Source organism: Oryctolagus cuniculus, chromosome 13 (genome assembly GCF_964237555.1).
Source record: "Oryctolagus cuniculus chromosome 13, mOryCun1.1, whole genome shotgun sequence".
Taxonomy (NCBI): Eukaryota; Metazoa; Chordata; class Mammalia; order Lagomorpha; family Leporidae; genus Oryctolagus; species Oryctolagus cuniculus.
The window spans coordinates 1,391,396-1,513,291 of record NC_091444.1 but is presented as its reverse complement, the minus strand read 5'-3'; the positions used below and the strand labels follow the sequence as shown (position 1 = coordinate 1,513,291).

The 121,896-nt window shown below is 56.0% G+C and overlaps 2 protein-coding genes and 1 long non-coding RNA gene across 8 annotated transcripts; 2 read left to right on the top strand and 1 right to left on the bottom strand.

Moving 5' to 3' along the window:
* The first annotated feature begins 5,227 nt into the window (after positions 1-5,227).
* On the top strand, positions 5,228-6,805 carry LOC127489688 (uncharacterized). Its single transcript, XR_007917611.2, has 2 exons — positions 5,228-6,323; positions 6,429-6,805. It is a non-coding gene; the product is annotated as an uncharacterized lncRNA (long non-coding RNA).
* A 4,107-nt stretch (positions 6,806-10,912) lies between these two features.
* Positions 10,913-27,452, top strand: NCF2 (neutrophil cytosolic factor 2). 2 transcript variants are annotated; one of them, XM_070054884.1, is made up of 16 exons: positions 10,913-11,218; positions 12,295-12,377; positions 14,279-14,362; positions 15,474-15,582; positions 16,577-16,711; positions 18,033-18,140; positions 18,987-19,046; positions 19,696-19,739; positions 20,461-20,602; positions 20,705-20,773; positions 21,285-21,360; positions 22,988-23,013; positions 23,187-23,338; positions 23,472-23,583; positions 24,429-24,606; positions 26,065-27,452. In XM_070054884.1, exons 1-16 carry the CDS (start codon positions 11,045-11,047, stop codon positions 26,226-26,228), a joined length of 1,716 nt encoding a protein of 571 aa, XP_069910985.1. In that variant the 5' UTR covers positions 10,913-11,044; the 3' UTR covers positions 26,229-27,452. The 2 variants fall into 2 exon arrangements, with proteins under 2 accessions (XP_069910985.1, NP_001075570.1); NM_001082101.1 differs by lacking the exon at positions 14,279-14,362 and having other exon boundaries at positions 11,021-11,218; positions 26,065-26,329.
* On the bottom strand, positions 26,803-103,889 carry SMG7 (SMG7 nonsense mediated mRNA decay factor). 5 transcript variants are annotated; one of them, XM_051841429.2, is made up of 24 exons: positions 103,371-103,889; positions 73,757-73,895; positions 61,920-61,951; positions 60,359-60,476; positions 58,549-58,681; positions 50,918-51,089; positions 49,712-49,783; positions 48,264-48,414; positions 47,933-48,068; positions 44,053-44,215; positions 43,588-43,744; positions 41,928-41,998; positions 40,630-40,690; positions 38,827-38,946; positions 36,356-36,629; positions 34,381-34,525; positions 33,650-34,032; positions 32,848-33,219; positions 32,117-32,266; positions 30,657-30,737; positions 30,142-30,301; positions 29,441-29,611; positions 29,200-29,345; positions 26,803-28,579 (listed from the first exon to the last, which is right to left on the bottom strand). In XM_051841429.2, exons 2-24 carry the CDS (start codon positions 73,858-73,860, stop codon positions 28,469-28,471), a joined length of 3,483 nt encoding a protein of 1,160 aa, XP_051697389.1. In that variant the 5' UTR covers positions 73,861-73,895; positions 103,371-103,889; the 3' UTR covers positions 26,803-28,468. The 5 variants fall into 5 exon arrangements, with proteins under 5 accessions (XP_051697389.1, XP_051697390.1, XP_051697391.1 ...); XM_051841430.2 differs by lacking the exon at positions 73,757-73,895; XM_051841431.2 differs by lacking the exons at positions 61,920-61,951; positions 73,757-73,895.
* Positions 103,890-121,896: the final 18,007 nt, after the last annotated feature.

Genomic DNA, 121,896 nt, shown 5'->3' with positions numbered 1-121,896 from the left:
GACTCACGGTGCCGAGCCGCTGAAGTGAGAACAAGCGCAGGGCTGCGGGGCCGTGCGTGAGCTGGGCTCCACCTGCTGTGACGGGCAGGGCCGCTGGAAGCCGTGGGTCCCGGGGCAGGGTCCGCCCAGGCCCCTTTGGCCGACCTCCGGGGAGAGAGGGGACGGCAGTGAAAGGCGCGCCGTGGCGGAGCTGCTGCTGTGCCTCGCGGCCCCGTCTGAATCCAGGGGTTCGTCCTTCCCTGAAGAGGGAAACTGTGTGTGTTGAGTATCCCGCAGCTGCACTATCTGGAGCCTTCGCGAGGCGACTGCGGGTCCCCTCTGCGCTCGGGCCCTGGTGGCCTCACAGAGAGCTGGGGAGCGCCCCGGAGGACCCGCGAGATGCTTCGTCCTGCCGCAGGGCTGTGCCGGCGGGAAGGCCACCCTCAGCCTGGGACCAGAGCCTCGGGTGCGTGCGGTTGTGAAAAATGGACTCATTCCACGCTCAGATAACACCTGGTTCCTAACACACCTGCCCGTCCATTCTCCACGCTGAGATGTTTTTACTTCAAAAACTTGTAAATCACGATTATGTGTCTCTACCTCCTGGGGCCCTTAGAAGAAAACCCAAAGCCTTAGCACGGCGCCTCTCCCAGCCCCTGCGCACTCAGTCCCCGCGCCGTGGCGCCATGGCACCGTGGCTCCCTGGCTCCCTCCGTGTGCCCGTGGCCCCGGCCCTACACACGCTGTCTCCTCCCCTCCCATTCGTGGGTCTCCTCACTCCATTCACTCCACAGGGGCCCTGGCGTAAACCGGGTCCCTTCCACCCCACCCCACCCCCTCAGTGGCTGCGCCTTTTCCCCGCGAGGAGCCGGCTATCCGTGCCACGCCTACACGGGGACGCTGTGCAGTGAGTGGACGGGGCGGCCGCGTCCAGTCCCCAGCACGTGCCTGGAGAGAAAAACCCTCAGACGGAAGGGCCAGGCCTGTGCTCGTGCCCCGCAGCTCGGAGCGAGGCACTCCAGAACCGAGCACTTAACTCACGAGAATCGCCCCTCCCCCCGTGGCTGGGTTGGGGACGCCGTGGCAGCACGGCCAGCAGCTCAGAGCTCAGATGTCAGCAAGAGCCACTGCTGAGGGTGCAGACCCCCGCCCAGCCAGCAAGCAGCCCTGCCACGGGGCGGCACGTGTGGCCTCGACACGGTGGCCGACTTCCACCGGAGCAAGCCTGGACATTCCAGTGGGAGCTGACACAGGGCACCGGCACTGAGAGGCGCCACAGCGGGGTGCGGGTAGCGGGAGGCCTGCAGACCCCAAGCACCGCAGAGCGCCGTGCAGGCGGTCCACTGCCTCCTCCCTCAGCAGCAGCGACCACCCCGGGACTTCTGCCCCGTCCCAGAGGCCCTGAGGCCACCCCACTACCAGAAACGATCCCCCAAGGCGGGAGGCTGAGAGCTCACGGTGTGTGTGCTCACGGCGCTTTGCCAGGCGCCCCAGATCAAGGAGGGCCCCCGAGCAGGGTCAGGTGCACAGGGGCCGCGCCCGGCCACACCTTTGCCAGGGAGACAGCGCGGGTCTCGGGCGCCGCCCGTCTTGCAGCCCTCGGAAGCAGTACTGAGTCACGGGCTCCCACAGGGGCGTGGACACCCGGAGGTGGGGTCCACGGAGCCCAAAGCACCAGCCTTTCTGACCCCGGAGCTAACGCAAGCCCACTGTCAAACTACACCCTCAGAGATGGGGGGGCAGGCGCTGGAGCCCCAGGAACCCCACTTCACCTGCACATCCCGCCCCCCGGCCCGAGCGCCACCCTGCAGGACACGGAGCTTCTGGCCGCGGGGTGCAAGAGGTGGAGTGAGAGCCCACGGACGCTCCGCTCCCCGGGGACAGGTGTGGCGGGGGCTCCCCCGTCTCCTCTTGTGACTGAAGAAGCAGGAGGCTGGGCGGGTACTGGCACGGCGGTCAACGCGCAGACACCCACAGCCCACGTAGGAGCACGTGGTTATGTCCCGGGTCTGCTTCCCATGCAAGCTCCCGGCTGCTGCAACCCGGGGAGGCAGCAGATGACGGCTCGAGTGCCTGGGCCCCTGCCAACCACACAGGAGACCCAGATGGAGCTCCAGGCTCCTGCCTTGGCCTGGCCCAGCACCACCCGTTGCATGCATTTGGGGAGTGAATCAGCGATAGAAGATCACTCTCTCTCTCTCTTTGAAATAAGCACATTAAACACACACACACAGGCAGGAGACTGCGTCCGTCCCACAGCACAGTCACGGAGCCCCAGGACTGAGTCGGCAAACGATGGGCCCCTCAGCTGCAGTCCTCAGGCCCTGGACACAGCACTGGCCTCCTCCAGCCACGCCCCAGGGGACACAGAGGCAGAGACAACGGAGGCGCTCGGGAGCTGCACCCGGGAGGCCACCCTGTCCCCCACAGAGGCCTCCAGCGGGTTGACCTCATCTGTTGCAGGGTCCTGGCACTCGGTGTGGTTACGTCTTGTGCCCCCAGAAGAAGCGAGCTGTACACGGTGGGGGAAGGCAAAGGCCTCTCCCGCACCTGTGTCAGTGGGAGGTGCGCGTGGGCACAAATGCACCATTCTCTGCAATGCACCCTTTGGCTTCCAGCAGCGCCGTGCTTATCACAAAACCGCATTTTCCAAGTCGAGGAATCACCTGTGCGTCCTGAGCGGCACAGTTACAAAGATCAGCACAGGGCCGGCGCTGTGGCCCAGCGGTAAACCACCGCCCCCATGCAGTGCCGGCACCCCACATGGGCACAGGTTCAACCCCAGCTGCTCCACTTCCAATCCACTCCCTGCTAACGGCCTGGGGAAAGCAGCGGAAGATGGCCCAGGTGCTTGGGCCCCTGCACCCATGGGGGAGACATGGAGGAAGCTTCTGGCTTCAGCCTGGCCCAGACCTGGCCATGTGGCCATCCAGGGTGCGAACCAGTGGGTGGAAGACCTCTCTCTCTTTCTCTCTCTCACTCTCTCTCTCTGTAACTCTATCAAATAAGAAAATAAATCTTTTTTAAAAACTTTTAAAAACAATTTATTGGGCCGGCACCGTGGCTCAATAGGCTAATCCTCCACCTTGCAGCGCCGGCACACCGGGTTCTAGTCCCGGTCAGGGCGCCGGATTCTGTCCCGGTTGCCCCTCTTCCAGGCCAGCTCTCTGCTGTGGCCCAGGAGTACAGTGGAGGATGGCCCAAGTGCTTGGGCCCTGCATCCCATGGGAGACCAGGATAAGTTCCTGGCTCCTGGCTTCGGATCAGCGCGATGCGCCGGCCGCGGCGGCCATTGGAGGGTGAACCAACGGCAAAAGGAAGACCTTTCTCTCTGTCTCTCTCACTGTCCACTCTGCCTGTCAAGAAAAAAAAAAAAAAAACTATTTATTTATCTTATTTGAAAGGCAGAGAGAGGGAGAGGTCTTCCATCCGCTGGTTCACTCCCCAAATCGCTGCAATGTCCAGCGCTGGGCTGACCCGAAGCCGGGAGCCAGGAGCTTCTTCCAGGTCTCCCACGTGGGTGCAGCGGCCCAAACACCTGGGCCATCTCCCACTGCTTTTCCCAGGCCGTTAGCAGGGAGTGGATTGGAAGTGGAGCAGCCAGGACTCCAACTGGCGATCTTATGTGATGCCGGCACTGTAGGTGGCAGCTTTCCCTGCTACGCCATGGCACCAGCTCCATAAACAAATTTTTGAAAAACAGAAAGAAAAAAGAAAAGAGCAGGACAGTTAGGTCCAACCCCAGCCCTCTGCGGTTTTCATCGCGGGCGTCTCGTGGACACGGGGCTCCCGATTCTGCTCCCCCTCGGCCAGGGGGTTTGCTCCAGGGCCAAATGGGGAAGAGACCCACGCGACAGTGAGACGCGCTCACAGCCCTTTCACTTCCCCAGCCCTGAGTGTGACTCAGGGGACACCCAGGAGGACGGGGCGCGGGGCCGGGTGTCACACAGCACCCGTGATGCCTGCTGTGTGTCCCAAAAAGAGGAAGCATGAGCAAGTCTCCCGGGCCGGCCCCTCACCCACACTCCGGAACCGGGGACCCCAGCCCCCCGGCCCCTCACCCACACTCCGGAGCCGGGGACTCCCAGAAGGGGGATTGCCTTCTGCTCCAGGGTCTGGACCTGGCCTGGCCGAGGGCTGACTGGGGGATCCGTGGGCCCGAGGTAGCAGGTGTGTTCCCCAAGTTCATGGGCAGCAGATGAAGCTGATCAGCCTCTGCTTCCACCTCCCCGGCTGGGTGCTGGGCAGGCAGAGGCGTGGCGCAATCGGCTGAGGGGCAGAACCCCGCGGGGCGACAACCACGGGAGGTGACCGGGCGGGCAGGTGCTGCCGTGTCACTCACAGTGACAGCACAGAAAACCCTGCTGAGGCAGGGCCGAGGGGCAAAGCAGCCGCTTGGGACGCCACACCCCACACATGAGAGGCTGCGTTAGCTCTGCCGAATCTGTGCTCTCAACCCAACTTCCTGCGGATGCGCCTGGAAGGCAGGAGGCGGCAGTCCAGGTCGCCGAGTCGTGCCACCCACGTGGGAGCCCGGACGGAGCGCCTGGCTCCTGGCTTCCGATCAGCCCAGCTCAGCCACTGTGGCCGTCTGAGGAGTTAACCAGCAGGTGGAAGACCTCCCTCTCCCTCTCCCTCTCCCTCTCCCTCTCCCTCTCCCTCTCCCTCTCCCTCTCCCTCTCCCTCTCCCTCTCCCTCTCCCTCTCCCTCTCCCTCTCCCTCTCCCTCTCCCTCTCCCTCTCCCTCTCCCTCTCCCTCTCCCTCTCCCTCTCCCTCTCCCTCTCCCTCTCCCTCTCCCTCTCCCTCTCCCTCTCCCTCTCCCTCTCCCTCTCCCTCTCCCTCTCCCTCTCCCTCTCCCTCTCCCTCTCCCTCTCCCTCTCCCTCTCCCTCTCCCTCTCCCTCTCCCTCTCCCTCTCCCTCTCCCTCTCCCTCTCCCTCTCCCTCTCCCTCTCCCTCTCCCTCTCCCTCTCCCTCTCCCTCTCCCTCTCCCTCTCCCTCTCCCTCTCCCTCTCCCTCTCCCTCTCCCTCTCCCTCTCCCTCTCCCTCTCCCTCTCCCTCTCCCTCTCCCTCTCCCTCTCCCTCTCCCTCTCCCTCTCCCTCTCCCTCTCCCTCTCCCTCTCCCTCTCCCTCTCCCTCTCCCTCTCCCTCTCCCTGTAACTCTGCTCTCAAATAAATAAATGAATCTAAAAGAAGCAAGGGACCATTCTCTTTAATTAACCAAGAACCACTTTGTTAATCATCGCCTAGAACTGAGCAGAAAGCAGCTGATACTAAAAGCTAAGCACATGGGGCCGACGCTGTGGCGTAGCGGGTAAAGCTCCCGCCTACAGTGCCGGCATCCCATATGGATGCCGGTTCAAGTCCCAGCAGCTCCACTTCCGATCCAGCTCTCTGCTACAACCTGGGAAAGCAGTAGAAGATGGCCCAGGTCCTTGGGCCCCTGCACCAATGTGGGGAACCTGGAAGAAGCTCCAGGCTCCTGGCTTCGGATCGGCGCAGCTCCGGCCATTGCAGCCATCTACGGAGTGAACCAGCGGATGGAAGACCTCTCTCTCTCTCTCTCTCTCTCTGTAACTCTGCCTCTCAAATAAAAAATAAAAAGGAGGGCCCGGGCAGTGAATTCGGGTACAGGTGGCGGTGAGGACGCATACGAGGGAGCCCAAAGAGCTCACAGAAGTGCATGTTGCGTGCAAGTTGCACACGCGTTTTAAAACTGCTTCACCCCAAAATAAACTTCTGTCTTGACTCCAGTTTGCACGAACCTCCTGACACTCTTTGGGGTTCAGTTAGTGACCTGCTTGGGAGGCGGCCGCTTCGCTCTCCCCGCAGGCTTCTCAGGGCTGGGGTCAGTCGGGCCCGGGTTCAGTCCTGGGGGCCGGTGACTGAGCCCCTCGACCTGAGGCTGTGGGGCAGTCGGTCCCAGGGCTGCTGGCAGCTCGCCAGGTTTCCTCGCTGTAGGCATCCACCATTTGTAGCCACAGTCTCAGGGCTGTTGCGCCCGCTTAGGGTTCTCCCGGGATCCGTCTTTTAGAAACTTCCCCTCTTGATAAAAATAATTCCTCGTGACACTGGGGCTGGTGATCCAGCTGCAGGAGTGGGCTGCGAACCCTCTGGCCCAGCTGGTCCACGCCCACGCATTTGTCCTGCCGTGTGGAACCGTGGGTGCCTGGAAACACGCACTGCCGCGTTGCCATGACAACACACAACAGGAGGCAGCCCGGCTGCTCGCAGGGAAAACCGCCCCGCGCACGAGCGCTGCTGAGTGGGGACCCCGAGGGCGCGGAGCGGCTGTTGGGGGGCAGGGCCCGGCTGCCTCTGAAGCCCTCTGCTCCAGAAGACGCCCAGTGAGCGACTAGGGGTGGCTTCTAGGGGTGGGAGGGGTCGGGCTGACGGAGGAAAACTTCCCAGATTTACTAACTTGTGACCCGTGTGAACTATTGCTCGTTCAGCTGAACTACAATGCAGCAATCCGGGGCCAGCGCTGCGGCACTCGGGTAAGTCCAGTCTGCGACACCAGCATCCCAGCATCCCGTACGGCGCCGGCTCGGGTCCGGCTGCTCCACTTCTGCTCCAGCTGCCTGCTAACGCCTGGGAAAGCAGCGGGGGATGCCCGAGAGCTTGGGCCCCGCACCCGCGTGGGAGACCCGGATGGAGCTCCAGGCTCCTGGCTTCGCCGGCCCAGCCCCAGCTGGTGCAGCCACTAGGGGGTGAGCCAGTGGAGAAAGTGCTCGCTCGCTCGCTCTCTCTCGCTCTCTCTCTGTAACTCTGCCTTTTAAGGAAATACATACATGAATCTTTATAAAAATCCAATAATTGTGAAATGCAAGGCCTGCCTACTGCCTCACCCTCTCTTGGCCATCAGTGGAAACGCAGCTGGGGTGGGTTTGATGCTTCCGCCGAGTGCTCACAGAATGGGGTGCAGGTGGACCCCATCCTCGTGCAGACAGGGTCTAGTCCTGCCCCCTGCTGAGGACACAGCCACCCCACAGAGCAGGCCTGCGCTCCTCGGGGGCCAGGGTGTCCCGATGGCGCCCCCAGACCCGAGCCAGGGTTGAGGTGGGAGGCGGAACTGCTGCCTCGGACAGCAGGGGTCGTGGGCGGGCGTGGCGGAGGCCGTGGGTCTCGGGCGGGAGGCTGAGCCGGGAACCATGGGAGGAGAGCAGCTGTCCACAGAGCCGGATCACGTCAGCCCGTGGCGCCCACAAGACTCCGGCTCACGCCGCGCCTGTGGCCCCGGGACGCGGGCTGCGCCACGCTCTGCCGCCAAAAGCTGTCTTCCTCCGACATTTGAGCTTTCACACTGGGGAGCCAACCCTGACTCTGCTCCTGTCGCTCCTGGGAGCGGGGCAGGCGTGCTCGGATGCCGCCTGTGGGCGCTGCTGCTGTCTCGATCCCAGCGTCCGCTTACCTGCAAGTCAGATCCAGGGACTCCAGAGGGAGAAGCCCACATGCCGTGAGTGTGCCGGGAAGCCACCGGTGGCCAGCTCGCCTGCTGGGGCGGGAGACCCTGGAGCGCCCTGCCGGGTGTGCAGGGGGCTTTCTGTCCTCTCAGGACAGGACAAGGGGCGGCTTCGGCCTGCTGCGCTCTGGGCTACGTCGCAAAGGCCCCGGGCCAGCCTCCTTCTCTCCTGGGGTCAGCCCACACAGCGCTGCGTCATCTCCAGCACCCACAGCCCCGAGAAAGCCCTGCCCCAGCACTGCAGTCTGGGTGGCACCCAGCTACCCATGGGGCTGCAGGTCTGGCAGGGGTGGGGCAGACGCCGTGTGCTTGAAGGGGGCAGAGACGAAAGCCACCCTGGCCCCGAGCGTGGAGCGCTGGGACATCAAGCTAGGTCACGGATAGGACCGGAACGGCACTGCTGCGTGGCGCACGTTCTAAGAGCAGATGGTGCGACCAGGGACACCCGCGGTGGCACCTGTGCTCCGTGCTCCTGGAGCCCACATCCTGGGGGAGACAGGCGGAGGAGCACACGGAGGGGGAGGGGCAGACTTCCCTGGGAGCAGGGGCAGGGGCCACGACAGGGAGGTGAGGAGGTGGCCCTGTGAGCTCTGCCCCGTGGGGACCCTCAAGCGGAGCGACCCAGACCAGGTGGGGACACTGCAGAAGCCACTCCCGTCCCGAGGCAGCTGACATCAAGTTCACCAAAAGGGAGCGGGTCCAGGGTGGGCCTGGCCTAATCAGGTGAGTCCTGAGCCAAGGCCAAGGGTGAGGCCGCCAAGGTTCCACCTCCGCTCCAGCCGTGAGGAAGCAGAACCCTGGGCCCAGAGCCCCAAGGCCGAGAGCTCCGTCAGCCACACCACCGAGCCGGCAGGCAGATGCTTCCCAGGCGAGATTCCACAGGCGCCCAGCTCCCCCGGCGGGGCCCTGAGCAGGGACCCGGCTACGGCCTGCCGACACCCCACCCCCGGCGTGGGCAGCCAGGGTGCACTGCGGTGAGCTACTGTGGGCAGAGGCCTTTGTCTTTTTTTTTTTTTTTTTTTTTTTTTTTTTTTTTTTTTTTTTTGACAGGTAGAGTGGATAGTGAGAGAGAGAGACAGAGAGAAAGGTCTTCCTTTTGCCATTGGTTCACCCTCCAATGGCCGCCGTGGCCAGCGCGCTGCAGCCGGCATACCGCGCTGATCTGAAGGCAGGAGTCAGGTGCTTATCTTGGTCTCCCATGGGTTGCAGGGCCCAAGCACTTGGGCCATCCTCCACTGGACTCCCTGGCCACAGCAGAGAGCTGGCCTGGAAGGGGGGCGACCGGGACAGAATCTGGTGCCCCGACCGGGACTAGAACCCGGTGTGCCGGCGCTGCAAGGCGGAGGATTAGCCTAGTGAGCCGCGGCGCCGGCCACCTTTGTCTTTTAATCAAACTTATTTCTTGTTTCTTTTTTTTAAGATTTATTTATTTATTTGAAGGCAGAGTCACAGAGCAAGAGGAACAGGCAGAGAGAGAGAGAGAGAGAAAGGTCTTCCATGTGCAGGTTCATTCCCCAAATGGCCACAATGGCCGGGGCTGGGCCAGGCAGAAGCCAGGAGCCAGGAGTGTCTTCTGGGTCTCCCCCGGGGTGCAGGGGCTCAAGCCTGGGCCATCTTCTGCTGCCTTCCTAGGACGTGGCAGGGAGCTGGATCGCAAGTGGAGCAGCTGGGACCCAAACCATCGCCCATATGGGATCCCGGCCCTGCAGGTGGCGGCTTCACCCGCTGTGCCACGGCAGAGGCCTCTAATGAATCTCTCGCTGACACGAGTGAAGTGTGGAAGAGGCTTCCCCGGTCAGAAGAGAACTGCAGTTGCCACCTGCTGCCTGTGGTGTTCTGTATGCTCGTTAGCACTCGGGACAGCGTTAACCCCGGCCAGACACAGCTCAGCAGGCGCGTGGGAGCAGCAGCAGCAGCAGTGTTGTATCAGTCCCGTAGCCGCCCTGTGTCCTCAGAGCGCCCACTCGCACAGGGGAGACACATAAGGAAATACGCGCCTTGTTCTGGACAAAAGCCCACCTGGGCCTTGTGCCGGCATCGATAATAAAAGACCCCTTCCTGGCACAGGCCCTGGGGTCTCTGCCATTGCCACAGGAGACTCACACCGGGGTGGGTCAAGCGGGAGCCGGGAGGCGTGGGCAGAATGGGGCGGACCAGAGGGAGGAAGGGGGTCGTGCAGGGGCTGGAGAGCCTCCCCCAGGGGCACCAAGTAAAGACTCCATCGCCCAGCGCGGGGGCGCCGGGCAGACTGAGCCTCGCAGAGCACGGGGCTCACCCAGGGCACGGTGAGGTGCTGGCTCCAGGCAGGGCCCCCCGAGGGGGTGGGAGATGGGTAGGAGCAGCCCGGCAGGGCCAGGGGAGAGAGCCTGGCTGAGCGAGCCGGGCGGCGGCTGTGGCGTCCTCAGAACCACACGGAGGCCCTGAAGGGCCGGGATCGGGCGTGATGAGAACCTCACTGCTCGAGCCGTGAGGACCATGGACAAGGCGCCCACTGCGGGCAGGCAGGGCGGGGCTGGGCGGCCCAGGAGATGCAGTCAGGCGGGCAGCCTCGCTGACGGAGGGCGTGGAGGGGTGGGTGGACCGGGGCTGAGGGCCACGATGGACACACGAAGGCCCAGGAGACACGGTCAGGTGCAGAGGAGGCGGGGTCAGGGCCGAGGCCTGTGGGCAGCTGGACCCTGCAAGGTGTGCGGATGCTCACACGCATGTCCCCGGCCCTCCCTCACCCGCCGCCCGGCACGGCCTGCGGAGCGCACGCCCCGGTTTCTTAGGCTCTTGGGAGAATTGCAGTGTGAATGTGTGTGTTCCTTCCGGTAGGAAGCAGGGGCTGAGCCCTAACAGCGAGCAGGGGGGCTCTCTAGGTCACGCCGGCTGTCCCCAGGACCCCGCGGGGGGCTCTCTAGGTCACGCCGGCTGTCCCCAGGACCCCGCGGGGGGCTCTCTAGGTCACGCTGGCTGTCCCCAGGACCCCGTGGTCCCTCAGCAAGGCAAGGAGTCTCAGCCTCCGTGCAGCCCGCAGCCCGTCAGCTCACAAATGGGAGAAATTGCCGTTCGTGGCCGACCTGGATCCCACGCGGAGGCGCTTGTGGGCAGTCGCTCCCGCCCCGGACTTCCTGAGTGCTCATCCGAGTGACCTCGGGTGCAGATGGACCCCGGGAGATGTGTCTGTCGCTGGTGTGGCTCAAGATGAAACCAACAGGACACGGCCGTCGCAGGGTCAGGAGCAGGAGAGCCGGGGACCGGGAGAGGCCGGGAGGAGCCAGGCGCCCGCCCCGCAGCCTCCCAAGCCCAGGATGCAATGGAGCTGGGGAAGCCACCCCTGGCACGGCTGCCCTGGGCCCCACAGAGGCTGCAGCCAGAGGAGGAGGCGGAGACTCAGCGGAGCGTTTTGGGGAACTGACCCATGACAACGGCACCTGCTGTACTTCCCCTGCCCGCCCCCCGCCCGCCCCCGCCGCCCTCTCGTTCCTTCTCTCTCACAGTTGGCTGAAAGGTGGGGCCACTTCCGCTGCCTTTGCAACACCAGAGCCTTCTTAAGGGGAGCCGGGCCCGTCCTGCCCCCACCGCCCGTCCCTGGCCGCTCCCGACACCTGCTTGCACCTGACCATGTCCCTGGCGGAGGCCATCAGCCTCTGGAATGAGGGGGTGCTGGCGGCTGACCGGGAGGACTGGAGGGGGGCCCTGGCCGCCCTCTGCGCAGTCCAGGACCCGCACGCCCGGATCTGCTTCAACGTGGGCTGCGTGCACGCCATCCTGGGAGACCTGCCTGAGGCAGAGAAGGTGAGTGAGGGCTCTTCCCACCTCCTCAGTGTCCGCAGCCTCTGCCCTCGGGCTGGTGGCCACGGAACCCAAATCTCCAGGGAGCTTCCGCATTAGCCCAGAGCCCCCGCCCAGCTGGCCTGGGCAGGGCCTGCGCCACAGCTCCCAAAATTCCCCAGCTGCTCGGGAGGGGCGTGGGCAGCCCAGGCCGGGAGCCGTGACCAGGGCCAGGCTGTCCCTCTTCCCCCTCTTCTCAGCCGTGATGGCCCTGACCCACGGGGCACTGGTTCGCTCCGTCTCCGTCTCTGTCCCCGTCCCGGCCACGAGGTGCCCCCAGGGCAGCCCGGCCCTCTGGCTCACCAAGAGCTGGCTGCATCTCCAGTGCGCGCCTAGCTAACCGTGACTGACAGGGCGTCAGCCAAGGGCAGGGCTGGGGATGGGGTCTGAGCACCTTCTAAAGTACTTTTGCCTCTCGCGTACCCCAGTGGGGGCCAGTGGGGTCAGGGCCAGGGAGACGCCCCCGGGTCCGGCAGCAGGAGCGCTCCAGGCAAACGGCGGCGCCGCTCCTCCCTGCACCTTGGGTCTCCAAGGGCATAAACACCGCAGCGATTGCGTGAGACACGGAGCAGGAAGGCGCCGCCCCGTCTCGGAAGTCAGCTGTCACCTTTGCCTGCTGCTGCGGATCCTCGCAAGGCCCTGAGCGCAGCCAGGGCCACACCCACCGCAGGCAGAGCCGAGGGTCAGCGGGCAAGACCCCGGCGGAGGGCGCGGCCGGGGCAGGCCCTGGAGGGTGTGGGTGCCGGGCGTCCCCGCGCGTTCTGTGTCTGGATTGTTCCCTGCCTCGGCTGCCTAAGCCCCATGCTGCCAGCCTTCCGGGTAAATTCTTATTTATTACTTTAATTTTCATAATGAACCATTGTATCCTGATCCAGTGAACTTGAAAGGCAACACGCCCCTCATGCAGAGGAGAAAACTAGGGCTCAGCTAGAGAGTAGGGAACTTGCCCCATGCCACGCCACGAGGAAGTGACAGGCGCGCTGACCCGTGCCCTGCCCAACGCTGCCCGCGGCCTCCGACCTCCTCCACCCTCTCCGCAGGCCTTTACCAAGAGCATCAGCAAGGACAGGCACCTGGCCGTGGCCTACTTCCAGCGGGGGATGCTGCACCACCGCACGGAGAGGTGAGGGCCCCGGGCACTGGGAACTGTGCAACAGCTCAGCGCGGGAGGCAGCGGGAGGGCAGGCCTGAGCTGCGCCGGGGCACAAGGCAGCCGCCACTCGCAGTGGCCTGGCGGCCACAGGGACCTGACGGTCAGCCAGCACGGCACCCACCGTGCGCTGCGGGACGAGGCGTGCCGTGAAACCGCATCGGCCTGGCTTCATCCCTGGTTACGTCCGTCTGGTGAAGTAAAATCCAGCCGCAAACGAGAGAATAGAGCAACACATCAGGTAGATGTGCTGGACCGCGGCCGGCAGTGCTCACGACGCCCGCATCCGGGTTCAGTGCGCAGCTCAGCTCCGGCCTGCCTGCAAGCTGCGGGGCAGAAGTGGCGGCTCAAGGAACTGGCATCGCGTCCCTGCCATCCACATGGGCGCCCTGGGCTGGACTCCCAGCTCTGGCGTCAGCCCTGGCCCAGCCTAACCTGCAGGAAGTACCTTGGCAGATACGAGCTCTCTGTCACTCCGCCTCTCTGCCACACGAGTAAATGATTTTTTAAAAAATATTCTATGTATTTATTTGAAAGCCAGAAATACAGAGAGAGAGAGAGAGGAGAAAGAGAGAGAGAGTCTTCCATCTGCTGGTTCACTCCCCAAATGGCCGTGACAGCCAGGAGCCAGGAGCTTCCTCCAGGTCTCCCACGGGGGAACTTTGGCCATCTTCTGTTTTCCCAGGCCACAGCAGAGAGCTGGATCGGAAGTGGTGCAGCCGGGACTAGAACCGGCACCCATGTGGGAGGAAGGCACTGCAGGCGGCGGCTTTACCTGCTACACCGCAGCACCGGCCCCTACCTGCATTTTTGATGTGTTTACAGTGTTCACATGAAATAATTAGTAAAAAGCTGGCGCCGTGGCTCACTTGGCTAATCCTCTGCCTGCGGCGCCGGCACACCAGGTTCTAGTCCCGGTTGGGGCGCCGGATTCTGTCCCGGTGGCCCCTGTTCCAGTCCAGCTCTCTGCTGTGGCCAGGGAGTGCAGTGGAGGATGGCCCAAGTGCTTGGGCCCTGCACCCTATGGGAGACCAGGAGGAAACACCTGGCTCCTGGCTTCGGATCGGCGCAGCTTTAGCCGTAGCAGCCATTTAGGGAGCAGAACCAACGGAAGGAAGACCTTTCTCTCTGTCTCTCACTGTCTAACTCTGCCTGTCAAAAAAAGAAGAAGGAGGAGAAGGAGAAGAAAAGAAAGAAAGAAAGAAAGAAAGAAAGAAAGAAAGAAAGAAAGAAAGAAAGAAAGAAAGAAAGAAAGAAAGAAAGAAAGCAAGAAAGAAAGAAAGAAAGAAAGAGAGAGAGAAAGAAAAGAAAGAGATAATTAGTAAAAAGAGAAGCATTCACAGACTTAAAGTTAATCCCAACCTCATCAACAACCGGATGACGATATTCTAAGCCTTAATTGCTGATCTTTGGTGCGTGGCACACTGGCCTTGCAGGGCGGGTTCTTCCTCCAGTGTGCACGGGGGCAGTGGCCAGGAATTCGGCTCAGGCTGAGCTAGAACTTCCTGGCAGTGGCAACGGTGGGCGCCTCGTGTAGGCAGAGGCTGATGGACGGGGAGGCTGTGCAGATGCTCAGGGGTGCAGGTTGATGGACGGGGAGGCCCCGAGGACATCCAGGCGTGGGGCGGGCTGGCTCCTATCCTGGGCCGCCTTTGGTCAGCAGCAGGCCCCTACAGCCAGGCACTGGGCTGTTGCTAGGGGCAACCACAGGACGCTCAGAGGAGTCAGAGCTGAAGGAGAGGAGGGAGGGGAAGCGGGGGCGGAGACGCTGCGCCCGCGCAGTCGGGGTGGGCGCTGGGGTGGTGTCCGCTGCGGGTGTTGGACCTGCTGGGCTCACACCTGGTCTGTGCACCTGTCTGCTTCTCCCGCCCCAGAAGCTCCAGTGCAGTGAGAGGGAGGCCCGGCTCCCGTGCCCGGGATCCTCACCCTCCGGCCTGTGACCTGGACGCGGGAAGCAGGTGCAGGAGGAGGCGCAGGGGCAGCAGCGGGGTTTGCTTTGGGGGTGCGGTCTCCCCTGTCGGGGGGGCTTCAGCACTGCTCGCTTCCTCTGGGAATCTCTGCGGTCTCCCGGTATCTCCTGGTGAGGCTGCGCTGAACTCACGGTCAAGGGACCGCAGGTGCAGGTGGGGAGGGGCGTGCGCAGCCCGTGGCCACGTTGGATCAGCCCACCAGAGGTGCGGTGTGGGGTGCGGGGCTGTTGGCCGTCCCAACTCCTCTTTGGCAACTAGCAAAGTGCAGAGCCCCCGCGTGCTTGATCTGACCCCACGCAGCCCCTTGCAGGATCCCCGCCTGCCCAGGGGCCTGCCCCACCTGCCCCCACTTTGGGCACACCAGCTCCAGTGCGTTGGTCGCTGCTGGCCTGGGCCTGCGTCAGGTGGAGGCAGGTGGCACAGTGCCAGCCCCCAGCACAGGACCCAACCAGGAGAATCTTTGGAAAGACTCTTGCCTAAGGCGTGTGGGAGGAGGGGTGGGAGACCAAGAGCCGCAAACCAGGAGGCTGTGCCAGGCGAGCGAGGGGGCGAGGAGCCGGGAGCCCCTGAGGGGATGGGGCTGTCAGAGTCGGTGGAGAAGGAAATCCTGCAGGCGTGGGTGCCAGGTTGGTGGGAGGCAGAGCAGCAGGTTAGGGTTAGGGTCCAAGGCTTGCTCCGGGGGGTGGAGGGGAGCCCTGTGCCTCCTGACCCCTCCACACTGCCGTCTCCTCTCACCCCGCCCGCGTGTCCTGTGCTGTCTGCTCTCGCCCCGCCCCCGGGTCCTGTGCCTCGCCCACGTGCCCTGTGCTGTCTCCTCTCGCCCCGCCCACGTGTCCTGTGCCTCGCCCGCATGTCCTGTGCTGTCTGCTCTTGCCCCGCCCCCGGGTCCTGTACCCTGCCCGCATGTCCTGTGCCCCACCCGCGTGTCCTGTGCCCCACCCGCGTGTCCTGTGTCCCACCCACGTGTCCTGTGCCCCCTCCTCTCGCCCCGCCCCCGTGTCCTGTGCCCCGCCCCTGTGTCCTGTGTCCCGCCCACGTGTCCTGTGTTCCACCCGCGTGTCCTGTGCCTCCTCCTCTCGCCCCACCCACATGTCCTCAGATACGACTCTGCGATTAAGGACCTGAAGGAGGCCTTGACTCAGCTGCGGGGGAACCAGCTGATTGACTACAAGATCCTGGGCCTGCAGTTCAAGCTGTTTGCCTGCGAGGTAGGGGCTGGGCTTCAGGTCTGGGGAGCCCCTGGCTGCGGGGGTGTGCTCTGTGCCGGGCTACAGCCAACCCTCGGCCCCCGGAAGCCGTCCGCCCGTGTGCTGGGCTGTGGCAGCGTTGCCATGACCTCCGTTTTGTACGAGCATTCGGGTTAGCGAGCTGTCCGCTTGGCGTTGCACCGACAGACCCACAGCTGAGCCCCCACCCCCCGCAGACCCGGCCCAGTGACTGAGTCGCAGACCCCACTCAACGATGAACGGACTTCTGTTCCCAGAGGCGATAATTTGACAAAAGCCTGGCCCCTCCTGCTCAAATCACACATTAACGTAGATTCCCCAGGGGCCGGAGCTGTGGCACAGCAGGCTAAGCCACCCTGCAATGCCGGCATCCATGTGGACGCCGGTTCACGACCCGGCTGCTCCTCTTCTGATCCAGCCCCCTGCTAATGCACCTGGGAAAGCAGTGGAGGACGGCCAAGTGCTTGGCCCCTGCACGCACGTGGGGGACCTGGAAGAAGCTCCTGGCTCCTGGCTTCAGCCCAGCCCAGCCCCGGCCACTGCAGCCACCTGGGGGTGGACCAGCAGACGGAAGACTCCCTCTCTGTTCCTCCGCCTTTCAAATAAGTAAAAAATAAATCTTAGTATAACCAAAAGGCAGAGGTGGTGGCTGTGACCTGGCAGGCTCATGGCCTTTCTCCCCTGCCGCCCCCGGACGCCGACCAGCGGCGCCAAAGCTAAAAGCTCCGCCAACCTCTCAGAGGAGTCGCTGAACAGAGTCCCCTGGCTGGATTTTCTCAGCACAAGCCCGTGTTCCCAGGGCCACGCAGGGCTAACGATGGCGTCCACAGCTGCCTGAGCCCCTCCCTCCCTCCCTCTGCCTCCCTCCCTCCTTCTCTCTGCCTCCCTCCCTCCCTCTCTCCCTCTCACTCTCCCTCCCTCCCTCCCTCTCTCTCCCTCCCTTGCTCTCTCTCTCTCTCTCTCTCTCTCTCTCTAGGTGTTATATAACATCGCTTTGATGTACGCCAAGAAGAAGGAATGGAAAAAGGCGGAAGAGCAGCTGGCGCTGGCCCTGAGCATGAAGTCCGAGCCCCGCCACTCCAAAGTGGACAAGGCCATGGAGTGTGTCTGGGTGAGTCTGCCGGCGCAGGGGCGGGAGGCCTGAGACAGCAGACGCGGAGCTTCCGCGGTGGGCGTCTGGGCCGCAGTTTAGATGTGCCCGGGACCTGGCGTCCCATGTCGGGGCCTGGCTTCAGGTCCCAGCTCTGCTCCCAGGTCCGACATCCTGCTAACGTGCGTCCTGGGACGTCCCTGCAGGACCGAGTTCTGGGCGCCCGTCTTCACCTGGCCCAGCCTGGCTGCTGCTGGCTTTTGGGACATGCACCAGTGAGCGGGGCGGGGGCTCTTTCTAGCTCTGTCTCTGTCTGACCGTCTCTCTCACAAATAAAAACTACACCCCCACCACCCCCACCAAGAGGAAAACAAAGCGGTTGCTTTCCCTCCAGGAGTTGTGGGGGAGGGGGGGCTGCTCTCAGACAGCTGCATCCGGATCTTGACCCTGCGCCGAGGCTGAGGGCAGCGCGGGGACCCCGCGTCGCAGGGAGCAGCCCTCGGCTCTGGGAGGGCAGAGGCTGTGTCTGCAGCCTCTGGGCCTGGCACAGAGCCAGGAATAATCTTTGTAAAAGTGACTCGGGGCTGCAGGGGACACTGCCACCTGCAACGTTGGCATCCCGTATGGGCGCCAGTTTGAGTCCCAGCTATTCCATTTCCAAGCCTGTTCCCTGCCAATGGCCTGGGAAAGCAGTGGAAGATACGGCCCAAGTCCTTGGGCCCTGCACCCACGTGGGAGACCAGGAGAAGCTCCTGGCTCCTGGTTTTGGATCGGCCCAGCTTTGGCTGTCGCGGTCATTTGGGGAGTGAACCAGCAGATGGAAGACCTCTCTCTGTCTCTATCTGTGTCTCTCCCTCTCTCTATAAACTCTGCTTTCAAATGAATACAAGTCTTAAAAAATAAATGAAAAATGACTCGATCTGAGTCACCCAAGTGGGTGGCAGGGAGCCATTGCCAGTGCCTGGCGCGGTGTGCGTGAGCAGAGAGCAGGCGCCGGCGCCGGGAGCAGAGCCCAGGGGGATGCGGGTGGCCCAGCTGCGTCCTCACCCCTGTGCCGAGCCGGAAAGGAGGGGCCCCAAGTCATTCAGGCAAGGAGGACACAGCCACGGCCTGGCTTGGGCTCTGGGCCACCTTGGGGCATGCAGCCCCACACCAGAGACCCTCCCCAGACACCACAGCGTGGGCGAGGGGCAGCCCTCCGGGCAGAGCAGACGCTGGACCAGCGACACGGGCAGGCGAGGCCAGCACACCCTGCGTCACGAGCCCGGGGAGAGCCCTGGGTGGCCGTGTCGCGCCTTCCGCCTGTCTTCAGGTGGGGAACGCAGGGTGTTTCCCGTTACAGAAGCAGGAGCTGTATGAGCCCGTGGTGATCCCCGTGGGCAGGCTGTTCCGGCCGAATGAGCGGCAGGTGGCGCAGTTGGCCAAGAAGGACTACCTGGGCAAGGCGACGGTGAGGGGCTCCCTCCACTCCCTGTGGCTCTGGTGGGCGGGACTTGCGAGGAGGTGGCACAGCAGAGAGAGCAGGCAGGCACTTCTGGGTCCTTTCTCCTTCAACCACACCTGGGTGGAGCCACAGGGCTGCCCACAGACGCCGAGGCTGGGGCTGAGCCACAGAAAGCCAGTGGGGAGCACGCCTCCTGACTCAGTGCCCCCAAGCCCGAGAGCCTCGCCCCCTGCCCACTGCCCTGGGGCTGGCTCCTTCACACACTGGACTCCCCCAAGCCCAGCTCTGAGCCCTTCCGGCCGTCACGGGAGGTAGGTCGGCAGTCCCACTGCCCACAGTGCCCTGGCTCGGCCTGTCAGTGTGGGGCTGGGGCTGGCGCAGTAGCAGAGGTCGAGAGAGCCTGGGTCAGCAGGGACAGCCAGATGTCCAGGTGTGGGGACGGAGGGAGCCGGGGCAGCCAGGCCAGCAGGTGCACAGGTGAGCAGAGTGCGACCTCGCAGCAGTGGGATTCCACTTGGCCGTGGAGCGGGGCGCAGCCTGACCCCTGCACTAGGGCGACCCCAGCGAGCGACACCACAGGCCCGGTGTGGCTGGTGCGTGGGCGGGGACGTGGACACGAGGCCAAGCGGTGGCCGCCGGGGTCAGGGAGGTGGTGGAAAGTAGCAAGAGCAGCATGAACGGGCTAAACGCGGGATTGTTCCCTTCGAGACGGCGAGTGTGATGTTACATAGTCGTCCCTCGGTGAGACCTGGGTCGGCAGGGCGAGCAGGTGCCGCCTGCCCCGGCACGAGGAAGGAGGAGCGGCCGGCAGGAGACCACGCCGCGAGCCTCAGCTCGCTCCTCCTGTTTCAGGTCGTGGCGTCCGTGGTGGACCAAGACAGCTTCTCGGGGTTCGCTCCTCTGCAGCCTCAGGTGAGGCGGCCCCGCCTGCTGCGGGGTGGGGGTCTCCGTCAGCTGGGGGCCTGGCTGCATGGACTCTCAACCCGGGTGTGGCCCGGGGGGTCCGGTGGCTGCGTGCGCAGGCCCTGGGAACGCAGGCGGGCGGCAGAGTGGGCAGCGGGTCTGGCGGAGCTGCCTCAGGGCGCACGGGGCTGGAGCAGGCTGGGGCCAGGACATCCGGCGGCACCAGCAGGGACAGCGACGCTCCCCGCACAGCACCGACTGCCCGGGTGGGGCAGGACCAGGCAGGCGGGCCCAGGGTGGAGGGAGAGGCAGCCAGCGGAGCCCTGCGTCTCGCTGAGACCCCTCGGGCTCAGCCAGGACACGGGGTCCGTCCAGGCAGTGAGAATGGGGCCGCCTGCCCGGACAGCGCACCCACAGGGTTGGGTGGCAGCGGCCATTCCTGGGAAGAGTCGCAGCTGTGGGCCTGGGACGCCCGTGACCGAGTCCCCGGCACTCCTACTGCCGGCTGGCGAGGAGCCTCGCTGGTGCCTCTCCCAGCGCTCGATCGGGGTCCCCACCAGCCAGAGGTGACTTCCCTGAGTTCTGGTCCGGAAAAACCTCGAGTGACCACTAACGAAGGTCTCTTCTCTCCCCCGCCCTTCGCCGCTCAAACCAACAGGCAGCTGAGCCTCCGCCCAGACCCAAAACCCCGGAGATCTTCCAGTAAGTTCCACAGAGCCCACAGCAGCAGCGCCAGACTCCGGGCTGGACTGCTGCTGGCTGGGGGGGAAGGAGGCGCAGCTGGGGTCAGGCGGCGGTGGGGCTGCCCCGTGTGGCGGTGTCCCGGGGCCCCTCCCGAGCCGGGCCCGCGCCCCCTGTCCCGGGGGTGTTTGCCACTCCCCATGGGCCCAGGTTTGCAGAAGAGGAAACGCGAGAAAGGAAGTCGTTCTGTAAGGCAAGGAAGAATTCCCGCAAGTAACAGAGCAGGCCCTGCCCCTGGGGAGAACCTTTCGAAAGGGGAAAGTGACCAGGTGGCTACAGAGCGATGGCTGGGGGAGTCTGGGTCCCCAAAAGCCAGGCGGAGGGAGAGCAGCAGTGAGGCCAGGAACTGGTGGAGTGACACAGCCCAGAAGCCCCGGCCCCTGACGGCTGCGGCGGCTTGAGGAAGCAGCGAGGGGAGTGATGGGTGCACCTGGCCAGGCCGCCCGGCCCGAGTCGGCCCACCACCCCGGCCGCCCTCGCCAACCCACCCCATCCTGAGGGTCTGGCGAGTCCTCCCCCACCCCCAGCACCTGGCCCCGCTGTCACCTGCCTCCAGCCCGACCTGTGCCTCCTGGAGTCCCCCAGCCCAGCCGGGAAGGGGGGCGGCGAGGGCCTCCTCTGGTGCCCCTGCGCCCTTGGGTGGGCCGGGCAGGCAGCACCGGCTCAGGACCTCACCCCGCAGGGCGCTGGAAGGGGAGGCCCACCGTGTGCTGTTCGGCTTTGTGCCGGAGACGCCGGAGGAGCTCCAGGTCATGCCGGGAAACATCGTCTTTGTCTTGAAGAAGGGCAGCGACAACTGGGCCACGGTCATGTTCAACGGCCAGGTACGCGGGGCCGGGCAGCGCCCTGGGCTCGGTGCCTGCCAAGCGCCCGCCGCGCTCACACGCACCTCTGCCTGCCCCCCCCCCCCCGACGCCGCGCTGCAGAAGGGGCTCGTTCCCTGCAACTACCTCGAACCCGTGGAGCTGCGGATCCACCCTCAGCAGCAGCCCCAGGTACCGTGTGGGCCCGGCCCTCTGCGCCCTGCATGGGGCAGGTGGCGTCAGCGTCGCTGCGGGAAGACCCCGCAGGGCCACGCTCACGCTGGGTTGGCACCCTGGGGAGGAGGACAAAGCCCAGCTCTGTGGCTCCCCGGCTCAGGGCCAACGTGGGGGCCCAGTGTGTGAGAGTTCGGTCTCTCAGGTGTCCTGTCCTCCAGGGAGAACAGGGGACCTGGCGCTGTCTGCTTGGGGCCCTGAGTCCACGCGGGCCATGCCGGCCGCCCCCACCAGCCCCGAGGGCCCCGGCCTGGCTGAGCAGGCAGCAGCGCCCACGGGGAGGCCCTGGCCTGTGGAGACTCCTCTCTCAGACCCTCTGCACCAAGGCAGGGCGTCTCCACTGGACAGGCGGCCAGGCGGCCAGCCCTGCGCCTCCTCAGCCTGCTCCGACTGCCGCCGCCACCCGAGGGCCCCCTGCCCGAGCTTTGTGCCAGGGAAGGTTCTGACCCTGTCTTCCTGCCACCCCCAGGAGGACACCTCCCTGGAGCCCCGTGTCCCAGCGCCTCCCAGTGCCAGCGCCCCCAGGAGACCCCAGCCGTCAGCAGGTTAGTGTCCGAGCAACACCCCCAGCCTGGGTGCAGGCGTGCACTTGGTGCCACCCGGCATACTGCTTCCAGTCCCCAGCACGTCCTGGACACTTCTCCCCGCACGGCTCGCAGCTTGGAACCCCAGCTCCAACCACCCACCTGCCCAGGCAGGAAGCCCAGGCCCTGTGTCCGTGCTGCACCGCCTCCCCCACCCCCCCAACTGGGGCAGCGAGGCTCCCCTTAAGCAGCCCCAAACACCTCCCTCCTTGGGGCTGCGCCGAGCTAGGGCTCGGACCACCGCAGGAAGGAAGGGGCCTTGCCCCTCACGGTCTGGGGGCCCCAGGTGTCGCCCTGGCGCCCTTTAAGCCAGTCCTGGTAGATGCGCACGACCACATGACCGGCAGAGTCACTGGGGTACCACCACCCAGATGCCGGGAAGTGAGTTACCGACTCTACGGCTTCCCCACACCGCGCAGGCAGCACTCAGCGGTCTCCCGCGTAACCGCGACACGACCCTCTTACTCACGGGGCGTAGAGTGGCCGGGGTCTGCAAAAAGGCCCTGAAAATACGTGTTAGGGAAACTGTGCATGGATTCCCAATGTTTTTGCACCAAAATAGTATTTTTTTAAAAGATTTATTTATTTGAAAGGCAGAGTTGAGAGAGAGAGAGAGGTCTTCCATCCGCTGGTTCACTCCCCAGATGGCCGCAGCAGCCAGAGCTGGGCCAGGCCAAAGCCAGGAGCCAGGAGCTTCTTTTTGGTCTCCCACACAGGTGCAGGGGCCCAAGCACTTGGGCCATCTTCTGCTTTCCCAGGCCACAGCAGAGAGCTGGATGGGAAGTGGAGCAGCCAGGACTCGAACCAGTGCCCATATAGGATGCTGGCACTGCAGGCAGCCACTTTACCCGCTATGTTACAGCGCCGGCCCCCAAAATAGTCTTTTAATTACATTTTCCACAAACATTTTGAAGTGTATATCCCGTAGTCAACTTTCTCCGCTGCCGCCGACCAGCAATGGCCTTGAAAGCCTTGTTTCTAAGGTTCATTTATTTGAGAGTTCAAGCAACATAGGGGGACAGACGTAACTTCCATCCACTGATTCACTCTCCAGTGCCCTCAATGGCCAGGTCTGGGCCAAGCCAAAGCCAAGAGCTTGAACTCTATCCGGTCTCCCCCATGGGCGCAGGGCCCAAGGACTTGGGCACCCTCCACTGCCTTCCCAGGCCCCAGCAGAGAGCTGGCCTGGAAGAAGGGCAGCCGGGACTCGAGCTGGTGTTCACACGGGACGCTTCAGCTTAGCCCGCTTGGCGACGCCACTTGCCCTGGCCCTTGTATGTTACATGCATGTGAAACGAACGTATCAGGCACACACAGGAACAGGCGTGGGCGCACTGGTCCCGGCGTTGCTGCCGGGGGTCCCAGGCTGGCTCCCCCTGTGCCCTGCCGCCGTGAGGACAGCCGGGCCTCCGGTCATCGTCCCCAGGCCACCAGAGGCGGGGCCTGCACAGGACCCTGCCTTTCTCCAGGGGACCCCCAGAGGTCAAAGGGCAAGCTGCTCGGGGGGGGGGGGGCACCTGTGTGGGCTGGGGCCGGCCAAGGTGTTCATGCGCCCCTCTTGTTCTGTTTTCCCGCCTGTCCCATTCAGGTCAGAGACAAAAGGAAGAGCCCCAGGTAATGCGTCCAGGGTCCCAGGGTCAGAGGCCCGGGGGCAGGGGGCCAGGGGCAGGGGCCGGCCCTGCGCCGGGAAGCCACTTCCTCCCAGGCCTCCCCCCCCCGGAGCTGTGGTGGTCTGCAGTGTGGACATCCCTTCTAATGGATCAGGCGTCCTGCGCCCCTCCCCCCAGGAAGCCACGCGTGGCGTCCCCGTGCCCTACACGCTCAAGGTGCACTACAAGTTCACGGTGCTCCTGGACACTCAGCCCCAGCTCCCCTACAGCCAGCTCCGGGACGCCGTGGCCAGGAAACTGGAGCTGGCGCCGGAACACACGAAGCTGAGGTGCGGCTGGGGGGGGGGACACGGAGGCGGCGTGCAGACATGTGGGGGCGGCATGGGCGATGCAAGGGTGCTGGGGGCCTGGGGGACACGGGGCACAGGCTCCTCTCACCCGGGGCCCACTCTGTCCCCGCAGCTACCGGCCTCGGGCCGGCCCCGAGCTGGCGCCCCTGTCGGAGGCCAGCATGGCAGACGCCTGGAGCCACGTGGACGGCAGCTGCCTGACCCTGTGGTGTGAGAACTCAGTGGTGAGTGCCGTGTGGCCACCGCCTGTCACCCGCAGGCGCCCCACAGCCACCCTTCACTGGAAGCCTGCAGGGGCCGTCCCCGTGAGGGTGACCTCCGGGGGTGAGGCTGTGCTCGGTGCGCCCGTGTGCCCTCTCAGGGTCCCGGCGACGCCGTAGCTGGGTGCTGCCACCCAGACACACGGCAGAGGCCAAGCAGCTTGACCTTCTCCCAAGGTCACAGCGCTGGCAGCAGCCTGGCCCGGCCACGCCCACGGCCACAGCCACCCCAGGCCCTGCAGCCGCCCAGAGAACGGGAGTGAGGAGCGGGCGGGGTGGAAGGTCTCCCTAGAGGGAGCACTCGCCGCCACGCTGACACCGCCACAAGGGGGCGCCCTCAGAGGCCACGGGGTGGACGCCCTCTCCTTCCTGGTCCCTGCTCCCGCGATTGTGCAGGAAGCCTGGCACCCCAACACCCGACGAGTGCCAGAGGTGTTGGTACAGGAACAGAAGCCCCGCCTTCTCGCGGCCCTGGGGGGATGGTGTGGCGCCAGGCCGACCACGGACAGGGCCACCGTCATGGCGCCGCAAGTGTGCATTTCTAACGGGCGCTAGCGTGGTGCTGGGGAGAGGGTGTCGGGTTCAGTGCTCAGCAGCTTGGGGCTCTGTGGCTGACTCCGCCTGTTTGCTCGGGACCACAAGGCTTCCGTGGATTTCAAGGTGACCAGGCAGGTCCACGGCAGGCACTGGCCACGCCCGGGCTCCGCGAGCTCGCGTCCCAGGAGCTGCTGGGACATCCCGGCCCCGCCCTCCAGCGGTGCTCAGTGTTCACGGCCCAGCAAGGAGACCAGGTTCTGTGCTGACTTCAGGGTGACCAAGGCTTTCCAGAGGAGCCCGACGAGAGCGAGCTCTCCAAGGCTGACGACCGGACCACGGGGCCGAAGATCCGGGAAGGCAGCCACGTGGTGGCTCGCTTCCGTTACGAGGCCAGCCAGCCGGAGGACCTGGAGCTGCGGGAAGGGGACGTCGTCCTGGTGCTGTCAGAGGGTAAGCGGCGGGGCCGCGGCTGCCGGTTCCGCCCGCTCCCCAGCTCCTGGGTGGGCAGAGGGGGTCGCGGCCGCCGGTTCCGCCCGCTCCCCAGCTCCTGGGTGGGCAGAGGGGGTCGCGGCCGCCGGTTCCGCCCGCTCCCCAGCTCCTGGGTGGGCAGCAGAGCGCACTGGGCTCTCATTCCTAGCAGGCAGGGCCCCCCGCGGCCAGTTCTCGCACCGCACTGCACGCTCTGCTCAGCTGCGCCCCTTTCTGTCGGGAACCAGCACGGTAGAAACCCTGGGGGAGCCCCAACGCCAGGGCCTCTCCAGCCTTGGGAGCGTAAGCGCACAGCCCGCACCGCCCCCGGGGACCCTGCTGTCTGCGGTGCTGCTGACTGCTCTAACTCCCGGTGTCAGTCCTAGCCACCTCCACCTGGCTCACTTCCCGGCCAGGCTGAAACCAGGAGCCAGGAGCTTCACCCACCTGTCCCATCTTCTGGTGAGGCCAAGCAGCCAGGACGTGAGCTGCTCCGCCACGACACCGGCCCTGTGGTCTCTGCCTTGCACGGGGCTGCAGCACCGTGTGTTGGCAGTACAAAGTAGGGACACACTGTGATTATCAGATTGAGAAGTGAGCAGGTTGTGAACTTAACGGGGTGGAGAGTATGCAAGTGTGTGGCTCAGAACACAAGCCGCTGACAGAGGCGGTGCAGGTGCGGTGTGGTGTCTTCCCGCACGAGGGACAGGGAGACAGGGAGACGCGGGCTAAACTGCACGGAGCAGTGAGCCGTGCAGTGTGCGTGTAGGGACAGTGGGAACAGAAACGCTCCCCAGGGCATGGACGAGAGCCCCGAGCAGGCGCACCCCTGTGGAGCAGGTGGGGCTGTGGCTCAGCCCAGCCGCCATGCTGGACAGCCAGGGGATGGCTTCTCAGACTGTCAAGGGCACGTCAGTCGCCAGGCGTCGTCTTGAAATGGACTCGGGCTCGAACCTGCCTGAAACACGCCAGGTGCCAGGACAGAGGTTTCCAGGCCCTGGCCGCACAGCGAGCAGCAGACGGGGGCCGGCGACTGGTCAGCCAGGGACCCCGCCAGCAGCGGCCCTGAGGCGACATCCCTGCGCGCATGGTGTGGTGCTGGGTTCGGGGGCTGCCCCACCAAGTGGCTGCTGTGTCCTGGCAGCGTGGGACACCACCCGCACCCGTTACGGAGTCAGCGTGTGCGCGTCTTCCAGTGTGGTCTGCAGGGCACTGCAGTCATTTTTAGGAACAGTACCCGTGGCTCCAACTCGGCCTCCATGCCAGGCCCTGCTCTATCGGCCACGCCCCGCTCTGCTGGCAAAGCTGCCGAGAGTCTCAGGAAACCCTAGTCACTGCTCATCCCTCCCCTGGCTTCTCGGAACTCGCTCCCGGGCAGGGTCCCTGTCGCTTCCCGAGACCACAGGCTCCGGGTCACGGCGGCGCGCTCTCCCCTCACAGTGAACGAAGAATGGCTGGAAGGCGAGTGCAGGGGGCAGGCGGGCATCTTCCCCAGAGCCTTCGTGGAAGAACACGCACCCGCACAGCTGCAGGGCACGCCCAGCGCCGGCGCAGGCCAGGGAGCCCTGTCGGCCTCCGAGACACCGCCCTCCTCCCTGATGTGAGCACGTGCAGGGGCACGGGGAGGGCGGGGCCCCTGCGGGCACGGGCGGGCGCCAGGGTTCCCGTGAGCATCTGCTGAGCTGTAGGTGCACACACGGCGCTCCTCTCCGCACGTCCTAATCTCACAAAAGCCCCACAAACCACACAGCAGGAGCCCAGGCCCACGGGCTCGGCGTGCGCGCTCCTGCTGCGTGACTCTGCAGGCGCCCCCAGGCAGCCCGGCAGCCACACTCGCAGAGGCCGGCCGGGCGGGCTCCCGTGGGATGCACGCTGACGGGCGCCGTCTTGGGGAGGGGAGAGCTATTCCCCAGCCTCCCCTACACCGTCCCAGCACATGGGACAGCCGGGCTGAGTGGGCCCCACAGGCTAAGCGAGAGCCCCCCTGAGCCGCCTATCAGTGTGACGGCAACGGGCGACTCTCAGCGCCCCGGCCCTGGCCACTCTGCGTGGACGCCCGCCGGTGCGCCCCTGCGGCCGCCGGTCTGCGCCAGGGCTCCCTGCAGCGCCCTCAGGCCCTACCCTCGCGGCTCCCGCTCCCCGTCCTCGGGCCGGCAAACAAATGGCGTCACACAGGGCTGGCTGGAGAGAACAGGTTTAATTAAAGGCAAAGCTGATTCCAGCAGCTGCAGGTCTTGCACAGACAGACGAGAAAAAAAACCAACAAACCCAAAAACCCCCAAACCAACCAACCCCCCCACCCAGTTTCCCACACAAGCCGGCTTCCGAGGCCGACTGCTCCCCCCTCACTCCACAGCGAAGGCAAAGCCGTGCGCCCCGAGTTGGCACAGGGGGCCGGGGGGGGGAGCTCGGTGCCAGCTCCTGCACCAGCGTGCCGCAGCCACCTGCCACACAGCGCGTGCACGCCGGGCAGGGCCGGGCAGGAGGCTGGGAGAAGCACAAAGGGGCGCAGGGTGCCACTGGGTGGGGGCTTCACCCTTTCAGGCCTTGCCAAAAAAACAAAAACAAAACAAAACCCCAAACACCACGGCAAACGGAAGCAGTAATAGAAGCGTCCGGGACTCCAACCCCCTGAGAGACGAGCGTGCCCTCCCCCCGCACGGCCAGGGCCCCCAGCTGCGCCCTCGCACACGGGGCCCCGTCACCAGCACAGCAGTGGACATTTCCATCGTTTCCCTAATTCCCCTCGGACCCCTCAGGAAGGACGGGCGCCGCCTGCGCAAGCGCACTGGGTCCTCGCGCCTAATAAATAGCAAAGTCAAAGTCCATCTCCCGCTGTCCCCGTTCCGCTTGCTCTGCGCCGCCGGGCGCGTGTCCGTGCCGCCTCCGAGACCACGCTCAGGCGGGCGCCCTCGTCTTCGGCCGCCTCCGGGCCCCGCGCCGGAGCCCACGCTGCTGTCGCTCGGCCAGTCGTCGCGCACGTTGGGAACAGAGACAGTTAGTAGCACACAGCACAGGGCAGGGAGGGGCAACCGGGCAGTCGGGGCACAGAAATCATCCAACCAAACGACAGCCATGCTGAACGCCTCTCCCCGCCCGGAGCGGACTGGCGGCCTCCCGTGGGCCCGTATGCTGCCCGCCGTGGGTGCAGCCGGGAAGACGTCGGCTGCCAGTCCGGCCCAGCACCACCGCCCCTGCGCGTCCTCGCCGGGGTCACGCCCCCACGTTCTGCTGGGGCCCCGGGCCAGTGCAGGGCCGGCCGGGCCACCCGAGGCCTCGCGCTGTCCCTTGCGGACACTGCCACTGGCTGAAGAGGCCGGGCTCACCCTGTCGCCACCCGCCTCCCACAGGGCAGTGAGGGACGGGGCTCCTTGTCACCCGCTGACCCGCAGCACGTCAGTGTGGCGTCACTGCCGAGAGCAGCGACAGCAGCCAGGATGGCTGGGAGCGATGTCCACTACTCTGTCAGCAAAGCAACCGTGAGTGGACTCCCGCTTTATTCCCCAAGAGGAGAAAGCACTGAGAAGTTCCCGCGGCTTCTCCCATCTGCCCTTGCTTCTCAGCTTCCACTTCCCACGTGGCTGGGGACGTGCGTGACGGAGGTGAGCGGCGGTGCCATCCGAGACCGAGCGGGACCAACGGGGCCCCGGGGACGGAGAGTTCCCGGTGGGTTTTCTTTCCGTTGCACTGCGGACATTCCGTGCACACTCAGCGGGCTGGTGGGACACTTACACCCTCGACAGCAAGGAACGGCAGAGGGCTGCCACCGCCGGGCTGAGCGCCAGGCCTGCGAGCCCGGCAGGCCGGCTTCGCGGAGCCTCCATGCGCAGGCTGCGCTCGGGCCTCAGTGTGGAGGGTTCAGGGCGCCTCGGCCCCGCTGCTGCTGCTGCTGCTGCATCAAGAGCTGCTCCAGCGCGGACGGTCCAGGGCGCGTCATGGAGCTGGACCAGATGGACTGCAGACAGCCGGGCCGTCAGTGCTCGGGCCCCTGCTCCGCCCCGTCCCCCAAGCCGGCAGCGGCCAGCGCCTGCGGCGGGGAGGGCCTGGCCCCCTGCTCCGCCCCGTCCCCCCTAAGCCGTCAGCAGCCAGCGCCTGCGGCGGGGAGGGCCTGGCCCCCTGCTCCGCCCCGCCCCCCAAGCCGGCAGCGGCCAGCGCCTGCAGTGGGGAGGGCCTGGCCCCCTGCTCTGCCCCCCCCAAGCCGTCAGCGGCCAGCGCCTGCGGCGGGGAGGGCCTGGCCCCCTGCTCTGTCCCCGCCCCCCCCAAGCCGTCAGCGGCCAGCGCCTGCGGTGGGAGGGCCTGGCCCCCTGCTCTGTCCCCGTCCCCGCCCCCGCCCGGCTGCTGGAGCATGTCCCTGCGGCCCTCCCGGGAGTTACTCCAGAGGTGAGAGGCTGTGCCCCGCGGGACCTGCGCCTAGACCCAGCTCCACGTGGTGCCCAGCCACTGCCCTCACGTGGTTCTCACGGCAGCCACAACTTCCTGTCTTCCTAGCACGAACCCGAAAGCCTGGTGCTTGGTCCCACACGTGGGCTGTGCTGGCGCGTCCCGCGGGTCCCGCTCCGCAATCCGCTCACTCACCTTCAGGCTTTCCATGAGGACAGCAGAGGAGTCCTCCACGGAGGGGCCGTGGCCCGCCCAGGTGCTGGCGGGCGTGCCCGCCTGACGCCAGCTGCTCTCAGAGGATGGCGCTGCCGAGAGGTAATCGATGCCAAACCCACCCATGGCTGCCGGAGGAGAGGGAGGAGGAGTCAGCGAGGCGCTGCCATGGGGCGGGGCTGGGGCGCCAGCACCGTGCGCGACGGCGGCGTCTAGACCTCACCTGGCTTGTCCGTTTTCCACCGGTCTCCAGTCCTCCTGTCCCTGTTATCTGGAGTCCCAATGGGTCCAAAATTGGAGAAGGGGACGGAGTTATGGTTGTGTGTTGGAGGAGAGCTGGGCAGGCTGCTCGGGTTGGAGGAATGAGGAGACTGGCTGGCTGGTGTCGAGTGATCTAGTGAGTGACAGCAACACAGGGCACTGAACCAGCGAGGCTTCCCAGCACCCCGATCCCCCCACGCCTGACGAAGCCCTCCCGGCCAGAGCTCTGGAAGAATGACCAGCAGGGTCCCAGGAGGGACTCTTCCACATGCACCCTGGTCGTTCTGTACGTAATCCTTGCCTCAAAAAGCAACAGAGAACAGAGCACTCGTTACTCTGGCCTGTCGATAAGGACGCCATTAGTCTTCTCCGTCAGAAACAGCTTCCTAACCTTAAGAATCACTATTAAATCAGACTACTTCCACAACTGAGATTCAAACCCCCTTTAAAACGTACAACTTTCAGTGCAAGGAATGAACCCCCACGACCAAGGCCACCAGGGCACAGCCCCCCAGCCTGCGCCCTCCTCTCACCCGTGGCCGCCGGCCGGGCCCCTGTGCCAGGAGTCAGCTGGCCGCCTCCGCTCGCGACCACAGACTCCACCAAGTCCAGCGCTGACGCGCACAGGGAAGGCAGGCCCGTCCCTTACGGAGGACTGAGTACCTGAACTGGCAGGAAGTGGCGGAGACCACGGGGTCCCTTCGAACAGGGAGTACAGTGACGTTTCCTGGGGGGCCAGGGCGGGGCTCAGCTCTGCTTTGGAGCCAGCCGCCAGGTTCTTCCCGTACACCTCGCTGAACACACTGCTGCTCGGGTGCCTGTCCTGGAAGACAGAGTCTGGTCACACCACCCCGGAGACCCAGGCGACGAGCCCTCACGCCTGCCGCTCTGCCCGGCCAGACACACTTGCAACAGCTTTTCTTGTCTCTTCCACACTATCTCCCCTCTGCCTTTTCTCCATGTAATAACCACTCGGCTTAGAAAGCGCGAATCATTTATCTGCTGAACAACACAGCCCAAAGGATTTCGACATCAATGAGACGTCAGAGGGTTCAAACTCGAGTGTACCAGTCACTCGCCTGCTGCAGAGACAGACAGGACAAACTCAAACTCCTGGCAGACATCCAACACAGAAGAGAAGGCGGAGCCACACAGGTGCCGCCCAGCCCTTCACCCACCTGACTGAGGGAGAAGCCGGTGAGAGACAGGAAGGAGGACGAGTGCGACATGAGCTCCGACGGCTTCTCCAACAAGGATTTCTTCAGTCCGGAAAGAAAGGCATTGTCGTCAGGCCTTGCATTTGCTCAGTATCCCGAGTGACCACACACGGACAAGGTGACCGCCAGCACGCTCGGCCCTGCCAGAGCGTACGAGGCGAGGCTGAGCGGCGGACGCACACTGGCTAACGCCGCGACACCAGGCCAGTGCCGGCTGCCGGGAGGGTGGGGGGCGGCAGGGCCGGGCCCCGGGGAGCAGCACCCCGAGGGTTCGCTAGGCAGGAACCTCAGGAGCCCCTTGTCAGCAGCTGCACTGTAAACCATCTCTGACGAAGAGGCTGAACTGTTCGGCACTGCCCCCCCCCCCCCCGAAGTGCTTCAAACCCTCAAACTGGTGACCGAGCAAGCCTCCCAAATCCACGCCCGCTGGCTCTGTAGCCCGCTCCCCACGCACTGCTGGCTGCAGTCCATACTGAACAGCTGCTCCGCTCCAACTCCCATTTATTAGGGGAAAAAGCTGACGTCTATCATTCACTGCCACCGAGTGGCTGGCGCTTTCCAGCACCAGCTCCAGGAAGGGGACAGCGCCCCAGCCTGGCCAGCGGCAGGACTGCGCGCAGCTCTCAGGTCTTTCACGCTGCTACGGGGAGGGGCCTCCACCGCCGCTCATCTGGCAAACTCTCAGGAGCCCTCGAGTGCCAGGGCTGCCATCAAAGTGCAGTTTTTACTTCTCCTGACACTAAAATTAACATTTTAATCTTACAAGTGTTTTCTTGCCCCGTGTTTGTGGGAAAGAAACAGCAAAAACGTACAACGAAGAGGTCTCTGTTCACTCCGGGGCAGGGGCAGCACAGCACGTGCCCTCCTCCCTGCAGACCCGAGGGGCGTGTTCCGGCACCCTCCTCCGCTCCGGGAGTGCATTTCTGTCCCCCCCACCCCCCGCCCTCTTCTGCAGCTGCAGTGTTTACAAACACAAGGCATCTGTCTTCAGCTACTCTGCTATGAGCCCAACTCGGAATTCACATCAGGACTCCTCCGTTCAGCTCGCCTACTTAATGACGTCAGTCAAAGAATCTAGAACAAATTCCTTTTCATGTTTTGAAAACAACTGAGGAAAAAAAAACCCTCAGTGTCCCTAAGCAAGACAAAGCACATCTGAGAGGCTGGCCCAGGAGGCCCCGCGAGGCCGTCACTGCCAGCAGCTCCCCGGGCCCGCACACCCCCCGTGGGGGCTTCTGGGCCCCAGGGAGCCGAGCTGTGATGCTCTGACGGGGAACTACAGAGTCCGACACGGGCAGCCACCTCCTTCCCAGGAGTCACGCCTTCTACTGCATACCGGGGAATCACCTATCAACTGTGCTACACAACTCCAGAAAGCAGCGGGGGTTAGGGCAGGAAGCAGAATTAAGTCGAATACATACAAAGAGGCTCCGTCCGGGGAGAGAGGCGAGAGGCCCCAGAAGGGCTGGGCAAAGGTCGGGAGGGTTGGAAAAGATGAGCTCCTCCTCGTCCTCTAGGGCAGCCAGGCTCTGTAACAGGTCCGGGGGGAGCAGAGGGGAGCCCTTGGGGTCCTAGTGGCAGAGAGGACCACGTGAGACCGGGGGGCTGCAGGGGGCTGCAGGGGGCGGCACGACGAGGGAGGTGGACAAGGCAACCACGGGCAAGGGAGGGGAGTGAGCGACCGGCAGTCGGGTGCTACAAGAGGGCGGAGCTCCAGAATGCAGGTGCAGGCAAGACAACGAAGCAGCGAGACCCCGACAGGGCAGACCCCGAGACACAAGGGAGCTAAAGACAGAGAAACGGATCCGCTGCACAACTACCAGCAGACGCCCGGTTCCCGGGAATAAGAAGGGCGAGGAGAGGGAACTGCACTAAGACGCCGGCTTTGTTCCTTTCGGAAACCAACTAAATCCTCAGTGAACCGTTTTCAGACTTAGGTGAGTCAGCCCGACTCGGAGGAGCCGCGCACCCTCCAGGCTGGCGAGAGCTTTCTCCAGACTCCTCGCCAGCCCAGGCGAGCTCCCGGCAGCTGGAGGGGGCCTCCTGCACTGCTCAGGACGACCCTGCGCCCGAGCAGTCACGGATGGCCGATCTGTGTGACACTAGCGGACCCATCTTCAGGTGCCTGGGGAGGGACAGAAAGGACACACACCTCGAACGGCATCCTGGGCACGGGATCCTGCTCTGGACGGAAGACTCCGGGTGGCCGCTTGCCCCTGCGGTCCACGTTTGCTGGCTGTGGCATGACGGCGCGGCTGTCTGCCACGCTGTAGGCGGAGTCCCAGTAGAGCTCCGGGACTTTGACTTCTGAGGGGCTGTGGTTATATGGCTCCAGGGGGAAAGGCTTCATTTTTTTCTCGAGAGGCGGCTGCTGCATCACTGGAGGTTGCAATGACGGCTCAAAGAGCTTCACGGGGTCTTGGGTCTGAAGGTAGCAGGGCTGTTTCACGGGCAGGATTTTCCCTAAAGGGCCTTGCACCTGAGGGGGATTCCACAGCTGTTTGGAGGCATCTGCCTGTTGATACTGAAAAACAGAGACGGACGTAAGAAGGCATCATCACCTAGAACCAGCACACAGCAATCTCAGGATGAACCCAGGGTCTGACGCCAGGGCCACAGCTCGTCAGACGCTCCAGCCGCCTGGCTCTTCAGCACAGAGCCCAGGGCAGACACCACACTGCACTCCCTCTCGTGGTAACAGCTGCGTGTGAGACAGTCCCCCTCTGCTTCAAGTGCTGCGGGTGACAGCAACTGAAATCGGTGCCACATCCGTCTCGGCCCGTTTGCCTGCTGCGGTCATTCCCAGAATGCTGACCACCGGTGGCAAAGGCTGGCAGTGGGGGTCGAGCACACTGCCCACTGGTGAAAACAAGGGACCCTGCAATGTTCCCACAGGGTGCAGACCGCTCCTGGGTGCCCACGGTCACTGCTCGTCCAGGCAGGGCCCCACTCACCTGCTGGAATCCCGAGTGGGGAGGCGAGCTCTTCCCCAGGGCCGGCCCGGCCTTTGTGGGGGACTGCTGCGGCGGAGCTGGGGCTGGAACCTGCACCTGGCTTGTGGGCTGTGCTGCTGGCTGAGCTGGTAGAGACGCAAGGGGCTGCTGGCAAGGCGGCTGTGCCTGCTGAGGTCCCTGGCTCACTGGCCCTGGTCCCGAGGGCCGCTGCTGGCTGTAAGGAATGTGGGACTGTTTCCCAGCTTGCACCTGGCTTCCTGCTGGAGCGTGAGCTGCAGACTGCAGAAAGGTTCCTGGGACAGAAACACCAGCTGGGAAGGTGTAACCTGAGCCCACAGAGAATGCCACAGGAGGGGGGATAACGTATGTTGGGGGCGGGAACCCTTCAAAATAGAAGAACACGGCGTTAGTTCTAGAACAACACAAAAAGGCAACACACACACACACACAGTTATCCTGGGAAAGGGCAGGGCTTCTAACAGTTCTAAGGTAACAGATCGGCCACTCTGTCCCCCTCAGCGATCCCCTTCTATCTCCGGAAGCAGTCAGTGTGTTCTGAGTGTCCTGTCGGGTCCTGAGTGACAGCAACTCCCCACCTAACGAGCTAAGCACCGGGGGAGCCAGCCCCTCTCCTCTCTAATGTCCCGGCTGACTGATGGCACACATGGCGTGCACGTCGCGTGTGAAGGCAGAGCACTCCTGCACCGAGTCACCACAGAACACCTCTTTACCTGGCCGGCTGGGGAGGGGGGGGAAGGCTCCAGGGTGGTGAATGGGGATGAACTGGGAGGTGCTGGCTTGGCTCGGGGTCTGCGTGACAGGGGTCTTCCTGGCTTCAGACACGGGGGTCTTTCTCAGCTCTGTCTGGGATTTCGCCTGTGAGCAAGAGCAGCAAAGTCATCTATAAACGCCTGAGGCGAGAACATGTCACCAAGCACGTCTCTTCCCAAGAAAGCGCTCTAACACTTCACGATTCACAAAGCTCACAGTGGAGAAATTCAAATCTACCAGGTCAAAAACAGAAAAATTAAGGAAGATAAGGGTTTAGTTTAGTAACACAATTCTGTTTACACACGATGGCAAGAACACTAAGTGTGGCCAGGACCTCACAGCCCACTGTTTCACGACGGGACACCTGATGCCAGCAGGCCACAGACGGCCCGGGACAGCGCGCTTGCTGTTCAGAGGCCCAGGGCTCTGCACACTCTGAGTCACGAGCCAGCACACGCCAACTGAGCATGAGCAACGACGCGCAGCCTCGAGTGAGGAACTCGGCAGCCCGCTGACTTCCTCTGGGTGGCCCCCTGAACCCTGCTGCTGAGAACAGAGGCCAACTTCAGCAGGAAGCAGCAGGCCCCAGACCCCGCCACGGACCTGCCCGGTGCTGAAACAGCGAGGGCGCGGGCCGGGGACAGCCCACTGGAGAAGAGACTTCCTCAGGGTTCCTCCAACCACCTGCAGGCAGACGGAGTGGGAGGAGGGGCTGAGAAGCGGAGCTCATTCCCAGTCCGGACCGCAGTTAGAGAGCAAGCGACGGGCAGGCAACGCCGCCACCTTCATCCGTGTCCCGTGGCTTTCTAGCCGACTTCCTGTGCTCTTCCTTTCCCTACTGCCTCAGCCTCCTCTCAGTTTCCGCTATACTCTTCTCTCCCTACTGTTAACCTTAAAACTCCACTACTAGGGCCGGCGCTGCGGCACAGCACGTAAAGCTGCCACCTGCAGTGCTGACATCCCATGTGGGCACCAGCCCAAGTCCCAGCTGCTCCGCTTCCTTCCAGCTCTCTGCTACGACCTGGGAAAGCAGCAGAAGATGGCCCAAGCGCTTGCGCCCTTGTAGCTGTGTGGGAGACCCAGAAGAAGCTCCTGGCTTCAGATCGGCACAGCTCTGGCCGTTGCGGCCATCTGAGGCATGAACCAGAGGATGGAAGACTCTCTCTGACTCTCTGTGTCACTCTGCCTTTCAAATAAATTAATTAATTAAAAAGAAAAAACCTGAATTATTATTTTCTTCTCCTTAAAAAAAAAAAAAAAACCTGTTAGGGAAACGCAGTAAGGCGTTGTTTGTAAGCAGCCTTCACACACACATGTGCCAGCATGTGTTCACAACCACGTGGCCATCCGAGCATGGCGTCAACAGAGCCAGCATGAGCAAAGCTCCTGATCCCGCCAGGGTGAACTCACCTGTACCTCTTAGGAAAGTAACACGCAAGGTCACAGATGACTGGGCGTGTGCACCGCCTCCTAGTGGAGACCAGGCTGTGAGCCAGGATGACAGCACAGTGATAAACCGCCCTGGCTGGGGCAGGAACCGACGTCAGGACAAAGTGCTCGGCGGGGAGAACCCGCTTCAGCCTGATGCACTCTCGGTTCTGGATCTGTCAGTGACCCACATCTCCGCTGTACCACTGCTGACACCCAAGGAAGCACCCTCTGCAGGCGGTCAGCTCAGGCCACGCTGGCTGGACAGACCAACAGACGCGCCCTCAGGTGGAGACGGGCGGTCCTTCACTCCCGAGGCTGCAGGAGCAACAGGAAAGCCCCGCCTCGCCGGAGCCGTCCTCTACCTGCCTCACCGTCCAGCCGGGAGCTGCTGGGCCCCACTGCCCCCGTCGCCGCAGTGTCCCCAAGGGGCAGGGCTCGCTGCCCGCGGCCCTCCTCTGTGCCTTCACTCTCGGCTGCGGCTCCTCTGCTACGGCCCCTGCTCACCTCTTTGGGAGGGAAACTTCTGCCTGGGTCTCTGGTCACTTCTCGTGGCTTCGCGCTCTCTTTGAAGGTGACCGCTGGTTTCTCTCCCGCGTCACCACGGCCTGTAGACAGCATTGATTTCAGCCCTGGGCTCCCGTCGGCAGCCAACGCCTCTACCACGGACGTGTCTTGCACAATGAGGTTCTCTTTGGCTTCACTGGGATCCTCCAGTATTAACTCTGGGATTTCTGTGATAAACAACAATTTCCCTACCTCATTTTCACACTGAATCAGCCTAAAAAAGGAAAAACAAATCCATATATTAAGAATGTAATAAAAAACAGAAACAAAGAACTGTGTATGGAGCCCACAATCTGCTACAGTCCTAGCCCTGGAAACTATGGCGGCGCCACCGCCACCGCGCAGAGCGACTCCAGCAGCGTGAAGCAGTCCTGTGGAGCCCCGCGCATGCTCCCTGGCACTGATCCCCCGGCTGCTGCGTGCTCCCTGGCATGGCTCCCTTGATCAGACGTGTTTCCAGCACGGGCACCTCATCCAGGCCCTTGATGTGTCCTGGGAGCCACGTACCACACCTGTGTTCTAGGTGATGCGTCCACCCAAAGCCTGTGTGTTTACAGTGTAACGGGAACCTGCACACCAAATCCCACAGCGCCTGTCTGAGAGTCACAGAACTGGAAGCCTGGCAACGGCCACGTTCTGTCTACAACACCCTCTGCCACGTCGGTCACTGCCTGGTCTGTCCCGACAGAAACGGAGCCCACACCCTCACCTTCTTGGGAAGACCCCACGGCTGCAGTTACACTGCAGCCGGATCCACAGAGCTTGTTGTGGACTGGCCAGCACAAGGCTCTGCAACGCACGAGAAGTGCACACCCCAGGATCCGAGTGAACAGCGGGGCTCACGAATGGCCCAAGAGCAGCATGCAGAAGGGGCCCCGGCGAGGTGGGCCTGGAGGGAGGTCTGAGGCCTCTGGGGGCTGCCCTCAGGAGAGGCTTGGTTATTTAAGCCAAGTTCCAGCTGCGATTCTCTCTTCCTGCCTCCTGGCTCACCGTGGGACTGCTCCTGCACATCCACCTGGCCTTGGCCAGTCTCCATCAAACTACAGGGCCAGGTGATCCTGAGCTGTGAAGCTCCCAAAAGGAGCTCCTTCCCAAGAGGGAAAATGCCAAAGCAGGGAAAGCTGCCTCCTGCGAAGCCGCTCACAGAACCGGAGCAGCAGCCCCGGGGAACCGGGGAGACACGACAGCTCCTCTGTGACAGGCGGCTCAGCGGGGAGACTTCAGAGCAGAAGGTGCCTCAACAGCTCATGGAGAAACGGAATTTAAAAATTTAGACACTGAAAACGTCTAAAATCCATGCGCTGTTTTCTCATGACTGACATTTTCCATAAAATTTTCAAAGACCACTCGTATGCGTGGATTTCACAAACAATTTTTTGCACCAAAATAAGCTTACCTTTAAAAATCCGTTTTCTGGGGCCAGTGCTGTGGAGCAGCGGGTTAGGCCATGGCCTGCAGTGCCGGCATCCCGTTTGGGTGCCGGTTCAAGTCGCGGCAGCTCCGTTTCAGATCCAGCTCTCTGCTTCCGCCTGGCCTAGCCCCAGCTGCTGCGGCCATTTGGGGAATGAACCAGCGGATGCTTTCTGTCTGTCCTCTCTATAACTCTAACTTTCAAATAAGTAAATAAATCTTAAAAGTTTTTCTGAACTTTTTTTTTAAGTTTCATTTTATTTGGAAGGCAGAGAAAAAAAGAGACAGAGATTAGAGAGCAAGATCTCCCAACCACTGATTTACTCCCCGAATGCTTGCCAACAGGAAGGGCTAGGCCAGGCCAAAGCCAGGGGCCCGGACTCGATCGGGTCTTCTGTGCTGGTGGCAGGGACCCACGCATTTGAGTCACTTGCTACCTTGCAGGGTACATATTAGCAAGAAGCTAGAACTGAGAACACAGCTGAGAGCTGATCCCAAGCACTTTCTAAAGATTTATTTAGCCACAGTGACAGGAAGAGAGAAAGAGACAGAACCTCCATCCTTGGGTAACCCCTCAAACGACCTCAACAGCCAGGGCTGGGCCAAGCGGAAACCAAGAGCCTTGACTCCATGTGGATGGCAGGGGCCCAGGGGCCTGAGCTGTCATCCACTGCCCTCCCAGGCTCACTGGCAGGGAGCTGGATCAGCAGCAGTGCAGCTGGGACTCGAGCCAGCACTCTGACATGGCACACTTGCGGCTAAGTGCTGGCCCAGCCCACCATGCCACTGCTGAGCTCCGCCAGGCACTCTGGATGCGAGATGTGGCCCCAAGTGGCACCTTCACTGCTGTGCTAGGTGCCCACCCCTTCATACACTCAGGACCACCAGTCTGCCAGCATTCCGAATGAAGAGTTGACGGCCGACAGCACTTACACAGGGAGAGGGGTGTGTGTGAGCCACCAGGTGGCTGAAGCGCGCCAGACAGAAGCCCACGGACGCACCTGGGCTGATTGTCGGCAATCCACTTGCCTATGGAGATCAAGCGCTGCTGCCGTACCCGCTGCTGCTGCCCCTCTTTGTCTCCGGTGAGACCCTGGTGGCCTTTGGAGAAATCCAAGTTCCTGAAATCCCAATCAGAAAATTATTGTCCAGGCAATCCAAGGTTATACAATTAAACACAATGGCTTCGGGTATTGGCTACCTTGAAATAATTAATTTTATGCGTCTGACCCAAAAACTTCATGGAAAAACATGAACTGCAAAGTCCAGCTTCATTTTGGTAAAAAATTTTTATTTACAATACATGGAATGAGGAGTTCAAATAAGTCAAACTTTTACTAGGAGAGATTCTCCTACCATTCCAAGCAGTAAGTTTACTGTGCTTGCCTCCTAAGTAATGTGCATGAAACATGCACAGTAATACTAAGGGTCCTGGGGGCGGGGGGGGGGGGGGGGGGTCTAACAGTTATCAGTCCAGCCACTTTAAAGAGGCCCATTCCAGATCAGAAAAAAATGTATCAACTATAAAAACTCAATGTGAAGAAAGAATTTTTCAAATTTCTCCAAGTTAAATTAAAAAAATAAATAAATAAAGGTTTCAGAGTTGCCAGCCAGGCTGCTGCTCTCTGACGCCCGCCGAGCCCCAGCGGCAGCGGGAGCAAGGAACAAGGTCTTTACAGCACGGCACAAAGCAGGCTGCCAGCAGGTCCACACTGGGGAAGCAGCCAGGAAGCCACAGGAGGGTGTCCTCTGCTGGAGGGGTGAGGAAACCTCATCATTACAGGCCACTTTCTACTTACTGTCAAACAGCCACCCTCAATCTTCAGTTCTGTGTTTGTGCCTGGACCCTGCCACCCACACGGGAGACCCAGATGGAGTTCCAGGCTCCTGGCTTCAGCCTGGCTCAGTCCCGGTACACTGCAGTACACTGCAGTCAGCACCGTAGATGGGAGCTCGCTTGCTCTCTCTCACAGCCTTTCCAATAAGCAAGTCTTTAAAATGTGTATGTACTATAAATCAAGGAAGGTGTAGGGCTGGATTCCAGGGACAGAGAACTCTACAAAGGGAGGGCTGTCTACACTCCGGGTGGACAGCGCCAGAAGCCTGTGTACCTGGCAAGAGGTTACTTCGGAGAGGCATTTTGGACACAGAATCACACAGATTTGATGCAAAAGGCTAACAGAAGTAAGAGCTTTTCAGAATTCTAGCTAGGTCACTTAGGTGAATAATGCCAGAAGCACAAGTGAGAAGTGCACAAAGAATGTTTTTTGCTGAGCAAATAGAGTGCAGGTTCGGTCTGGCTGACCGTAAAGTTCCAAAGGCACAAGGGAGATCTGACGGTCTTGGTCCCAACTCTAAGATCAGTCAGACCTGAAAGTTGGGAACTTACTACCCCAAAGATGGAAGCGCCGGACAGCGAGTGGACCAACCCCAGTGGGAAGGAAGGGCAAGGAGAGATCCCTGGGGAGGAGCTGTACCGAGGGCACACGGGACAGGAGAGCGTGAGCAGGACAGCACGAGGCAGCATCACCCAGCTTGGGACAGGGCTTTGCGAAGAAAGGGCAGGAGGGGACCGAGGACACGGGACACCGACTGCCGACACGAGGAACATCAAGGGCGCCTTGGGCCTGGCTCAGCCTTGAGAGGTGTCCCAGGTGGCATCCAGTGAGACAACTACCACTGAGCAGAAGCAGTTTTCTTTTTCATTCCTTTTCTGTGTATTTTAAAAGCATTCAGCATTAAAATGGAAGGCAAGGCACACACAAATCCATCTGCTGTTATGCAAATGAGACACATACACTCACCTGAAAGAAGGTCTCAAGGCCAAAAATCCTTGAAGCTCAAACTCCTCTGGAAGTGGAGTAGCTAAACAGGGTGGAAGCAGAACTGTGAACACGTTCGGCAGAGCCCTTCTCACTCCACAGGAAACCCAAGGGCGCAGCACGCTCAGCCTAGCTTTCTCCGCTCTGCACAAGAACCCTAGTGCAGACAGCTCGCCTACCCAAACCTGGCAGGCTACCTGGGCGTCCCGGCACTCGCCCGCCTCCCAGCGCCAGGAAGCTGGGGACGATGCTTTTTAACCAGCAGTCTCACAAGCCCACAGCCGCAGACCCGGTGATCCAGCACCCACACCCTGGAGTGCTGTGGGATCCTCGAGCAAGGACGCCGCCAGCGCTCTGAGCAGGAAGCAGCTTTACTCCCGCCAGCACTGGCTCAGTGCACTCCGTCCCGAACACTGAGCCTGCACGAGGCCGGGCACCGGTTCCAATGGGGCCTTCTATGCTACCTGGCGGCTACAAGGGTCGCTCCGAGGTTGCATGTGCACAGGCAGTACTGATGACGTTAACTGGTCTCTCTCATAGATCTAGTCTGTCCCCCCATGTGAGTGAGACCACGCATCCACTGGCCGACTCTGAAGCCTGGTGCTGATCAGCAGCTGTGGGAACTGCCCCTGCGCCGCCACGGAGCCTGCAGGAAGTGCACGACGCTCAAGCTGCGAGTCCCACTGCGGCCACGGGAGCAGCGGGCTCCAAGGCCAGAACCAGGGAGCAGCCGCCGCGGCTTGTTAAGGGAGCGCTATGCACGATCAGGAAGCTTCTAAAGCAACGGAAGGTGGCAGGTCAGAATTCGGCACGTTCAGAGGATGGAGTGTATACAAGGCCAGTAAAAACCACGCTTTCAAATGCTGAATGAAAATCAAATGCTGACATCATGCTGAATCTACAAAAAGCAGATGCGAAGCCGTATGTGACACTAATCATCTCGTATGTGTCTGCAAGCAAAGAACATGTCTGAAGAAGATGCACAGCGAACAGCGCCATGGACCCTGCGTGCTCTCCATGTCATTCATATTCACTCCTTTTTTAAAAAAAAGTAGCAATGGAGGGGAAGGGAAGAAACTGGGAGGATTTTCAGGAATTGCACTCGCTAGATTCCTACTGCGATGTAGCCCAACAGAGGGAAGGCTGCCAAGAGAACACTGTCTCTAACCCACTGACCATATATAAAGTCACTCCTGACACGCCGCGTTTCAGGTCAAACACTGGGCTTGCATCCAGCACCAGGGACGGGGAGCAGTCAACAGCGGGGCGGCGGCCCTTACCATTAGTGCTGGAGAGGTCCTCCTCCTGGGGGTGGAAACTATTTAGAAGAGAAATCAGCCAGGGCCAAATGCTGCAAATGAAAGAAACACTTCAGACTCCATTTTTACATGAGAAACAAGAACACCAACAAGCCAAGAAATGATATCTAGAGGCCTCACCTTTACGCATTTCCACCACTTCCACATTTGAAAGGCTGTGTAATTCCCTAAAACCTATCTTCAGGGTGTCTAGATGAAGCAACACTTCAGAAAAGTCACAACTTTCCATGCCACTACTGCACATCACTTTCCAAACTTAACAAAAGGTGAAAATAATTTGTTAGTTCTAAGCACGGAAACTTCTGTTTACTGAGAAAGTGTCCATGATTTTACAGAGGTTCACACGCACGTGCACGCACACCCCCACTGTGGAACCTCCTGCCAGCCTCTAATGTGTGCCTGGGAAAGGTTACACCACTGTACAGCATCCTTTTCTCTCAGCTCTGCTCCTTTTCAAACTCCTGTCTGTGAACATTTACACTGAAACAGAACACACACGCTGCACTATCAGAACACACACGCTGGACTACCAGAACACACGCTGCACTATCAGAACACACACGCTGCACTATCAAATATACACGCTGGACTACCAGAACACGCTGACTACCAGAACACACACTCTGTACCATCAAATATACATGCTGCACTATCAGAACACACACACTGGACTATCAGAACACACACTCTGTACCATCAAATATACACGCTGGACTACCTGAACACACACGCTGGACTATCAGAACACACGCTGGACTATCAAATATACACACTGGACTACCAGAACACACACTCTGTACCATCAAATATACACACTGGACTATCAGAACACACACTCTGTACCATCAAATATACATGCTGGACTATCAGAACACACGCTGGACTATCAGAACACACGGTGGACTACCAGAACACACACGCTGGACTACCAGAACACACACGCTGTACTATCAGAACACACACTCTGTACCATCAAATATACACGCTGTACTACCAGAACACACATGCTGGACTACCTGAACACACGCTGGACTATCAGAACACACGCTGGACTACCAGAACACACACACTGGACTACCAGAACACACACTGGACTACCAGGTAAATGGAGAGCTTTCATGTGTCCCCATGAAGTCCATAGTTCTGAGAACTATCAGAATTACTTTGAGTACAGATTACAGAAAAGATGAGAGTCAGAACAACTTTCAATCTTCTACGCCTAAAATAAATGTAATTGAAACTGTCTGTCACTGAAAGGCAACATGCAACAGTTGATATATAGGAAATAATGGGAGAAATGAGACTTCCCTTCTACTCCTGGACACACACTGTGAGCACACTGTGCCGGATAAGACAGACATGATTCCACTGCACGTTCATCTTGAGTGTGAACGCTGCACCTGGAGACAGGAGCGAGCAGCAGGAGGCACCAGTCCTAAGACCCTGCCTCACTGAGAGTGGAGATGAACAGACGCACGGCACAGACGCTTCCTGCAGTCTGCAGGGAGCAGGCAGAAAGCAGTCTTCCACTGTTCCGTGCTGCTTTTGAAGACAGATTTCACGTGTCTGAGTACCGAACACGCAGCGCACACGAGCACCCAGGAGAGCGGGACACACTTACTACTGCCTCTCGTCCACCACCGCCTCCTGGAAGACACGGGGTCTGAGCCGCAGCCAGTCCATGGAGACCTTGACCGCAGGAAGCGGGAAGGCGCTGCTGGGCTCCTCCTGAGACTCAGCCTGGAGAGGACACTTGCACAGGACGCCGAGGAAAGACACTTCAAAGAAGAACGTCGGGAAAGCGTGTGAGACTGAACGTGTGCCAGCGTTGCGAGCCTCTGAGCACCCACCCATCCCAGTGTTTCCTGCTAAAACGGCACTTTCTGTTTCAGGCTAACGTGTTCTATGGTTGGGGAGGGGGTGTCAGCTGACAGAGGGCAGAACCTGGGGTTCGAGTGACCTGATTCACTAAACGCACAGGTCTACTTTATCTGTCACTGTGCTTTGCCACATTGACAAAAAAGCTCAATATTATGCTTTTTCAAAGATAGCAACCTTTGTCGAAGTTAAATGATTTAACACTCACTAAAGAGGGCCAGCAACTGAGTCCAACACAGCTGCTCGTCTGGGCTGTAGCTGTGCTGCTCTGTTTCGCTGCTGAAGTCACGGAGGTGGTGCAGCTGGAACAGGTTAATGACGGTGACGTGCACCAACTGCTGCGAGTTGAACGCCTTCTGGAACAGCAGCCTCTGTGAAAGGAAGCAGAACAGGAGCGTGTGGGGCCCAAGGACTGCGCCCACAGGTACACCTAGAACCCCCAGGAACAGCATTCCAGACGCGGCAACGGTTCCACTTGCAGCCTCAAGTTTAGGGTCAGATGCTCCCCAAGCTGACGACTCTGCCAGGAAGGGAGTCCACCTCCACCGCTGACCATTCCCAAACACCACAGAATTGTCAGAACTGTTTTTGTGATGAACTTTTATCCCCTAAAAAATTATTTTTTAATATGTCCTGAGAAAAAAAGTTTTGGGGCTCCAGCCGTAAGTTTATATGTCTTAATCCATTCTAACTGGTTTAGATCCACACATATTAAAATATTACACTGAGATCAATGCTTGGAAAATATGCATGTTAGTGAAAAATTTTCAAACAAAAGGGCTAAAAAATACCCTTTTGAACTCTTGCTACACAAAGCATAACTTGCAAGATTCATTATAAAATTTAGTCTTTCAAAGACTACTGACTTGTAAAGAAAGAGCACACACAGGCTAACTGCACTAGAGCCAACATCAGGGCACTTTCCAGGAGCTTCCAGAGTGATGCCCACGACGCCCTCCCACGATCCTCGCCAACTCTCCTCACGTAACGACTAGACACTCCGTGACCTGCTCACCCTGAGGCGCTGGGCTGATGGCCTCAACTTAATTCTACTCGGACACGTCCATCACTTCAGATTACTCTCAAGGACAGCGCAGCATAAACGCCAGTCCCGCCAGCCTGCCAGCTGCGAGCGTGTGCGCCCCGGCGGCCTCCACGCTCCCCGGGGTGAGTGCCAGCTCCTCACGCCCGTGTCAGTTACCAAGCACTTTCCTTTCTTTTCCTCAAACTTCCCCAAACCTTATTTCTTCTCCAGAATTCTCCCACAGCACTTCTCCTTTGACCTCTGCATCCAGCCTTCTAAATCAGCTGGTCACTCACACCTTTGACCTCTGCATCCAGCCTTCTAAATCAGCTGGCCACTCACACCTTTGACCTCTGCGTCCAGCCTTCTAAATCAGCTGGCCACTCACACCTTTGACCTCTGCGTCCAGCCTTCTAAATCAGCTGGCCACTCACACCTTTGACCTCTGCGTCCAGCCTTCTAAATCAGCTGGCCACTCACACCTTTGACCTCTGCATCCAGCCTTCTAAATCAGCTGGCCACTCACACCTTTGACCTCTGCATCCAGCCTTCTAAATCAGCTGGCCACTCACACCTTTGACCTCTGCATCCAGCCTTCTAAATCAGCTGGCCACTCACACCTTTGACCTCTGCATCCAGCCTTCTAAATCAGCTGGCCACTCACACCTTTGACCTCTGCATCCAGCCTTCTAAATCAGCTGGCCACTCACACCTTTGACCTCTGCATCCAACCTTCTAAATAAGCTGGTCACTCACATAAACTGAGAAGATGAATCTGCATTTTCAAGGGGAACCGTTCCCAGTGTCCGTGGTGCGGGAGCCCTGCGTCTGCTGGGAGAGGTGGTGTCCCGCAGAGCACCAGGCCTGAACTCCCAGAAGCACTCACACGTCCGCACCCAGCCAACAGATGACAGCGCACACTCAGGAAGGCACAGACGCTCCACCTCCGACAGCCCGGGAAGTACCTGGGACACAGCAGGGACTCGGTAAACCCACATCTGTGGGAATCCATGTAAAATTATTCAGTTGTGATTTCATGAAGTGCAGATGGCATCAGAGCAAGCAGGGGTTCCCCAGGGAATAAAACCAGGTGAGCCGTGACCTGTTCTTGCCAGCTGGCTGCTCAAGACTACACAGAACTGAAGCCCCGAGAAACAGCACCCACACGACAGAAAAGGCTGCTCCTCGCCAGTCCTACACCTCAGGCCTCAAGCTCAGCAGACCTCGGTCTGGCAAGTATTTCTGCTGCAGACGGACAGCTAAGACACATGGGTGTGGACCTGTGGGAGACATTATTATCTATCTACAGGTGTTGCAGAAATGCGAACGCTTCACTCCAATAATCTGTTCCTTGTGTTTTAATGCTGGGTGAAATTTCAAATAGATCTTCCTCCTACCAAGTTTAACTTCTGAGTGCTGGAACCATACTACAACATGTAACTCAGCAACTGCCCACCTACAGCCACCAAAAATGCTTCAGACGGAATCAAATGCAAAAGCCCAAGTTCCGGACGGCACTAATGTACCCGTGAAGCGCTCAGTTAGGAAATGCAGTTTTCCAAGACCCAGAGCCACAGCAAACCCCAGAGACCACCTGGCCCAGCGCCCTCAGTAGGACGATCTCTAAACCAAGACAGACAGCTACAAAGAGGAGAATCCACACTCTCCCTCTACAACCGCTCACAGATCTTGACTTCAGGAAACACAGAAATATTCTTCTTTCAAAACAATCCTTCACACGTCTCCATTATTACGAAACTAATTACAGCGGTTTGTAACTCCCAGTCTGACCAGGGAGGGCACTGCGACACTGGAGGTGGAGGCCCAGTGTGTGGCAGGGCAGTCAGGATCCGGGATCTGCCGAAGGTTGCTGGCTCTAACCTGGCCCAGCCCCAGCTGTGGCATCTGGGCAGTGAATAAGCAGATGGAGGCTCTCTTTCAAATGAATGAATAGAACTTTGAAAATAAAAGACAGAGGCTGGCACTGTGGTGCAGGTTAATCCTCTGCCTGTAGTGTCGCTGCTCCTCTTCCCATCCAGCTCTCTGCTGTGGCCTGGGAAAGCAGTGGAGGATGGCCCAAGTGCTTGGGCTCCTGCACCCGCGTGGGAGACCTGGAAGAAGCTCCTGGCTTTGGATCAGCCCAGTTCCAGCCGTTGCAGCCTTGTAGGGAGTGACCAGAGAATGGAAGACTTTTCTTTTTTGTCTCTCCCTCTCCCTCCTGTAACTCTACCTCTCAAATAAATAAACAGAATCTTTTTAAACAAACAAACAAACAGTGGAACTCTTCAAATGATGTATCATGGGCTAAGCTTTTTTAATTTCTAGTTACTATTTATGGGGTACCAGGTGATACTTTATTGGGCACAATGTAGTGTTTGAGAAGTGAAATACAGGCTTTTACAGGCTGCTAGGAGACACAGAAGAGAATCAGGTGGCTCTAAATTAGGTAACTTATTTTAAAATGAACTTTATAAAACCTTAAATTGTAAATACATAAGACAAATCCTATTACACTTTTTCTAGTACCACCTCTTGCACACAGAATCAACTAAACACTGACTATCTATACACACGGTGCCACACTGCCTGCATCCGTCTCACCCACCAAGCTCCACGTGTCTCGGAGTTGAGGACTCTCACAATGCTGACACAGAAACTGCCCGGCCCCCGCGTGTGGACACGCAGAAACAAACAAGAAACGCAGTGTTTCTGAGACTGTCTTGTTTCCTGTTGATCACAGTGCCTTAAACTGCAACTGATACACAGTCGAACCTATCTGCTGAATGAGCGGATACAAAGGTGGCAGGCACCCTGGACTCTCCCATCGTTTATGCACGACGCCACATCTAAGCTGCTCACTTCTTTCTGTATTAATGAAAGACCCCTTTTATACATACCTACAAAACCAGAACAAAGATCACTTATCTCCTCACACCAATCTGTGAAACACACTTAGTTTTTACCAGGAGTTAAGAAATGACATAAAAACTGGGAGCCAGGTTCCTCCAACTCTTACACGTTCTGATTTAGACAAGACAAAAATCCCCCACTTTCAGAATCTAACCTTAAACTGTTCTTCCAACTTCTCTCGAAGAGGGCCCAACTTTTCCAGGCTCTTACTCAGGTACACGTGCCCGTGGAACTTAATGAAGGCCTTGATGAAGTCAGAAACACCCCACTTGGTTTTCACCTCATCCCGGCTGAAATGGAAGGAAAACGTCCGTGAGTCGTGAGCAGCTGCACCGCGCTCTGAGCTCCTGACCCGAAGTGGGGAAGCGGGGGTGCTCCGCAGCCTGGGCTCCCCGCCCAGAGCAGGCCGGACACGGACCGTCGTGGCCGTGACGGCCTGTACGCCTCAGAGCGACAAAGCCCTCTGGGAAGGAAGTCAGCCCCACCTCTCCAGGGCTTTAGAAAGTGCTTTCTGCAGGTTCGTGGAGGCGGCTGGGAAGGGGAACTTCACAGCAATGCTTCTGCAGTAGTAGAAGATGGTGGTCAGGTGGTCTCCTTTGGAGGAAGCCAGGATGGCCAACTGGTTGTAGGGCTGACCTGCAGGACAGAGCCAAGATCCACAGTGACCCAGGCAGCACAAACTCCTGCTCTCAGAACAGAAACCGTCAGTCTTCAACCTCTACATTAAAAACGGAGCACGCTCTGCACCTGAGATCCATCTCAGGCTCACGCGAGTGGGCACTCCCGTGACAGGACACGTGAGATCCACCTCAGGCTCACGCGAGCGGACACTCCCGTGACAGGACACCTGAGATCCACCTCAGGCTCACGCGAGCGGGCACTCCCGTGACAGGACACCTGAGATCCATCTCAGGCTCACGCGAGCGGACACTCCCGTGACAGGACACCTGAGATCCACCTCAGGCTCACGCGAGCGGGCACTCCCGTGACAGGACACCTGAGATCCACCTCAGGCTCACGCGAGCGGGCACTCCCGTGACAGGACACCTGAGATCCACCTCAGGCTCACGCGAGCGGACACTCCCGTGACAGGACACCTGAGATCCATCTCAGGCTCACGCGAGCGGGCACTCCCGTGACAGGACACCTGAGATCCATCTCAGGCTCACGCGAGCGGGCACTCCCGTGACAGGACACGTGAGATCCATCTCAGGCTCACGCGAGCGGACACTCCCGTGACAGGACACCACCACCACCACAGAGGCTCCACCAGCCCGGGCTGCTTCTCAGAGCAGTTCAGAGCCCTGCTTCCTGCTCAGGCACCAACAGCAACGGTTCCGGGAGCTGGTCCCTGCCTCCCTCGGGGAGACCTGGATGAAGTCCCTGCTGTGCGTTTTGGCGCAGCCCCGAAAGAAATGAACAGGTTAGACACACAAAAATATTTTGGGCTTTGAGGAGCAAAATGTGTCTATTCCCAGCCACGGGACGCTGCCACGGTGTGAGCGGTGCCGTAGACAAGACCGCCAGCCCCGCATTAGACTGCACTCTCGAGGATTCCCATGTGGCTCAACAAGAATGTCTCACACTCCCGAGCGTCTGCTGCAACGGCTATTCTGGGGCCATCAAAAGGCAAAAGAACAGATCATTTTTCTAGGAGGAAACGGTAATAGTAAAGAGACAGCTATTCTATAAGCAATTATAAGGAAGCCAGAGTTGTAGAAACCACGTCAGATCACATCAATTATTTGGATTGCTTTACTGAAAATAAAATGCATGTTTGTGAAAGAAAAAAAATTCATTTCAGGCTATAAGATGCAGTCAAAAGGGAAAATACGACATTTGATCCAAAACTCAACATCCACTGCTTCTGCATTCGCTGCGTGACTGCACAGAACAAAGTGTCTCGTCAACTCCCGGGCTCAGGCCCACTCACCATTGGAGGGGACGAGCTGAGCTGCGTGTCGATAGTAGGATTCTGCCTGGCTGGTCTGGTTTCTGTATCGAGCTGAGAAGGAAAGAAAACTCAGCTTAAGAAACAAACAAAAAACCCACCAGTAACACATGTCCGAAACAGCTGTGGTTTTACATTCTGAAGATAATAAATTCAAGGTAAGGTCATGAGACAGAAAACACTTTAAAACAAAGTAACTATAGGATTATGTATGAAGTGTCCACCTGGCCTGCCCTAGCTGGGACAGTCAGCACGTAACCAACGGCAAAGCTTACCGAGCCCCCACTTTCAGGTCCTCCAGGGTCAGGCATCACCAGCGCTCACTATGGACTATGCTGGTGACCTGGAGCCGGCCCACAAGAAGGGGTGAGACTTATATGGCACTTAAAAACAAAACAAAACAAAAAAACACTATACAATATGATCTGAAAATTTACGTATTTCTTCAATATTTTATAAGGTGATTTTGAAAAAAGCCTTCTACTTACTCCAATCCAAGTATGTGTGTATAAATTTCCTTAAAACAGAAGCAACCTCAAGCCCTGCCACTGCCTCTCCCAGAACTCACTGCTTCCTTTGATGCGATCCCCACCCTCCCTGGAGGCACTCACTCATGACATCAGGAAACCTACAACCTTCAAACTCTAAAGCAGCAATGTTCTCTAATCCTTGTGATTTAAGGACAAGCAAAACATAATCCTATAGTTAATTTGTTTTACAACTTTTTTAGGTCACCTTGAAGGAATGACAAGAATAAATAAGTTATATAACATTCCCACATGAAATACATATAATGGAAATACAAATTTAGCTTTAAAAAGGAAGCAAAATTATAATGCAGCTTCTAGCACCCTGGCAGGAAAGAAGGCGAGCTGGCTTTAGGAGAAGTCATTCACAGCACAGCCCAGGAGTTCAGAAATACAGCACCTTTGCTTTCACTTTGCTGTTTATAATTTGTCTACATCTGCATAAAGTTTGAATAAAATTTAAATCTTAGTATGTTATTTCCTTCAAGATCCTCCGAGTCCCCAAACACTGAAAACTTGTAAGTTCCTAAAAATACAGCCTACACTTCAGATGCCAATTCCAAGCCTGTGTCTACGGCTGTACTAAAGGAGAAGGCTCTCTCTGTGACTGATGCGAGCACAAGGACACCTGTGTCGCCGTCCCTGCGCGCTGAAGGCTCACCAATGTCTCCAAGGTGGACGAGGCAGTGCTGGCAGATGTAGGAACAGGAACTGGACTGCGGCTTCACTATGGCGCTTGTATGTGTCTGTTTATTGCTGATAATTCCCAGTTGGGAAGACTTCACACGACACGGTAAATCTACATTGAACACTGTACACAGTTCTTGTAATAACTAAAAGAGAAACACAAGCAAGGTTCAGTGGTCGGTCAGAGTGCTGTAGCAGTAAAGCCAGCACACTGCAGGGTCACACACGGGGGACCTGCACAAGGACCACATGAGAACCACGTCAGCTTTCGGAGCACAACACCCGTGCCATGAGTCACGGATCATCCCCTTCGCATTCTCGCACATGCGTGCAAGCTAGGGTGTGCGCCCTGAAGGAACCGCAGGGTCTCGAAGGATATTCACGCAGACAGGGCTCCCAGGCACCGCCAGCAGCACAGCACAGAACCAGCTGCTTCTCTCAGAAGCACACACGAAACATCAGGGTGGGCGTTACACGGTCTGACGCAAATGCAAGCCCAGGTGTGTCAGATGTCAGGATTTTCTTAAGCCACTCCACGTCTCCGCACACACAACAGACACCACAGAAATTCTACCTCGCTCGCTCAACCTCACCCCTCTTCTCTATTCTCACAGGGGGAGGGGTGCTCATCGCCCTGGTCAGAGCGAAGCCCTCTGTATGGACATGGCTGCCATTCCATTCGTTTTTGTCCCAGGCTTGTCTCCCCTCCTGCTTCTATCCCATGGCCTAAACACAGCAAGAGTCTCCCAATGAAGCAAACAGGAACAAAACACAAGCCGGGCCCACAATCCCTCTCCAGCAACCTTCTACTGTCTCCCCTCTTCTCAACCACACTTTCCAAACTGCGTCCTCCACTGCTGCTCACTGCTCATTCATTGCCACCCAGGCCCCCTGCCACTGCCGCCCATCACAGCCTGCTCCCCGACCGCCAAACAGGGCCAGCAGCCTTCAGTCATCAGAACCGGATCCCTCTGCTTTCTGAGTCCCTGGTATCTCTCCAACTGCTCCTTCGCAGTCTCCTCCGTTCAAAGGCCTTTCTCCTCCCACCCTCTTTGCCAGCTCTTTAATTCTTGGCTCCCACATGGCTCCTGCACATTCTATTCTCACGGATACAAATCTTTACTTAGAAATATATCCATCCAAATATTTGGCTGCTGAATCAAATAGGGTAAGCAGTAGAAACACACTGATGAATAAGAAAACCTGCCCTCACAGCGTTCACAGCCAAATGAGGGAGTCAGGTACAACATGAGACCAGGGGAGAGGAGAGGGGGCAGGAAACCGAGTCAAGCAAAACACACAGCACAAGCCAACTGAATACCCTACATGTAGGTTAAGCCTCCTTCCCTAGATTATTTTTTTTAAGATTTATTTATTTATTTGAAAGTCAGAGTTACAAAGAGAGAGAGAGAGAGAGAAGGAGAGAGAGAGGGGTCTTCCATCGGCTGGTTCACTCTCCCAGATGGCTGCAACGGCCAGAGCTGTACCAATCTGAAGCCAGGAGCCAGGAGCTTCCTCCGGGTCTCCCACATGGGTGCAGGGGCCCAAGGACTTGGGCCATCCTCTACTGCTATCCCAGGCCACAGCAGAGAGCTGGATGGGAAATGGAGCATCTGGGACTTGAACTGGTGGCCATATGGGATGCCAGTGTTGCAGGCAGTGGCTTTATCCGCTACGCCACAGTGCCGGCCCTCCCTTGGTCATTTGATGTCACTTTATTTTTGTGATAAAACCAGCAGCAACACAGTATATGTAAGAATATGCACCACTTTTTCAGATGAGATTATGAAAGCAACAGAAGTTTTCAAGTGATCTAAGGTTCCAGATTAGAAATAGCTGAGCCTATCATTACTCTTTCTAAAAAGGCTCAGGGGTGGGGGCAGTGGGAGTGATCAAAAACAGGTAAATAGGTTGGCGCTCTGGTGCAGTGGGTTAAAGTCCTGGCCTGAAGTGTTGGCATCCCGTATAGGCGCCGATTCTAGTCCCGGCTGCTCCTCTTCCAATCCAGCTCTCTGCTGTGGCCTGGGAAAGCAGTAGAAGATGGCCCAAGTCCTTGGGAGACCCGGAGGAAGCTCCTGGTTCCTGGCTCCTGGCTTCGGATTGGTACAGCTCTGGCCACCGCAGCCATCTGGGGAGTGAGCCAGCGGATAGAAGACCTCTCTGTCTCTGCCTCTCTCTGTAACTCTTTCAAAATAAATACAATAAATCTTTAAAAACAAAACAGGTAACCAGAAAATGAAAAAACACAAGAGAAAAAAAAACAAGTTTAGTAGGTACCAAAAGACCAGAAAACAAACTTCTAAAGAATAAAGGAAGGATCACAAAAAGTAAACCAAACATGGTCGGAACACCGCGTAGAACGGCTGGGGATAACATCTCTGCCCGAGCCAGGAGTCCTCAGTGGGGACGACAGAGAGGGAAGGGCTGCTGGCTCCACACTCTGGGAAAGCGCCTGGCTGGTTCAGAGGAGTCGCAAGGCGCAAGCAGAGGAACCCGCATTTCAAAACATGAGTGTGTGCTTGGCAATTTCTCTGTGAAACTGCATCCTGTCTCCACACAGGCTGACCCCCAATGCTTGACGTGGCGGCAGCTTCCTAAGTCTGGATGGGTGACTCCATCACACACAAGTACTGACCACAAGGCATCCACAGGAGTCACTGAGCGAACAACACCTCCTGTTCGCCCCAAACTTCAATCACAGAACTGCAAACTGGCAAAGGAACCTACAAGCACGTGTCCACTCTGCTCTTCAGATGAGCAAGCCAAGGAGTCACCGAGAGTTGGCCCCATCCGTCAGCGGAACTTTATAGCATCATTCCACTTCTCTGAGCCATTCACTCTAGGCCAAGAAGCAGAGATATTCCTTTATCCTAATACAGCAACTGACGACAAAGCCTTCTTTCTGATTTCCAGTCTCAGAATAAGGACAACTATTCTGACCTCTGATGTGGACAAAAACCTACAGCACAGCATAATGGCACATCTTTAACCAGGGATTGGTTCTGCTTGAGACACCAAGCTTTAACCAGTTAATAAACTCATAGCCAGTCTCTTCTCAATTCACTCCAATTATACTTCTGCTGAAGACACCGAAAGTTGTAAGATGAGAACTAGCATTTACATAACATTGTGAGTGGAAAAAACACACACTGCCATTAGATAGTGACTTGCCATCAGTCCTACTAATGTTCCTGCCTCGTCTTGTGAGGCCCCTCTCCTGAGTGTTCTCCCTCCGCGACAGGGGCTCCCTTTCCGCTAAACCTGCTCCCATCTGCATCACCCCAGGTTATCACGGTCGTCATGAAATTCAGCCTGCCGCTGACCTTCCCAGCTTGCTTCTCCAATTAACCTATTTGCCATCTCGACTGAGACATCAGTCACTGCTCTAATCTAACAGGGACAAAGCTGCTGTCCTCCGGTGAGCCCCATCGGAGCACACGGTACAACTACTCAACCAGCTGCTCAGGCCAGTGACTTCTCGGTATCCTTTACTCTGACACCACAGATCCAATCCAGTCAAGTCTTAGTGGCTATGCTGCAGAGGTCTACCTATTTCTCTGCACTGGCACAGGAGCATCCTAATGGGCTTCCAGCTGTGACCCCAGTATCACGGTCCTCTTAACAAAAGCAAATCTGAACATGTTAGTCCCTTGCTTATTTTCCAACGGCACGCAACTACACTTAAAATCAAAACTCAAAATCTACATCTTGCGAACAGGCCATATAAAGATCTAGAATTGGTCTACTTCCTTAGGCTGGTGGTTAAATTTGCAGTGCATGTAACCAAGGAACTACTACCTGCTTCAAAGACCAATTATCAACATCATAACCTAAAACTGCAAGTGAAAAGCCCTGACGCTGGTGCCTAAACTAACACGGAATGTAAGCAAAACTTAACCACTGCCTGTGAAGTGCAAGCAGGGAAAATCAATGCAGGCTGCTTAAAAATTAATTTCAAAATTAAATTACCCACATTTCCCCTTTATAAAACCATTTTTGAGACATTTAATGTTTATATCTTCTAACAAAATGCTTTTACAAACATTATACCCCCTCAAAAAAAAAAAGATTCTTGCTTTACTTTCTTGAAGATTTCAGCTTACCAATGTCCAGTTAAATCCTTGAACACACGTCACCACATCATAAAGGTTAAAGGTCACGAATCACTTTCAAAGGGCCAGCACTGTGGTGCACAGGGTTAAGCCACCCACCAGCTGCGCTGCTGGAATCCCATGGGCGCCAGTATGAGACCCCGCCGCCCCACTTCTGATCCAGCTCTCTGCTGATGGGCCTGGGAAAGCAGCAGAGACGGCCCCGCCCCCCACTGGGACACCCAGATGGAGTTTCAGGCTCCTGGCTTCAGCAATTTGACGAGTGAACCAGTGGATGGAAGATCTCTGTCTCTCCCTTTCTTTATAACTCTTTCAAATAAATAAACAAAAATAAATCTTAAAAAAAAAAATTGCTTTCCAGGATGACAAGCTCATCTGGATAACAGCCACTCTAGAAATGCACTGCCAGTGGCTGCCTCCCGGCCTCCGGCGGCTGCACCACCTCCTTCCTGCTCCTCTGCCTCCCAAGCCATATTCCAGTTGTCTTCTGCTGCACGGGACGACGAGAGATTGGAGTCAGAAACAAGACAAGTTCTAAAACTAGACTCTGCTTCAGAAACTGCAAGCGCCCGAAACGTCCACAGAAGCTGTTTAAGTGCCTACGGAACTCTGGGAGAGCAGAACACGGCTCAAAGCCCAGCTGGGCAGACAGGGCCTTGGTTAACATCCCCCTGAGCTGAGACCGCGTCACTATGACTTTTTATTAACAACAAAACAATTTTCTCATCTTAAACAACCCTCAGGCCGGCACCGCGGCGCAGCGGGTGAGCAAGCATGGAGCCCACTTCCTGCTAACGTGCACTTTGGGAGGAAGCGAGGACGGCTCAAGTACTTGGGTTCCTGCCATCCACGCATGTGGAAAACCCAGACGGAGTTCTTAACGATGGACTTCAGCCTGGCCTATCGCCAGCCGTCGCTGTCATCTGGGGACTGAACTGGCAGCTCGGAGATGCTTCTTTCTGTCTCCATTGCTCTGCCTTTCAAGTAGATCAATTTGAGAAACATTTAACAAAATCTTGGGGCTGGCTCTGTGATGTAGCCGGTCAAGCTGCCGCCCGTGACAAACACATTCCATGTGGGTGCCAGTTCACGACTCAGCTGCTTAACATCCGACCAGCTCTCCACTAAAGGCCCAGCCCAAGCGTTTAGGGTCCTGCACCCACGTGGGAAGCCTGGATTGAGTTCCAGGCTCCTGGCATCCTCCTGGCCCAGCCCTGGACGTCACAGCCCTGAGGGACTGAACCAGCGGATGGAAGACCTCGGTCTCCCCTTCTCCCTCGGCAACTCTGACTCTCAAATAAATAATGAATCTTCTACAGAAAACTTTGTAAGCATTATTTATAATAGTTTCACATGTCCAAATTTATAGTCATGCTATAATTTACCTATTACCCTGTTACACGACACTGGTATTTTCAAATGTCAAATTTGAACTGATTATTCATTTGCTTCCTCAGGTGTGATTATTATTAAATATATCCGCTGACTATGGACAAAAGTAAAAAACTGCCAAGAAGGAAGCTAAACCTAATAACTTCTCTACTCCACAAAACACTAAACAAGTGAACAGAAGAAACTGGGGGGAAATGTTACAAATGATGATCCTTTGGGAAAACAACAAAATATATTAACACCATTTCAACTTTTACTAATCTAATGATTTCAATTTGAAGTGCTAGTCCTCAGGAAATAAGCCAATATTAGAGAAAACACTTTATGCTATGCATATATTTATTAAACTGTTTAAACAAAGAACTCATATTTATATAAACAGATACAAAACTAGATGTACAGTACTATCTTAATTATGTAAAAATATATAAACACTGGAGATATTAAAGTGGCAATTTATCTTGAATGGGGACATTCATGAAAAAATTTTGGGACACTGGATGCCTTTCAAATTTCTTAAAACATGCATTTTTTAAAAAATATTTATTTATTTATTTGAAAGCCAGAGTTACACAGAGAAGGAGAGGCAGAGAGAGAGAGGGAGGGAGGGAGGGAGGTCTTCTATCCACTGGTTCACTAATTGGCCACAACAGCCGGAGCTGTGCCGATCCGAAGCCAGGAGCCAGGAGCTTCTTCTGGGTCTCCCACGCAGGTTCAGGGGCCCAAGGACTTGGGCCATCTTCTACTGCTTTCCCAGGCCATAGCAAAGAGCTGGATTGGAAGTGGAGCGGCCAGGACTTGAACCGGCACCCATATGGGATGCCGACACTGCAGACGGCAGTTTTATCTGCTATGCCACAGTGCTGGCCCCAAGTGTTATTTTTAAGGTCAGAAATACAAAACAAAACGCCCACAGTATCTATAACGTATTCACTTTTCATTTACACTGGGTATCTCCTAAACGGTAAACCACCTGTCCTAACTGCCTCGCGCCCCCGCAGCTGGGCTGTGCGCTAGCACCATGAGCTCGACAGCCATTGTAAAACAGCAAGCGTGAACATGTGCACACCGGGCCTCCTCCAGAAGTACCAACTTACGCTGTAAAAACTGGCCTAAACTTGAAAATGTCCTGAGAATAGGAAATGTACTTGAGTTCTTTAGTGACGAACTGTGACAAATGTTCAATCCGAGTAAACATGAATAAATGATCCCCATTCGCTGACAGCGCTGATGTCATCCAGCCCTCGGGCCCTTTTCTTCTGCTTCAAAGGCATGGCAAGGGGCCGGCGCTGTGGCGCAGCAGGTGAAGCCGCCGCGGGCAGCGCCGGCAGCCACAGTGGTGCCAGTGAGTCAGTCCTGCTGCTCCACTTCCAGCCCAGCTCCCTGCTTACGCGCCTAGCAAGCTGCAGAAGACGACCCCGGCACTGCAGGGCCCCTGTACCACACGGAGACCGGGAAGGAGCCCCGGCTGCTGGCCTCAGTCTGGCCGGCCCTGGCTGTTGTGGCCATTTGGGGAGTGAACCAGAGGATGGATGGAAGACCCCTCTCTCTCTCTCTAACGTTGCCCTTCAGTGTTAACATAAATAAAATCTTGTTATTAAAAATGGGTGCGATGGGAGTCTTCTGAAAGATCCTGCTTACAGTGGAGAAAAGCCCACGATCAGAAGAAACAAGCCTGCTTCTCCCTTCACCTGGCCTGAGACGTTCTAGCCAGACGCGATAAGGAAAGTGAGGAAAAGCCACTCCGTTTCGCACAGGCTAGTAATGTTTCAAGATCTACATAAACTCCGTGGTGTAAATAACACCATTCTGAACATTCACGTGAGAGTTTCAATCCTGACTGCATCTCATCTTGCACAACACGGCTGCTCTCACCGTGACTAAACGCACACGTGAGCAAGCGCTCTGCCCCGGCCGCCAGCTCACTAACACTTTGTTCGTGTGCTACCTCTTCTGTATGCATACATTTATGCCAAAATATCAAACTTTTTAAGAGTGGGAACTCTTTTTTTAAACCACTGTGGTAAACAATTTAAGATGACCTGAGGAGTAGAGAGCTGACCACTAACAGGAGAAAATCAGTATGTAACGAAGAGCTCACCTGCGTGTAGAAGCCACTAGCTGCCTCTAGGAACAGGGAGAGGTTTGCCTGCACTTCACTCCGATTCGGGTTTGCTCGATTCTTTGCCTGGCCTTGCAGTGTTGTGATCTGATTCTTAAAGGCATGATTCCAGCTGAAAACAAAATGTAATTCTATTGGGTACAGCAGTGACTCACAGGGCAGACACTGGTCCCCCTGAGAACAAGAAAGAACTATTTGTTATAATTATGCCAAACTAGACAGTAAGCCTGTATTACAGTTATTAAATACCTTTATGCTCCCCTTTGAACACGACTAGACATGCAAGAGCATCTAACTGGCCTCAGTAAACACTTACCGAATGTTCAAACGGTCAGACTGTGCCTTCGGCTACTAATCTCTCAGAGCCACTAGAGCCTCACGGCCTGTTCAGGGACCCCACTACAGAACCACAACTAGAGTGGCAAGACCAAAGTGAAACAGCTGTCAGCCAATTTCCACACACTGTACCAAAACCAAGCGACTGCAGCCTGTCAGGTGACGTGTTACACAGATCTCCAGGCGTTCCGCCCCATGCCTCCTGAATAGCTCTCCTAACTTCTCTGAGGATTAACATTTTCTCTAGAGCCTGAAATAGAAGTCACATTTCAATTTTGGCTCTTTAAAATAAACAACACAAGGCGGATATATAGTATACCAAAATGCTATTATAACATTGCCTCCAACAATCAAGTGACAAAAAAATAATCACTTTCAATTCAATTATGGTGAAATAGGGTCTCTGACTTGAAAATCACAGGGAGAAAAATATCAACAGCAAACACACACGAGGAGTCCACATTCCACCTGCAGAGTACACTAGTCTGTCAGTAGCAACTTCTGAGACCTACAGCAGGGGTGGGGACCTTTCTTCTGCCGAGGGCCATTTTGATATTTAAGAAAACCATTCACAGCCATACACAATGACCAACGAAAAGTAAACTACTATGGATTTACTGAATTCTAGGCCTGCCTGTGGTTGCCTTGGCAGGGCGAGAGGCTCCCACCCCTGCTCCCGCGTGCTGGGTTTGTTAATCCCTCAGCACAGTCACTCTCTAGTGTTCCTGACGACAGCTCCCCCCTGACTCCAGTACCACAGGTGTGGACTGACTGGCTGTGGCCGGCCTCTATTACTAGACTGAAGTATCTAAGAAAGCTGTGCACGATGGGAGAAATCAACCCTCACCACCATTTAGGGTAATGGGCTTTATTAGGCAGAATGTTCTGAACTGACTTTAAACTTCCCATCAGGCAACCCAAGGGCCTACACAAAAGATCTTTATGTACTTTAGAATCTGGTTCTATGAATTTCACCCCTTACAAAAAGAACATGTGGAATAGCTTAAATACACAAAATATTTCTTTGGTTGTGTGGGGGGGGATACTAATTTGGTGAAAAAGAACTTTCTATACAAGGCAAATACATTTTTCTCCAGAAACAATTTATAGAATCACATTTAGCAAGTTAAGATTTCCCCAAAGCACGCTTGCATCTTTTCTTTCAATCAGTCAAGGCTTACATGTGGGGCTGAACACACAGCATCCAGCACTCTGATATTCCTTCCCTAAAAGAGCCATCCTTAACGAGATTCAACTCTAAATCTTTTTCTCAACTCCGAAGACTGTGTCTAAAATAATATGGCCATATACTCTGTTCCGACAGAATCGCAAATATTAGAATCTGTTTCCATTGAAAAAGCTTACTCTGAGGTAGTTTAAGCAAATAGCCAAACTGTTTCAAAGCCATGGTGCGCTCCTTGACCTTGCAGGCTGCCCCACACAGCATACTTACAGATCCTGCTCTACTTTCTTGTCTAGAGCGTACTCCAAATCAGTCACCAGCATTCTCTGGTAGAGGTCTTGCAGAGCCTGCCTGGAAGTCCAGACCTCCGCCGGCCCCAGCTTAGAATCTGAGTGATAAACAGAAACACAATGACAGACGACAATCAGACGGTCCAGCCTCGTGCCTGCAACGCTTCCTCCCCTCCCTAACCCCAAAGGAAAAGGAGTGTGTCCCTGGCTTCACAGGACCACCTTCCACAGGTCCACCTTTCAGCTGGTGACCAAACCTGCCTTCCAACGCGCCTGTATTTGTCTTTTACTCTGAAAGGAGGCCCCCACACACGCCCTGTCTGCCAGAGTCCTGGGAAGCCCACAGCATCAGCGCCGCCGAGCTGCTCCATTTAGCAAGTGACAGCAAGGCACTCTGACGTGCCGCCAACGAGCAGTCCCTACGTGATGCTGCTGCACGCAGCCGCCACACCCCACGCAGCAACCCAACCCCGGCCCCGAGACTCCGCCCAAAAGGAAGTCCTCCCTAGGTTCTCAACCACAAACAGGTTTGCAGGTTTATCCAAACCTGCTTACATCCACTGACAGCAAGAAAACGGGCTGCATTCGATGAGGAAATCACATCTCAGCTGAAGCCCCCGGGCAGCCCCACGGCCCCCGCACAAGTCAAACCCCACTACTTACTGGGGTGCTCACGGCCCAGAGGCAGTGGCACAGAGCACGGTGTTGCCCCGCGCACTGTTCATGCCACGCTCTCAGTGCCAACCCAGGAGCACGCCGCAGCAGCTCACGGCGCCACCATGCGCAGCTCGGAGACGAGGCGCTACACCAACTGGGGCTACGCTAAGTTGTTCTTTGGATGACAGTATCAGTACCGTGACTGTGGTTTTACAAGGTGAGCCAAAGGCACCGCGACGGCCCAATTTCCCTTGGACTGTCAATCCTGGCGGTTACGGACACCACAGCAGTTTAATTCTTCACGGCCCCACGGCGCAGAGCAGATGCTGGTCACCACGTGGGGGAGAACCGTGTGTCTGCGAGTTCTGCAGCTAACGCCTGCTCCCAGAAGCCCTCAGCCATCTTCCAAGTAGAGAAAGGGAAGCCTGTGAGGTCACTCACTCAACTTCAAGACTCTCAGCGCAGTTCTGCAAATCCTTTTTTTGAAGGATTACCTACTACGCAAGTGTGAGTAATCAGAAATAGGAAGAGCATTTCCCCAGGAAGATATTAACCTAACACGGTAAGATGTTTGGTTTATGCAGATTCGAATTCATATGGAGGAGGAACTATTTTTTCTGTATGCTAAATCACTGTTAAAAACTAAGTGATTACATACTTAGAATTAGGTAATATTCAATTCAGTGTGACATGTGCTATATAAAGTTCCTGACAGGTTCAAGTAAGAATTCAAAGTACAAAACAGTAACTATTTGAGGCCAACAGCAAGCTGTCGTCCCTCTGGCACCTACGACAGGACTCAGTGCTACGACAGACAGGAGAGAGGCTGTTCTTCCGTTAACCTGACGACACGGAATCAGTGTGAGAAAGACACAGTCCAGTACCTGTCATGTCAGCCTTCAGGACTTCTGCCTGCCTGCAGAGGAAAAGGAGAACACGAGTTAGAACAAACCAGGCCGACCCAGCCCCAGCAACCCTGGAGAGCATGTCGCAGCAGCAAGACACACGGAGGCTGCACGCGGCCTCGCTGACGCAGGATCCCCTGCGACTGCACCTGCTACCTGCAGCGCCCTGTCCTGCTTCCTTCCAACCCTGAGTGTCAAAGACGACATCAAGTGGTGCTTATTAAACTAAAATACTGCCAGGAAATCTCACTGTGTCTCTGGAACTCACAGGCACTCTGTTAATGTCCACTCTCCCCAAACTGCTGCTTCCTTCTCCTCCTCACCCCCAGCCCTGACCCTCCTCTCACTTTTCGCGGTAAAGCGACAGCGGCATCACACCTCTCGTTGAACACCCAGCATTCCACTTAGGGACACTCTGTCTAGCCTTTCTTAAGGTCTCATTTTTCTGATTAAACTTTTAACTTTGAACAGTTCTGTGTGTGTGTGTATGTGTGTTTACAGATTTGTTTATTTATTTGAAAGGCAAAGTTACAGAGAGGGTAAGACAGTGATCTTCCATCCGCTGGTTCACTCCCCAAATGGCTGCAACAGCCAGGAGCCAAGAGCTCCTTTCAGGTCTGAAACGTGGGTGCAGGCCAAGCACCTGGACCATCTTCCGCGGATTTGCCAGGTACACTGGCAAGGAGCCAGATCAGAAGTGGAACCTCCAGAACCCAAACAGATGCCATGTGGGATGCTGGTGCACTTGCTATGCCACAATGCCAGCCCCTTGTGGCTGTGCTCATACTTTCTTTCTTTTTTTTTTTTTAATGATCTGTCTTATTTATTTGAAAGGCAGAATGAGAAACAGGGAGGGAGCCATGACGGTGTCTCCTGAACACCTACATACATCAGTCAGCTCCAGAGAGCATCCAATCTGCTGATTTTCCCTTCTCTCCTTTTCTGTCACTCTCACTGAAGTTGTAACCATCCCTTGGCTGGAGGGTAACAAAGCCACCAAACTGTTTTCTCTACTTCACTGCTGCCTCATTTTATTCTGTCCTCCACCGGCCAGCAGAGGGGACTCTGGAAAGCAAACCTAGCCTACCAGCTGCCCACTTAAAACACTAGGGGGGCCAGTGCTGTGGCAGAGAGGTAAAGCCACCTCCTGCAGTGCTGCATCCCATATGGGCACAAGTTCAAGTCCCAGCTGCTCCACTTCCGATCCAGCTCCCTGCTATGACCTGGAAAAGCAGAAGATATCCCAAGTGCTTGGGCCCCTGCACCCGTGCGGGAGACCCAGAGAAAGTTCAGGGTTCCTGATCAGCTCAGCTCTGGCCGTCACGGCCATCTCGGCAGTGAACCAGCAGATGAAAGACCTCTCTCTCTCTCTTTCTCTCTCTCTTTCTCTCTGCCTCTAACTCTGCCTTTCAAGTAAATATATCTTCAGAAAAACAAACAAACAAACCCACTAGGCTGACTTTCCACCGCTCCTAGGGCAGAGACAAAATCTTTACTGGAATGTCCTACAAAACCGACAGTCTCCCAGCCACACACTCCACCTGCTCTCCTCCCCTCACCACCTGCCCAGCCCCTGCCCCGACTCCGGCCAGCCGGCCGGCTTCTCCAGTGCACCTCCCCTCCTCAGGAAGCCCGTGTAGATGAAGTACACCCACATCACTCTCTCAAGGCACATGCACGTTCTTCCTGGCACACATCAGACTTCCAGAATGCTCACCACCACCACAACCCGCCTAGCAGCACAGTGCCAAGCACACAGCAGGCACTCAACCACTCTTCGGTGAAGCCAGTCACTTCCTCTCCTTCATGACCTCACTCAGGTGGAATGGAAAGAAGCTATCTCACAGAGAGGAGGGCAGACGGGTGCTTCCTGAGGAGGAGGTGGGGGCAGGGGACCAGTCACTGGGTGACAAGTCACAGACAGCTAGAGCAAGCTCTGCCGCTCTACTGCTCACCAGGGTGACCACACGCTTGGCTAACAACATGGCACTGAATATTTGAGAACAGCTCTAAGAGAAGAAACTTGACAATGTGTAAGGTAATGCACCTGCTAAATACCATTACACAATACATACATGCATCAAAATATCTCACTGTGCCCCATGGGCTGCACAGTTACTACATATCACCTAAAAAATAAAAAGGTAAATATATAAGCTTAAGAGACGTACATTTTTATCTTTTTTAGAAGATTTTATTTATTTACTTGAAAGCAAGAGTTAAAAAGAGCAAGAGAGAGAGAGAGATCTTCCCTTTGTTGGTTCACTCCCCAGATGGCCACTGTGGCCAGGGCTGGGCCAAGCTAAAGCCAGGAGCTTCTTCCAGGTCTCCCGTGTGGGTGCAGGGTCCCAAACACTGGCCCCAAGAGATTTCCTTCCTTCCTTCCTTCCTTCCTTCCTTCCTTCCTTCCTTCCTTCCTTCCTTCCCTCCCTCCCTCCCTCCCTCCCTCCCCCTCTCTCTCTCTTTCTTTCTTTCTTTCTTGACAGAGTTATAGACAGTGAAAGAGAGAGTCAGAGAGAAAGGTCTTCCTTCCATTGGTTCACCCCCCAAATGGTTGCTATAGCTAGCACTGCGCCGATCTGAAGCCAGGAGCCAGGTGCCTCCTCCTGGTCTCCCACGGGGTGCAGGGCCCAAGCACTTGGGCCATCCTCCACTGCACTCCCGGGCCACAGCAGAGAGCTGGACTGGAAGAAGGGCAACCGGGACTAGAACCAGAGCCCATATGGGATGCCGGCACCACAGACGGAGGATTAACCAAGTGAGCCATGGCACTGGCCCGAGATTTCCATTAAAAAAAAAAAAAAAACAAAAACAGAAACAAAAAACTTTGACATGAAAGCTAGAGAATATTAAGGTTCTAAATTTCTACAGTAAATTTTTTAGATAATCTATTAGGTACTTATAATTAATTGTGGATTTTAATTTCATAAAAATGTAAAGCGAATTCTTTCATGCTCCCCAGCCTTCAAAAAGCTTCCAAACAAAAGAATCATAACCGAGTGCTATGAAAGAAGCCAAAAGATTCATGAAAACTATCAGTATAAACAAACACTACCCAATAAACAGCTACACGCAGGCCTAAACCGTCGATCACATCCAACGCCATCACTCAAACAGCCTTGCTTCAGCATTCACTTTGGGGGTAACTTCCGGTGTTAAAAGAATTCTTTGCAAGGCTGTTGGCTATCTGCTCCTAAATCCCAAGGTCATGCCACTTGATACGCACACCACCTATTCCACCATGCCGATGCCACACTTTCTCCCTTCCTCCCTCCAAACCCTCCTGGACCGCTGCCGCTGCTTTATGAACCCACAGCTCCCTCTCCAGGGCCGACTACGCGGCTCTACTGGATTCAAGGACCTCTCCCTCCTTGCCTACGCTGCGAAGTTACAAAGCCTCTACTTCACTCTGTTACCACTTAGCAACACATCCTTCTTAGAATCCTGTATCTAAGGTTTCCTCATTCCAATCAAGGTTTACTTGTGAAGACAAAATCAACAAACATACAAACTTTACTAATATGTAATAATTTGTCCAAGAAAAATGTAATAATGAAAGTACAACAAAAGCGTGTGAGGGTAAAGCGTCTGCGACGGTGTCTGAGGAGCAGTGGGCTCCACCTCTGCCGTCTCCCCCAGGTTCTGAAAGGGGCACAGGTGACTGACTCCAACAACCTAGGCTCCGCTGCAGTGACAGACAATAAATTCAGGAAAACAGAACTCAGGGGACAGGTGCAACGCTCGTTTATTAATAAGGAAACCGAAGCGCTGAGAGAAATAACGTGCCCATGGCCACAAAGCAGCGTCAGTTTGTTCTTTCTGATTCCAAAGGCCAAGTTGTTTCTATTTCTTTCACATTAGAATAAACAAAGTTCTATGACAAAAACGAACATAGGCTTAGCCACCTGTTTCATGCTGTCAATTAAACAACAATTAAGTCAACTAACCTAAAACAAAAACATCTTTTCATAAAAGAAGGAAACGGAAGCTGACGATATTATCAGGAAGCGCACAGCAAGTGAATGTCACCCTGTGACAGGGGGTCAGCCGGCGCATGAAGTCCCCTTTCACGCTGGGCTGTCTCTGGGGAGTTTTGTGGGTGCACAGCTGCAGCCACCATAGACACACCATCTTCCTGCTCGTAGCCACACGGCACGGGGGCGTGGCCACCAAACACGAAATAACATTGGCTCCTCTTGAGGGAGCAGATGAGTAGGAAGTCTAAATTCTCAGATGAAGTAGTCTTCCCATAGGAGGAATTTTCAACAATTTTGTCTTCAGAGTAAAGACGGTTTTTATTCGTATGTTAAACTCGTCACAAAGGGGACAATGTTTAAAAAAAAAAAAAAAACAGCCTCATATAATTGGAAGCAGTTAGCTCTTATAGGCCATGTTTATTTTTGACTGAACTGATTGGCAAACTGTTTAAAACAAGGCTTGGCGTCTAGTATTCATTAATTGTTTTTTTTTTTCTGTATCCCCAAAGTAGTTATTCAGACAGGTAAGAGGATTATTTTGTTGTTTCAAAGATTTATTTTATGTATTTAAAAGGCAGAGTTAGAGAGAGACAGAGAGATCTTCCAACTGCCAGTTCACTCCCAGATGGCCACAACAGCCAAAGCTGAGTCAGGCTAAAGCCACGAGCCAGGAGCTTCTTCAGGGTCTCCCACGTGGGTGCAGGGGCCAAGCACTTGGGCCATCTTCTGCTGCTCTCCCAGACACATTACAGAGAGCTGGGTAGGAAGTGGAGCAGCCGGGACTCACACCTGCATCCACAGGGGCACCTGGAAGAGATCTGGAAGCAGCTCCCGACTGGTCAAGCTCCAGCTGCTGTGGCCACTTGGGGAGTGAAACTATGGATGGAAGATTTTCTTCTAACTCTGCCTCTCAAATACGTTTTTCACATACATACATCCCAGGAATCCTTATCTCCCTCCCCCTAAATAACTGTTTTCTTTTTTTACAGTACACAGTATCAAGACATCAAATCAATGGCGTTGTGTGGACTAGCACAAATTTGATTATTTCATTATTATGTTTATATAAACACTGTGCTCAGTGCCCAACTGGCTAAGTTCAAGAACTTCCAGATTGACATGAAGTTTCCAGCCAATGCCTATACAGACAAGAGCTTTAAATGTATTTTCTTGAAAGGGGTGTGGCAACATTTCTTTTTATTCTTAACTTAAGCTAAAGAAATTAACTAAAAGAGTGAATAAATCAAGAATCTAAGAATTGAAGTCACCATGCTTTTAATAATAAAACAGCACTGTCAACTATAGTTTTAAAACAAACTTTTTTTTTTTTTGGACAGGCAGAGTGGACAGTGAGAGAGACAGGGAGAAAGGTCTTCCTTTTCCATTGGTTCACCCCACAATGGCCGCTGCACTGCGCTGATCCGAAGCCAGGAGCCAGGTGCTTCTCCTGGTCTCCCATGCAGGTGCAGGGTGTGGGGAGCAGCCCGGACTGGACTGAGTTACTGGAATTAAGACTTATTCTATGCATCTGCTCTCCCACAATATGGCACTGGGAGAGAAGTAAACAGCTTCCGCACAGCTGCCTCCAGTTCAACCAATAAACTGTAGGACTTGCTCCTGATTGGAGGAGAGCAGCATACTCGGCGTGTGATTGGCGGAGGAGGACTATAAAGGAGGAGAGAGACGGCATGCACCAGGAACATCTAAGGGGAACATCTAGCTGAAGGAACACCTGTGCAGCCCCCAAGAAAGCCGGCCGGCGGTGTGCCGCTCCCCTGCGGAAGTGGGGAATGTGGCCAGGGGGAACTGCCCTTCCACGGAGGTGGAAGGGATAGTAGCCAACCCGGGAAGAGATAGCAGCAAACCCGGGGAGGGCCGAGCAGACGAAAGAACAGCGCAGGGTCCTGTGTCGTTCCTCCACGAAGAGGGGGAGCGACACAGGGTCCAAGGACTTGGGCCATCCTCCACTGCCCTCCCGGGCCACAGCAGAGAGCTGGACTGGAAGAGCAGCAGCCGGGACAGAATCCGGCGCCCCAACCAGGACTAGAACCTGGTGTGCCGGCGCCACAGGCAGAGAATTAGCCTAGTGAGCCGCGGCGCCGGCCTAAAACAAACTTTTAAAATACTAAATATACAGTCTCAGCCGGCGCCGTGGCTCAATAGGCTAATCCTCCGCCTTGCGGTGCCGGCACACCGGGTTCTAGTCCCGGTCGGGGCGCCGGATTCTGTCCCGGTTGCCCCTCTTCCAGGCCAGCTCTCTGCTATGGCCAGGGAGTGCAGTGGAGGATGGCCCAGGTGCTTGGGCCCTGCACCCCATGGGAGACCAGGAAAAGCACCTGGCTCCTGGCTCCTGCCATTGATCAGCGCGGTGCGCCGGCTGCAGCGGCGGCCATTGGAGGGTGAACCAACGGCAAAGGAAGACCTTTCTCTCTCTGTCTCTCTCTCTCACTGTCCACTCTGCCTGTCAAAAAAAAAAAAATACTAAATATACAGTCTTAATTTATTAAATGAGAAATAAAACATTTCTATCAAGCAATAAAAGAAAAAATCATTAAAAGGCTGAATAAAATCTGAAACATTCAGTGAGAGTCACATATGTCCAAGGCTGACAATGAGCGAGACAACATAATCATCACTTTTTTTTTTTTGGACAGGCAGAGTGGACAGTGAGAGAGAGAGACAGAGAAAGGTCTTCCTTTGCTGTTGGTTCACCCTCTAACGGCCACCGCGGCCGCCGCACCGCGCTGATCCGAAGGCAGGAGCCAGGTGCTTATCCTGGTCTCCCACAGGGTGCAGGGCCCAAGCACTTGGGCCATCCTCCCCTGCACTCCCTTGCCACAGCAGAGAGCTGGCCTGGAAGAGGGGCAACCGGGACAGAATCCGGTGCCCCGACTGGGACTACAACCCGGTGTGCCGGCGCCGCAAGGCGGAAGATTAGCCTAGTGAGCCACGGCACTGGCCATCGTCACTTCTATAAACACATTTAATACTTTCAAAGCACTAGCTACTGTAATATCTAACACCATAACTAGCACTCACTACTGGCGATGGCTTTACATAAAGTAATCATTTAACTTGCACAATGCACCATTATTGTCCCCACTTTACAGTGGAGGAAGCCCAAGGAGAGAGGTTAAGAACCATGCACAAGGTCACACTGCCAGTCAGCAGCATTGCAACATAACAGTGTTTGGGGGGGGGGGGGGGCAGTGCTGCGGTGTAGCAGATAAAGCTGACAGCTGCAGTGCCAGCATCCCATATGGGTGCTGGTTCCAGTCCTGTCTGCTCCACTTCCAATCCAGTCCCTGCTAATGCCTGGGAAAGCAAGGGAAGATGGCCCAAGTGCTTGGGCCCCTGCTCCCCCGTGAGACCAGGAAGCAGCTCCTGGCTCCTGGCTTCGGCTTGGCCCAGCCCAACCGCTGCAGCCATTTGGGGACTGAACCAGCGATTGCAGGATCGATCTCTCTCTCTCTCTCTCTCTCTCTCTCTCTCTGTCACACTCTGCCTTTCAAATAAAAATAATTCTTTAAAGAAAAAAGAAAGTAAGAAAAAAAATCTGAAATGTTTGATAGTAATAACCCACAGACCTGGGGCTTTCAGTGCTTAATTATTTTATAATTTTTTTCAATGTCAGAAGAAAAAAAACTAAAATTTGAGTTAATCTTCTTTAACAAATAGCTTGATCATACACAATATTTATGTAACAATGCAAAGTAACAAATGCAGGATAGGATATTCTCTCTTAAGAAAACACACTGTAAGATTCATGGTTCAAAAATAGAAGATATTTCCAAACCAGGGGTAAGTAAGAGATTCCTTTAAATGATTCCCAGCTCCCTTTCTCCATGATCAGAATTCAAGGAAGACAAGCCAACATACAACTTACAGCTACGAAAAGGCAAATCATTCATTTTAGAAGAGGAGGCTACATTTTTTTATTATTATTAAAGCAAAAGCCAAGGTAGATTTTGCCACTTTAACTTTTTTATATTTGTTCCCATGAGTTTTTTTAATAATAAAACATGAGAACCTAATCCTAATTGTTTGTAGTAGGCCTGACACCATAACACAAGATGCTCTCATCCACACCATCACAGAAACACGTGCCCATCGACAGCTGTGACAGCAGACCATCCATCAGAAAAATTCAGTCATACTGCTGTGCTGTTGAATTTAATTTAGAAAAGACAACCCAGGGCAGTGCTGAAGGAGTTTTTCTCAGTTCTAACGTGCTAACAAAACCACTTTTGTCGGCTCTCTATGGACCAGAGCAGTGGATCAGGCACGAGTCTCCTAACACTCCAGTGTTCCGTACCAACACCTTCCCTCCGTAATCTCTGAGGAGCATCTGCATTTAGGAAGAGCCAGTTTGACTAAGAAGGTCTTAGTCTTCCAGAAGAAACAGTGCAACAGTAAAAAGCAAGGCTCAGCCATGGAGCACGAAACGCAGGACAGGAAGCCACAGAAGGCGCTGGGGAACTGAGGGCTGTGTGGGCTGTGGGATTCCTCACAGCACATCAAGGAGCCCATGCTGGCCTGACAGGAAACCAGAGCTGCATTTTAAGTAAGGGGACAGCACGGTTACATCTGCATCTTCCCAAGACTACTACAAGATGGATTTTTAAGGGTCAAAACTGGAAGTGAGGATGTAACAATACAGATGGGTGACAACAAATCTATATTTAAGCAATATGAAGACTTCAAAAAGTTCAAGAGAAATGAAACAAAAATATTGACATTTCATTTCTTGACATAAGCTCCATCAAATTCAGGGCACTGTTGTAAACAATTAGATGACATCTGGCCCACCCCTGGAGCACTGAGGTCCTGGGACTGTCCCGTGCCACTGTGGTCTCTTAACATCACTACCTAAAGGAAAACGGTGCCCTTTAACGATTTCCTAAGATTAGGAAACAAATGAACAAAGAAATGAAGTCAGGTGGCGGCCCAGGGATCTCCACCGAAGCTCAGGAAGGGAAGTGGCCTGCGAGAGCAGTGAGCGAGCAGGAGCACGTGGCGCGCGCTGCAGGACGGCGCTCCTGGGAGTCCCCAGTGTCTGCTTTGGCTGACCTTGCCTTGGCAGGCAGGGAAGGCAACAAACTGCTGCCATGAACTCTGCTCGCGAATGACCTGCTGAGGCCCCGCCGGGCCCACTTCCACCTCTCGGCAGCCGCAGACTGCACTGGCACAGCCCTGTTTCAGCTCCTGCTAAGATTCTTAGAAGAAACGCTTCAGGATCATGATCCCAGTCGTTTAAAATTTCCTTTCAAAGCTCTGGGCACCACATGCACAAGCTGAACCAGCTGAGACGTCCATGTGTTGGCTGTTCTTTTTGCTGTTCACCACTGGACCCCTCAACCAGGGCACAGACACGATCAGTATCTTCCTTGCAAACTGATGTGGACGGTCCACCACCACACACGGGCATTCGGCATCTTCCTGTCCCTTCTCAAAACAAGCAGGGAGGGGAACGGCCAGTCTGCAGGCCATACGAGGCCCACAAAATCACTGGTCTGGCACTGCCCAGACAACCACGGGCAGGACTTGAAATCTGATACATCTACTGCAGGCTAATTTTTAAGTTGAAAATTTTGTGAGGTCCGTGAATGATGCTATAAATATCCAAATGAGAAGAAATGCCCCCACCGCTGCCACACTTTTCATAAAGCAACAATGATTTCACCATTCCTCCACCTGAATTTCATCGGAAATCTGAAGTCTGTTCTTGTTCCAATTTGAGCAGAATTCATGTTGCTCTGATAGGGGCTCTTTTTCTCTTTTTTAAAAACAAAGTTTTATTTATTTATTTATTTATTTACATTTTTAATCTGAAAGGCAGAGAGAGCGCACGAGAGCCAGCGAGCACACGGGCATCTTCCTCCATCTTCCATCTGCCGGTTCACTCCCCCAGATGCCCACAACAGCCAGGGCTAGGCCAAGCTGAAGCCAAGAGCTCCGAACTCAATCCAGGTCTCCCACCTGGGTGGCAGGGAACCAAGCACTTGAGCCACCCCTGCTGCTCTCCAGCGTGCGCACATCAGCAGGAAGCTGGAACCTAAGCAGAGCCTAGGACTGAAATCAGGCACCCCTAGCTGGGAGGGGTCCACAGCAGTGTTAACCGCTGCACCAACGCATCACCAGCGGTTCTCTGTTCTCTTCACACTGAGGTCTTACCATTCTAAGTGCCACACCCCAGACCTCGTGCAAACGGGTGCTACCAGGTCAGTGTGAGTTTACTTTGGTGCAAAAATTTTTAGACTCATGCACAGTTTTTTTCATAATATGCACTTCCCATGAACTCTATCTGGAAGCAGAGGAAGGGGAGATGCAGCAGAGGGAAGCTTCGAGGTCACTCCCGGTTGTCAGCTTGGACAGCAGGCCGATGAGAAGGTGGAGGGATGTACGCAGATGAGACGAGTGCCAAGAACAGACACCAGCAGGCAGGTCACACAGAAGAACCAGGGGATCCCTCCGAGTCAGGAAGCAGTGTGGGACACAGACACCTTGGCGACCACCAAATCACTGCCATCTGGCATTCTTTCCTCTGTGCTTCGTGGGACGCCTGCTGTGGGTCCATGGGGTTAAGACAACACATCAAGGTGGGGTAAAAGACCCCAGGTTTGGGCCAGCACTGTAGCACGGTGGGTGAAGCTAGCACCTGCAACTATGGCATCCCACAGGGACGCAGGTTCACCCCACCTGGGAAAGCAGCAGAGAATGGCCCAAGTCCTTGGGCCCTTGTACCCATGAAGAGGCTCCTAGCTCCAGCCTGGCCCAGCTATCTGGGGAGTGAACCAGGGGATGGAGCTTCTCTCTGTCTCTCTCCCCCGTCTCCTTCACACCCCCCCCAACTCTGCCTTTCAAATAAATAAAATAAATCTTAAAAAAAAAAAAAGCCAGTAATGGTAAACAAGGAAGAACAAACTGTTCGAATGTCATGAAGAGCACTCTTATTGTGAAAAGAAACTAAAATCAGAGGTAGATAGATTCCATGAATTGGGTTAAGATGTCCCTCCCTCCCTTCTTTCTTTCCACTTCTCTAAACATCAGTTCTCCTTACATTTTTATTATTTAACAAGTGCTTCTTAAAAACTGGACCCGATGGTACATCAAGCCAACTATAAATCATGCCAACAGACTCTGGACCCTTACTGCTCGCCAGGTCCTGCTCCCATGCCTTCCTGGGATGAGACCCCTGGCCCTCCCAGGAAGCAGCAATGCCCGCATCTTACTGAGGAGGCGAGGGAGCACAAGGCCACACAGCTGGAGGCAGCAGCGTGCACCCTCGCTCCAGAGGCGGCCACAAAAGCAGGCCTTCCGAAACAGCTGCCACGGCACGGGCGAGGGCAACTCCTGCGCGCCGTGAAAGGCGGCAGCCCTGGCATCAAGCATGTTCGGAGCTGTCAGCACACGCCCACACACCTGGAAGGCTGGGCGGCACCCACACTCATGTGTGCAGCTGAGTCGATGAGCCCTGCACACCAGTGCATCTGACCATGCACAGACCCAAAACACAACTCTGGCACCAGAAGACACCTGGTCATAAATGTCCAAAGCTTCATGCATAAACATATAAATTTTTTAAATTTACTTCATTAAAGAATATTTTAAATTCCCTTGGCCACAAGATATAAATGCGGATAACAAGGTAAACATGACAAAGTTCTCATGAAGTCATACAGGTTAACAAATCCTTAGCATGCCCTTCCCCAATCTTGGCCAAAATCAAATACTCAGACAGTCTGATTCTGCGATTAGTGTTCACACAATACGAATACTTTCAATATACATCTCTAAAAGGAAAAAAAAAGGACAAATCCCTTGTGATTTGTATCCTACCTAATAGTACTCGATTTCAGACGCTCCTCTGATTTCAAGTTTTCGGTCCTCATCTGGGACTTACATGAAACGTTTTCTCCCACAATGACTATCTGCCAGAACATCCAATCTCTCACAAGGTAGAATGCTTTAAGACACTCTAGACAGAGGAGAGGAGGAAAACAGGCGTTAACGCACATAAAATAGTATTTCTCTTTATTTGAAATGACAATGTGACAGAAAGGCAAAGCCAAAATATCAAAGCCCTTTTCCTTTTTATAAGCAGTTTCTTAGAATACACAGTTTAGACATGTGTTCCATGTATTTCTAGAACATTTTAGTTTTAGACTAAAGCGTTATGGGTGATACCTACAGGCTGGGCCCCCGCAGGGGCCTGCAGGACAGGGAGAGAAAGCCCTGGACCACGGAGGCAGACGCACTCCTGACCGAAGGGAAAGCCTGGATAGCCATTAACCCACAGTCGCGGGTGGTGAGGTAACGCTTACATTCTACGGGCGAGAATGCCAGGTTTCTACATCTGCTCTCACTGAACGCTACTGCTCATCTCTATATGCTCAACGTACAGTGCACGGGGCTGTGTGTACCAGGGGAACAGCAGACATGGTCCCTGCCAGGGATTTAAACTCTGGCGTAGACAGACAGCAAGAGAGGCAACGGAAGGCAGTCTCGTGTCGCGCACCGTCTGCGTTCAGCAATGACTAAGTTGAGGCACGGGAAAAGCCGCACAAGTTCTTGGGGACTTCAATTTAATTCAAAGATTTGGGCAAAGTAAGTTAAGTATTGTTGGCTGCTGATCACTGGGGTTACTGTAATTCACACTGCTCACGTTTTTATGTGCAGATACCGTGCTAAATGCTGTTTGTTGTGCAGCGTCCCAGGATGGGAGCACCGTCCAGTGAAGTCAGGTACCATGCGGCCACTTGTAAAGCCAAGTGACCTCTCCACACCCACTCTGTCAGACGATGGAGAGAACAGAAGCACCTACCTCACTGAGATGTTTGAGGATTAAATGAAGTAACGCAAGTCATTAGGAGTGCTCCTAGGCAAGTAAGCCCTCAGAACGCGTTAGCCATATTGTTATTATCATCATTAACAGTCATTATTCCTCCTCCCAACAATCCAGGATAATTACCCGCATTCTGTAAGTCAGGCAAGAGAAGCCAAGAACTCACACTAATTGGTCCCAGCATAGAAACAAACTTTTTCACAATTGTAAAAATACAACTGGAAAGGAGCATGGTGGCTCCAAAACATGCGTCCCAGTGCTCTTTAGGGTTCCGGCTGGACCTCTGTGGAAAATAACGCGAGAACATACCTCACGACAAAAGCCAAGCTCCTCAGCTTTCCAATCCCATGAACCAAAATGGCTCTTAGTTCCTTGCTGTTTGGCCCCTTAGAGTCTGTACTCCTCTCCTCTTCCTGTCTCTAAAGCCCTTCTCGTAATTTAAAACTCAGCACGTCTGTGAGAGCGCCGTGGCTGGACAAGTCCTCCCAGGAAGCCACGTTACACATCCTCACCTCCAGATATGTACACCCAGTGCCAGCTCACAGGCTGCCAAGACACCTGATTTGGACTAAACAGTTTCTCAATAAATGGCCAATACCCTAAAAATGAAACCTGCTTAAATCTGACAAACAAACTGAAGAAATTTTCACCTGAGGATGAGGAAGAACAAACTTCTTTTGGGGGATCAATTTACTGGAGAGGCAGTGAGACAGGGAGCTCAGCAAACGCCCACAGTGGCAGGAGCGAGGAGAGCCAGTCTCCCGCACGGGTGCCAGAGACTCACCCACTGCAGCTGTTGCCCAAGATGCACATGAGCAGGAAGCGGGAACTGGGAGTGGAGTGGGGACTTAAACTCAGTACTCCAATGTATGGGATTTGTGTATCCCAACTGCTATCTTAACTGCTAGGCCAAATGCACACCCTGATTCAACCCCTCAAAAAAATAACCCATTCTTAACAATAATCACTATAACCTCAAGAAATAAAACACACAGATAATACAAAGTATTTAAAACATGCTTTTAAAGAAAGAATACCTTACAGGCAACAGAGAAGAATAAAAGCAGTTTGTTTTTTTTTTTACTTGACAGAGTGAGAGAGAAAGGTCTTCCTTCCGTTGGTTCACCCCCAAGATGGCCGCTACGGTGGAGCTATGCTGATCTCAAGCCAGGAGCCAGGTGCTTCTCCTGGTCTCCCATGCGGGTGCAGGGCTCAAGCACCTGGGCCATCCTCCACTGCCTTCCCAGGCCACAGCACAGAGCTGGCCTGGAAGACGAGCAACTGGGACAGAACCGGCGCCCATATGGGATGCCAGCACCGCAGGTGGAGGATTAACCAAGTGAGCCACGCGCCGGCCCCAAAGCAGTTTTTAATAAAATGAGCATCTCAATATATAAATGGTCAGAAGGGAGGCTGGCACTGTGGCATAGCAGGCAATGCCGTCACCTGGAAGTGCAGGCGTGCCAGTATAGGTGCTGGTTCAAGTACCATCTGCTCCACTTCTGATCCAGCTCCCTGCTAACGGCCTGGGGAAGCAGGGGAAGATGGCCCAAGGGAATGGCCCCCTGCCACCTGTGTGGGAGACCAGGATGAAGCTCCTGGTTCCCAGCTTTGGCCTGGCCTAACCCTGGCCATTGCAGCCATCCGGAGAGTGAGCAAACAGATGGAAGCTTTCTCTTTTCTCCCTCTCTCGCTTTATCTCTATAACTCTGACTTTCAAATAAGTAAATAAACCTTTCTAAAAAAAAAATAGTGGTGGTTGCAGCACTGAGGCGCAACCAGCTAAAGCCCTGACCTGAAGTGCGGCATCCCACATGAGCACCAGTTCTAATCCTGGCTGCTCCTCTTCCGATCCAGCTCTCTGCTGTGGCCAGGAAAAGCAGAAGATGGTCCAAGTCTTTGGCCCCTGCACCTGCCTGGGAGATCCTGAAGAAGCTCCTGGTTCCTAGCTTAGGATCGGCTCAGCTCCGGCCGCTGTGGCCATTTGGGGAGTGAACCAATGCATGGAAGACTCCCTCTCTCTCCCCTCACCTCTCTATAATTCTGCCTTTTCAAATAAATAAAACAAATATTTTTTTAAAAAAGCGAAAATTTGTAAACATTATAAAAAAAAAAGAAAAAAGAAAGAAATGAATAATCAAGCCATTAAGAGACCAGGGGAAACTTTAAATGAGTGTTACTCAGTGAAAGAAGCCAATCTGAAATGGCCACACACTGGATGATTCCAGCTATCAAGACACCGGAGAGCCAGAACTATGCAGACAGAAGAGATCCCACTGCCTTCCCAGGCGCATCAGCAGGGAGCTAATCGTAAGTGGAGCAGCCGAGACTGGAACCAGCACCCATATAGGTGCTGGCGCTGCAGGTGGCGGTTTTACCCACTATGCCACAGCGCCAGCCCCGATATATCAAACTGAAAATGCATTTAGCAAGGGCAGTTTTGTGGTACAGTGGGTTAAGCTGCAGCCTGGGGCACCCACGTGCCGTATCAGAGTGCCTGGGATTGAGTCCCACCTCCCTTCCCATCCACTCTGCTGCTAATCCACACCCTGGGAGGCAGCAGCCGATGGCAAGTCCTTGGGTGGCTGCCACTCCCGTGGGAGACTCAGCTGAAGCTCCTGGCTGCTGGCTTCCAGTGGGCCCAGTCCCACATGAGGGCAGTAACCCAGCAAATGGGAAGACTTCTGTCTCTTCCTCCTCTCTGTCACTCTGCCTTTCAAATAAACAAGCTTTAAAAGGAGAGGGACAGGAGCTGACGCTGTGACACAGCGGGTAAAAGCCACCACCGCCATGCAGGTGTCCTATATGGGTGCCAGTTAGAGTCCCGGCTGCTCCACTTCCCATCCAGCTCTCTGCTGTGGCCTGGGAAAGGAGAAGATGGCCCAAGACCCTGGGCCCCTGCACCCACATGGAGACCCAGAAGAAGCTCCTGGCTCCTGGCTTCGGATTGGTGCAGCTCTGGCCACTGTGGCCAATTGGGGAGTGAACCAGTGGATGGAAGACCTCTCTGTCTCTCTGCCTTTCCTTGTCTGTGTAACTCTGACTTTCAAAATAAGTAAATCTTTAAAAAAAAAATAAAGAAAGAAAAGGAGAACAGCAGCACAGCTGCCACGTGGAATGCCAGCATCCCACACTGGAGTCCTAGCTGCTCTGCTTCCAGTCCAGACCCTGCCAGAGGCCCAAGTACTGGACCTCTGCCACCCACTTGGGAGATCTGATGGGCTGTCCAGGCTCCTTGCGGCCATTTGGGGAGTGAAACCAACAAGTGAGAAATCTCGATCTCTCTCTCTCCCCTTCTTTGTCACTCTGCCTTTCAAATAAATAAGTAAATCTTAAAAACAAAACCCAAAAACCACATGAACACTCCTAACCTACCTAAAGCCCAGCAACAGCTCCATGGGGAGCTGGCGGCTGCTTCCCCTTGCAAGCAGGTACAGGGGGTTGTGCCTGCTGCTGCCGGCCAGCAGCGGAGACAGGACTGGACCACACAGCGCCAGCTCGCCAAGAGATCCACATGCGACATTCCAAGGACGGTTTCCACAGGATGCAGGTGATCAAGAGGGAGACTGTGAGTGCTGCACGGCACGATGATGCTGGTGGACTCATGTCGACACACCTGCGCAAACCTATGCAACCTGCAACACCGAGAACCCCAATGGAACTATGGCCTCTGGGTGATGACCGTGTCGGTGTGGGTTCAACAACTAACCAATGTGCCACTGGAAGGGGGTGCTGGCAATGAAGAGGACTATGCATTTGCTGTGGCAAGGGGTACACTGAAACTTCTTCACCTTCATCTCAATTTTGTTGTGCACCTACAACTGCTCTGAAAAAATTTTAGAAAAAAAAAATGTAAGTAAATAACAAAAGAAAAAAATGGGGTGGGGAGTTGTTAACAGCTTACGGCAAATTACAGGGCAGAAAAAATAGATTAAAAAATGACTGAATGGGCAGGTGCCGCGGCTCAATAGGCTAATCCTCCACCTAGCGGCGCCAGCACACGGGGTTCTAGTCCCGGTCGGGGCTCCGGATTCTGTCCCGGTTGCCCCTCTTCCAGGCCAGCTCTCTGCTGTGGCCCGGGAGTGCAGTGGAGGATGGCCCAGGTCCTTGGGCCCTGCACCCCATGGGAGACCAGGAGAAGCACCTGGCTCCTGGCTTCGGATCAGCGCGGTGCGCTGGCTGCAGCACGCCAGCCGTGGCGGCCATTGGAGGGTGAACCAACGGCAAAAGGAAGACCTTTCTCTCTATCAACTCTGCCTGTCAAAAAAAAGAAAGACTGAATGGTCCTTTATATAATAATGTAAAAACACCACATAAATTTAGATTAGGGAAAATCAAAGTTTTCTTCTAATAACTTCCTAATTAAGGTATGCAAATAACACAGGAAATGGACATGGACAAATTAACTCAGCTAGCAACAATATTTAAAACACTGTTTAATTAACAGTCTCTAAGTTATTATGGTACAAATAGTATGTTCTCTATTTCTATGTGGTCTCTGATACTAAAAAATAAAAGATTTATAAAAGTCAACTCTGGTTTTTCCAAAGACCCAGGATTAGCCCAGACTTTGGATGACAGTTTTACCTAGAGCTCTTTTCTTATTTTCTATCTGCCTGTGAAAAGGATCCTGTATTAGAACCAAATAATTGAGCACATTAGACTGAGGCAGGCACACAGAGCCATCTATGTTATTTTACCCCTGGTCTCCGGACGAAGCACACACTTCCAGGGTTGCACGCCTGTAACCCCCTTCACACCCACCCTGGGCACGGACACACGCCTGCCTTTGGCAAAGGTGACGCAGACCTGACAAGATTTGTGCACTGGGCTTCTGCTTTGGTGCCTACCACCACAGGGTGAGGCCGACGATCGGGGAACACGTGAAGAGACGCCCAGTTTTCCTGACCATCACAGCCCTCCCAGTTGAGGTCCTGAATTGGGACCAAGCAGGTCAGATCCCACTCGACCTAGACAGTCTGAGAGATGGGAGACCTCTGGAGGCTCCGAGCAAAGATGGACATGATCTAACTCACATTTCAACAGGTCTGCCCACCGCTCGTATCCTGAAGTGACTGGCTCATCAGCGAGAGGCAACAGAGATGGTAAGATCTGGCCAGACCCCGTTTAACTACATTTGACAACAGAACGAATGCTGACTCAAACACGGGGAGGAGAAAAGATGTTTCCGTGGTTTTCAGCCCAAGAAGCTAAAACAGTAGGTCTGCCGCTTACTCACACGGGGACGGCCACCGACGTGGGCTTTGTAGGAAGGGACCGTCTTGGGCACCAGTGTTCCGCACGTGGTATTACACAAGCAATTGCTAGTGTTTTTTGCAGTAAGTTTGAGATTACTATGAGACGTCCAAGAGAATGCAACTGCAGTCTGTTAAAGAATCCCGGGTTTGGAGGAAATTCTGGGAGCACAGCTTCCAATGGGAGTCATCGGCACACCGACAGTATTAAAAGCCAGAGAGACAAGATTTCCAAAGCAGGCAGTGGAGGAGCACAAAGTCCGAAACTCCAATATCCGGAGGTGAGACTGAGAAGGGGAAGGGCAGACCAGGCACCACCCCAAGCAGCAGGTGGATCTGTTGAACGGGCTGTCACTGTCGTCACCGCATCAAGTGGACAGAGGCCTGAGAACTGGCACCTGGTCCGCGTGGGCCTGACTCTTCCCGTCAGAGAGGGGTCAGAGGGTGGACTAACTCCAGCAGCGGAGCGGCAGGAACTGAGCATACACAACGTGGTCTACAGGAACAGTGGCAGGAGCCGGAGGGCAAACTGACGGCCTCGACAACAAAGGAAAAGAGCCTATCGGGACAAAGAAGGGAGGCGCAGGGCCTCACGGAGGCCTTGACATCAGGGACGACCTCCGTCATCTTGCTTTTCCCAGGGCGCAGGCTGAGGACTCCGCTTCCTTCGGCTCACTCGGGAAAGTGGGCTTCGCCGCACACGGGCCAGGAGCCTTCCTCCCGGCTTCCTTCCGTCTCTACCCATTTCCTCGCACAGCTGCAGAAGAGGTCTCAGCTCCTACAGCACCCAGTGCTCAACAGGCACTTGATCCTCTTGGCCAGCGTCTGGCCCTTTATTTACAACGCTGACGCCTGCTGGTAACACTGTACACTTCTTCTCAGGGGGAGGTGTGTGGGACACTCCTTTTCTTAAAAAATGTACTTTCATTTTATTTGAAAAGCAGAATGACACAGAGATACAGAAAGACCTTCCATCTGTGGGCTTACCACCGAGTACCTACAACAGCCAGGGTTGGGCCAGACCAAAGCCAAGAGTATGGAGCTCCATCCGGGTCTCCCGTGCTGACAGGGACCGAGCACCTGAGCCGTCACAGCTGCCTCCCAAGTCTAGAGGACACGGCCCGCACCCTAGTGCTCATCATTGCTCCCGAGCTTGCCTTCTCAACAGCACGAAGCCCATCTCATCCCCTTTCCCCGACCCTGAAGGACTCTCGCTCCCCCGCCCCCAGCAACTCATTCCCATCTCATTCTACTTTTCCCCTTACTCTTTCTCTTCAACACAGTGCAGAAAAACACTAATTTTAGAAACGTTGGATTACTAAGACAACTGCCAGGTGACACAGGTTTTTGTTTTCTCTCATAAATTATACAGGGAGATAAATACAAAGAGAATTCAATAGTAACTTCAGACTAGTCCTCGAAGTGCCTATAAATCACCGCTACAAGTAATCTTTTCTTTGGTTTGGGACCAGTTCCTAACGCATGATTTTACAAAGGAGGAAAGGGGAGACAAATCTCCACGCTACTTAACTGTATTAAGTGTCACCTAAGACATAAATACCCTTCCATCCCCTTTCTCTCTCTTTCTCCCTGTGTCTGTAACTCTACCTCTCAAGTAAATAAATGAAATTTTTTTAAAAAGGCACACAATGGCCTTTTAATGAAATGGTTGAAACATAATGATAAAAGACAAAAACCCCAGAGTAGGCAGGGGAAAGGACACTAGAGGAGTAATAAAGACAGGAATGACAGGGCTGGCGCTGTGGCGCAGTAGGTTAATCCTCCACCTGTAGTGCCGCATCCCATATGGGCGCTAGTTCTAGTCCCGGCTGCTCCACTTCCTATCCAGCTCTCTGTTATGGCCTGGGAAAACAGAAGATGGCCCAAATACTTGGGCCCCTGCACCCACAAGGGAAAACCAGAAGAAGCTCTTGGCTCCTGGCTTCAGATTGGCGCAGCTCTGGCTGTTGCGGCCATCTGGGGAGTGAACCAACGGAAGGAAGATCTCTCTCTCTCTCTGACTCTCCCTCTCACTGTCTGTAACTCTATCTCTCAAATAAATAATAATAATAAAAAAGGGCAACAATGATGCTTGAACTTTTTTTTAATGTTATTTATTTTCACCTACTTGAAGGCAAAGGGAGAGATGAAGAGATGGGGAGAGAGAGCTTCCACTAGTCAGTTCACTTTTTTCTCCTTGTTTTAAAATTTATTTAAATTTTAATAGACTGTTTCAAGCAAAAGACAATACTACATTTTGTAGGCTAACCGGCCACTGTGGAACAGCAGGTCAAGTTGCTGCTTGAGATGCCAGCACCCGTACCTGAGCTCCAGTTCACGTGCCAGCTGCTCCACTTCTAATTCAGCTTCCTGCTCATGTGCTTGGGAAAGCAGCAGGAAACAGCCCAAATGCTTGAGCACCTGCCACTCACACAGAAGTTCCAGAACCCATCCACCTTCCTCCACCCTCTATCATCATGGCACCCTTCAACAGGCAAGGGTTCAGCCAACAGCAACTTTTGGTGAACAGGTAAGAAATGCAACAGAGCTCCTGATGGGCACCGGTCCCACGACCCCATAGGTGACATACAAGTCCTTTCTCTGAAATGGCACCGTATTTGCAGATAGCATTTCTAGATCGCTTATGATGTCTAGTGCAATATAAATTTTATCCAAGTAGTCTGTTACAAGATGCCATTTAGGGAATAATGACAAGGAAGTCTGTACATACACAGTCCATGCAGATTTTTAAAAACATTTTCAACCAGGCTGGCATCCCATATGGGCACTAGTTCAAGTCCCAGCTGCTCCACTTTCGATACAGCTCCCAGTTAATGTGCCTGGGAAAGCAACAGAAGAAGGCTCTAGGGCTTGGGTTCCTGCCACCCATGTGGGAGAAAGGCCCAGTCCTAATTGTTGTAACCATTTAGGGAATGAACCAGTAGATGCAAGATTCCACCCCCGCCCCCCTTAATTCTGCCTCTCAGATAAATAAATTTTAAAAACAAACAAAAATAAGGGATGGCGCTGTGGTGTAGTGCAGCACGTTAACGCCCTGGCCTGAAGTGCCAGAATCTCATATGGGCATCGGTTTGAGACCCAGCTGCTCCTTTTCCAATCCAGCTCTCTGCTGTGGCCTGGGAAAGCAGTAGAAGATGGCCAAGTCCTTGGGCCCCTGCACTCACGTGGGAGACCTGGAAGAATTTCCTGGCTCCTGGCTTCGGATTGGTGCAGCTCTGGCTGTTGCCGCCATCTGAAGAGTGAACCAGCGGATGGAGACCTACCCCTCTCTCTCTGCCTCTCCTCTCCTCTATGTAACTCTGACTTTCAAATAATAAATCTTTAAAAAATAAATAAAAATAATATTTTCTTTTTCTTTTCTTTTTTTTTTTGACAGGCAGAGTGGACAGTGAGAGAGAGAGACAGAGAGAAAGGTCTTCCTTTGCCATTGGTTCACCCTCCAATGGCCGCCGCTGCCGGCGCACCGCGCTGATCCGATGGCAGGAGCCAGGTGCTTCTCCAGGTATCTCATGGGGTGCAGGGCCCAAGCACTTGGGCCATCCTCCACTGCACTCCCTGGCCACAGCAGAGAGCTGGCCTGGAAGAGGGGCAACCGGGACAGAATCCGGCGCCCCGACCGGGACTAGAACCCGGTGTGCCGGCACCGCAAGGCGGAGGATTAGCCTAGTGAGCCGCAGCGCCGGCCAAAAATAATATTTTCAATCTACATTTTACTGACTACATGGATGCTAAATCCACAGAATACAAGTGGCCCATCAGGGTCTCAGGCGCTGATTCATGCCAAGGCCCTGGCATCTGGGTTGGACACGGCTTTCCATCCTGCTCTCACGGGCACCAGAGAGGATGTATCTCATTTGCTGTGCATCTCTGGGACAGTCTGTCACGTGACAGGATCCTTGCACAATGACTCAAGTCTATATGCTCTCTCTGGTTGGCATTCCCTGAGGCCTAGCATTTGAATTTCCCGTCCTATTTTTAAGACACCCCCCCCCCACACACACACACACACAACCCTAACCTGATGACAGAGCCTGTTTCTTCTTACAGGTTTACCAGCTTCCCTTGCACCCGATTCAGATGCGATCACAAACCTACCAGCCCGCACTTACACAGCGGCAACTGAGAAGAAACAGCGACTAGGCGCATCTGTCCTGAACAGGGGAAGCAACTGGCACCAACTCCCACAGCAGAGGGCTGCTGTCGGCTGAGTGCTCTCTGGGTTCTGCAGTGTCCCCACAGGCTGACCTCTAAGGTGTGATCTGAGACGCTGCTCCAGGCTGGATGGCTGCTGTGGAAGGTAGAATGGCCCCCCAAAGAAGGCCACAGCCTGCCCCCCAGCACCTCTGAGGAATGTTTCAGGCGTGATTAAGGACTTTGCAGTGCACTGTCATCACAGGGATACTGACATGTCAGAGGCAGGCACGACGTCAGGGAAGACGGGGTGGAAGCAGCTGGGAGCTGGGAGGAGTGCAGCCCCAAGAGATGGAAAAGGCAAGGAGAGGATTCTCCCCCAGAAACCCCATATGTTAGCCCACTGGGATCACTTCAAACTTCTGGGAACCAGGTTGTTGGTGAGCTGTTACCATGACAACAAGAAATCAACAGACTTGAGCTTAGGTCTCCAGCCTTTTCAACTCAAAGGAGCCAGCCGCTTCCTGCTTCTGAGAGCTGAGAGAGGCTAACGTTCCTAGGCCCCACACCCCCCCCCCCCCCCCGGCACACCTGGAGGGGCACTTCCTAATGACAATGGTGCAGCTTGTTTCTGGTTCACTGCTCACAACAAGGGTGCTCAGTCTCGTTCACAGCAGCGTAAGACTAAGCTGCATCAATTATTCTGACAGTCATGCCATCCAAAATACCAGCAGTACAATCTCACGCATGACTGGCTGGAATGGACTTCACGTCAGACAGCTCAAGGCCGTGCCAGATACCGGCACAGTGGTTTCAGGGCTGCCTGTGACGACGGCGCACCAGCATCCTCCCACATCAGAGCGCCAGTTCAAGTCCTGATTGCTCTGCTTCTGATTCAGCTTCCTGTTAATGTGCCTGGCAAGGCAGCAGAGGAAGGCTATTCAGGAGGTCCGGATGGAATTCCTGGCTCCTGCTTGGGCCTGGCCCGGCTCTGGCCATCGTGGCCATTTGGGGAGTGAACCAGCAGATGGAAGACCTCTCTCCTTCTCTCGCTCTGTAACTCTGCTTTAAAAAAACAAAACAAGCAATCTCTGTATAAAATGATAATTCCTTGCTGCTACTCTATACAAGCCTAGTGTCAGAAATAAAACACCAAAGGCACAGACTGCAGAGGCAGAAGCTAACCCACGGCAGGAGTCAAAGATCATCATCAAGAAGCCTTTGAAGGGCCGGAGGGGCAGGTTGACTTCTGCCATCTCCTATGGGAACCAATTCTGGTTTCTGCTGCTCCACTTTCCACCCAGCTCCCTGACAATGTGCCTGGGAAAGCAGTCAACATGGATCGAGTGCTTGGGCCCCTGAAGCCACGTGGGAGACCCAGATGGAGCTCCTGGCTCCAGCCTTGCCATTTCAGCCATTTGAGGCTTAAAACAGCAGATGGAAGATTCCCCCCCCCCCTTTAACCCCACCTTTCAAAAAATAAATAAATCTAGGGGCTGGCTCTGTGGTGTAGCGGGTAAAAGCCACCGCCTGCAGTGCCAGCATCCCATATGGGCGCTGTTTTAAGTTCTAGCTGCTCCACTTCCCATCCAGCTCTCTGCTATGGGCCTGGAAAATGAGCAGAAGATGGCCCAAATCTTTGGGCCCCTGCACCTGTGTGGGAGACCAGGAAGAAGCTTCTGGCTCCTGGCTTCAGATTGGTGCAGCTCTGGCCATTATGGCCAACTGGGGAGTGAACCAGTAGATGGAAGGCCTCTTTCTCTCTGACCCTCCTCCCTCTGTGTAACTCTTTCAAATAAATAAATAAATAAGAATCTTAAAAAATAAACAAATAATCTTTCTTAAAAAAAAAAAAAAAAAGAAAGAAAGAAACAAAGAAACCTTCCAAACAGCCAGGTCAAAATGATCCCTTACACCATTACTCGTAAAACCGCAAAATCAATGCCCACAGAGTTAAAAGGTATCAACTTGAGATTTGCACTACACAGCGCACCTCTCAGATGCTGGCAGCGCGTTCTGCACACAACTCCCAACACAGCAGAGAGCCAGGTGACCCTCCAAGGAGAACAGTTCCTTCCTCACATCCAACACAGGAGAAGCCCATGGGGACACACTCCTGGGAGCTGTCGTCCCTTGCAGCTTCCCATCGGCCAGACACAGGGCCAAGGAAGCACCGGCTGTCTCAGAGCTCACAGAGAGGCAGGACTGAGCGCCACTGAGGTATCTGCCACTCCTGTCCCAAAGCACCCAAAACCCTGAGTGACAGGACTCCTCCAGATCACAGCCGAGTTTAGGCCGCGGCCCTTCTATAGCTTCAGGAGGGGCTGGTCGCCAGGAAGACCCAGGGATTAGAGTGAGAAACTTCGGCTCTAGCCACTGACGTCAGGGGAGGTGCCAGGATACCAGGGCCATGCCCTGTCCCCTTCCCGCCGGTACCCTTCACTGTACCTTTATAATAAACTGGGAAGCCAAAAGTGCCTCCCTGAGCTCTGTGAGCCATCCCAGCAGACTACTGACCCAGAGGACCAAGGCTGTGGGGACGCTAACACACAGGGCCAGTCAGCCAAGAGGTCCTGGTGACAGCCACTACTTGTGACTGGCATCCGCAGAGAGGCAGTCCTGCTGGCCCCGATACTGCAGAGCCCTGCTGCCGAGAACTCTTGGTGTGTGGGGACGACGCCCGCACGTCTGATCGCAGAGGCTCAGCGCTGGTTACTACCCCACAAGCTCGGTATCAGATGACATCATCTTCAAACTTACTTCATAATACAAAGCTGAAATTCCCAGACTCCACACTGCTCTCTCACATGGAATCCGGGGATTTGAAACGAGGAGCACAGACACACACTGTGCCCACATCTGACTCAGCATGTCTTATCCACAGAAGCACCGCTTCGAAGGGCACTCACAGGCCACTTGCCACCTCAGCCCAATCCACCCCTTTTCCTCCCTCTGGCTCTGCCACTCCTCGTCTAAACACAGGTGCCACGTTGCCACGGGCTGCAAGTCCATCACCTGTCACCTCACCACCTCCAGTCCACACACACCCTTCCTGGCAGCATCTGGCTGACAATGCTCCTGTCTCAGAAAACAAATTAATTCTCGAGCTGAAATAATCTTACAGATAGAAGCATCTTCTAAGGCTCTTGAGAATCATTTTTTCTCCCTTAAGATGGTTTATAACATCCACAACGGCATCCTCGTATTTCAATTTCTGCAAAACCAATCATCTAGATAAACTGTTACACGTGTTCTAGTCCTAGTTCCAAGAAAACCAAAAAGAAAATGACCAGAAGTCACATGCACCTGTATGCAAACATTACCTGTTCCAGTAATCCTATCATAGTTCCAGAACTTACTATATGTACACATATACATATATATGTTCCAATAAAGTAAAAAAAAAAACAACACTAAAGATAACAGGACAGCTACCCTGTAAGAATGCGACTTTTCACATGCTATGCCATGCTACCACTGCCCCGTACGTAGAGTACGCTCTCAGACGTGAAGTAACACACTAGTATCTACTGCTAACAGCGACTCCATTTACTGGTTCATTTTACTGAGGAGGTGCTACACCAGAGCGACAACAGAAACGCTTACCTCGAATCCTAAGAAACACTGATCTCTTGTCCCACTGAGACAGCTGGAAACAAGAAGGCTAGCTTGCTCACCCAGCAGAACAACCCAGAGCCATGAGAAAGCAAAGGCCTTGCTGCTTTTTAAAGATTTATCTATTTATTTGAAAATCAGGGGTCAGCACTGTGGGGCAGCAGGTTAAAGCCCTGGCCTGAAGCGCCGGCATCCCATATGCATACCAGTTCGAGTCCCAGCTGATCCTCTTCCGATCCAGCTCTCTGCTATGGCCTGGGAAAGCAGAAGAAGGCCCAAGTCCTTGGGCCCCTGCACCCACGTGGGAGACCCAGAAGAGGCTCCTGGCTTCAGATCAATGCAGCTCCAGCCACTGTGGCCATCTGGGGAGTGAACCAGCAGATGGAGGATCTCTCTCTCTCTATCTCTATCTCTCTCTGTAACTCTTTCAAATAAATAAAATAAATCTTTAAAAAAAAAAAAAAAGAAGAAGAAGAAAGAAAATCAGAGTTACAGAGAAAGAGAAAGAAGGAGGGAGGAAGATCTTCCATCTGCTGGTTTACCCCCTCCAGGTGGCTGCAAGCCAGGTGCCAGGAACTCTACCAGGGTCTCCCACAAGGGCACAGGGGCCCAAACACTTGGAACATCCTCCACTGCCCTCCCAGGCCACAGCGGGGAGCCGGACAGGAAGAGAAGCAGCTGGGACATGAACTGGTGCTCATGTGGGACGCCGGTTTCACATGCTTTACACACCATACCACAATGCTGGCCCAACAAAGGCCTTGCTGCTAACCCAGGTAACTTTAAGATTAGCCGTGGCCAATGCTCTCATCTGGAGCACCACGCTACACTTTCTGGTAACAGCTCCACCACTGAAATAAAGCAAATGACCAGAGACAGCAGCTTTCCATGTAAGAATTAATCTGAACACAACAAGGAAGACAGAAGTGAGAACTGTACCAGACAAATTCAAGTAGAACTTAAAAGCAGACATATAGAGAGAGCAACAAAGAAACATATGAAAACTAAACAAGGCCAGAGCAAAAGTTGTAACAAATACTAGAAATCTGAAATATCTTCATAGGTTCTCTGAATTCACATTCAGCAGAAACATGCTAAGGTTCCACCACCAGGGCATTGTGAAAAGCTGTGGCCCAGAGGGCTAAGCTGCCACTCGGGGCCTGTGGGAGCGCCAGGGCCAGCTCCGGCTCCTTTCATGCACGTCACGTCCAGCTAACGCCCAGGAGGCGGTGGATCTCCTGGTGCCTGGCTTCTGCCTGTTGTGGGCATCTGGGGGTGAACCAGCAGATGAAAGATTCTCATTCTCTCATTCTCCCCCTCTCCCCCTCCCCCCCCTCAAATATCTTCCATCCCTGGTTCACTTCCCCAAAGCCAGGAACCAGGGACCCCATCCGGGGCTCCATGTGGGTGGCAGGGGCCCAAGGACCCAGGCCATCATCCACTGCCTTCCCAGGAGCATTGCAAGGGAGCTGGATTGGAAGTGGAGCATCTGGGACTCAAACCAATGTTCTGATATTGGACGCTGGAGTCTCAAGCAGCAGCTTGACCCACTGCACCACAAAGCTGGCCCCTGACCAAGATCCAGTAAAGACAAAGAGGTTGAATACAAGAAGTACCGTGAGATCCAAAACAAGCAGACAACAACTTTAATATCAGGAGGGCTTTTCCAGTCTGAGAAGAGGGACAGAGGCTAGGAACAGTGGGAAAGGGAGCAAGAAGCAGAATGTCCCGCCAGAAGACATGGGTGTTTGTGTCTGCTGTAACAGCCATCTGCTAAGGGCAGTGATTCTCAAGAAAACAGCAAAAGGTTAAAATAACTACAGTAGAAAAGTGGCTAAACCAGGGGAAACCAGCATACCAAAACGGGAGACTACGCTGGCTCTGCTTCCAATCCAGTTCCCTGCTGATGCGCCTGGGAAAGTAGCGGATGACGACCCAAGTACTCGGGCCTGTCACCCACATGGAAGACCCAGATGGAGTTCCTGACTCTTGGCTTCAGCCTGGCCCAGCCCCTTGAAGGCCACTGAGGAGTGAAAACAGACTTTCCTCTGTCTCTCCCTGTCACTCCGCCTTTCAAATAAAATAAATCTTAAGCAGACAAGTGAAGAGTTCTGGTGAATTAGTATGGAGACAGGAACTGTTAAGAGACTGCTAGGGCCAAAAAAAAACACAAGGAACGTTCTGGCAGTATCTACTCCACCGGTTTCTTCCTGTGGCTGTAGCACACGACCAGAAATGTAAATGGTTTAGAACAGCACAGGCCCAAAAGTCAGAAATCCAAAACGGGTCCCAGCGGGCGACAGGACAGGTGCCCCTGCGGCTGCCCTGCTCCCATAGCTCGCGGGGGAATCTGGATCCCGCCTGCTCGTGGTCAGGGGGTGGCCTGCACTCTGACTCCTGGCCCTCTTGCATTGTCAAAGCCAGAGGGGGTGCTTTCCCTCTGGTTCTGACTTCTGCCTCGCTTTTCCCTACTGAAAGCCTTCTCGTGATTGTATCAGACCCACCAGGTAATCCACGATAATCTCCATGAAGTCAGACATGAGCAGCTCGAATTCCATCTGCAATCTTAATCCCCCTTGGCAAACATACAGCATTGTATTCACAGCTTCCAAGGTCAGCATGTGGACACAGAAGGGGGGTGAGGGCCTTATCTGCCTACCACACCTAACAAAATATCTTTAAATGTGAATAAACTTTCACCCGCATAGATGGACCTAAGGAAGAAGTATTGGAAACAGCATAAAGTGTTGCCATTGGAAAGGAGTTTCGGTCACTACAGCATCCACGCAGCAGAACAGGTACTGTTGTTGCAATCATGCTGCAGACACAACCATGGACACATCTTTGATAAATATGTTGTTAAGAGGAAAAAAAGATCATAAACCCACATGATACACAGTCCAACCCCGGTCTTTCAAGCATGTGAACAGGGGTCGGCACTGCGGCATAGTGGGCACAGCCTCTGCAACACCGGCGTCCCAGATGGATGCCAGTTTGAGTCCTGATGCTCCACTTTCCATGCAGCTCCCTGCTAATGTGCCTAAGAGAAGCAGTGGAAGACGGCCCAAGTACTTGGGCTCCTAAACACACATGGGAGAGCCGGAAGAAGCTCTGGGCTCCTGGCTTCAGACCGGCCCAGCTCTGGCCATTGAGGCCATTTGGGGAATGAGCCAGTGAATAGAAGATCTGTCTTTCCCCCGCTGTAACTCTGCCTTTCAAATAAATAAATATTAGCATTAGAAAAATGTGAAATCTACAAGAAGAAAAACAACTGGAAAGCCACACTCCCCCAAGACAGCAGGGTGAGCACCGGAACCATCCAGACTTAGGGCTACTGCCTGAGCAGTGGCTGACACTCTCTTTCATTGCCCCATGATTCTCCTAGCCATCTTCTGGTTTTCTCCTTTGCATTAATTTCCTGGATACTAAAAGCAGTAAGGACCAGACCCATAGCAGCACTTTAAATTTTTAAAACTATAAAGTAATTTTCAAGAGATCCTTTCTTTGAATACAATACAGCACCTGACTGTGCTAATGGTAAATGTGGACCCCAGGGGAGACTTTTCACTGAGGAGCCGTTCAGCCTGGACAAGCCAGTCACCTGGTTAGGGTGCGCCTCTCTTCCCCTTCTCCATAAACTGCCAATCCAGTCATACAAGGTATTGTGTCCGTTCAAGAGGACGATTACACAGAAACATTCTAACACACCGCAAGACAATGTCTTTGCGAAATAAAGTGGCCCACTTCACAGTAAAGCCTGGACCAACCACTCCTACACTAGCAAGTTTATCAATCAGATACTGGTACTTTCAGAAATACAGAAAGTTGTTTTAAAAGATTTATTTGTTTGTTTGTTTATTTCAAAGGCAGAGTTACAGAGACAGAGATCCAAGACCTTCATCCACTGTTTGACTCCCCAGATGCTGCAGCAGCCAGGACTGGGCCTAGAATTCCAAGCGGGTCTCCCACTTGGTGCCAGGGGCCCAAGCACTTGGGCCACACTTTGCTGCTTTCCCAGGAACATCAGCAAGGATCTGGATGGGAAGCGGAGCAGCCGAGACTCAAACCCAACGGCAGCACCGCAAGCGGCAGCTCACCTGGCTTCCCTACAACACCAGCCTCTAAAGAAAGTTCAGATCAATGCAGACACCCAACTGTACCCCCCGAGCCACTCTGGCGTTCTGTCTGCATGTTCTCAGGTAACCCTCCCAGGAATACTATCACTGCCACCACCAACACAGCAGTCAACTAGAGTTCAAGGTCACACAGCTAGCACACAGCAGAGCCGGCATGCCAGGTCACTCACCCCACCTGCTTAGGCCAGCTGCAGTCCCAGGAAGCCAAAGACTCCTGCGCATGAGTTTACAGACAACTGGGTTAAGATTCTTTTTCAAAAATGAAAGCAATTAATCAGTCTCATTTTCTTTTTCTTTCCTTATCATCTGAGTTGCTCCTTAAAATGATCTTCTATTAAAAAGCAAAACAGAGCTAGTGAGTATTTCTGGCAAACTGACAGCATTGCTATCAGAGCGCCGGGTCTCCAGTGCGGCTTCCTGTTCATGTGCCCCTGGGAGGTCAGAGCGCCGGGTCTCCAGTGCGGCTTCCTGTTCATGTGCCCCTGGGAGGCAGCAGGTGAATACAAGTACTGACTTCCCCGCCACCGTGTGGGAGATCTGGACTGAATCTGCACTTGGCCCAGCCCCAACTATTTTGGGCATTTGGGGAGTAAACTACTGTAAGATGGGTGATCTGTCTCTCAAAAATAAAATATAAATAAATTCAGCAGAATTTAAGCAATACACATTGCAGTTATCCAAAGAAAACTTTCCCTTCAAAACACGTTACAAAAGCTGAGTGTTTGCCAACATGCACAATCTGCCCATGCCCTAAGATATGCTTTCAGATTTCAATTCATCCTGGGGAAGGTGTTCTCCAACACTATCTTCCAGTTGCATTTTGATTATCTCACTAATTATCTCATAACTATTCAGTACCTCAGAGATCTGGCAAGGTGATCACTTGATTAAAAAACTAAATAAGGGGCCAGCACTGTGGTGCAGCGGGTTAAAGCCTTGGCCTGCAGTGCTGGCATCCCATATGGGCGTCGGTTCTAGTCCCAGCCGTTCCTCTTCCGATCTAGCTCTCTGCTGTGGCCTGGGAAAGCAGTAGAAGATGGTCTGAGTCCTTGGGTGCAGCTCTGGCCATTGCAGCCATCTGGGGAGTGAACCAGCAGATGGAAGACCTCTCTCTCTCTCTCTCTACCTCTCTCTGTAACTCTGTCCTCAAATAAATAAAATAAATCTTTAAAAATAAATAAATAACCCATGACCTAAAAGGTGTTAGTAAAATACCTTAATATGCTGTATTCCAACTAACACGGCACTGTGGGAACCCAGAGCTCTAGGAAATGTTACTAATGCAGTTAAATACAACGGACTTTTGGAATCAAGGCTCTCATGGCATTTAAGAGAGATAACAAAAGGAAAAGCCACCAAGAACCAGAACAAACTCTAACCAAAGGCTCTGCAGAGCTGTCCTCGTTCTTACGACAGACATGAAGAAGTGGACTCCAAGGAGACTTCACCTCAGTAACCGAAGACTGTTTCCTCCTAGGGCTGCAGAACTCCTCCCTCCCCTAAGCCCACCTCCGAGCTACCGCGAGATCTCAAGAGGAGAGGATTCTGCGGCCGGCCTTGTGGTACAGGGAGCTCAACTGACTGCCACCTGCCAACACGCAGCCCACAGCGCAGCTCCTGTTCAAGTCCAAGCTGCTCTGCTTCCAATCCAGTTCCCTGCTAATGCACCTGGGAAAGCCGTGGGAAAGCTGGATGGAGCTCCCGGCTCTTGGCTGAAGGCCTGGCCCTGCCCTGGCCATTGCTGCCATTTGGGGAGTGAACCAGCAGCTGGAAGATCTCTTCTCTCTCTCCCTCCCACTCCCTCTGTCACTTGGCTTTGACATACACAAATAAATAAGTCTTAGTGCCGCCTCCAAAAGTGAGGATTCTATAAAATAATACTATCAACCCAAAGTTGTTTTCAGAATTGCATCCGCTAAAACTCATCATCTTCTGCACACGATTTCATAAATGTCACAAATAACTCACTTTGACCTGGGATGAGGCAGGCCATGTGAGGATGTCTGCACCCTCACATCTCAATGTAGGCATAAACATTTTTCTCAACTATGTACAACGAACAACAGCCACTCAAATATAAATGAAATTGCCCCCTTAAAACTAATGACCGGGCTGGCGCCGCGGCTCACTAGGCTAATCCTCCACCTGCCGCGCCGGCACCCCGGGTTCTAGTCCCGGTCGGGGCACCGGATTCTGTCCCAGTTGCCCCTCTTCCAGGCCAGCTCTCTGCTGTGGCCTGGGAGTGCAGTGGAGGATGGCCCAAGTAGTTGGGCCCCGCACCCCATGGGAGACCAGGAGAAGCACCTGGCTCCTGCCTTCGGATCAGCGCGGTACACCGGCCGCGTCAGCCATTGGAGGGTGAACCAACGGCAAAAGGAAGACCTTTCCCTCTGTCTCTCTCTCTCTTACTGTCCACTCTGCCTGTCAAAAAAAAAAAAAAAAACTAATGACCACAGGCATTTTGTGGGCTAAGACTGGGTTTAGGCACCCACATGCCGTATCAGAGTACAGGGGTGTGAGACCTAGCTCCCACGCCTCACTCCAGCTCCCTGCTAACGCAGACTCTGCGAGGAGGCACAGACAGTGTAAATAACTGGGTTCCTGCCACCACGTGGGAGCTCCCGGCTCCTGGCCCAACCCTAGCCATTGTGAACATCTGGGTAATGGATCAGCAGAGAGGAGCTCTCCCTGCCTCTCACATAACAATAATGATAGTGAATTTTAAAAGATTAACCACCAAGTTTGCTAAAAAAAGAAACGCAGACACCCAGAGCAAACCCAGAATGAGACGGGGCTACTCCAGATCTCGGACTTGCACGCATACCCTGGGTGTTGGTCTCAGTCCACGCCTCCCACCGCCAGACCCATTCCCAGCGCCCAGTGTCTGCAGCCCTCCAGCCCAGCAGCCTGAGGCACTTCCTCATCCTGCTCCCTGCGGTCCGGCTCCTCTCCCTTTACCTGCTGACTCCACTCATGGTTAGCAGGCTCTGACCTCCCCCACCCCTTTAACAAGAAGTTCCCCTTTTCTCAGCATACTCACAGCATCCCCTGAAGGCATTTAACATGGGGCTCATTGTGGCACAGTGGGTTAAGCCACTGCCTGCAACGCTGGCATCCCATATGGGGTGCCGGTTTGAGTCCCTGCTGCTCCACTTCCGATCCAGCTGCCTGTCAAATGTGTCTGGGAAACCAGCAGAAGATGGCCCAGGGGCTTGAGTCCCTGCCACCCAAGTGGGAGACCCACAGGGAGTTCCAGCTATTGCAGCCATGTGGGGAGTGAGACAGCAGATGGAAGGTGTCCTTGTCCCTCTCTCACCCCTCCCTATCACTCTGTGTTTCAAATAAACCAAACAAATCTTAAAAATAAAGAAGAGGGCCGGCGCCGCGGCTCACTAGGCTAATCCTCCGCCTAGCGGCGCCGGATTCAGTCCCGGTTGCCCCTCTTCCAGGCCAGCTCTCTGCTGTGGCCAGGGAGTGCAATGGAGGATGGCCCAGGTGCTTGGGCCCTGCACCCCATGGGAGACCAGGAAAAGCACCTGGCTCCTGGCTTCTGCCATCGGATCAGCGCGGTGCGCTGGCCGCGGCGGCCATTGGAGGGTGAACCAACGGCAAAGGAAGACCTTTCTCTCTGTCTCTCTCTCTGTCCACTCTGCCTGTAGAAAGCAAGCAAGCAAGCAAGAAAGAGAGAGAGAGAGAGAGAGAGAAAGAACGAACGAACACTTGACACAGCACTTACCACATTACATTGCAATACTTGGGCAACACCTCTCTACCAGGAGACCACGATCCCAAGAAACAAGAATGAGTTCATTATCTTTGTGGCGCACAGCCTAGCACTAGCATACAGTAAGTATTCCTTAATGCTTTACCAAAAAGAGGAAATGTTTTATTTAGAATATTTTTAGAGGCTTATTTATTTGAAACACAGAGTTACGTGGAGAGGGGAAACAGAGAGGGGGAAGGGATAGGGGGAGGGAGAGAGGAAGAGATCAAGGGCGAGGGAGACTGCAGCTTCACTCCCTGCAGAGTCCAGGGCTGGGCCAGGCCAAAGCCAGTCCAGGTAGCAGAAGCCCACACACTTGGGCCATCTTCTGCTTTTCCATGTGCATTAGCAGGGAAATGGATAGGAAATGGATTAGCAGGACTTGAACCAGCACCCTTATGGGATGCTGGCATCACTAGGAGCAGCTTGACCCACCACATTGCAATGCCAGCCCCAACAGCGCCTTTTTTTTTTTTTTAACAGGCAGAGTGGACAGTGAGAGAGAGAGAGACAGAGGGAAAGGTCTTCCTTTTTGCCGTTGGTTCACCCTCCAATGGCCGCCGCGGCTGGCACGCCACGCCAATCTGAAGGCAGGAGCCAGGTGCTTCTCCTGGTCTCCCACGGGGTGCAGGGCCCAAGCACTTGGGCCATCCTCCACTGCACTCCCGGGCCACAGCAGAGAGCTGGCCTGGAAGAGGGGCAACCGGGACAGAATCCGGTGCCCCAACCGGCACTAGAACCTGGGGTGCCGGCGCCGCAGGCGGAGGATTAGCCTAGTGAGCCGCGGCGCCGGCCTCCCAACAGTGCATTTTTAAAATGCACACACACGGTGCAGGCATTATGGCCCAGTGGGTTAAGCCTCCACTGTACACACCTGTACCCCACATCACATGGGAGAACTGACTCAAGTGCAGCCGCTCGGCTTCCCATCAATCTTCCTACTAATGCACCATGGGAGGCAGACGACTCAAGTGCTTGCCACCACAGGGGAGAGCCAATGGGGTTCTGGGCTCCTGGCTTCGGCCTGGCCCAGCCCTGGCTGCTGCAGGTGTTTGGGAAGCAGAATAGCACAGGAAAGATCTGTTCCCATCTCTGTGCCTTCCAAGTAGATGAAAATAAACACACAATTGTTTTAAAACGCTGAGAAATTGTCTCTATTACACTCAGTCTTGCCGCAGAGATGAGCCATATCAAGGTTCAGAAGTTAGGTACCAGCACCCAGGAGACAAGGAGCATGACAGGGTCCAAAGAACGCAGGAGTTACAGGGCAGACAGGAAGCCTCCCCAGGGAAGGTGCCGGCCAGCCCCTGCGGGAGGCAGAAGCAGACAGGGCCACGTCAGGACTGCAAGGCAGGGAACGCCGTCTACCCACCTTTCCAGGAAAAGTAACAAAGGTAATGTGACAGAGTACATGGAGGGCAGTCTGCAGGAGAGGCAGAATTTATTAATACCGCTTGTTGTTTTAATTCTGACATCAATTTTATGAGAGGGATGGTTCCACTTCACACATCCTGATACCCCCCCCCCCACAGATATCAAAACCCAGAAATGCTATTTTAGTACAAAAACCAAAACAAGAATGGGTCACGTTTAAACCTGCCTGTGAGAACTGCAGGCAAGTATTCCAACAGCTGGGTGCAAACGGACAGCGCGGGCACTGGAGAGGGCAGGCGGCAGGCGGGCAGTGTTTCCCAAGCGGTGTTAAGAGGCTGCAGAAACCAGAGCCCAGACGGGGAAGAGGGGAGGACGCAGAGGCAGCTCCAACGGGGAAGATGGGCAACTACAAGCAACAGGGAGGGGAGAAGCGGAGACAGAGTCTGCATCTAGGAGGGACAGTGAACTTCTGAAATCAGGAATGCCCAGGAGGCAGAGGGGCAGTCAGCACACCAGCCAGTGCCAGGGGCTGATCTCCAGGCTTTGCACACGCGGTTATCCTGCGCCCGTCCTTCTCAGAGCTGTGCACACTAACTCACGGGACCGACAGGGACGCCGAGGCGCACGAAGACTATGCAGCCAGCCAAGGGCACAGAGCTGGCGCATGGCAGAGCCGGGATTCGGATCCAGGCAGTCCCGTCCTGCAACCACGCTCTGCAGCACAACACACCGCTGCACTTCACCTGGCGTCTGATGCCTGTGCCGCTCTCTGAAACAGCCCACCCCTCCCTGAAGGGCAGGATGAGACGCCAGCTCCTCTACCAGGACGCAGCACGGTGGTCTGTCCCAGCAGGTTTCAAACCAAGTCCTGTCTGTGTGGATGAGAGGAAAGGAGCAGACAAGAAGAGGGACGCACTTCCTTTCTGCCACAGGTGGGAACACTCAGCAGCACGCATGGTGCTGACCGCAAGAGGCTGAGCCCAGGGACTGCCCCAGGCCCCGCCCCAGGCCCCTGTGCACACAGAGCTGGAGTGAACCACATGGCCATCAGGCACTGACAGGCAAGCCAAGCAAAACCATCTCAGGGCAGATTCTCTCTGTATCCCCAGAGCCCTAGGATGTGCTCAGTGGGAGGACAGGCGGCTAGTAGACAGGTGGACATGACAGGGGAACAGAGAGGCAGAGATGGGAAAACAAAAGTGCAACTGTGAACAAAACAATCAGTGGTGAATCTGGTCTTTATGAGACATCCAGACCAGTAAAGTACTGAGGAAGGGAGTAAGGACAAGGTGGTACACACACACAGTATAGGGAAAGCTCAAAATAGTCACAAAACAAAGGTGAGGAAGGACAGAGCTGAAAGAGAACATCAGGGGCCAGTGCCGTGGTGCCGTGGTGCTGTGGTGCCGTGGTGCTGTGGTGCCGTGGTGCCGTGGTGCCGTGGTGCCGTGGTGCCGTGGGCTAAGCTGCTGCCTGCAGCATCCCGGAAGAGCGCTGGTTCCAGTCCTGGTTGCTCCACGTGTGACCAGCTCCCTGCTCCTGTGCCTGGCAAAGCAGCAGCAGACGGCCTGAACACCCGGGCCCCTGCTACTCCCATGCGAGACTGAGACGGAGCTCCAGGCTTCTGGCTTCAGCCTGGCCCAGCCCTGGACGCTGCAGCCATTTGGAGAGATCTCTGTCTCACCCTCTCCATGTCACTCTTTCAAACAAATAAAATAAATATTTTTTTAAAAAGGGAAAAATCCTGATAGGGAATGAATTCTTACAAGTCAGCCTGGGTCGCAGAGAAGCCTGCTGGTAAACAAGGTGGCTCACAAGCCCAGGGAGGAGCAGACACGTGCCCACACCCACACTGCAGCACCTGGCTGCAGCCTGGCTCCACGCCAGCCTCCTGCTGATGCAGAACCCAGGTGCCTGGTGCCTACCACCCACGTGGGGGCCCAGACCAAGTGCCTGCCTCCCAGCCTCACCCTAGTTTGACTCTGGCTGCTGTGGACGCTTGAAGAGGAACCCAGAGGATGGGAGATGTCTTTCTCTCCGCCTTTCAAATAAATAACATTTAAAAAGACAAAAAGTAAAGACTAAAAGGACAGTGAGATAAGGTCCATCAGAGCACAAAGCAAAGGCTCCCAGGACTGTCGCTTCTCCCTCTCCAGGCCGACAGGGGGTCTCCGGAACCTGGCTCACCCACAGAGATCTCAGAAAGGCCTGGTCATAACACTCATGTCAGGCACTAAATGAACGAGAATGAAATTTTGAAACGTTTATTTGGAATAAAGGTGCTATGAGATACGCCTGCTGCCGAGAATGCCAATGTGCCCAATATCCATTTTCAAAATCCCGCCCATCTGTCAGTCCCCAGATCAAATGTGCCTTCCTCAGCAGCCCACCTGTGCTGGGACAAACGTCCACTCCTCACTGACCCAGTGCCTCTGCCTCTCGATTACACAACTCACCAGCTTACCCACTGGTGTCCTCCGACAGGCAAAGTCCCTGTAATTGTGCCCTACGCAAAGTATTCAACAGCTGCCAGAAAAACAGATTTAAAACAGTCAGTCTGAACATAACTAGTCTATTGCTAAGAGAAAACTGATAAGGAAAAACCTGTGGCTGAGAGCAAAGACAAGAAAGTGCACGTCTTCTGTACACAGTGCCCTTCCTATACGCACTCACTTCCCACACAGTGGCCCTCAGCTGAGCGTGAAAGCGCACCCCACGGAACACCTGGCCACGTGTTAGAGACCTCTGGGTGGTCACAGGTGGGGAAGGAGACCACCACCTACTGCAGAGCTGGGACGCTGCTACCCACGTGACGACGCTCAGGACAGCCGCACACAGCGCAGATTTATCTGGCCTCAGGTGTCAACATGTGCCAAGGTTGAGAGACTTGGTGTGAATGACGCAGACAAGAAAAAACCCAGAGCTGCCAATCAGTCTACTTCAGACTCCAAACCTTCCTTAAACCACCAGGAGTCACTTCCTCTCCCCACTGACTAAACAGGGACCTACGGGAGAAACGGAGCCGCCTTCCCAGAACGCGGCTGACGCACCACCCACAGAGAGGCCGGCACAGGTGCTCATGACCGGGGACTGCCGCTCCGTCCTGCTGAGCTACGATCTACTAACAACACAGCAACTAAATTACAGCGCAAAGCGAAGGCTGTACGTGATGACCATCTGCCATGCACCTACAGCAGAGGGACAGCCCTACCCACAGGACACTCCTAAATAATTCACCCCCGGGAAAGCTCAGCCAGCCAGACGCCCCCATCTCCACTTTCAGGCAGCCATTCATGCCACTGACAGGAAATCTGAAGGCTGCTGGACACAGCTGGACACGGCTGGAGACGCCACTCCATCGTTTCCCAGTGTAAAACCAGCAGCTCTCTCGTCTGAACCACTCCGCGCCCTCACACCGCCCTGTGAGAAACCTGCTGTGCCCGCGGGTCCAGACCCAGTCACACATCCCTCAGAACAGCAGCAAAGCCAGCTCCCTTAGCCACAGAGGTAAAGGCAGCACTGTCAGAGAGCAGCGGGATGGAGCGGAGTCCAGGGGAATCCAGAGGAAGTGAGAATTCACTGCCCCGCGAGCAGCCACGCAGGTGCCACGCAGGTGCCACGCACGCCATCACTGTAACAGACTTGGAGACCATCACTCACGTCAAGTAACTGTGCCGTGTTTGTGCGAGCTGTCAAGTGTGGCTGCTTTTCTACTTCACACCCTGCAGAGCATGTGCGTGTGGGGGCAGGGCCAAGCGTATCAGAACCAGCCTGAGGCTCGGGGGACAGCATTACTGGATTCTTCTAGAACCCGGGCCTACTCTACTTCACTATCAATTCCGCCCACCGCCTTCCCTGCTCCTCTTCCCCAGGTCAGGGTGAGGTTCAGCTTGCTACTTAATCCAGCCATCCTGTCTGTCCACTCCAAGATTTACAGACTCAGTTTATCTTACCAGGTAGATGACAATTTGGATTCTTATTTAAATGGCAACCATTTTTCTGCTGTTTCAGTAAACAACCCTGTGGACAGTGTATTGTTTCCACCTAGAGTTTCTGACAGAGTGTGCACTGGAATCCGCCACCCCAGCCGAGGGGTAAAGGGGTCTGAGGAGCCCCGAGAGCACCTCCAGGAGACACCCGCGCAAGGAGGCCGCGACACCCCGTCTGCAGCGGACCCGCCAGGTCACGGGCGTTCCCCACGGCTACCGCATCTGACCTCTGTCCCTGCAGTGCGACCACCTCCTTGCTCGTCTGGTTCTGTTACACCGATTTCCACGTTTCTGCTCTTCTAAAGCGTGACAACACCTCACCGGCTACGTCACCTATGGCCTAACTTCCTCCTCCCACCCCCACCCCCACCACGTGAACTCAGTTTACTCCACGGAGCAGTCAATCTTTAGGTGTTCATTTTGTCATCAATCCAGAGAAAATACTCTGATTTGCCCAGAACACGGCCCTTCTTTCCTGCACAGAGACAGGCTCCCTCCTCCTGTCTCAACTCCCGTTCTAATCCAGCCCCCGGTGCCCGACTCCAGCTCCCGTTCTAATCCAGCCCCCGGTGCCCGACTCCAGCTCCCGTTCTAATCCAGCCCCCGGTGCCCGACTCCAGCTCCCGTTCTAATCCAGCCCCCGGAGCCCGACTCCAGCTCCCGTTCTAATCCAGCCCCCGGTGCCCGACTCCAGCTCACGTTCTAATCCAGCCCCCGGAGCCCGACTCCAGCTCCCGTTCTAATCCAGCCCCCGGTGCCCGACTCCAGCTCCCGTTCTAATCCAGCCCCCGGTGCCCGACTCCTTCTGTTTCTTGGTCTTGCTGAGGCCCCCCTGCACACCTTCATTGCCGGCCGTCCTGCTCCCGGTTCCCCCACACCCAGCTGGCTCACTCTACCCCATTAAAATTCAGCTGAGGCAAAAGTACTTCTCCTCCACACGAGGGAGGATCTGTAGCTCTGCTGGTCAGAAACTGCCCAGTCATGGTCTTCCACCAGGGACAAAGGTAGCAAAGCTCTCTCCCTCCAGTCAAGGTCACAGCCAGCAGCAGCTGCACCCCCAACCACACTCACTCTGCCCAGCCGGCGTCCTCCTGGGTCCTCGACCAAGACCAGCACTGCGTGTGCAAGGCCTTCCAGTCTGCAGGGGGCCTGGTTCCGGAAGTCCTGCCCTGGGACACCCTCGCCCACCCTGCCCCGTCCAGATGCGGGGTGAGGAGCCGGCCTCCCACGGTGTCCAGGCGCCCACGTCCAGCGCCTCTCCCTGAGGCCCGCCCAAGGCCGGCTGCGAGCTGAGGTTACTGAAACATCCCGCGACCCAAGCCCAGGTCCTGCGGCCCGCGCTGACTTACAAGACGGAAGACACACACGCAGGCCTCTCGGAGCGCCCTGGCCTGTCCACTGGAAGGACCAGCACCTTCCCGATCGGCGCGGCCCGAAGTTCCTGGCCCCACCGCCATCAGCGCCGCTGGGTCACACGAAGAGTCGTCTTCCTAGCACTCGGCGACGACCACGTGGGCCCCTTCTAACAGCTCACCTCGGGTCCTCCACCGGCTCAGGACCACCTCACCCAACAGGCCTGGCCTGGCCAGCCCCGTCTACACCCGCGCCTCACTGCTCTTCCCAGCGCTCGGGGCCACCTGATCCACACTCATCCGCCCCGCCGGCCTTCTCACAGGCGTGGGGACCGGCCCTGCCCAGGCAGCCACGGGCGGACCTGAAATTCGCCAGGTCCACAGCAGGCTGACTTCCAGGCGGGTAATTCTGTGCGGTCCGCAGACACCAGCGGCCACCCTGCCGAGCCCAGCAGCACGGGAGGGAAGGCGGCGGCGCACACCCGGGTCGGCGCCTGCGCGCGGCCCTGCGGGGCCCTCTCGGAGCCCTGCGCTCCCGCACGAGGCGGCGGCCACGCTCGGGCCAGCGCGTCCGAGCGCGCCCGGCAGCCTCCCCATCCGCCGGGCCGGGTTCGCACGCCGGGACTCACGAGCCGCGGACGCGGCCCCGCCCGGGTCACCCCGCGGACTTCACCCGCCCCGCACATGCCCGGCTCGGGGGAACGCGCCGGCGGGCTCGCCGGCCGCCCACCGCCGCCGCGGCTGCGCTCGGGGCTTCCCCGGGGCGGCCGGCGACAGGGCCCGGCGCACACGTGCGGCGCCCCCGCCCCGGGAACTCGCCACTTCGGCCGAGTCCGGCCCGCAGCGCGGCGGCGGCGGCGCGCCCCGGGCCCGCGACTTCCGCCCGCGCCGAGCCCGCCGCTCCCGGCTCCGCTCCTCCGAGGCCGAGCGGCGCCCGCGGCTCGCGCACGCCCCCAGCCTCCCCCGGCTCACCGGAGACACTGCGCGCTCTGCAGGCTCATCCTCCGCCGCCGCGTCCGCCCGCGAAGCCGCCGCGTCCCTCAGGCTCCTCGCAGCGGCCGCGCGGCCCCGCGGGCGCTGCCGGCCGCCGCCATCTTCCCCTCTCCGGCTCCTCCTCGCTCGGCGGGGGCGGGGGCGGGGGCGTGAGGCGAGGGGCGGCGGGCCCGCGGCTCCGGCTCCTGCTGCGGCTCCGGCCCGTGGGGCGCAGGGACGCTCCGACCCGGGAGCCGCGGAGGAGGAAGTGGCGCGTCTCGCGAGACTTCAGCCGCGCCGCTCCCTCGGGGCGACTTCCGTCTCCGCGGGGCGCTCCCCGCCGGGGTCAGCGCGCTGGGTGCCGGCCGTGCGGCTGCGAGCGGCCTGCTGGCGGCGCCTGGCGGGCTCCGGCCAGCCCGCTCCCGGTCCTCCCGCGCGAGAGGGCAGCCGCAGCCTCCGCGGGAGCATCAAGCCCGGGGCAGCCGGAGTCACACTCAAAGTCTTCCGCCGCCGGCCCGCTCCCCCCGCCCCCACTTCCTTTCCCGCTGCCGTCGCCGCCCCACCGGAAACGCCGCCCTTCCCTCCGACAGTTCCGCCCGCGGCCCCGACGCCGAGGCCCCGCCTTGCCGGGGGAGGCGGACGGAGGCCAATGGGATTGGAGAGGCAGCTGCCGTGGCAACGGAGGCTGCGGTTGTGTTGTCATAGTAACCGGGGTGCCCCTCCCCGGGGCGGAAGGCGGGCGCCGGCCGCGCCCTCTCCCCGCCTGCCGCCGCGGCCGGGGCCGAGGCCCGGGGTCCCCGGCAGGGCCGGCCGCTCGGGGAGCGCTCGCCCGCCGCGCGCGGTCTGTGTCCGGGTGTGAGGGCGGGGTCGGCGCCGGGTGCTCTCCGGGGACGTCCCGAGGTGTTCCCGGGGCTCCGTGTCGCGCGGACAGGGGTCGCCGGCCAGGGCAGCGCGGGCGGCGGTCAGCACCGGGGGTGCGGTCGCCTCAGCCGGGGGAAGAGCGGCCGCGGTGGCGCCGATTCTAGGATCCGCTAGAGAGCGACGCAGACGGCCCTTCCGTCCGGCGGTTCGCTCCCCACGGCCGGCAGCCCCATGCGGCTCCCCGGTCAGTGGCCCGAGGACTTGGGCCATCAGCAGGGGGCTGCGTGGGAAGTGGAGCAGCTGGGACTCGAACCGGGCCCCATAGGGGACCCGGGCACGGCAGAGGGTGGCTTAACCCCAATGCTCATCTTTAACTTGCAAGTCAATGGGGCTCTAAAAATCATTCGCTGGATTCTCATTCTGCTTAACCCATCATCCCCCTCATGCTATATGTAGGGCACCTACACGGCTTAAACTTTGAAATAGTTACTGGTGAAATAGAACTGAAACCTTGGGACTTGGACGTCCCAGTCCCGTCTCCGATGCCCTGATCCAGCGGCTGGAGCGCAGACGTCATTCTGGGATAGCTGTCAGCCACTTCATGTCATGGAAATGCGTGGAGTTAATTTTGCTCTCCACAGACCCCTGAAGTATCCTCACCTAACGTCTGAGCCAAGAGAACGAGAATCCACTTCATGTCCTTTACCCCATCTGGTTTCAAAAAACATTCATTTATCTGAAAGGCAGTGTGACAGCGACAGAGACCGGCCGTCTGCTGGTTCACTCCCCAGGCAGCGGCAGCGGCCAGGGTGGGCCAGTCTGACGCCGGGAGCCGGGAGCCCCGTCAGAGGCCTCCTGCCTGGGTGCGGGGGCCGTCTCCCGATGCCTTCCCGGCCCGTCGGATCAGAGTCGGAGGCGCCCAGGCTGGAACCGGCACTCCTGTGTGGGCTGTGGCTTGCGAGCAGTGGCTCAGCCCACGGTGCCACAACCCCGGCTCCCCTGCCTTCAGTGCCGCGTGGCACAGTGGCTTCATGGGGAGGACTTAAGCTCCCGGAAACTTGGGTTTCTTCCTTACCGAACGTGACACAGCACTGCCGCAGCGCCCGGGCCGCGAATCTTCAGGGAAAGGACAGAGCATAACTTTACGGCAGTCAGCAGACCTGGGTGACTGAAACCCGCGCTCCCACTTCATGAAGCGGAGTCAAAACTGCACAGGAGCCGCTCAGGCGACCAGGTGAGAGCACTCAGGTTAGAGAAAAGCCGTCAGTTAAACCACCTCCAAGTCCCAGACTCCAGCTCGGAGAAAACGTCTTCAAGGACAAGAGTATTTTCACTGAACTTTGTGATTTTCTCATTTGGGGTTAGGAGCAGTTAACCCTTTCGTTACATGGCAGTAGAAACGCAGGAAAGGATGGACGAGGGAAGAGAGGCCATCAGCTATTAGAAAACAGGACAGGCCGGCGCCGCGGCTCACTAGGCTAATCCTCCACCCGCGATGCCGACACCCCGGGTTCTAGTCCTGGTCGGGGCGCTGGATTCTGTCCCGGTTGCCCCTCTTCCAGGCCAGCTCTCTGCTGTGGCCCGGGAGTGCAGCGGAGGATGGCCCAAGTGCTTGGGCCCTGCACCCCATGGGAGACCAGGAGAAGCACCTGGCTCCTGGCTTCAGATTGGGGCAGCTCGGCCATGGCGGCCATTTGGGGGGTGAACCAATGGAAGGAAGACCTTTCTCTCTAACTGTGCCTGTCAAAAAAAAAAAAAAAAAAACCAGGACAGGAGAACCAGAAGTAAAAATCAGACGAGTGAACAGGGAAAGCCCCGTGGTCTCCGTCTCGCCAGGGCGTGTAAATTCCAGCGGTGTCTTCCTCCTGGAGTGCGCTAGGCTGCATGAGAGGGACGCGGGAGTCTGAGGAAAGGGCCACGAGGCCGGTTGTGTCCCAGTTCCCTTGGCCAGCGTGCACAGCGCACCAGCCGCGCCTGGCGCCAGGGGGCCCTGCAGCAGGAGGCTCTGCCCTGACGGTGCACAGCGTGGACGAGGGCCTCACCCCCAGCCCAGGAGAGCAGCCTCAGCGGGAGAGCTGCACAGCCCAGTGCCCCAAGCCAGGTGACCAGGCGTGTGACACGGCCAAGAGCCAGCTGCTGAGACACAGCTTCTGTCTGCTTGTGAGGGTGGCCCAGCCCCCGCCTTTGAGTGACGGGAGAGCCCAGCAGTCTGCGAGCGGCCCAGGCTCCGCTGCCCGCTGCCCAGCGGGGTCTCCGTCCCGCGCCTGCTCCTGCGCCCTCACAGCCGGCTGTAAGGTTTCCACTCCATTCCTCCCGGTCACCGGTTCTCCGCCCAGGAGGACATCGTGGTCTCTGTTTTTAGCAGTGCAGGAGTGCTGGTTCCAGGATGGTGGCAGCAGTGGCCTGCCTGTTCCAGAAGGTTCTCAGCCAAAGAAGGAAGCTGAAAGTCACGTCTGTGTGTGCTTGAGGAGAGCCAGCTTGTTATCAGCAAAGCACAGGGGAACGGGACGCTGAGCTTGGAGTGCAGGAGCTGCGAGACCGTTCAGTCGCTCAGTTTCTCATCCCCGTTCTTACGGGGCAAATCTGTCTAAGCCAAAACAAACGTTCACATCTGCTCTTCTTTCATTTAATCTCCGAAGAGCACCGAGAATTTCACTGTGCTGGATTCTTTTTTTTTTTTTTTTTAGATTTTATTTATGTATTTGAAAGTCAGAGTTACACAGAGAGGAGAGGCGGAGAGAGAGGGAAAGAAAGAGAGGGAGAGAGAGAGAGAGAGAGAGGTCTTCCATCCAATGGTTCACTCCCCAGATGGCCACAATGGCCAGAGCTGTGCTAATCCGAAGCCAGGAGTCTGGAGCTTCTTCCAGGTCTCCCATGCGCAGGTGCAGGGGCCCAAGGACTTGGGCCATCTTCCACTGCTTTCCCAGGCCATAGCAGAGCTGGATTGGAAGCGGAGCAGCCGGGCCTCGAACCAGCACTCATATGGGATGCCGGCGCTTCAGGCTGGGGCGCTAACCCGCTGTGCCACAGCGCCGGCCCCCTGTGCTGGATTCTGTGTTAGTTTCCTGGGGTGCGTGTGGTAAAAAGACCTCGCTGCCAGAGACAGAAGTCTACGGGAGAATTAGGCCAACGAGCAGTCACACCACAGCGCGAGGTGCTGGGCCGAGGTCTTCGCAGCCGTTAGAGCAGGCGCCCACAGGGAGGCAGCCCTCCTGCACCCTAGCCGGCTACAACGTCCTTCCGAGCGACGCTGTGTAGGGTGTGGTGTTTCCAGTGCTACCACCCAGCAGGCAGAGGAGCGCACATAGTGCAGTCTGCAGGGAAAGTCCGGATGGCCGTGCATGTGCAGCGTGAGTCTGCGAGAATCGCCCAGAGAATGGTGAGAAATGGGGGCCGACATCGTGACGGGGCGTTAAACTGCCGCCCGCCGCGTCAGCTTCCCGTGTGCGCCCCGACCGGCTCACGCCCCGGCTGCTCCACTTCTGATCCAGCTCCCTGCTAGTGGCCTGGGAAAGCAGTAGAGGATGGCCCAAGTGTTTGGGCCCCTGCACCCATGTGGGAGACCCGGATGACGCTCCTGGCTCCTGGTATTTGGAGAGAGAATCAGCAGAGGAATCTCTCTCGCGCGCGTGCGCGCTCTCTCTGTAACTCTGCCTTTCGAATAAATAAATTTAAAAAAAAAAGAAAAGAAAAAGCCAGGAGGAAAGTGTTTCTGCTAAGGCGGCCAGGGAGACCGAGCCTGTGTGTGTGAGAGGGGCCGAGGGGAACGAGAAGAAACGGAGAATTTTCATGACAACCACGAAGCGAGCAGTGACCGCAGAGCGACGATGCCACCTGCAGTCCCTGCGCTGGTCTCCAGCCCTCCCCCTGCCACGCGCCCTGCACCACGCAGGCGGTTGGATCCCGTGACGCTGTGCTGATGAGATCCCAGAGGACTTCAGGAAGTCGACATCCAGGACTTCCCAGGAGAGGGAGGAGGGGAGAAGAATCGGGACCCACATTTGGGTCCACAAAGCCCAGGTCTGGATGCAGACCGAGCCCGTCCTTTCCTGAGACGCCCGGCCTGCGGGTGCGCTCTTCTCCAAGCCTGGCTGCCCGGCGCACCACCGCGCGCTGGTCTCGGCTGGATTCTCCCCTGTGCGGTGGCCCTGCGACGAGGTTACCGGCAGTCACTCCTGAGGTCGGAGACCGCACGAGTCTGTCGGAATCTCCCACTACGTGGCCACCACTGTTGCTGCTTGGGGTGGCCTTGGTTCTTCGAGATTGCCTGAACCAACAGCTGCATCCCCAGAGCTGCCCGGAACGTAGGTGCCGCGGCCTCTCTCTGATGGCGGAGAAGTCGACCCGGTGTAGACAATGCCCTAATGCCGTATCCCACTCTGACCACTACCACTACCCACCCGCAGATCGATGGGGACGGCCATCTCAGCACCGTGGCTGACCACCCCGTGCCGGCCATTTTGGATCTGCTCCTGGGAACCCAGGGGGAACGCGGGCCCAAGAAGTCCCGGCTAAGCCTTGGTTTAACCTCCAGCCGAGTGTCACCTTTGCGATCCTCTCCTCTCCTCCCTCAGCGTCAAGGCACCCAGGGCCTCTCCCAGTTATAAAACAACTGCACTTCCTCATCTCCCTGGAATGTGGCCAGTCAGGAATCTCAACATTCTTCTTGTTGCTATTTATGGTGGAGAAGTAAAAAAGAAGCAGGAACTGAACTGAGATAGAAGAGACAGCAGAGGAAGAGAAAATGAGAGAGAAACCGGGCACACACACACACACACACACACCCCCCGCTGCTGGCCGAGCTGTGCACCTGCTGTGCGCTGGGCGTGGCCGGGTCTGACTGGAAAGCAGGAAAGGGGGGCAGTGCCCCTCCCCCCATTCTGTTGAAGTCACAGCTTGGGGGGTGCTGTTGCTGTTTCTCAGACCCGTGCGCCCCCACACGTCATCTGCACGTGGCCTCCAGGTGACAGGCGCAGCGTGTGGCCTCCAGGTGACAAGCGCAGCGTCTGCCTCCTCCTCGCTGCCTGGCCGGGGGCCAAGTACGATCGCACTGAGAGCCCAGCACGGCCGGCGAGAGCCTGGGATGGGTGGCCGGAGACTGCGCCTGCCCCGCGGAGGCCCCGTCCGGGAGCCTGTGAACTGGGATGGCATCTCTTGTAAAGTGCAGGCTTTTAAACTTTCCGTCTGTTGGCAGTAATAACCCCATCTCTGCTGTGACCGAATCGTGTGCCATCTCAGTCTGTAACGTGCTACGCTGCTGCGGCTCAGGCGGGTACAGGCTGAGGAGCCCTCGTATGAAATGTTAACTATTTCAGAGTTCAGATTTCTTTATTTTGGGATTGGTGCATACACACAGCAAGATGTCCTGCATGGGACTCAAGTCTAAACTTGAACGTCTTTTATGCATTATGTAAACCTGATACACACAATATTTTCAGTTCACGTATGGTTTGGCTGCAACCTATCCCATGAGGTTAGATCAGAATTTCCCCTTGTGCTGTGTCATGTCGATCTTTACAAAGTTTTGGATTTTAGGACATTTCAGATTTTGATTTTTTTTTCATTGCAGAGGCTCAGTACTGCTAAGACAAAACTGCAACAAGAGGAGACTCTCAGTGGCTCTTCCTCAGGACTCTGGGATCAGCAGCTCAGAAGCAGAGCAGGGTGCAGATGGGGCAGTGAGGGGCCGAGACTGCGTGGTCCCCACTGTGGCTCCCGCCCTGGAACGGGCTCCCAACCGTCGGCACCTGCCGTTCACTGACGCGTGGTCGCTGTGACTGCAGCGCAGCCGTTAGTTACAAACAGCCCTCTAGGTAGGGCTTCCAGCTAATTCTCTAAGCTAGGCTGCAGCTGGTTAAGTTAGCGTGCAGTTTAACAGAACTTAAAGTGTGTGACTAAAAATCAAGAGGTGTGAACATAATGACTCCACTTGGGACTTTTGGTGCAAAGACTGAGAAGGAATGCAGAAGAATCCCAGGGTTCTGCTTGGAACACGGTGGGGAGACAGAGCCCACGGCGAGGGCCCAGCCTGCAGAGGCCTGGACGCGGCAGGAGACAGAGCACATGGCGAGGGCCCGGCCTGCAGAGGTGTAGACATGGGGGGAGACAGAGCACATGGCGAGGGCCCGGCCTGCAAAGACCTGGACACGGCGGGAGACAGAGCCCACGGCGAGGGCCCGGCCTGCAGAGGCCTGGATGCAGGGGGAGACAGAGCACACGGGGCCCAGCTTGCAGAGGCCTGGACGCGGCAGGAGACAGAGCACACGGGGCCCGGCCTGCAGAGGCCTGGACGCGGCGGGAGACAGAGCACACGGGGCCCAGCCTGCAGAGGCCTGGACGCGGCGGGAGACAGAGCCCACGGAGCCCAGCCTGCAGAGGCGTGGACACGGCGGGAGACAGAGCTCACGGCGAGGGCCCGGCCTGCAGAGGCGTGGACACGGGGGGAGACAGAGCCCACGGCGAGGGCCCGGCCTGCAGAGGCGTGGACACAGCGGGAGACAGAGCCCACGGCGAGGGCCCGGCCTGCAGAGGCGTGGGAAGCGTGGAGGCAGGAGTTCGACCAGCGCTTGTCTGGGGCTGAGGGAGCGGCTGTGCCGGCAGAACTCGTTGGAATGTGACCTGGAGCTGCAGGCCCGGGACTCAGCAGCAGGTGCCTGGTCCCTCCAGGTCGTTGAGTGCTCTCTAGGAAGCTTGCCTGCAAACAGGCAGGGGTAGGAAGGCGTTCATCTTACTTTTTCTCTTTTTTTTTTCATTCAGTTACTCTTTTTTTAAGAAAGCTTTTATTTAATAAATACAAATTCCACAGGTACAGCTTTAGGAATATAGCAGTTCTTCCCCCATACCTGCCCTCCCACCCCCACTCCCATCCCACCTCCTACTCCCTCTCCCATCCCATTGTTCATTAAGATTCATTTTAGGCAGGTGCCATGGCTCATTAGGCTAATCCTCTGCCTGCGGTGCCGGCACTCCAGGTTCTAGTCCCGGTCACTCCTCTTCCAGTCCTGCTGTCTGCGCTGCTGTGGCTTGGGACCCGCATGGGAGACTAGAAGGAAGCACCTGGCTCCTGGCACCAGATCGGTGTGGTGCACTGGCCGTAGCAGCCATTTGGGGGGTGAACCAATGGAAGGAAGACCTTTCTGCCTCTCTCTCTCTCTCTCTCTCTCTCACTAACTCTGCCTGTCAAAAAAAAAAAAAAAAAAAAAAAGGATACCACAGGCGGCAAAGCACTACATCATAGCATAAAAAACAAATCTAAATTCCTTAATCCCATACACTTAAAAAAAATTTCATTTTTAGGCCAGCACTGTGGCTCACTTGGTTAATCCTCCACCTGCAGCGCTGGCATCCTATATAGGTGAAGGGTTCTAGTTTTGGTTGCTCCTTTTCCAGTCCAGCTCTCTGCTGTGGCCCTGGAAGGCAGTGGAGGATGGCCCAAGTGCTTGGGCCCTGCACCTGCATGGGAGACCAGGAGGAAGCACCTGGCTCCTGGCTTCGGATCGGCAAGGTGCGCCGGCCATAGCAGCCATTTGGGGGGTGAACCAACAGAAGGAAGACCATTCTCTCTGTCTCCCTCTCTCACTGTCTAACTCTGCCTGTAAAAAAAAAAGATTAATTTTTAATTATCTTTATATACAGAAGACCAACTCTATACTACATAAAGATTTCAACAGTTTGCACCCACACAGACACACAAAGTATAAAGTACTGTTTGAGTAGTAGTTTTACCATTAATTCACATAGTACAACACATTAAGGACAGAGATCCTACATGGGGAGCAAGTGCACAGTGACTCCTGCTGTTGATTTAACAGTTGACACTCTTATTTATGACGTCAGTAATCACCCGAGGCTCTTCTCATGATCTGTCAAGGCTGTGGAAGCCTCTTGCGTTCGCTGACTCCGACCTTATTTAGACAAGGCCATAGTCAAGGTGGAAGTTCTCTCCTCCCTTCAGAGAAAGGCACCTCCTTCTTCGATGGCCCGTTCCTCCCTCTGGGATCTCACAGAGATCTTTCGTGTAGGTCATCTTTTGCCGCAGTGTCCTGGCTTTCCACGGGAAGGCTTTTATCTTACAAAGAGGAGACTTCAGCGACGGGAAAGGGGGTGGGGGGAGGTGAGGCACAAAAGTGCGTGGGCTCTGAAGAAATTCGGACCCAGAAGGACGGGAGCGGAGCTTTCCCAGCGCCAGAGGTTGGTTCTCAGAATTTCCTCTGTGCGCGGTACTCAGCAAGTCGGGGAGAAGAAGCGACGGGCTGGCTGCGCAGGCTCCGCCCCGCCAGAGCCCTGGGCAGAGGTGTCGAGACTCCCGGCTGGCGTTTGGGAACAGGGCAGGCTTGACTCCCGTCACTCATAACATCGAGAGCATCGGATGTGACAGGGCAGCCAGGCCGAGCTCCCGCGGGTGGTCCTCTGTGGGGGCCGGGGAGCAGGTGGAAGCTGACTGGGAACGGGGGGATCACAGGTGCCCACGCAGGGAGGGTCCCTGACTTGGAGATTTAGAGACAGAACACAAGCAGAGACGCCGAGCTGCTGCGAGGACAGAGCCTGAGGTGGGTGTGCACTGCTCTTGCCTGACCTGCCTGCCTGCTTGCTTCTTTTTCTAAATGGAAACTTATTCTTTTCTTTTTTTTTAATTTAAGATTTTATTTATTTGTTTGAGAGGTAGAGTTAGAGAGAGGGGGAGAGAGGGAGAGAGAGGTCTTCCATGCACCGGTTCACTCCCCAAATGGCCGCAATGGCCAGAGCTGCGCCGACCCAAATTCAGGAGCCAGGAGTTTCTTCCGGCTCTCCCATGAAGGTGCAGGGCCCAAGGACTCAGGCCATCTTCCACTGCTCTCCCAGGCCATAGCAGAGAGCTGGTTTGGAAGAGGAGCAGCCAGGACTTGAACCGGCGCCCATATGGGATTCTGGCACTGCAGGTGGTGGCTTTACTGCTATGCCACAGCACCAGACCCTAAACTTATTTTTTTAAGTGGATGAAGGTATTTTCAAAGTTGCTAACATACACTAATGCTTGTGTTTGCTGCTAAGGAGGTATTACTCTTACCCTTACCAGTTATTAAAAACATGGAAATGTAATTTTGACCTTAAAATTAATTCAGATAATGGTGAGATTCCAGGGATCTACCTGGAAGCCCCAAAGTCAGAAGATTCAGTTTAGAACTTTAAAGGATTGTCAGGAGGTCAAACCATCTGGTCAAAATAAAATCATACATTTAACCTGAGCATTTTAACCAAAGCTGCGGGCCAGGATTAAGGAAATCACTCAACAGGCAGAAGTCAAAATAGGCAGATAATGCAAACTCCTCTAAGACTCAGTTTCCCGGGCTGCCATGTGGTATGGCCGGTGGAGCCGCCACCTGCAGTGCCGGCATCTCATATGGGCACTGGTTCAAGTCTCGGCTGCTCCACTTCCCATCCAGCTCTCTGCTATGGCCTGGGAAAGCAGTAGAAGATGGCCAAGGACCTTGGGCCCCTGCACCTGTGTGGGAGACCTGGAAGAAGCTCCTGGCTCCTGGTCCAGATTGGCTCAGCTATGGCTGTTGCAGCCATCTGTGGAGTGAACCAGTGGATGGAAGACCTCTCTCTCTCTCTCTCTCTCTCTCTTTCTGTCTCTGCCTCTCTGTAACTCTGCCTTTTGAAAGAAAAGAAGTGGGGAGAGGGAGGGAGGGAGGGAGGGAGGGAGAAAGAGAGGGAGAGAGGGAGGGAGAGAGAGAGAGAGAGAGAGACAGACAGACAGACTGACTCAGTTTCCCATTCAAGGCTCAGAACCAGCAACGGGAAAACACAAAATCTTCAAGATTCATGGAAACTTATTACCTAAGTCAGTTGCAGCAGCACAGAAGAAACCTTGGTTCTCGGCGTCTGAGCCCATTGCTAGGGCAGGGAGATGCGGCATGAACAAAGCAGCAGAGAATCGGAGACTCCTGCGGTCGAGATCCCATAAGCTGCAGAGAGGGCGAAAGTGGCCAGCGGCTTGGAGAGGGTTCATGGATTGGGCCTCTCTCCGGCTCAGGTGGGAGCCCTGCGTGGCCAGCTGCAGCCCCCGCACTTCCCCTTCTTTCCTGACATTGGTGGGGAAGGGCATTGAACTGAAAGAGGAGTGGGAGAAAGAGAGAGCGAGAGTGAGCGAGCTCCCATCTCCTGCCGGGTATTCCTGACGGTGCCTGGTGGGTGCAGCAAGAGACCGACTGTGAGAGAACAGGGAACGGCCAGGACGCTGGTCTACAGGAGGGTGGCACGCCTGTCTCCGTGAAATACTGCCCCCGGCTGGCCGTGCGGTTGGACAGGTGTGCAGTTCCTCCTGTGCCTGAGATGTGGATTTGTCTTGCGGCTGGCGGAGGCACCGGGTGCTCTTTGCCTCCCCCGTCCCCCCGGCTCACCCCATCCCCCCAGCTCACCCCGTCCCCCCGGCTCACCCCGTCCCCCCGGCTCACCCCGTCCCCCGGCTCACCCCATCCCCCCGGCTCACCCCATCCCCCGGCTCACCCCGTCCCCCCGGCTCACCCCGTCCCCCCCGGCTCACCCTGTCCCCCGGCTCACCCCGTCCCCCCGGCTCACCCCGTCCCCCCCGGCTCACCCTGTCCCCCGGCTCACCCCGTTACGGGCGCTCTATAGCAGTGAGCACCCCAGCAGCACCTAACTGCTCCACCCGTGCCTGCTTGGGAGCGGCACGGAGGCTCTGGCTGCCGCCGAGCACAAAGACAAGGAAGGGAGAGGCGGGCTGGCGTGGAGCGCCCCTCAGGGCCAGGTTGCTCGGCACTGGCCGCTGGTCCTCTTCTCCTGCGGGCTCGCCACAGATGTTCGCGGGGATGGCTGGGCAGGTTCTTGTCGTCTGGAAAAGAGAATTCAGACGTGGGACCGAGGGGAGTGCTGAGCAAGGTGGCGAGGTGTGATGGGCCAGGGCACCTCTGCGGACAGAATCCGAAGGGAGAGTCCAGTGGCTGCTCCGGGGAAGCCAGTGCACGTGGTGGAATGCTGGGAGCACAGCTGGCGGCCGGGCGTGCGGTCCGCGTCAGACGGCGACTTCAGGGGAGTGGGCTCCAGTCCTCCCTGCCGCTTCTTCCCCTCCTCCTCCTTCCTACCCGACGACTTTCTGAGTGACTGTACTTTTGATACCAAAATAGGACAAGAACTTGACAGTCAACACGGTAGATAAATCTCACTTTTGAACACTGACAACAAACTCCTAAGTGAAGCAGTTAGGGAATTAAATCCAGCAAAGTACACAAATAATTCATGAAGCACAAGGCTTACTATAAACTTAAAGCGGTTGCTACGCTTTAACTCTCCGAGTCTCCCTCATTATCAGGTTGGGAACACGAGCTGTGCACTTAGGGGTCGGCGCTGTGGCGTATCAGGTAAGGCCGCCTGCAGTGCCGGCATCTCATACGGGCAGTGGTTCAAGACCCAGCTGCTCCACTTCCGATCCAGCTCTCTGCCTTGGCCTGGGAAGACAGCAGAAGATGGCCCAAGTCCTTGGGCCCCTGCACCCATGTGGGAGACCCAGAGGAAGCTTCTGGCTCCTGGCTTCGGATCAGCTCAGCTCCGGCTGTTGCGGACAATTGAGGAGTGAACCAGCGGATTGTCGCTCCCCCATTTGTGGAGGAACAACACTGGACCCTGTGCTGTTCTTTTTGCCTGGCCCTTTCCCGGGTTAGCTGCCGTACCCTCACTCACGGAGGAACGACGCCGTCCCGGGTTAGCTGCCGGCCCCCACCCCCACCCCCGCCTCTGCGGAGGGGCGGCACACCGCCGGCCGGCTCTCTCGGGGGCTGCTCAGATGTTATCCGGATGTTCCCCTTAGATGTTCCTGGTGCATGTTGTCTCTCTCCTCCTTTATAGTCCTCTTCCACCAATCCCAACTCTGCTACCCACACGCCAAGTACACTGCTCTCCTCCAATCAGGAGCAGGAGCAGGTCCTGCAGTTTATCAGTCAAATTGGCGAGGCAGCTGCGTGGAAGTTGTTTGCTCTCTCTCAGCGCCATATTGTGGGAGATCAGATGCATAGAATTAGTCTTAGTTCCAGTAATTTAGTCTAGTCTCGGTTGCTCCCCACAGCGGATGGAAGACCTCTCTCTCTCTCTCTCTCCCTCTCTACCTCTCTCTGCCTCTCCTCTCTCTGTGTAACTCTGACTTTCAGATAAATAAATAAGTAAAAATCTTAAAAAAAAAAATAAATAAAAGATCCAGCACTGATGCTGGCGGAGGCAAACAACGCATCACAGGGCCCAGGAGCACGACTTCCAGCCGAATCTCGGCGCTCACCAGGAGTGTGAACTGGCGTGGGTGTGTGTGCAGAGTCTGTGGCAAACAGAAGAAGCACTCCTGTGAGAGCCAGGAACACGGAAGCCTGCTGTGACCTCCACAATTAAACACTAGACTGGGCTGGCGCTGTGGCGTAGCAGGTGAAGCTGCCGCCTGCAGTGCCAGCACCCTATGCAGGCACCAGCTTGAGTCCCGGCTGCTCCACTTCCAACCCAGCTCTCTGCTATGGCCTGGGATAGCAGAAGATGGCCCAAGTCCTTGGGTCCCTGTACCCACGGGGGAGATCCAGAAGAAGCTCCTGGCTCCTGGCTTCAGATCAGCCAGCCCCGGCCATGGTGGCCATTTCAAGATAAATCACTCTGTCTCCTTCAAATAAATCAATAAAAGACAAAACATTATACTCCAAGATCTACTCCTCGTATCTAATATAAGAAAAAAATGATACTTAATGGTTAGCAAGAAAAAACAGAAAAATATTTGTGGACAATACGCTTTTTTTAAAAAAGATTTATTTATTTATTTACTTATTTATTTATTTTTAAATTTTATTATTTATTAGGTAGAGTTATAGACAGTGAGAGAGAGAGACAGAGAGAAAGGTCTTCCTTCCATCGGTTCACTCCCCAAATGACTGCTACGGCCAGCACTCTGTGCCGATCCGAAGCCAGGAGCCAGGTGCTTCCTCCTGGTCTCCCATGCGGGTGCAGGGCCCAAGGACTTGGGCCATCCTCCACTGCACTCCCTGGCCACAGCAGAGAGCTGGCCTGGAAGAGGGGCAACTGGGACTAGAACCTGGTGCCCATATGGGATGCCGGCACCACAGGTGGAGGGTTAGCCTAGTGAGCCACGGCGCCGGCCCCTTATTTATTTATTTTGAGAGTCCGGTTCATTCCCCAGGGGTGCAATGGCCAGAGCTGGGCCAGGCTGAAGCCAGGAGCCAGGAGCTGCATCTGGGTCTCTGACAGGGATGGCAGGGCCCAAGCACTCGGGCCATCCTCCACTGCACTCCCGGGCCCCAGCAGGGAGCGGCCGGGACTCGAGCCAGCGCCCGCACAGGAGGCAGGCGACCCCACAGCAGCGTGCCCCGCGGCACCATGCGCCGCTCCCTCCCACAAACGATCTGAGCCAGAAACCCGAGAGGCTCAGTGAGGACAAAGAAGAAAGCAGCGCCCAGCAATGCTGTGAAAGGCACCATCAGTGTGCGTCTCCACAGCAGCTCTGTGTCTGCGGGGAACGGAATCCACACACGTGTGTAACAGCGGGGGTGGACAGCCACACACGTGTGTAAAGCAGGGAATGGAATCCACACACGTGTGTAACAGCGGGGGTGGACATCCACACACGTGTGTAACAGCGGGGGGGTGGACATCCACACACGTGTGTAACAGCGGGGGGTGGACATCCACACACGTGTGTAACAGCGGGAACAGAATCCACACACGTGTGTAACAGCGGGGGTGGACAGCCACACACGTGTGTAAAGCAGGGAATGGAATCCACACACGTGTGTAACAGCGGGGGTGGACATCCACACACGTGTGTAACAGCAGGGGGTGGACATCCACACACGTGTGTAACAGCGGGGGGTGGACATCCACACACGTGTGTAACAGCGGGGAACGGAACCCACACACGTGTGTAACAGCGGGTAACAGAACCCACACACGTGTGTAACAGCGGGGAACGGAATCCACACACGTGTGTAACAGCGGGGAACGGAATCCACACACGTGTGTAACAGCGGGGAACGGAACCCACACACGTGTGTAACAGCGGGGAACGGAATCCACACACGTGTGTAACAGGCGGGGGTGGACATCCACACACGTGTGTAACAGCGGGGGTGGCCATCCACACACGTGTGTAACAGCGGGGAACGGAACCCACACACGTGTGTAACAGCGGGGAACGGAATCCACACACGTGTGTAACAGGCGGGGGTGGACATCCACACACGTGTGTAACAGCGGGGGTGGCCATCCACACACGTGTGTAACAGCGGGGCACGGAATCCACACACGTGTGTAACAGTGGGAACGGAATCCATGCACGTGTGTAACAGTAGGGGATGGACATCCACACACGTGTGTAACAGTGGGAACAGAATCTACGCACGTGTGTAGCAGTGGGGGATGGACATCTGCACACGTGTGTAACAGCGGGGGTGAACATCCACACACGTGTGTAGCAGTGGGGGATGGACATCTGCACACATGTGTAACAGCAGGAACGGACATGCGCACACGTGTGTAGCAGTGGGAAGGCCCGGTTTGCAGCGGCCACAGCAGCAGTGAGACGTGGGTGGCGGCTCTGCCTGCCACGCCCAGCGCTGGCCCTCAGGGCTGCAATCCAGGCTGAATTTACTCAGCCAGCGAGAGCCCAGCGGACGTCTGAGTTTACGCTGCGTTTCCATGTTAGGAAGGAAACGGGTGACGGGGCAGTGAGGGGATCAGTTTCTCCCTGGGGCCTGGGTCGCCAGGCGGGAGGCGGGGGTGGCCTCCGTGGTGACTGATGGAGCAAGGTGGGTGCCAGGCCAGGAGCTGAGACATTTGCGGGGTTGAGTGGCACGAGCTGAATTTCAGGTCCTGGGTGTGGGGCCGGGGGCCGACGTGGGCCAGGAACGGGGCCGGGGGCCGACGTGGGCCAGGAACGGGGCCGGGGGCCGACGTGGGCCAGGAACGGGCCGGGGGCCGACGTGGGCCAGGAACGGGGCCGGGGGCCGACGTGGGCCAGGAATGGGGCAGCCAGGGGCTCCTTCTCTCCTGGTCTAAGAAGAGAAATGGCTCCCATCTGTAAACAGCAGGCACAGCGGGTGGGTGGCGCCCTGGTCCATGGAATGGCAGAAATGACAGAGGCCCGGGGCCGGGAGACCCTCGAGGGGCCGGGCTCACTCTCCCCAGCGTGCCGGGTGGTGGAGCTGTGCGAGCGAGGCCCAGGAGCCTTGGCCTGCGCCCCCCTGAGGCTGCACTGGGTGACCTAGGGCTAACTGACTCTTCGTTCTCTGCCTGTCGGCTGACGCTCTGTGGGCCGGGATCGCGTGATGCACACGGTCGCCGTAACGTCCCTCAGCCAGCTTTGGGTCCCGTGTTGCACTTTCCACCCGCCAGGCTCACGGAGGCCATGTGCTGCAGCACGGGCTGGGCCGTGCAGGTCCAGGGAGCTCGTGCCTGGCGGCTGCGAGGAGGAGTTACAGCCGGAGACGTCTTTGAAAGCAGAAATGCACATCCCGGACTCGCCCGCCGCTCGCAGGCCCTGTCCAGCGAGGCCACTCAATGCAACACTGCGATGGCACGAAACGCAGGCCCTTGTCCAGCGAGTCCACTCAATGCAACACTGCGATGGCACGAAACGCAGGCCCTGTCCAGCGAGTCCACTCAATGCAACACTGCGATGGCACGAAACGCAGGCCCTGTCCAGCGAGGCCACTCAATGCAACACTGCGATGGCACGAAACGCAGGCCCTGTCCAGCGAGGCCACTCAATGCAACACTGCGATGGCACGAAACGCAGGCCCTGTCCAGCGAGGCCACTCAATGCAACACTGCGATGGCACGAAACGCAGGCCCTGTCCAGCGAGGCCACTCAATGCAACACTGCGATGGCACGAAACGCAGGCCCTGTCCAGCGAGGCCACTCAATGCAACACTGCGATGGCACGAAACGCAAGCCCTGTCCAGCGAGTCCACTCAATGCAACACTGCGATGGCACGAAACGCAAGCCCTGTCCAGCGAGTCCACTCAATGCAACACTGCGATGGCACGAAACGCAGGCCCTGTCCAGCGAGGCCACTCAATGCAACACTGCGATGGCACGAAACGCAGGCCCTGTCCAGCGAGTCCACTCAATGCAACACTGCGATAGCACGAAACGCAGGCCCTGTCCAGCGAGTCCACTCAATGCAACACTGCGATAGCACGAAATACTGGCAGCTCTACATGTGCACGCACGCATGCGTGTGCCACACACACCCTCGCACGTCTCTCGATAGAGTGAAATGAACACACAGGCGTTCCAGCACAGCCCGCGATTGTTAGGACCGAGCGGCCGGCTCTGCTGGACTGAAGCGGGGGCCTGGGAGACGCTGGCAGGTGGAACGATTCCACGGAGGGGAGCGTGTCGCTCTGCCAACATCCGTGGGCAGAAGAAGCACGTGTGCACGTGCGTGTGTGTGCATGGTGTGTGTCTGCAAGGTGTGTGTACGTGTGCAAAACACATGTGTGCGTGCATGCAAAAGAAAACACGTGTGTGTGCACGGTGTGTGTCTGCAAGGTGTGTGTACGTGTGTGCAAAAACACGCGTGTGCATACATGCAAAAGAAAACACGCGTGTGTGCATGGTGTGCCTACGAGGTGTGTGCAAAAGAAAACACGTGTGCGTGTGTGTGTAGGGCGTTTGCCGGACTGGACCTGGGTGCCCTGAGGGATGGAGGGGGAGAAATCTGCTTCGCTTGCTGTGCTGTGTTGTGACTTTTACTTTGCCTGTCACCTCCTCCCATAAATGAGAGGCAGAAGCACAGCCAGGCAGACAGCCATGTCTTCCCTCACTGCATGTGAGCAGGGGCCCCCACACAGCTCTGGGGCTGGTGGAGCTCTCCGGCAGCTGTGGCCCTGGGCAGGACTATGCCGCGCGGCCAGACTCGCCCCTTCCGGAGAGCCCCTCCTGCCCGCGCCGCACAGGCTTCCTCCCAGTGGCTCGCCCTGGTTCTGGAAACCCCACCCGGCCTTCCTGGCATCTGCAGGACGCCCTGCTGCCTTGCAAATCCTCAGCCGGCTCACCTGGACACTTAGCGTGGGCTGATTTGCAGAAAGCTCTCCTGAGGAATGCGGCTGGCTCGGCAGGAGGGAGCTGGAACCCTCGCGGGTGTAGACCCAGCAGCAGGAAGCTCCCGCCCAGGAGTGCACCAGTCAGAGTGCCCGGGAAGTAGCAGGCGTCAGGAAGGCGTGAAGCGCTCGGAGAAGAGAAGAGGCTGTCAAACAGACCCCGGCCGGCTGTTGGGGAGCAAGCCCCAGTGTACAGTGTCCCCTGCAGGCGGGACACAGGCCCACGCGCCTTGAGTGCTCAGTACAACGACGGACCTGTTGGCAACGGTTTCGTAGACACCACCCACCCAGCATTCACCCACGGAGAGGTCCTGGCACGCGGCCACGTGCTGCCGTGCTCCACGACCAAACAACTCGAGTGGCAGTAGCAGACGCACTTTTCTCGTGCTGGGTCTGTAACAAGCACGTGTGTACTTATTCAAGGGGGAGAAACCTTGCAGTGCCCCCACTTCTCCCCAGACTGTTATCACAGTGCATCCTATGAGCTGATCTCGGGGAGCACCGGGGAATCACCCACCCCTCACCTGCCTTTATTTTTAAAGATGTATTCATTTATTCATTTACTTGAAGATCAGA

Coding starts and splice junctions, on each gene's coding strand:
- NCF2 (XM_070054884.1), top strand. CDS start 11,045: ATGTCCCTGGCGGAGGCCATCAGCCTCTGGAATGAGGGGGTGCTGGCG. Junction 20,774..21,284: donor ACCCTCAGCAGCAGCCCCAG/GTACCGTGTGGG, acceptor TGCCACCCCCAG/GAGGACACCTCCCTGGAGCC. Junction 23,339..23,471: donor CCGGAACACACGAAGCTGAG/GTGCGGCTGGGG, acceptor CTGTCCCCGCAG/CTACCGGCCTCGGGCCGGCC.
- SMG7 (XM_051841429.2), bottom strand. CDS start 73,860: ATGTTCTGGCAGATAGTCATTGTGGGAGAAAACGTTTCATGTAAGTCC. Junction 44,216..47,932: donor AGTTGGAAGAACAGTTTAAG/GTTAGATTCTGA, acceptor TTCCTTTCACAG/AGGCTGCTGTTCCAGAAGGC. Junction 33,220..33,649: donor CCCACTCGGGATTCCAGCAG/GTGAGTGGGGCC, acceptor TCTGTTTTTCAG/TATCAACAGGCAGATGCCTC.